The sequence below is a fragment of the Hyperolius riggenbachi genome, chromosome 1, assembly GCF_040937935.1.
Source record: "Hyperolius riggenbachi isolate aHypRig1 chromosome 1, aHypRig1.pri, whole genome shotgun sequence".
NCBI classification, from domain to species: domain Eukaryota; kingdom Metazoa; phylum Chordata; class Amphibia; order Anura; family Hyperoliidae; genus Hyperolius; species Hyperolius riggenbachi.
Genome location: NC_090646.1, coordinates 446493911 through 446615806, shown reverse-complemented (window position 1 = coordinate 446615806; position 121896 = coordinate 446493911). Strand labels below are relative to the sequence as shown.

Sequence of the window (121896 nt, the reverse complement as noted above, 5' to 3'; positions counted from 1 at the left end):
TTCAAGTTCCAGTGGCTACAGTGCAAAGTATTATTAAAAAATACAAGATGTTCCGCACTGTGGAAAATCTCAGATGACAAGGTCGAAAGCCAAAAGTGACACTTGTGCTGACCAGGAGGATAGTGAGAGAGGTGAAAAAGAATGCAAGGATCACCACTAAGGCCATCTTGGTGAATCAGGGCTCTGCTGGTGGCAGTGTCTCAAGGCAAACAGACAAACCAACGGGCACTGCACACTGCTGGGTTCCACGGATGCAGACCAAGGAAGATGCCATTTCACCAGATAAGGCCCACAAAAGCTTGCTTGGCCTTTGCAAATACTCATCTGGACAAAGAAGAAGACTTCTGGTCTTCAGTGTTATGGTCAGATGAAACAAAAATAGAATTGTTTGGTCACAATGATGTTTCCTTCATTTGGCGTTAAAAAGGAGAGGCCTTCAACCCAAAGAACACCATCCCCACTGTCAAACATAGTGGTGGGAACCTAACGCTTTTGGGGTGTTTTTCAGCCAATGGACCAGGGAACCTAATCACAGTTAACAGCAGTGGACTGCACCATGAAAAAAGAGCAATATATGAGGATTCTCAACGACAATATCAGACAGTCTGCGGAGAAACTTGGCCTTGGGCACCAGTGGACATTTTAGCATGACAAACACACAGCAAAAGTGGTGAAGAAATGGCTAGCAGACAACAACATTAATGTTTTGGAGTCCTGACTTGAATCTAATTGAGAATCTGTGGAGGGAGCTAAAGATCAGGGTGATGGCAAGAAGACCCTCCAATCTGAAAGATTTGGAGCTCATTGCGAAAGATGAATGGGCAAAAATACCTGTGGAGACATGCAAAAAACTGGTCTGCAATTATAGGAAACGCTTGATTGCTGTAATAGCCACTAAAGACATTTCTATTGATTAATGAGAAGGGTATGAATAATTTTGAACAGGACACTTTTTGCTCAAATGTAAATAAAAGCTGAGAAATGTTTTTTCCCCACAATAATGCCCCTTGTACATCGTATTATCTTTTAGAAGACACCTACCGGTATGTCATTTCCCATCAAAAAATTACTTGCTGGTTGAATAAAAGTAGCTTTATGTCAAAATTTGCCAGGGGAATGAATAATTATGGGCAGCACTGTACACACGCACATATATATATATATATATATATATATATATATATATATATATATATATATATATATATATATATACAGTGATGGGAAAAACTATTTGCCCCCTTCCTGATTTCTTATTCTTTTGCATGTTTGTCACACTTAAATGTTTCTGTTCATCAAAAACCACTAACTATTAGTCAAAGATAACATAATTGAACACAAAATGCAGTTTTAAATGATGGTTTTTATTATTTAGTGAGAAAAAAAACTCAAAACCTACATGGCCCTGTGTGAAAAAGAAATTGCCCCTGAACCTAATAACTGGTTGGGCCACCCTTAGCAGCAATAACTGCAATCAAGCGTTTGAGATAACTTGCAACAAGTCTTTTACAGCGCTCTGGAGGAATTTTGGCCCACTAATCTTTGCAGAATTGTTGTAATTCAGCTTCATTTGAGGGTTTTCTAGCATGAACCGCCTTTTTAAGGTCATGCCACAACATCTCAATAGGATTCAGGTCAGGACTTTGACTAGGCCACTCCAAAGTCTTCATTTTGTTTTTCTTCAGTCATTCAGAGGTGGATTTGCTGGTGTGTTTTGGGTCATTGTCCTGCTGCAGCACCCAAGATCGCTTCAGCTTGAGTTGACGAACAGATGGCCGGACATTCTCCTTCAGGATTTTTTGGTAGACAGTAGAATTCATGGTTCCATCTATCACAGCAAGCCTTCCAGGTCCTGAAGCAGCAAAACATCCCCAGACCATCACACTACCACCACCATATTTTACTGTTGGTATGATGTTCTTATGCTGAAATGCTATGTTACTTCTACGCCAGATGTAACGGGACACGCACCTTCCAAAAAGTTCAACTTTTGTCTCGTCGGTCCACAAGGTATTTTCCCAAAAGTCTTGGCAATCATTCAGATGTTTTTTAGCAAAATTGAGACGAGCCTTAATGTTCTTTTTGCTTAAAAGTGGTTTGCGCCTTGGATATCTGCCATGCAGGCCGTTTTTGCCCAGTCTCTTTCTTATGGTGGAGTCGTGAACACTGACCTTATTTGAGGCAAGTGAGGCTTGCAGTTCTTTAGAGGTTGTCCTGGGGTCTTTTGTGGCCTCTCGGATGAGTTTTCTCTGCGCTCTTGGGGTAATTTTGGTCGGCCGGCCACTCCTGGGAAGGTTCATCACTGTTCCATGTTTTTGCCATTTGTGGATAATGGCTCTCACTGTGGTTCGCTGGAGTCCCAAAGCTTTAGAAAGGGCTTTATAACCTTTACCAGACTGATAGATCTCAGTTACTTTTGTTCTCATTTGTTCCTGAATTTCTTTGGATCTTGGCATGATGTCTAGCTTTTGAGGTGCTTTTGGTCTACTTCTCTGTGTCAGATAGCTTCTATTTAAGTGATTTCTTGATTGAAACAGGTGTGGCAGTAATCAGGCCTGGGGGTGACTACAGAAATTGAACTCAGCTGTGATAAACCACAGTTATTTTTTAACAAGGGGGCAATCACTTTTTCACACAGGGCCATGTAGATTTAGAGTTTTTTTCTCACTATATAATAAAAACCATCATTTAAAACTGCATTTTGTGTTCACTTATGTTATCTTTGACTAATAGCTAACGGTTTTTGATGAGCAGAAACATTTAAGAGTGGCAAACATGCAAAAGAATAAGAAATCAGGAAGGGGGCAAATAGTTTTTCCCATCACTGTATGTATATATATATATATATAGTATATATATGTATATATATATATATATATATATATATATATATATATATATATATATATATATACACACACATACACACATATAGTCGCTTCGGGATCCGGTCACCAAGAGAAAAATAAATTGTGTTACACTTATGTTTTCAGACTATGGCTGGCTAGAACGTGAAATGACCTGGCCGGCCAAGTCCAGAGGAAAGGCAAACAGCACAAGTTTCAGCAGCAGCATCAGCAGCAACTACGTTCCGTCTCTTCCCCCTGCCCCTGTATCCTCTCTACTCTTTCTCCAGGGAGGAAATATAGGGGGCAGCTTATTGCTTATTGCACAGGCACGGCTGTACTCACGCAGGCGCAGTACAGCCACGCTCGTGCATGAAGAAGAGTGTGGCTGTGGTCAAGCTCTTGTTGGATATGTTCTGGGGGTCCACATGCGGCATTGATAGGGTCCAGGATGATGGGGAAAGCAAGAGGCTTCCTTTTTCTTAGGTAGGCTTCCCTCTTCTTAGGTAAGTATCTCATTTTTTAATACCACCTCTGGTACACTTTAAGTGTGTCTAGTATGTTGCCTTACCACTGTTTTGATTTTTCACTAGCTACACTGCAAATTACAAAAGGACTTCAGAATGTATCGAATAAAAGTATCTCTCTAGTTTCAGTGCTGTTTTCTCTAGATAATATGCTTTTGAAAGACTGCAAAAAACAAGATTTCTATTACTAAAACTGCCGTATATCATGGAATGAGGTTTTGATGTTTGTATCCCCATTGGAGAGTTCTCCTCTCACTTCCTGTCACTGGAACTTGCTTGGAGCTTTGACAACTGGTAGCACCGGAGACAGGAAATAAGAGACAGAGGTAAAGACTACATAGGGTTTCTGACCCTTCCCAGCTCAATAAAAATATTTGTAGCCGTCTCTTTCACTCTTGAAGAGGCCTGATGCACTAACCAGCGGTAATATTACCTTGCAGAGACGGCGCACAGTACTACCCCAGGCAGTGTACCCTGAGTTACACTATCATTGACTAGCAGTACTCGAGTAACACAAGCGTGTCTCCACATGGCAATATTACCACTGGCTGGTGCATCAGGCCCTTGCTTTCTAGGCAGGAGGTGAGGGAAGCTTTAATCCCTTACCACATTACCCAAAACTAAAATGTACATTTTGTGGGATTTGGGCTTTAAGACAGATGAACTGTTTTTTCAGGCATTCTTTTGTATTTAACGACAGCACTATTCTGTTAAGCTGCAAATAACTTATCTCCAAATACTGTATGCGAGTAAGCAAGCCGGCTACAGAGTGTTTAAAACTTTTACACCTAACAACTTTTGAAGGACAAAATGTACAGTATAAATTACAAACGGTATTTCTTGGAGGTGTCCTGCCTAATCAGATTTTGTGGAGCTGGCCATTAAGGAAAACTATTTAAACAGATTTTTATGGAATAGGGTAGGTACGTGCACCAAAAGGCTCTCGCTCAATACACAAGCCCTAGTCAAAATGCCTAGTTGTCATTTGGCCATACATTTTGCCTGTGTTGGAAAACACAACAAAACACAAGAACATGCTTCTCATCTACTCATCAATGACTATGTCAGAACATGTTATCGCTGTATAACTATAAATGTATAACGCTGTGAACTTCATTCATACAGACAAATGCCTTTATCAGTGAGTAGTAAGATCTTTCAGATTTTGGAGAGGTACAGACTAACCAGCAAGCTCATGGTGAACCAGAACTCATTGGAGTGTGTAAGGGGCTACAATGGTCCTAAAAGCCCCCTTACTAAAATGCTAAGAAAAACAAAAGTTTACTTTCTTAAAACAGAAAGAATTTGCGATAATTTAGGTTGGAGTGAGCTTGAGATGTCTCCCAGTGCATCACTGCTGAATACATGCAAAATAACCATTGTTACTCTTAGAAGCTAAACACACCTCCAGAACCGCTGGAATGCAATGATGTGTCAGCTTGTTTATTTGTACAGAGCCATAATAATCCAACATGCATACAGACTGTTACGGATTGTTTGATCCTCATCAGTGCATTGCATGGATTAATTTGGCTCTATGAAGTAGGGCTTGTAACACAGAGCATGACTGGATGTAGGTTAACTTATATTTACCCTGAAAAATGGAACACAGGAACCTCCCTGCCTGTCTTCTTTTTTTGCCCATTGCCATCATAAAGGTGCCCGAGCAAAGAGCTCTATCATATTTATTTATTTATTTATTTATACAGCACTGACATTTTAAACGGGTCTTCCAAGAAACTCTGGTCCTGTGCTTCTTTGCTGTTTTACAGTTTATTTTATTTTTGTCTTGTCTCTGGTTACTATCTCTTTGAATGATATATTCTCTTACATGTTTGTTTATTGGTTATGTTTAGTGTAACAAACATTGGAGAGGCAGCTGTGGTGAACAGCGCTATCACCGCAGCTGCCTCCAGCTCCCTGCCTAGCAATCTATTCGGGCCTCAGGCGTCTAGCACGCCGAGGACGGGTTTGTCAGCAGCACATAGGGTTGCATTGTCGCGTGCGCACAGACAGGACCTTTATGCGGGGAGGAGACGCGTTAGCTGACCGGCCGGTCGGCTGACGTCAGAGGAGACGCTCGCCGCTCCTCATTGGCTGATAGGAGGGGCATGCCGAAGGGGTCTCCTCTGCTTCATAAGCCTAGCTGAATCACTCGCAACTTGTCTGCTGTTGCAAATACTTGGTGTTAGCGCTCAGACCTTAGATAGATCCGGTGTGCTTTGATCTGGGAGGAAACCGGGGATTTCACACAAGATAGGAATTGTTTGATAGCCTTAAAGTTAATTCATTACTCTGTTATTATCTGTGCATGACTCTGGCTCGTTCTGACTACTCTTCTGCTCAGTAATTCTGTACCTCTGCCCATCTGATCTTGCTGCCGACTCTGCCTGTTTATACCTTCCTGTCTCTGCCTTCCGATTTTGTACTGCATCTGTCTGTCTGTTGCCAAACCCGATCTGTCTGACCACTCTACTCTCACCAGAGTGCCCTTGACTCTGGTGAGGGGCGCTGTACTGTTAGTACCCACCAGCTCCTCTGGTGAGGTATAGCAAAACCTACCAGTACTACAGTTGCACCAATCACTATCTTGCTATTTGTTGTCACATCAGCTTTCTGATATACCAGTATTATAAGTGATTCTGCAGATCACCATATAAGCAGGTATATATCTGCATTATAGGTGATACTGCAGATCACCTAATAATCAGAATTTGTTCCTTGCTGACACAAATCGTTACATTTAGCTCATGTTTACTCTGACCAACTAACTTATCAACTATGCTTCAGTGTAGAGACTTCTTACATTCTTTAACCAACTTCCAGCTCTTCTTCCAGCATGCCTGAGGACCACAGCTTGGTGACACTCTTGCGAACTACCCCACCACTATCACAGGCTCTGGTCAAACTAGGGGTGGTCCTTTATGGCTTTCACATGCATTGCTGATACACAGGGCTTGATTCACAAAGCGGTGCTAACTGTTAGCATGCCTGTGAAAACCCCCTTAGCATGTCTAAACGAGCTTTTCGCGCTTAAAACTTTATGTGCGTAAAACTTTACGTGCATAAAACGTTGCGCGCGCAAAGTTAGCGCGCGATCTGATTGAGAAATCCGGTGCTAACCTACTTAGCACCCTGGTTAGCACGTCTAAAGACTTTAGACATGCTAAGTAGGTTAGCACCGCTTTGTGAATCAAGCCCACAGTGTGCATCTACTTATACGCAGATTTCCCCACATGCTGAAATATGTGTATATTCACTAACACATTTTCCAGTACAAAGATCTGTGCAATATCACTCTAGACTGAACCCTTACATCAATCACTCTCATGTAAGGATGAGTGAACTAATCTGCTTAATCTGAATAGGCCAGCCCAGACTGGACTATTAATTCACTGGAAATACATACAAATATTCAATTTACCTAATCTGATCCTTTATTTTTAACTAGATGGTTAGACTTAAACAGTTTTCAGTAAAAAGCATTCACCTCAACTGAAGAAGCCGCCCTGACCTGGACACCAAGGCTGCATTTCCACTAGGCTGCAGCATCCATTTCCAAAATGGATGTGGCACTTGTGCTGATGCAAATTCGCATCCGTATTGCCTTGCTGTGCCATGCATTGATATGGGAATTCGGATGTGTTCTGCGGAAAACTGCAGCATGCATTCTAAATCAGGTGCGTAAAACAGACGCGATCTGTGGCTAGTGGAAATAAGCCCTGACTGCAAGAACTTCATATAAATTTCATCCAGCCACTTTGTTTTATCCCCACATCCCAAAAATATACTGATAAGTTGGTTTCCCCAAACCATAGGCCATAGGGGCATTAGTCTATGATAAGTAGGGATTACCCTATGTACTCCACTGAGGGACAGTTAAGCCAGGCCATACACACATCAATTTTCGATCACTCTGATGATCAAATCTGCTTGAAATCTATAGCACAATGAGCTGCAATGGTCTTAGTTTTGATCGATCCGTGGCAAAATCAATCGGCCCAGATGGAAAATTTTAGATTGCATGGTAACATTTATTGAAAATCTGAGTTCAGTATATGGAGCGATTCGACCTCTCTCTTATCAGACTCAGAGGGATTGAACTGTGTGCCACAATGTGTCGCAATCTAAATGTGTTTGGGCACCTTTAGTCACATGATCATGCACTCTTTAATGAACTCCAGAAAAAGCCCATTCTATATAAAAGCATAATAATAATCTGGCTTCTGCACAGTCACTTGGAAGAACAGGTGACTCACACTGGCTGAAATAAAGTTTCTGCTACAAGAAGACAAATGCAGCACCATCAGCAGGAGCAATCACAATCAGTCAAGGAAACCTGTCTTGTCCATCTATCATTACAGATTTGTGTGGTGCTGTTTGCAGTGACTCGTGTTGTTCCATAGTTTTACCATTGTCTCTCAATCCAGTCGTTTTTGACCAGAATAAAATATGATGCCCAGCTCCATGAGCAGCTTTATTGATTAGTGAAAATACTAAATCCAAAGGATTCATTAACATCCAGTCACCTAGCATTTGAGATGGGATCAGCCAATGGCAGATCATATAACTCGCTCACCACAGCTTTACACCTTAAATACAGTCTATTATGGGCCCTTTTCCACTGCACAGCTGAATCGTGAAATCGTAAATCGCTAGTGATTTTTTAATCGCTAGGGTTGCTACTTTATCATAGAAATCATGAGAAGTATTTTCCACTATAGTGATTCGATTTGTAAATCTCAAATCGCAGTCGCTTTCTGGAGGGATTTTTAGAGATAATGCAATGCAAATTAAAAATCTCAATCGCATAACAAAATTAATGAAAAATCGCAATCGCTGGCGTTTGTGATTGCGATTGCTAGTGGAAAAGGGCCCTATAAAGTGTCCTTATCATTGCACAAAGGACACAGAAGACAGTTAAGGTATGAAAAAACACACAGTAGCTGGCAAAGATTGCATAAGAAATAGCTATAGTAAGATTGTTTAGTCTAAAACCAGGACACTTTATTTATAACCTAATTAATAGGTATAATTATATCCAAGATTAATAAAAAAAAGCTGGCTAATGAACATTTCATGCAAAATCATCGTACCTTATCTACTTCCCCATTACTTCATCATTATGCTTTCTTAGGTGCAGGTTAGTGTTGACACAACCTATTTATGTTATTTTGAGGTACATGCTGCCTTATGTTTGGGGGGTATGCATTGCCTCATTATGTTTGGGGAACATGCTTCCTAATTATTTGGATATGAGAACATGATGTCTTATTATATTTGGGATGGACATGTTGTCTTATTATGTTTGTAGTATACTTTGCTTAACTATGTTTTGGGTTTTAAGGGGGGCCTAATTATGTTTATTAAGTTTAGGTTATCCTCCTTAATTATGTCATTTGACAGGATATTCGTCTTAATTCTTGCTTGGGGATATGCCTGATTCATTATAATCTAAATTCTAAGAGTGATAGTTGTAGAAAACAGTGCACACACTATTTTATTACATCTCATATACAGTAGCTGTTTGAATAGTAATTTTAGGACCTACTTTTTTTTCCCTTTAGTTTTCATCTAGTTTTTATTGGTGGGGGTCAAGGCCGGTTCTAGACTTTTTGCTGCCTAAGGCAAACATGTGAGGATGAGGCCCCCACCCTCCGATTTGGAATTATCGCACAGCACCCAACATTTCACTTTGTTTCATTTAATGTTCGCAAATGACATGCGGCAGCTCAACACACGACAAACAAACTGCTCACCCTCAGCCACTCCATTCCTCCTCAGTCAGGACAGCAGTGCCCAGGGCCGGGCCGAGGCAGAGGCGAGAGAGGCTCCAGCCTCAGGGCGCAGTGTAGGAGGGGACGCACAACTCACACAGCTATTATTCCCCTATTGTGTTTGAAGCAGAGAGAAATAAGAAAAAGGGATACATGGTAGTGACTGCAAGCCAGATCACTAGAGATTAAGGTGTTGGGGCCCTGGGGCGCCTGTTAGTCTAATAGCAATCAGTGTGTGAAGGCTGGGGTGGGAGGGATGGAGGGGCGCACTTTGGTGTCTCAGCCTTGGGTGTTGGAGGACCTTGTCCCGGCTCTGGTAGTTCCACCTCCTCCCTTCTGCTGTGCAAGTCAAATGAAACACTGCTACTCTCCTGCCTCCTCCCTCACTGTCAGACTCCTCACATAGCAAAACAAGCTGCTTTTCCCTAATGATGACTTCTTCACCTCGCTCTCCTCTCGCTTCTGCTCTTACTCTGACTGCATGCTGTTAGTGTAAACACAGTATAAACATGCTGCCCCTGTAATCTCTGTGCCTGATGCAAATGTTTCACCTAGCTTCATGAAAGAACTGACCCTGGTGGGGGTGGTGACAGGCCTCCACAGATATCTGTCAGGTTCACATAAATTAATTCCTGGAATCTTAGGCACACTCCTGATGGCTCATGGGGTTTTGGTGGGCATTAAATACTTACCAAGTGTCCTATCAATTATCAACTGAGGAATGAGTGATGATTTCCCAGATCAAGTTGTAATTGACTCATGTATAGCTAGCTTTAGACTATTGCTAACAGCATTTCTCAGTTCTGGTATCCAGAGCCCATTTAAAGAGCATGTCTTTAAGGCTCCCAGTTGGAGGCACCGACAGCTATGTTAATTAGTAAATGTAAAAATTTGTTAAAGCCGAACTGTAGGCAAAAAATAAAATTTCATCTAGCTATACATTCCTTAAAGGAAATGTATATGGAAAAAAGTGCCCGATTTGGGTTCTTCTTACCTCAATAGAGGAAAGCCTCTGGAATGATTCCGAGTCTTTCCTCATCCTTCTCTGCTGGACCATTCCAGCACTGTCCCCTCCACAAACCAGCTTATCGATGGCTCGTGCATGAGCAGTAGCACAGTAGCCTGCATAGTAGCTGCAAAGTAGCACAGTGCACACATGCTTCGGGGTCTCAGTGCTGCAACGGCCTGATGGAGGAGGATCGAGGGAAGCCTCTGGAGGAGCCAGACCCTTCCCCCTCTCAAGGTAATTATAAAAATTGATGCATTACAAGCCTCGCAGGTTTGCTATAAAAAAATCAATACAAATATTTTAGCTACGGTTAAAATAAGTACCTGAAATCTGTGTCTGTATTAGTTACCTGTAATCCGCTGCAGAGACGGATTTAGACAGTAGTGCTTATGCTGGCCTGCACGTATTTCAATTCCAACCACTGGCCATATGGCCAGAAACCCACTAGGAGCGTTTTTGTGAGCGCTTTGTGATTTGAAAGATCTTGCAAATGTAATGCTATGGGTGTGATCCCACTTGAGCGATGTGATTTTATAAAAAAAAAAAAACCACAGCATTGCATTAGCAAGAGCTTTTTCAAATCACTAGTGGTTAGAAATCGTTCCTAGTGGGTTTCTGGCCGAAGAGTGGCAAACATCAGCATTAAAGGACACTGTTAAAGTGAGGGGGATATGGAAGCTGACATATTTATTATCTTTTCAACAATGCACATTGCCTGGCTGTCCTGCTTACCCTTTGCCTCTAATATGTTTAGCCATAGCCCCTGAACAAGCATGCAGATCAGATGTTTGGTTGGATTTGTTGCATGCTTGTTCCAAGTGTGTGATTCAGACACTACTGATGCATGAAAGATCTGCAGGATGCCTGGCAACTGGTATTGTTTAAAGGGAAATAAATATGGCAGTCTTTATATTCCTCTCACTTCAGGTCCCCTTAGTGTGATTTGCCTTCTTAAAACAGACGGTATTTGCGATAATTCAGCTTTAAAGCGGAATATAACCCAGCATTTCAACTTTGCTCTAAAACATTATTTACAGCATATTATATGCAACCAGCATTTTTTTTTTACTACACCAGCATTGGAAGGGTTACACACAGAGCTTTAAAGTTCCGTGGAGAGAAATGCAGACGTATCCGAAGTTTAGATAGATACATTTAAGTAAACACAATGTAACAAGTAGTGAATGTTACACACTCTCTGGCTGTCCTCCAGCTCCTGCACAGTCAGAGAGTGTGTGTCACATTCCTCACTTGTTACATTGTGTTTACTTAAATGTATCTATCTAAACTTCAGATGCGTCTGCATTTCTCTCCACGGAACTTTAAAGCTCTGTGTGTAACCCTTCCAATGCTGGTGTAGTAAAAAAAAAATGCTGGTTGCATACAATATGCTGTAAACAATGTTTTAAAGCAAAGTTGAAATGCTGGGTTATATTCTGCTTTAAGTAAACATCAGTGGTTACCCACAGTGCACGGCTACTGAATAAGCAAATTATCTCTTTATGCCCCTGAAGCCCGGCTTACATTCAGAACCACCGGTGTATAGTCTATAGCTCCTATAGCTTTACATTTTACTGAGCCACATCAACCCCTCATGCAGACAACCAGTTTCAGACTTTTGGTTCTTCTTAGTGCATGGCAGGGATTGGTATGGCTCTATGATATAGGGCTTAAAAAGTCAGAAACAGGCTGTCTGCATGTGGGGTTGATGTGGCTCTGTAAAATTTTAACCACTTGACCTCCAAGGTTTTTTAAAAATAATGAAAATGTATTTCATTTTTCTATGGGAAGGTGTATAATAGGGTATTTGGATGTGGTTTTACTTTTTGGCCACAAAATGGAGATGCAGAATCAGTGTGTTCTAAAAATAGAAACAGAGCCAAGTGTTTATTATTTGTTTATATTTATGTAAACACAGGAGCGTAGAAACTCGTACTGGTGGTTTTAATGTTAAGCTATAGGCTTGCTATATGCGCACAGGGTGAGGTGGAAGCATAAGTCTATGGACTGTGTGCTGCACTGTATGTGTCGCACTGCAGTAAAATTGTGTGACTTCTCCTCACAATTGCAGTGTGAACCTATTTCTGTGGATGAGCACCACAATAGATCTAATGTGAAAGGAGACTTAAATGACAACTGTAGGAGGGTTGCCATGTTTTTTCCTTTTGTGCAATACCAGTTGCCTGGCTGTCCTGCTGATCCTTCGCCTCTAATACTTTTAGCCATAGCCCCTGGACAAGCATGCAGCAGATCAGTTTGAACTGAAAAGAATAGCTGCATGCTTGTTTCTGGTGTTATTCAGACACTATTGCATCCACATAGATCAGCAGGGCTGCCAGGCAACTGGTATTGCACAAAAGGAAGAAAAAAAATATGGCAGCCTCCCTCCAGTTGTCCTTTAAGGATCACCGTTATGTACTGTTCCATCTAGAGTAAATTGCAATAAACTGTCCACATGAAACTGCAATGTTAACACCCATGCACAATACTTCAAAAACGTGGAGCCTTTGCTCCTTCTTAGCATAATTTACAGTATCAGTAGCAGGGCCGGGCCGAGGCATAGGCTGGAGAGGCTCCAGCCTCAGGGCGCAGTGTAGGAGGGGGCGCACAATTCATTCAGCTTTCATTCCTAATTGTGTTTGAAGCAGAAAGAAATAAGAAAAGGGGATACATGGCAGTGACTGCAAACCAGATAACTAGATATTAAGGTGTTGGGGAGGTTGTGGGCCCTGTGGCGCTTCTTAGTCTAATAGCAATCAGTGTGTGACGGCTGAGGTGGCAGGGATGGAGGGGCGCACTTTGGTGTCTCAGCCTTGGGTGCTGGAGGACCTTGTCCCAGCTCTGATCAGTAGACAAATAAAGGTGGCAAGCACACTGCCAGCATTCTTCACAAGAAGTTCACAAGGTTATAAAGTGATGTTCTGTACTTTCCATCTATTGGTTTTTTAAACTTTATTTTAAGATGAAAGAGTGAATTTAACTATGAAAAGTATTGCTAGTTGCTTAGAGTGACCAATCAGAAACACTGATCTGGACATCTGCTCTACTTTTGCAGCAACACTATCACTGTTTATTTATGAATTACTCAGTCACTACTTATGATATTTAAGTTAAATAAACACACACCGCTACAGGCGGGGTGATACAAATTATACTTGGGTGATACTTTTTCCAATAATGGTTTTGTATTCTATGCATTCTAATGCTCATATCCAGGTAAAACTTAAAAAAAAAATAGTGTTATATAATATGAATACATTCTTGAGAATTACTTACGGTAACTAAATTAACTTTGTAGTATTCCAGTGTAAGCCAGGGTAAGTTAGGGATCACAAGGCAGAAGGCATTTTATCATAATTTCAATCCTTCTGGCAGCTGTAATGAAGTATATTTTCTCCTCAGAAGTTCATTATTTCCAGCTGTAATGACTTTAAGTAGAATGCATACACAATGATATCACCTGAAAGCTTAGATCATATAGAGGCTGGTAACAAAAATCCATAAACAGAGTTGTTATTGGTTCATTTAAACTTTCAGATTTAATGGTATCAAACTATTTTGGCAAAAAATGCATGCTAATGGGTTCGAAGGATTATGCGATTGTTCTGACCTCCCTTAACTGAAAATGAGTATACTTTATACTTCTTTAAATACAAATACAAATATCATTAATGGAATTGGTTCAGGGAGGCACACTCTTTTAGGTTTTATACAATGCGATTACATTTGTAAAGCGCTTTTCTCCCATAGGTCTCGCATAGACATGTCTCAGATCAATACAGATTGCAGGCTGTGTTACAGAGGAAATAGGTGTTCGTAAATGCCATGCTAAACAGGTGACTTTCCAGTTTGGATTTAAATGCTTCCAGGGATGGAGATGTCCTGATTAAGTGTGGCAGGGAGTTTCAAAGTGTAGGGGCAGTATGACAGAAGGCTCTGTCTCTTAGGGCCGGCGCTGCCATAGAGGCAGACCTCCGCAGGGGCCCTGCACCGCCAGCTTTCTTTGGGGGTTGTTTGATTGCTTCAAATAAAGTAAAATTTCCTATACATTTGAGCGCGAAAGTTATTCTGCTACATGTCTTTGATAAAAAAAAAACCATTGAGTGTATATTTATTGGATTTGGGAAAAAGTTATAGCGTTTACAAACTATGGTGCCAAAAGTGAATTTTCCCATTTTCAAGCATCTCTGACTTTTCTGCCCACCTGTCATGTTTCATGAGGGGCTAAAATTCCAGGATAGTATAAATACCCCCCAAATGACCCCATTTTGGAAAGAAGACATCCCAAAGTATTCACTGAGAGGCATGGTGAGTTCATAGAAGATTTTATTTTTTGTCACAAGTAAGTGGAAAATGACACTTTGTGACAAAAAAAAAGAAAAAAAAAGTTTCCATTTCTTCTAACTTGCGACAAAAAAAAATGAAATCTGCCACGGACTCACTATGCTCCTCTCTGAATACCTTGAAGGGTCTACTTTCCAAAATGGGGTCATTTGTGGGGTGTGTTTACTGTCCTTGCATTTTGGGGGGTGCTAAATTGTAAGCACCCCTGTAAAGCCTAAAGGTGCTCATTGGACTTTGGGCCCCTTAGCGCAGTTAGGCTGCAAAAAAGTGCCACACATGTGGTATTGCCGTACTCAGGAGAAGTAGTATAATTTGTTTTGGGGTGTATTTTTACACATACCCATGCTGGGTGGGAGAAATATCTCTGTAAATGACAATTGTTTGATTTTCTTTACACACAATTGTCCATTTACAGAGATATTTCTCCCACTCAGCATGGGTATGTGTAAAAATACACCCCAAAACACATTATACTACTTCTCCTGAGTACGGCGATACCACATGTGTGGCACATTTTGGCACCCTAACTGCGCTAAGGGGCCCAAAGTCCAATGAGTACCTTTAGGATTTCACAGGTCATTTTGGAGTATGGTGAGTTCATAGAAGATTTTATTTTTTGTCACTAGTTAGCGGAAATTGATTTTAAGTGATTTTTTTCTCAAAGTGTCAATTTCCGCTAACTTGTGATAAAAAATAAAATCTACTATGAACTTACCATACTCCTCACCATACTCCTAACGGAATACCTTGGGGTGTCTTCTTTCTAAAATGGGGTCATTAGTGGGGTTCCTATACTGCCCTGGCATTTTAGGGGCCCTAAACCGTGTGGAGTAGTCTTGAAACAAAAATGACCTGTGAAATCCTAAAGGTACTCATTGGACTTTGGGCCCCTTAGCGCTTTTAGGGTGCAAAAAAGTGGTATCGCCGTACTCAGGAGAAGTAGTATAATGTGTTTTGGGGTGTATTTTTACACATACCCATGCTGAGTGGGAGAAATATCTCTGTAAATGGACAATTGTGTGTAAAAAAAATCAAAAGATTGTCATTTACAGAGATATTTCTCCCACCCAGCATGGGTATATGTAAAAATACACCCCAAAACACATTATACTACTTCTCCTGAGTACGGCGGTACCACATGTGTGGCACTTTTTTGCACCCTAACTGCGCTAAGGGGCCCAAAGTCCAATGAGTACCTTTAGGATTTCACAGGTCATTTTGAGAAATTTGTTTTTAAGACTACTCCTCACGGTTTAGGGTCCCTAAAATGCCAGGGCAGTATAGGAACCCCACTAATGACCCCATTTTAGAAAGAAGACACTCCAAGGTATTCCGTTAGGAGTATGGTGAGTTCATAGAAGATTTTATTTTTTGTCACAAGTTAGCGGAAATTGATTTTAATTGTTTTTCTTCACAAAGTGTCATATTCCGCTAACTTGTGACAAAAAATAAAATCTTCTATGAACTCACCATACTCCTAACGGAATACCTTTGGGTGTCTTCTTTCTAGAATGGGGTCATTTGTGGGGTTCCTATACTGCCCTGGCATTTAGGTGCCCTAAACCGTGAGGAGTAGTCTGGAAACCAAATGTCGCAAAATGACCTGTGAAATCCTAAAGGTACTCATTGGACTTTGGGCCCCTTAGTGCACTTAGGGTGTAAAAAAGTGCCACACATGTGGTACTGCCGTACTCAGGAGAAGTAGTATAATGTGTTTTGTGGTGTATTTTTACACATACCCATGCTGGGTGGTAGAAATATCTCTGTACATGACAATTGTTTGATTTTTTTTACACATAATTGTCCATTTACAGAGAGATTTCTCCCACCCAGCTGGGTATGTGTAAAAATACACCCCAAAACACATTATACTACTTCTCCTGAGTACGGCGATACCACATGTGTGACACTTTTTTTGCAGCCTAGGTGAGCTAAGGGGCCCAACGTCCTATTCACAGGTCATTTTGAGGCATTTGTTTTCTAGACTTCTCCTCACGGTTTAGGGCCCCTAAAATGCCAGGGCAGTATAGGAACCCCACAAGTGACCCCATTTTAGAAAGAAGACACCCCAAGGTATTCCATTAGGTGTATGGCGAGTTCATAGAAGATTTTATTTTTTGTCACAAGTTAGTGAAAAATGACACTTTGTGAAAAAAAATAAAAATCAATTTTCGCTAACTTTTGACAAAAAAATAAAATCTTCTATGAACTCGTCATACACCTAACAGAATACCTTGGGGTGTCTTTTTTCTAAAATGGGGTCACTTGTGGGGTTCCTATACCGCCCTGGCATTTTACGGGCCCAAAACCGTGAGTAGTCTGGAAACCAAATGTCTCAAAATGACTGTTCAGGGTTATAAGCATCTGCAAATTTTGATGACAGGTGGTCTATGAGGGGGCGAATTTTGTGGAACCGGTCATAAGCAGGGTGGCCTTTTAGATGACAGGTTGTATTGGGCCTGATCTGATGGATAGGAGTGCTAGGGGGGTGACAGGAGGTGATTGATGGGTGTCTCAGGGGGTGGTTAGAGGGAAAAATAGATGCACTCAATGCACTGGGGAGGTGATCGGAAGGGGGTCTGAGGGGGATCTGAGGGTTTGACCGAGTGATCAGGAGCCCACACGGGGCAAATTAGGGCCTGATCTGATGGGTAGATGTGCTAGGGGGTGACAGGTGGTGACAGGAGGTGATTGATGGGTGTCTCAAGGTGTGATTAGTGGGGGGAATAGATGCAAGTAATGCACTGGCGAGGTGATCAGGGCTGGGGTCTGAGGGTGTGAGTGGGTGATTGGGTGCCCTAGGGGCAGATAGGGGTCTAATCTGATGGGTAGCAGTGACAGGGGGTGATTGATGGGTAATTAGTGGGTGTTTAGAGGAGAGAACAGATGCAATGCACTTGGGAGGTGATCTGACTGCTGGTCTGCAGGCGATCGGATGGTGTGGGTGGGTGATCAGATTGCCCGCAAGGGGCAGGTTAGGGACTGATTGATGGGTGGCAGTGACAGGGGGTGATTGATGAGTGGCAGTGACAGGGGCTGATTGATGGGTGGCGGTGACAGGGGGTGATTGATGGGTGATAAGTGATTGGCAGGTGATTGACAGGTGATCAGTGGGTTATTACAGGGAAGAACAGATGTAATTAATGCACTGGTGAATTGATAAGGGGGGGTCAGAGGGCAATCTGAGCGTGTGGGCGGGTGATTGGGTGCCCGCAAGGGGCAGATTAGGGTCTGATCTGATAGGTAACAGTGACAGGTGGTGATAGGGGGTGATTGATGGGTGATTGATGGGTAATTAGTGGGTGTTTAGAGAAGATAACAGATGTAAACAATACATTTGGGAGGTAATCTGACGGCGGGTTTGCGGGCGATCTAATGGTGTGGGTGGGTGATCAGATTGCCCGCAAGGGGCAGGTTAGGGGCTGATTGATGGGTGGCAGTGACAGGGGGTGACGGGGGGTGATTGATGGGTGATAGGTGATTGGCAGGTGATTGACAGGTGATCAGTGGGTTATTACAGGGAAGAACAGATGTAATTAATGCACTGGTGAATTGATAAGGGGGGGTCAGAGGGCAATCTGAGCGTGTGGGCGGTTGATTGGGTGCCCGCAAGGGGCAGATAAGGGTCTGATCTGATGGGTAACAGTGACAGGTGGTGATAGGGGGTGATTGATGGGTAATTAGTGGGTGTTTAGGGTAGAGAACAGATGTAAACACTGCACTTGGGAGGTGATCTGATGTCGGATCTGCGAACGATCTATTGGTGTGGGTGGGTGATCAGATTGCCCGCAAGGGGCAGGTTAGGGGCTGATTGTTGGGTGGCAGTGACAGGGGGTGATTGATGGGTGATTGACAGGTGATCAGGGCGGATAGATGCATACAGTACACAGGGGGGGGGTCTGGGGGGGGGGGGGTCTGAGGAGAATCTGAGGGGTGGGGGGGTGATCAGGAGGGAGCAAGGGGCAGTTTAGGGACTAAAAAAAAATAGCGTTGACAGATAGTGACAGAGAGTGATTGATGGGTTATTAGGGGGGTGATTGGGTGCAAACAGTGGTCTGGGGGGTGGGCAGGGGGGGGTCTGAGGGGTGCTGTGGGCGATCAGGGGGCGGGGGGGAGCAGATCAGTGTGTTTGGGTGCAGACTAGGGTGGCTGCAGCCTGCCCTGGTGGTCCCTCGAACACTGGGACCACCAGGGCAGGAGGCAGCTTGTATAATACACTCTGTATACATTACAAAGTGTATTATACACTTTGTAGCGGCGATCGCGGGGTTAACATTCCGCCGGCACTTCCGTATGGCCGGCGGGATGTTGCGGCGGGTGGGTCGGAGCCAGTTGCCGGGGGAAGCGCGCGTCATCAATGACGCGATCGCTCCCCCGGCATGTGAAAAGGACGCAACGCCCTTGGGCGTATTGCGGTCCTTTAGGGATCCACTTTGCCGCCGCCCATCGGCTGTGGGCGGTCGGCAAGTGGTTAATGTATTTACCCTTAACTTACTTGTGTTTCTCCACCCTCTGACTTTGTCTCGGTGCCCATGAACTATGTGCAGTGTTAATTGCATGAGAATGTAAATTGCCGAAAATAACTCATATCCCAGATGGCATTGCTTAAGTGCCTACATCTGAGGGCCACATTCAAATTTTGCTATGGGGCCCCATGATCTCTAACTATGCCACTTGACACAACTGCTAAAATAGATGGGACATGAGTACGGCTGGTCCTGTTGGCAGGATGCAGCTGATCATGTGTAGGCACACAGTTCTCAACAGTCATATGGTTCTGGTAAGTCTTTCTCCCTCCCCGATTTGGACCTAGTGCCTGTCCCTGATGGACCTGTTTCTCCGCCACCTACCTATAATAAATGGCACCTTTGGTAAATGCCATCCACCCTGCAGTGCAAATGCAGAGCAGCACAGCAGGACAGAGAGCCTACCTAGTGGCAGGACCATTCTCTGGTTTCCTCCTACATCCCAAAAACATCCAGATAAGTGAAATGGCCCTAGACTTACTATGATACATACACTACACGATACATATGACTATGTTAGGGATTAGATTGTGAGCCCCACTGACAAGACAATATACTCTGTACAGCACAATGGAAGATGTTGTTGCTATATAAATACTAAATGATAACAATAATATGCATGCTGGTAAAAAAGGGGAGGGGGAACATTTGCTTTCTACTCTTGTTGAGTGGGGAAAGGGGGGACTCTTGTTATGGTGGTAATGGAATAGTAGTTAAGAGGGGGTTATGCTGGCCATGAGTATGGGGAAACAGTTGCCACATTTGTTATCGGAGGGAAATGTTGCCCACACTTGTTAAGAGTCAGTTATGACGGTTGCATGTGTAATGATAGTTTCCACACAGCTTGCAACAAAAGAAATGAATGCAAGCCGAAAAAGCACTTTAACTTCTTTAGCAAAGTGAAAAAGCAGGGATGACAACTGTACCATAAGTCCCAACCAACCCATGCAAATTAAAAGTGAACTTATGTACAAATACATTGTGTGGGTGAGCAATAAAAAAAAATGTCCCAGCTTTCCATTGTTCCTGCACTGTGTCATAGTTTCCCACTTTGCACAGTTTCCCACTTTCATCAAAATGTGTCCCAGCTTTCTAGTTCTCACCTCAGTGTGTCCCCAGCTTTGTAAAACCCACTGTAATGTACTGGTATCTTCAGTTTTGTGGAGCATGTTAAATACTGATGGATCTGGGTACAGTTGTAGATGACTGACAGTTTGGATGGCTTTGTGTCTTTACATCTGGCCTGCCCTATACATCTTGTTAACTGATTATCCTTAATGCAGCCAGCCTGCCCTGATCCCAGCTTGTCTACTGATAACCTGATTGCTGCCTGCCTCAACTTCCAGGCTGTTCCATGATGATCCTTCTACTTGCATTGTGCATTGTACATTGTACACAGTTCTGCTGCCATCAGCTGTAAGCTAGACCACACTAACTAGGTAGGTGTCACAGAAGGTCCATTTCCTTGCCTAATTCATGGCATTACATAAGTGGCAGTATACTAGTAGAATTATAGCCATAACATATAATGCTCATGGGATTCCACAATAAATGTACTTCTGCAAAAGGCACAATCAAGCACTATTTTTTTTTATTCTGGATTTCTACACAACTGGGTCCTAAAATATTATCTGATCCTTACAGTGACAAATACGGTCTCATTAACCAAATAAGGATCATAATGTTTTACATTTATATCGTCATTGGACAAAGGTATAAGCAGTAAAGGTTTATTGCCAGCCATATGGTAAACATTTGATCCAGTAAACAATCAATATTTCCCTGATTGGCTCAAAGTGGGCGTCTGCCTGCACAGATCAAGCAGAAATCTCCAAGTATCAAGATCAGTAGCAGTTCACATCAAAATTCCAGTAGGAACAATTCAAATTCCTTTCTTTTCAATTTTATACCCATCAACAACGCTAAACCTAAATTCCCTAATTTCTCAATCCCCAGGTGTACAGGAAATGTACTTAACTGGTTTCTCAGAACCTTAAAGTGGACCTAAACTTTTCCACATGAGAGAAGTAAAACCCAGAAAAACCCACCCTGTTTGTGTTTAGAAATAACAAGCTGTATACTGTAATTCTTCTTTATCTGCTAGTAATAAATCACTGCAATTTGAACTGACACCTTTGTCTGATCTGTGCCTGACAGGCTATATGTAAACACTAGAGTTTAACCCTGTATGTCCTTCCAGCAAAGTAGGAAGTAACTGTTACTGCTTACATTTCTCCACAGAGATGCTGCTGTTTCTCTGTAAAGGATAATATGAAGTTGCTTATCTTGTAGAGCAGAGATGAAGTCCTAGGTTTAGGTCTGCTTTAAGAATCTCCAGACTAACCTGAAACAAGAACAGGCTAAGACCAAGAATTCAGCAGACAAGAGGACAGTCTTCATTTTAAGAGAGGGGATCAGGTTTGGCCGTCAACTTCTAACCTGAAACTCAGATATCCTAAGAATTCTGGGCCTAAGTTTACTGGCTCTTTTTTTTGTCTGTAGAAATATTAATAAGTAAGCCTTCAAATTAACACTGCAAGACACTTTTCGAATACATCCAGTGTTCCATGTGTTCTGCCTGAAAAGTTATTACCAGATTGCTCTTGCAGCTGGGTGTCCATGTGTTGTCGTGCATTTGTGTAGTAAGATAAGTCCTTATGCCAATGGTTGGTTTGTACATTTTCATACAAGCCCATGCACAGAAATTCTCATACGACTAAACACGTGTAAGAGATTTTGCACCAATGGGGTAATTCCAGAGCTATTTAATGCTCAACCTTCAACACTTAGTGCTGTATTTCCTGTCACATCCTAAGCCCATATTGATAGTTTTCTATACTGGACCTGTATGATACCTATACTCTACAACTCTAAAGCTTTAGCTCCCATTACCAACTCGGCTTGCTCAGCAACTACAGTTCTTCATCTCCTGTTTCCGACTTTAGCTAGTATTCTGACCTATCCCGACTTTTGGTCCGTCTTCTATCGAGCTAGTCCTAAACCTGACCAGACCCTAGCTTGCTCAGTTATTTTGCCTTTTCCACCATGAAGGATCCCCTCTGTTGTTGTTTCCGATGGGGCAATCCCAGGGGTTGCAACCTGGTAGTCACAAGCAACAAAGTAGGTAGAGGTAGCAGCCCACTGACCCTTTTAGAACGCTTTGGCAAAGATCAATGATTACTTAGACTCCATGCCTTGGAAAAGCCCTTGCCTAGCACTGTTAACAACAGTCAACAGATCCAGAACATGAATCTTATGAGTTACTGTGTATTTTAGGAAAGGAGGAAAGAAAATCTCTATAATGTGCGCATATTTAGATAGAAACTTAACAGACAATACTGTTAACACTTTACTAGGTTCACACATACACCAGGTGAGAATGTGCACTTATTACTGTCTGGTCCAGTACATTTGCATCAGTTTTGCACCACTTTATATAAGCATTGGAATGGACATTACTGCAAAAACTCTACCCTCTCTGCAATGCTATTCTGTCCTGCCACGTTCTGCTTGCAAAATGGACAGTAGGAATAGCTTCCGTCCGTTTCCACTGAAATACACTGCGTCTGTTGCCATCCGGTATCCAGTCCATTTCTTTCCGGACCGTAAAAATGCTGCAGGTCAGAACTTTCCATTCTATTTATTAAACAGAATGAATGGAACTGAAATGTGTGAAAGGTTCTATTACATAACATTGTATCCATTTTTACGTCCATTTATCCGGGTCTGTACAGCATGTGTGAACCAGCCCCAAATGTGTGCAACCACAGGGGAGAAACCACAGGGGGAAACTCCTGAAACCGCAGGGGGGGGCAGAACTCTGTGAGGAGGCCCTGACTACTAATCTTCCCTCCCGCCAAAAAAGGGGTCTATCTCTCAGGTCAGGTGTTTTTGTGGCTACACTTGTAGTGAGTGTGAAGATTATGATGGCCACACTTGATTTATGACCATTGTCAGATGAGTCCTCAGGCTGTGAGGGTCACCAACTGTAGGCAAAGGAAAGGTGTGTGGACATTGGAGGGCCCCATCAAAGTATTGCTGGGGGGCCCCATGAATTGGAGTTACGACTCTGGTTCTTACTGTGGTCTGTGTCACAGATGATAAACTGCCACTTCCTAAAACCAAAAACACTTCTCACCGGGTAGGAAGTGAAGCAAAATCTTGTCAAGTGTGACACAACTAGAATGAAACTCTGACAAGGGTGCTAATTTTTCTTCTTCATTATCTAAAACAAAATAAGAAAAGAGACAAAAAAAACAGGTTTGCTAGGGATCCCCTTTGCCATATACAGTAAAGGGACCACCTGTTACCTGCTCTTATTATTCTGCCCCCATCCTTCTTGCCAAATGCTGTACTTTGAGGAAAGTGTATGCTTTAGTTTGTGTAGTGCTAACAGTTCTCTTTGCAGTGTTCTGAGCTTAGCAAACTGAAATTAACTCGTGCCTCGCATAAGAATTCCAGAGGGTGAGAGAGACCTGCCGAGATTACAGGGAGAGCCTCAATAGAACCTTTTATTCCATACAACAAGAGCAGGGAGGGCTTTGTGAGCTCATGTGGGAAGCAGAAACACATTCACAAGAATTCACTGACTCACAGGTGGGGGAGCCGGGTCTAAAGTGTCAGGATTTAGGATTTTCTCAGGATCTGACAAAACGTAATCTTACAATCAGAACGCTATATAGAACAAACAACTAACTAGGATCTTAGTTTCTAAGATTTTTTTCCTCCATAGTTCTATTCATATGTACATTAATTTGTAAACATAGCGTAGTGTAATTATACAAGGTATAGCTAAAATCCTATCTCGACCTAAATACCTATACCAAAAACAATCTGAGTTGCTGCAGGAGCACTTTAGAGTTTCTACCTGCAGAATCACCTGGTCATGCTCTGTTATTCTATTTCCTCCCTCTTACATTGTCCTTCCTCTCTCCCCCCACATGCTGTTTCTCTGTATCTCTATGTGCTGTTCTAGGTCCTCTCTGTAGCAAGCTGTTTCCATCCATTTCACGGTGACCTATATACTCTGTTTGTTGAGATGCTGCATCGATTTAAGGTCAGTCCCCTCCTCCCAGTTGATGTAATCAGCTAAAGAAGGAGGCTGGAAATTGGATTGAAAAGCCCAGCGTTAGTGCAGGATGAAGAGGATCTGCAGGGATTGTTATGCTAATCAGCTGAGCTCAGCACTTCCAATGTCCTTCAAGCTCAGGGAAGAGGCAAGAGCCCCCTAGAAAGCCTCCCTACCACGGCCCCAATTTAAGCCTTTTCCACATATTTTACTGATATCCCAACTACAGGTATTGCCCTATCAGTGTGTTTAGCAAAGTATGCCATTTTAAAGTAGGAATGAAATCTCGTTCTTTCCAAATAATTTGATGATTCATCTGTGTGTGATGAGAACCTGGAAATTACAGTAACCTAGCCTGATTTACATTGTGTCTTACTGTCCCTGCATATAGACAGTGGGTAAATGGTACAGGTTGGTGCCCAAGAGGTGGGGGATGTAGTGAAGTTATTGAGGGCAGCTGCAGCTTGGCAACATAAGCCTGACAATAGGAGTACAGGAGGCGGAATGTTTCCACATGCCTGATCAATGGGAGCGGAGAGCAAACAGGAGCTGGGAAAGAGACCCACAGGCATAGCCCAGCGCCTCCCATCTATCACTCACTTGGTACAATCTGCGGAGGCCACTTCCAGGGAACTCATATCACCCATCTCATCAGAATCTTTTATCCACCGGACTATCCAAAATGATGCTCTCCCTTAGTTCCCTAGTGCCAAAACCATGCCAAAAAGGATCAACTTCCTGGTGCATTTTCTCACTAAAAACATATTACTTCTTAGAATGTTACCCACTGCTTCTTTTAGGATTCATGTGAACTCACAAAGTTGTGATAACTTACAAACTGATTCAAAAAGACTAAATGTTTATGTAGTTATATTGTTATCTAGTTCTATTGTGCCGTGTCTGTATAACTTAACTTTTTTTAATGTGTTAATATGCAAAATCTATTGATACTGAAGTACAGAAGAGTTCAAATCCTCTAAGCGTCCCCCTCAGTTTCTGTCCTTTCCCCTACTGTTTTGCCCCTCCCCATAGGCCTAGCTCTCTCTGACTCTAAAGTGGGTCATGAGGTCTGAGTGAATACAGCCTTTTCTAAAAGGTGAAATAAATCTGCTTCTCCCAACAGAAGCTACGTCACTTTAATTCAGGTGTATAAATAACTCAGTGTGACGAGGAGGAGGGCCTGTCCTGTCTGACCTGTAATTAGAAACTCTGCCACTCAATGGCACTTTATAGAGACAAAGAGTAGAGGAAGGAGGGACCTGTTCACAGACCCAACTATTTTGTTCCTGATAAATTATTCAGGATTTGGAAAGCTGATCCAAGCGCCCATCTGTTAGCTGCTAGCTCCATGTGAGCCAGGGGATCCCCATAGGCACTGCACCCAGATGTGGCAAGGAAGGCAAAGGGCTGCCCTAAGATAGGAGACATACCTGTTCACTTAACGGAGCATTGTGTTACTAAATAAGAGAGAAAGAGAGCAAAAAAACTCCCTTTTCCCTGAAAAAGTAAGTTTAACGAGCAAAAAGAAGCCAATAAACAGTGTCAATTCTTACAAGCGGAAATAAGGTGTATCAGAAAAACACAGAGAGATGTGTAGATTACACAGGTGTAAGACTGGTGGCAATTATAGTGTCAGCAGCAACAGAGGGAGGGAGAAGGTGAACAGGGAGAGGAAGAAGGGCGGGCGGCAGGTGCAGATAAACATAGGAAGACAGGTATCTTAAAGGACCAGACTCCACAGCACTGACTGAAAATGTGAACAGCTGCAGGTAATACTGACAGAAGGCAATAAATCAGTGCAGGTAATGATAATGGTAAAGTGTGTCAGGCATACACAGAGGGATTGTATTATGCATATATACTGTACATATAGTATGTGTATACTCAGTACAGACATATACAAAAAAAACAGGTTAGCAAGAAATATTAATTATGAATATTTCACATTCACTATTTGCAGCGAGTAGGTGGTAAGTTTAAATCAACCCTACTTGTGTGCACTGTCTACACGAAAGACAAGATTGCTAAATGAGCTGCCATTTTTATCCCCTTTTTGAAATGACACTTGCTTGGCTGTCATGCCTTGGTTGCATTCATTTCTGATTCATCTCTGCAACAAGTGAGCAGCCACTAGAGTCAGGGCACATGGTCTGCATTATAATTCTGGGCCAGTGACTAGGAAATAATGGCTTTCCTTTAATTTGATTGCCACATACTACAGGGTTACTGGTATTACATATGCTGCACCAGACTTGTGGACATATGCTATACTTTTTCATTACAAAAGTGGTAGGCAAAATAAAACTTCACAAAAGATCAATATAAACAATCCCCACACACAATTCAGAGAAACACAATGCAATGATTATGACAAACATTATTCCAGCTGTGGGTTTTACGGCAACTTGATAAATATGATCGGATCACCTGGAGAAATTTAATTTTTTTTTCATTCGACTGAAAAATCTGATCAGATTTCCCGTTTTGTTTTTCGATTTTTATCGATCCGGAATGCTGGAAATTTTACTTAAATTTTTCTAAAGATTGTATGGTAAGAGTTTCCAATCATTTTTATCATAATTGGGGGAACATTTAACATATGTGTGTGGTACATTGGTTACATTTTAGAAATGTCACAATCAGTCAGAAAAATTGATTGCAATTCTTGAATTGAACAGATATTTAAAAAATTGTATGGTGTGTGGCCACCTTAACACTAACAACCGCTACCTACACCTAACACTAAGCTTCCTTGCATATATGCCTAACACTAACCTTCTCTTAACCTACGCCTAATGCTAACACTCCCCGAAACTATGTCTAACACTAATTTCCTCCCAACCTATGCCTATTGCTAACACTCCTCATACCTATGCCTAACACTAACCTCCTCCAACCTACACCTAAGATTAACACTCTCCATACCTACGCCTAAAACTAACCACCACAACCTATGCCTAAAACTAACCACCACAACCTACGCCTAACACTAACCACCACAACCTACACCTAACGCTAACACTCCCCATACCTATGCCTAACATTTACCTCCTCCCAACCTATGCCTAACGCTAACACTCCCCATACCTACACCTAACACTAACCTCCTCTCAACCTATGCCTAATGCTAACACTCTCCATACCTACGCCTAACACTAACTTGCTCCCAACCTCCGCCTAACACTGACCTCCTCCCAACCTATGCCTAACGCTAACACTCTCCATACCTACGCCTAACACTTACCTTCTCCCAACCTACGCCTAACACCGACCTCCTCCCAACCTATGCCTAATGCTAACACTCTCCATACCTACACCTAACACTAACCTCCTCCCAACCTATGCCTAATGCTAACACTCTCCATACCTACGCCTAACACTAACTTGCTCCCAACCTACGCCTAACACTGACCTCCTACCAACCTATGCCTAACGCTAACACTCTCCATACCTAACACTATATTACCTAAGCCTAACATTAACCTCCTCCTAACCTATGCCTAACGCTAACACTCCCCATACCTACACCTAACACTAACCTCCTCTCAACCTATGCCTAATGCTAACACTCTCCATACCTATGCCTAACACTAACTTGCTCCCAACCTCCGCCTAATACTGACCTCCTCCTAACCTATGCTTTACGCTAACACTCTCCATACCTAACACTATATTACCTATGCCTAACATTAACCTCCTCCCAACCTATGCCTAACGCTAACACTCTCCATACCTACGCCTAACACTTACCTTCTCCCAACCTACAACCTAACACCGACCTCCTCCCAACCTATGCCTAATGCTAACACTCTCCACACCTACACCTAACACTAACCTCCTCCCAACCTATGCCTAATGCTAACACTCTCCATACCTACGCCTAACACTAACTTGCTCCCAACCTACGCCTAACATTGACTTCCTCCCAACCTATGCCTAACGCTAACACTCTCCATACCTAACACTATATTACCTAAGCCTAACATTAACCTTCTCCCAACCTATGCCTAACGCTAACACTCCCCATACCTACGCCTAACACTAACCTCCTCCCAACCTATGCCTAACGCTAACACTCCCCATACCTACACCTAACACTAACCTCCTCTCAACCTATGCCTAACACTGACCTCCTCCCAACATATACCTAATGCTAAAACTCCCCATATCTACACCTAACACTAACCTTCTCCCAACCTATTCCTAATGCTAACACTCCCAATACCTACACCTAACACTAATCTTCTCCCAACCTATGCCTAACGCTAACACTCCCCATACCTACACCTAACACTAGCCTCCTCCCAACCTATGCCTAATGCTAACACTCTCCATACCTACACCTAACACTAACCTCCTCCCAACCTATGCCTAATGCTAACACTCTCCATACCTACACCTAACACTAACCTCCTCCCAACCTATGCCTAATGCTAACACTCCCCACACCTACACCTAACACTAACCTTCTCCCAACCTATGCCTAATGCTAACACTCTCCATACCTACGCCTAACACTAACCTTCTCCCAACCTACGCCTAACACTGACCTCCTCCCAACCTAAGCCTAATGCTAACACTCTCCATACCTACACCTAACACTAACCTCCTCCCAACCTATGCCTAATGCTAACACTCTCCATACCTACACCTAACACTAACCTCCTCCCAACCTATGCCTAATGCTAACACTCCCCATACCTACGCCTAACACTAACTTGCTCCCAACCTACGCCTAACACTGACCCCCTCCCAACCTATGCCTAATGCTAATACTCCCCATACCTAACACTATATTATCTATGCCTAACATTAACCTCCTCCTAATCTACACCTAACGCTAACACTTTCCATATCTACGCCTAACACTAACCTCCTCCAACCTACACCTAACGTTAACATTCCCCATACTTACGCCTAACACTAACCTCCCCCAACCTACGCCTAATGCTAACACTCCCCATACCTACACCTAACACTAACCTACTCCCAACCTAAGCCTAACGCTAACAATCCCCTTACCTACGCCTAACACTGACCTCCTCCCAACCTATGCCTAACGCTAATACTCCCCATACCTACACTTAACACTAACCTCCTCTCAACCTATGCCTAATGCTAACACTCTCCATACCTACGCTTAACACTAACTTGCTCCAATGCTCCAAACCTACACCTAACACTAACTTGCTCCCAACCTACGCCTAACACTGACCTCCTCTCAACCTATGCCTAACGCTAACACTCCCCATACCTAACACTATATTACCTATGCCTAACATTACCCTCCTCCCAACCTACACCTAACGCTAACCTACTCCCAACCTATGCCTAATGCTAACATTCCCCATACCTACGCCTAACACTAACCTCCACCAACCTATGCCTAACGCTAATACTCCCCATACCTACACCTAACACTAACCTACTCCCAACCTACGCCTAACGCTAACACTCCCCTTACCTACGCCTAACACTAACCTCCTCCAACCTACACCTAACGCTAACACTCCCCATAACTAAGCCTAACATTACCTCCCCTAACCCACGCCTAACGCTAACACTCCCTATACCAACCTGAGCCTGAAACTAATATGTGCACTATCCACATTCACCACTGCTAGCTGGAGTACGGCTATACCATGGCTGAACTCTGGCACCCAAATTACCCTGTTGGCACCGTAATTTGCATTGTGGCCTAAGGCAGCACTCAATTTATCAGGTGCACATCACATTTAATTTACATGTCTCGTACCTGACTTGATTTGAGCCATGATGAGATAAGAATAGGTGCATATAGTGCTGGTCCTACTAAGGAATTGAAGTCCATTTCTGTTTTCCTGTGCAGCAAGTGTGAAAAACTAGTTCTGTTAACAAAGCAAATAAGACAGTCAAGCAGAAAGTTGAATTTAGCCTAATGTCATGAAAAGCAAATAGAAGGCAACCAGTGCAAAGCTTTAAAGCCCTTCTCTAGCTAAAATTAAAAATATTAACCCTATGGCCACCTTCCTCTCCCACTAGACTTTAAAGCTAACCTGTGACTTTTTTAAGTTAAAAAGTGACTTACTTATGCAGAGGGAAGCCTCTGGATCTTTCAGAGGCTTCCCCAGTCTCCCTCCACCTCACCGTTCCAGCCCTGGGACCCCTAAATTTGCGACCATATGTGGACGAGCACAGCTACGCTTTGCCTGATCAGTAGTACAGACCCGCTTGAGTTTCATCAGAAAAAGCATACAGTCTTAAAGTGAACCTGAAGCAAAATAAAAAACAGTCATATACCTTAGTGACTGGATGGTGTACTGGTTAAGACCTTTGCCGTTAACACAGGAGACCTGGGTTTGAATCTCAGCTCTTCCTGTTCAGTAAGCCAGCACCTATTCAGTAGGAGACCTTGGGCAAGACTCCCTAACACTGCTACTGCCTGTAGAGCACGTCCTAGTGGCTTCAGCTCTATTACTTTTTGTCCACCAGGAGCAAAGCGCAATATAAATGTTATTTGTTTTGTCTAAATCCTCCTGGTACTCACTGTTATAGCACTGTGCATGGCTTTTTCCTCTGTGCATAAGCGGCTTTGTGCTATTGGGCATGTCAGGGCCATAATCGCACATGCCCAGTACAGCTGCAATTGTACACAGATGGGAGTGCATGGTTGTACAAGCAAACATGTCACCAGCTACTTACCAGTAGAGATGGTGAGTTTATTCTGTGGAAACTGTCTTTGAGGGGAATTTCTGTAGAAGCATGTGATCAATTTGATGAGATGCTTGGCAGGCTGGTCATGTTTCAAGCCAGAGTAGGCTAAGATAGGAAGCAAAACTGATATGTAATCACATGATTACCACCAGAGCCAGGACAAGGTCCTCCAGCACCCAAGGCTGAGACACCAAAGTGCACCCCTCCTTCCCTCCCACCCCAGCCTTCACACACTGATTGCTATTAGACTAAGCCCCCCCTCCCCCCCGGAAAAAAAAAATCAAAGTGGTCTGAAAGTCAGCATTTCTACTTTGCTCTAAAAGATTCCTTACAGCTTTAAAGCTACTATCTCAGAAAAAAATTGTAGCAGAACATCATTGAAATGGTTAAACACATCTTTGTCCTACTAAGCAAAGGCTATTCAGCTTTATCAAGACTGGAGATAACAATCTTTGTTTACATTCCAATGTTGATATATTTGTGTGTAACAAGTAAAAAAAACACTCTCGGAGAAACTGTCTCTGCTTCAGACACACACAGAGTTGAAAACAGCTCATTAGAAGATTTTAATATATAATAAAAAGCAGTTGGAATAAAAGGCAATGGCGGCTTTCAGGGCAAGATAATCTACACTTTGGAATCTTGTAATTTGTAGACAGACAATATTACTTGTGCACAAAAGCAAATATGATAACTGTATGAGTAATAAAAAGTAGGAAAACACATTTTTATTGAATGTTATGTCACAGTTTCAGATCACTTTAATCTCTAGTTATCTGGCTTGCAGTCACTACCATGTATCTCATTTTCTTATTTCTCTCTGCTTCAAACACAATAGGGGAATGAGTGAGGTTGTGCGCCTGCTCCTACACTGCGCCCTGAGGCTGGAGCCTCTCTTGCCTCTGCCTTAGCCCGGCCCTGATTACCACCTGCCAATGAGATACTTACTGGTGTTGGTTAAGGGAAAGTATTAGATGTGAATAGGTCTAATAAGGTCAAATGTATACTTTTTGCCCCCCTAGACCAACTTTGTTTTGCTGCCCCCAATTCCAAGTAATGCTCTCCCACTATGTAAAGAAGCCTAGCTTCCATGTGCAGCCAACTCTCTATCGGTAACAGCAACACTTCCTGCCACATGTGCAGCAGCAGCCAACTCTTCCTTGTATGGCTCCCGTATATGCAAATAGTATCCTTCCCATCCCATGTGAACCCCTCCTACATCTGCTACTTCTATGTGCTATTGGTAGTACTTTTCTTCCACGTGCAATAGCCCCTTTTTTATATGTAAAGTCCTACCCCCTCTTCATGTGCAGAATCCCATTTGCAACCATTTTATTTATTTTGTAGTCGGGTCAGCTCCCCTAGACTGCAGCATATGTGGTCTTTGCTGAGATCTAGAAAAAAATACATATATCCAGTCACATCGCCTCTAGTTAGGACATTAAATAAGTTATTAAGGAAAGGGAGGTGCTGAAGGGGGTGTGACCAGAAAACAGCTAAAATCTATTAACCCTTTGCACTCTCTCGCATGCAAATGTTCAAACAAATGCATTCACAGATTCACTCATCCAGGCACCACTGTTATCCCTACAGCTAAATTAAAAGCCGGGGTCTTAGTTCACAGAAGAATGCATTCTTATGCTTAGTCACCTATACTGCGCAGAAGTACCCAGGTAAACATAGGTGTCCTAACTCTGCGCTATCTGTCCCAGGAGAGGACATCAGGATGTGTGCTCCTAATCCCTAGATAGGTTTGATGCAATGAATGTTTGCATGTCTGCACTATGCATGTTACAGGGCCAGAGTTAGGACACCTATGTTTACCTGGGTACTTCTGAGCAGTATAGGTGACTAAGCATAAGAATGCATTCTTCTGTGAACTAAGACCCTGGCTTTTAATTTAGCTGTAGGGATAACAGTGGTGCCTGGATGAGTGAATCTGTGAATGCATTTGTTTGAACATTTGCATGCGAGAGTGCGAAGGGTTAATAGATCTTTGCTGAGATCTAAACCTGGGGCTTAGGGCCCGTTCACACTTAGAACCACAGAACGTCGGCGATTACCGCCGGCGTTTTGCGGGAGTGATTTTCCCGCAATTAGCGCGGAAAAAACACTGGACACTGCGGCGGTTTTGGAGCGATCGCGATTAGCGTGCTGTGCACGCTAATCACGATCGCTAATCGCGGGACGCTCGTCGCCGGCAAACCGCTGCATGCAGCGTGGTTGCGGTTATCACTAACCGCAACCGCGGCAGTGAGAACACTGCCACTTGCTACATTGTGTAGCGGTTCTTGCAGAACCGCTAACGGTTTGCCGTGAGCGGGAATCACGCGATTCACGCTCAGGTGAGAACGGGCCCTTAGGCATTGCCAGTTGCTTTCCCTACCTCAGTTCTGTTCCAACCCTCACTGTGGACCACCCCTAGAGTAGTTCCTGTACTGCCTTGCCTGCATTCCCTGCACAGACAGCTCTCTCACTTCAACATGTGTATGCAACTAAAATAGCAGAGCAATATGTAACGTTCTTTCTGTGTCATTGATGTACAGCATGGTGCTGTGCAGCTAGGGGATGGAGCTGCCGGAAATGATGCCCAGGAGAGAGTTAACTCACAATAGGCAGAAGGTGAGCTGCATGTGCCCACTCCTCCTGCATGTGCAGAGATCACATGAATATTAAAGTAGAACAAATGTATAGCAACTACATAGTAGCACTGTAGTAGAAACCCCTTCATTTAGAGTGACAGTGGGAGAGATCCAACAATCACCTATAAAATTGAAACAGAATTTTTATGGTATCCATTGGAAAAAAAACATCTCTAGAGACTAAAATGGGCCTACTGATGATTAATAGAACCTTTTATAAGCATGTATTAAATAAAGTAATCAGTATATATAAATGCAAAAAATCCTGTTACAGTACCTCAATGAGACTGAAGATGTGTTGCCCACAGGGACTGGGACTCAATCCCTCTTGCAGCAGTTCAAGGCCCAGAGCAATACAGAATTGACGCTAGGGCTACAGCCTTGGTATGTGTAATGAATAACGGAGATGCCGCCGCGCGGTCTGGGGGCGGGGCGGCTGTCTCCGCGTTCAGACCGGCGGTTTCCGCACAGCAGCATGCGTCTCGTTTGCCTGGGCCTTCTAGTGCATATAGATGGAGAGCTACGCGCGCGCGCTTGAAGACAGGACCTTTATGCCAGCAGGAGAGGTATCAGCTGATCAGGACGATCAGCTGATTCCAGCGGAACTCCTGATTGGCTGAGTGGCTGGGGGCAGCGCTGAGGAGCGATGCAGTATATATAGCTCTTGCTTGTCAGTTGCTGGTTGTCTGCCGTTGCGAATACTTACGTGTGAGCACTCAGACCTCAGTCAGATCCTACAGTGTGTTAGAACCAGGTGGACCTGGGAATTCACACTTAGCCAGATTACGCTCTTGTTATTACTGTGTTATACTTTAGACCAGTTCCAGGGTGTTGAGACCAAGGACCTCACACCCAAGCTTAGGATTACTGTGTCATTGCTGTGTTATACTTTAGACCAGTTCCAGGGTGTTGAGACCAAGGACCTCACATCCAAGCATAGGATACTGTGTTATTCCTTAGACTAGTTCCTGGGTGTCGAGACCAAGGACCTCACACCCCAGACTAGGATTGTGCTTTATATCTGTTATGACCATTTGCTCTGTCGACCTCTCTCTTGCTTTCTGATTCGGTACCTCTGCCTATCTGCTTACCAGTTGCCAACCTTGCCTGTACCCGGTTACCGAATCAGCCTTCTGTCTTTGTACCTTATCTGCTCGTGTGTTGCTGACCTGGCCTGCCCGACCCTCCTGGCTGTCACTCATCCTCCGAGTGTTCAGTCTGTCTGTACTACCCGTCACACTATTCCACCAAGTGTCAGTTAGCTGCAAGGACTCTTGCTCCTCAGAGAGTCCTTCCTGCAGTGCAATCAGTGGCCTCTACCCCATAGGAATCCCCTGGCTGCAGTACAGTCTGATTACCAGTTTACCAGGGAATCACTGGCTGCCAGATTATCTCTATCCCCTCTCTTAGGAGATAGTCCCTGCACAGCCGAGGGCCACCTGCTCCTCAGGTGGTCTCTGGTCGAAGTTATCTGTGTCTCCTGCCCCACGGGAGATAGCCTACAGTTGCACCAAACACTTACACTTCATTAGGTGTCCAGAGGTTAGTCGTACTTGTATTATTGGTGATTCTGCAGATCATCCATAATCGGGTATACATCTGTATTGTTGATGATTCTGCAGATCATCAATAATCAGATTCTCTCTGTGTGCTGACACCAATCATTACAGTATGCATTCTGTTGCTATGGAGGGGGGAGGAGGGACAACAGTATAGTGCACAAAGGAGCAGCTTCCGGCAGGCAGGATAGGGAGGGGAACAATGTACTTGGCTGAGGTGATCCGGCACACTGGTTCTTACAGCAGTGCATCAGGGTGACCGTACTCACACTAGTCAGTCAGTCAAGAACAATGCAATGCACCCAGGGAAAGGCCAACAATGTTGGGGGCACTTGTATTCATAATTTTACCTGTACTCACAAATTTTTTCACACAAACACAAATGATTATTTCAGGCAATGAAAGCCAAGGTGTTTGGAGCTGAAAGTCAATGGGAACCGTTTAAAAAAAAAGGCGAGATACATACCTAAGGAGAGGGAAGTCTCTGGGTGCTAGAGAGCCTTCCCTCTCCTCTCCTAGTCCCCGTTTCAGGGCAGGATCAATTTGGCCAAATACTGCTGTGTCCGCCCCCGAAGGGAGGCAAGTGCTCCCGAAGACGTGCTGCTCCATACAGCGCACCCACCATCTCTCGCGCATGTGCAGTATGAAGCCACCTGTCTTCAGGAGGACTTGGCTCCCCAAGATTTCTAAAGTCCTTATTTTTTGTGATTGTCCTGAATCTTCTCAATGGATCATTCATTGTATTACTTCCCCTCGCCAAATGATTGCCTGATTGACTCAGTATTAAGTTCATTTCAGACATCTTCCTTTCCAACATGGTTCTGAGCTTTCCCATTCAGAGCTTTAAAGTGTGAATGAAAACTAGCGTTAAGTTACCTATATCTACAGTTATTAGCATCCTGTACCAGATGAAATGTTTTATAATAATTTTCAAAGCCTGATTCCAGGCAACAACATTTTCAGAGTCCTGAGCACAATCTCATTAGTACAGCTTGGTTTCTGACTTTGTATAAGCTCCTCTACTGGCTGGCTGATTTAAACTACTCAGACACGGGCCATCTTAGGGTCAGGCATCGGTTGAGGAAGGGTTCTGTGTGAGAGTAGGGTTCAGTTAGGTTATAGTAAAATATTGGTAAAGATTACCGATATTTTACTGTTGGAATTAAGTAGTCGAATAACTGTAATTTTACCGATATTCTACTATCGGCTATCTCCGGCACCCTTTATACCGGGTGCCTTTTTACACAAATGTCTGTACAACAGACTAAAAAGAGGAACAAATGTGGAGTAAATATGGAGAGGCAGATTTGGTTCTCAGCAGGGACCAACCCTACAAAACAGGGACAACTGAGACCTATGTAAAGTTTTAGCTAAGCTTAAAGGGACACTTAAGTCAAACAAAATTAATGAGTTTTACTCACCTGGGGCTTCCAATAGCCCGCTGCAGCTGTCCGGTATCCTCGCCATCTCCCTGCGATCCTCCTGGCCCCGCCGGCAGCCACTTCCTGTTTCGGTGACAGGAGCTGACAGGCTGGGGACGCGAGTGATTCTTCGCGTTCCTGGCCACAATAGCGCCATCTATGCTGCTATAGCATATATCATATACCATATAGCAGCATAGAGGGTGCTAATATGTCTGGGAACGCGAAGAATCACTCGCGTCCCCAGCCTGTCAGCTCCTGTCACCGAAACAGGAAGTGGCTGCCGGCGGGGCCAGGAGGATCGCAGGGAGATGGCGAGGATACCGGACAGCTGCAGGGGGCTATTGGAAGCCCCAGGTGAGTAAAACTCATTTTTTGTTTGTTTGACTTAAGTGTCCCTTTAACACAATACAACATGCATTAATCCCAATTGTACTCTCATAGATATGTACATTAATTGATAGATTGCAATAAGGATTACTATGCATAACCTGCTTTTCAGAAAATGGATATGCACATTCTTTATAATATATACAGTATGTACATTACTCTCTATCCTGTTGAAATTCCTGACAACAGGTATGAGAAGCTGGTAAATTTCCCCTCTCCCAGTTCATGCCGTCTCACATGTACAATGCACAGAGAAGACCCTTTATCCCCCACTCGGCTCTTGCGAAAATCAGCTCTGCCGATGACCTTTTAATTACAAAAGATGTGACCCATTCACTTATTACTCCTCCCCCAACACAGTTCTATAATAAGCATTAGTGCAAAAGTCTCTGAAAGCTGATTGTGAGCAAAGAGTGACCTGACAACCTAGGTCTCTTCAAAGTGTAATCCTACTTTTTTTTTCTACTGATGTTTCTGCTTCATTAATCAATAACTTGGGAGTGGTATTAGAAGCACTTCCACAGGTAAATAAAGTGTTAGCAGGAAAGGTATCTAACATTAAAAAGTGCAAGGTGGATTGCTCTTTGCCTTGCCTCATTTTTTTAAATCAAAATATGACAAAACATAGTGGAATACAGCAATTCAATGGCAGACCACTAACAATGTATGTTTTTGTGATCAGACAAAGCAGCAGAAGAGCTTTTCATTCTTGTAGAATTCCCCAATGCACAAGGTTTCAGACGTCCAAATTAGCAAAAATGTATATAACCCCTGATTTAGGCCGGTTTCACACTACATATTGGCGGTGTGGCAGCCTCACCGCCCAGCCAAAAATAGGCCTTCAGGGAATACCGCGTCACTATGCAGTATTCCCTGTGTGGCATCTGGCCAAGCAGGAAGTGACACTCACTTCCTGCCGGCTAAGCGATGACGTGCGCGGAAGTGTATTGCAAAAAAATATGCTTCTGCGCATGCACGACGCGTAAAGCCTGTGGCGGGTATTCACACTAACACGCGTCGCCATAGAGTTATATGACTTCCGGTCCGACACAGATCACTGCAGACATGCACCGCAACGCAATTCAGGTAATGCGATCAGGTTTGTTGTAAGGCAATGCAAAATACTAGGCTAGCTGATAAAACTGCAATTAAAGGGCAGGCAAGCTGGTATATATTACACAGCATGATGCAGAGCTTGCCTGGAGGGTCCGTGAGCAAAAATCTGTCTCTCCCCTATGTCATAATGACTGCATCTTGTTAAACAAGGTGAACATTTTTTGACAGTCCCTAGACTCCAGGAGGGCTGCTTTCTGACTTGTGTGAGAGACTGGCAGGGACAGGAGTCCTATTACAGGCAAGTAGCCTCTGTGTGATGTGGGACTGCAATACAGATAATGCTCCATCTCAGGCTATTCTCAATTTCTCTCCACTCCTCTTCTCTCTGGGCTAGTGTACGCCAAAATCACAATAGCAATCGCTAGAAATTAGTGAGTGCGATTTTCAGAGCGATTTCTGAATGAATCACTCAAAAAAATGCTACATGCAGTATACCTGCGATTTTGAAAAAATCACAACGCTGCTGTGGGAACACCCACATAGGGTAACATTAGCCAAGCGCTTTTCAATTCAATGCTGATTTGAAAAACGCTCAGAAGCCCTCTTGGTGTGCACCAGCCCTCCCTCATTCACCTTTGTTTCCCTCTTCCCCTAGAGCTGACTGTGTGTTCTTGTCTTACAGGAAAGCTAAATAAAAGTGCAATCCTGGTGAGGCAAAATATTATTATTTAGTATTTATATAGCGCCGCCATCTTCCGCAGATGCATATATCCCTGCATCATATGGGTATCGCTTGCGCTATGTGACATGTGACATATTCCACTGAATTGTCCAAACTAAGTCTATCTCCCGTTCCTCTCTCGGGGAGTTGTTCCAGCGCTGTCCCCTGTTCGAATTTGCTGCTTCCAGAAGCCCTCAGAAACACTAGTGTCCTTGAGTACTTCCAAAGATAGGCAGCTCCGTAATACGCCAGCGCACTTTTGTGCATGGGCAGTATGGAGCCACCTGTATTCGGAAGCACTCATGGACATAAGTGCTTCTGGACCTTTCAGGAATCCGTTCCTTAAAAATCCTGCGTTTGCCCCTGATTTATACCAATAGGAGAAGGGTCAGCTGATCGAGGCGGTCAGCTGATCCCAGCTCAGTTGTTGATTGGTTGATGGGAGCTGGCTGGCGCTGGAGAGCGCTCCACTATATATATCTCTTGCTGTTCAGTTGCTGGTTGTCTGGCGTTGCGAATACCTATGTGTTAGCACTCAGACCTAGTCAGATCTTTCAGTGTGGTGGAACCAGGAGGACCTGGGAATCCACACTTAGCCAGTTTACTGTGTTATTCATTAGACCAGTTCCAGGGTGTAGAGACCAAGGACCTCACACCCCAGACTAGGAATACTGTGTATCATCTGTGTTATTCATTAGACCAGTTCCAGGGTTTAGAGACCAAGGACCTCACACCTCAGACTAGGAATACTGTGTATCATCTGTGTTATTCCTTAGACCAGTTCCAGGGTGTAGAGACCAAGGACCTCACATCCAGACTAGGGAACTTGTGTTATCATTCTGTTATACTTCAGACTAGTTCCAGGGTGTAGAGACCACGGACCTCACACCCAGACTAGGCATTATTTGATATCTGTTATGACATATTGCTTTCCTGACCACTCCTCTGATCTCTGATTCGGTACCTTGCACTTCTGATATTCCGTTGCCAAACCCTGCTTGCCTTGTCAAACATATTTAATCTTTATTATCAGGTTGTCATTAGGTAAACTGAAATAGTGTAAGCACTATAATTAGAAAAACATATATGCATATCTTATGGTATATGACTAATGTAACTGTTTGCATTATTATATCATGTGCAGTGTGTGTTTAATAATCCTATTATATCTGGTGTGCTGTGAATTATAATAACCGTATGAACTGCTTATGAACTATAGATACCCTCTCACCTAGTAAGCTAAACTGTTGGTGAACCTTCACCCAGTAAGCTCAAACTCTAGGTGAACTCTGTGAATTCAACTCTCACCTACTAAGAATGAACTTTAAGTGACCCATTCAACTGTGCATAAACCCTGGAGTCGTAAATTTCAAGTTGGCCCCATCCAAGGCCAACTCCCCCTCACATGTCTGTCTCTTGTGACGACTGTGGAACTCACGTGAGTGAAACTTGGTTTAGGTACGATGTCCCCTATAAATATAGGTCAAGGCTCTGTTCAGATAAGACATTGCCGAGATATGCTGTAAGGGAGGTGGTACGTAACTCTTTTTAATTTATGTACTCCTGATGGCTGAGAAATGTTGCTAGATATTTTTACTATTGCCTTTTTTATAATAACCCTGTTCTATGTGATCTTTGTATATTCTATGTTTATTATTACAAGAATACATTTATTTTAAGATAAAAAGTGATCTTGGTCTGAGACTCATTATTTCATTGGGGATATATGTGATACTAAAAATATATATTGTTGGTATGACTGGTTAAGAACCCATCTGACCGATCTGAGGAGAACTAACGCTTCACTGAGTTAGTATTCTCCATAGTTGGTTACCTATTTTATATAGGAGCTGGCAATTTTGGCGCCCACGTGATTTATATCCCCTGAAATACTAGAGTACAATAAAAAAACTTCTTTCTGTATTAATAGAGAAAAATACAGTTTTTTGTGCACAAACTATAAAAAAGAATCATGGCTACTGCATCTGAAGATATAATAGATCTTACAGCACTAGTAGCAACTATGTCAAAAGCAGCACCTACACTAAAAACAGGAGGGCTGCAACGATTATACGAAGAACTTAGATCACACTATACTGAACTAGACCAAATCGAAGATATTGTTGGATTACAAGGGTTTTTACAAACAACTGTGAATAATGAAATAATATATATACCACTCCGCATAAAATACTCTGAGGAAGAAGAAATCTTAGCTTTTCTTGCATTGCCAAAGCATAACAGGATAGATTTCATTTGTGAAGTGGATGCAGAAGTTCTTAAGGATATATTTGAAAGCAGTATATCAGACTTGCTGCCACCCACTGCTTTAATGGGACCTGTACTTCTGAAAAAGAAATATTCAGATATAGACATCTCATTGTTACAACATGTCCATATACCTATATATGATGAAATTGAGCATTCTACCATGCAAACAGTATATACTTTTATTCGTGGATTGCTGGAAAATAAGCTAACTGCAAATATGAGGATTAATCCTTCAACCCCACTTCTACATGTACCTCCTGCTACGCAAGCCTTTACACACAGACCTGCTGATGTTTTACCTACGCCTTTGCGGCCAGTCAATCAACCACTCTTAAGACGCAGATTGACACCATCTATGCCAGCCTTGACCCCACAACAGTCTGTACAAAGCTCATGGAACACAGGAGGTGCAATGAGTGATTTGAAAACGAGACTGGATGTATGTCTTAAAATGATGGGGCCACTGCATAATAAAACTCCAAAGGAACTGGGACAAAAAATAGCTTTGCACTCAGGACAGCTTGATTTAATTTCAAGAGACTTGAATATTGTTGACTTTACAATGCTCACACAAATGTTGTTACCACCAGGACTTTTGGGTCCCAATGAGACTTTTTCAAGTTGGGCTGGAGTATCGGCTGCAATTCAAGAACGGGCAAGCGGACAAAGTGGAGTTGTTGACTTATCTACTAAAGCTAAAGAAGTACTAAAGACATCAGGAATCTTATCAGCTGTGGATATCATTGTGGCTAATACTGCAACACCATCACAAGTTCTGGACTTTTTATGTTCAATAATTGAGGACAGTGGGGTGAAAGGAGCTCTCACTATGAGATTGGGCTATGGATTTACTACAGAGGATGTGAAGTTGGCAATGACTAACGTCTGGAGATCATTCCGCATGCCGCTGGTGCCAGAACCTAAACCGGACAAGAACAAACAGATAAAGGAAAACTCCAGACTCACAACTCAGAAACCACCACAATCACATCAACTGCAACAGAGAAGAAATCCACCTCGTCAGGCTCATCCCTTCTTCAATAATAGATGGCGTGATGATCGGCGAGGAAGTCCTAATGATTTCCAAAGCAACTGGAACAGACAACCGAGAAGGTACCAGACTGAAAGGTTTGATGCCCACCAACCGTCTGACCACTGGCAAAGGAACAATCCAGGACACAGCAAGCCTCAATTCTCAGGAGAGCGACCCCAACAGCAGCGAAATACAGAAAATATAAAGAATAAAAAGCCACAAGCTCCTGAAGACAAGAAGTCTAATAAAAGAATTCAGGAGAACACTACAACTGCTCCTTCCCACATCAAGAATGGACAAAAAGCACCACCTGGAGTTCCAGACAGCACCTGGGCTTGAGTGGAAAAAAGCACTTATTGACACAGGGACTGAAGTTACTATACTTACACGACACTTTTCATCATGGATACCGGATGGTACCTTTGTTTGGCTAACTACGATGCATGGTACTAATGAAAAGCACAAGCAAGGTAAAATAACTCTATTTTTTAAAGGCATAAAACTAGCAAGGACAATCACTGTTTTGTTACTTGAAAAAGATGAATCTGAAGAAGAATATGATCTTATCCTGAAACCTGAAGATGCTTGTCTTTTACCTACATTTCAAAATTCTAGAGACTTGTTCCTATCTAATTTTTCTGAAGACATGATGAAGAATCACAGTCGGGACATTACAGTCTTACTGGATAACTTGGATAGGCATGATGCATTACAGTTATATGCTGAACACAGTGGATTTGACTTGACATGTGAAGAGGTTCCACAACACATCAAAACAGAACCGATACCCCAAAAACAATATCCAATTAAAAAGGGACTTTATGCAGCTGTTAAACAAAATATTGAGCTACAGGTGCTACAAGGTATACTTGACAAAAGACCAAGTTCCTATAATAGTCCTTTAACGCCAATATTGAAGCAGAAGGGAAAACATTGACTAAAAACTTTCAGCAGAAACTTGTGGACATTGCTAAACCTGAAACTGAAAGAGAGCTGCAATCACTGCTGGGATTATGTAATTTTGTTAGAAGAACTACACCTGTTTTTGCTTCCCTTATCCAACCTTTTTATGAACTTTTGAAAGGCGGATATACAAAAGAGAAGTGGACAGAGGATCACAATAGAAAATTAGCAGAGTTGAAACGAACATTGACAAGCCCAGAAGCTTTAGCATCAAGGAAAGATGATACTGATATGGAAATACACATAATGACAAATAATAATTTCTTCATGGGAAAAATAACTAACAGACATGAGACCCAACCAATCTTATGGTTTTCTAAAGAAATGACGCCTGCTGAGAAGAAATTTGCAAGAACAGAACAAGTACTAGCATGCATACAATATGCACTGGCTAAATATACAGATATAGCTGGAGGAAAAGACATTTTTATTTTTTCATCAATTCCAGAATTACAAGCAGCAACTAAAGCATCAGTAGGTGGCGCTAAAGCTCTACATGTGAGATGGGTGCAATGGGCGAATTCTCTGAATAACGAAAAATTACATTTTGTATACTCTACGCACGAAGACTATTCTGAGCTACCATTATGTGTCACAGAGGAGGTGAATGTGGACAGTTTTGATGTTATTTATTATACAGATGGTTCTGCAAGACACGCTTTAGGGACACAGTCAGCTTATAAAGCAGCAGGAGGATTTATAAAGGGAAGATTTTTCCATGGACAATTTGTTGAGGACAGCAAAGAAATAAAATCCTTGGGTGACAATACTGCACAAAATGCTGAGCTTAAAGCGATGGAAATGGCAGTGATGGATGCCACACATACCAAAGGGAAGATTCTAATATGCTCAGACTCATACTATGTGATAGAAAGTATACATAATAAAGACACATGGCTGAATAATAATTTCCTAACATGCAAAGGTGTTAAAGTGAAGAACATTGATATCTGGAGGAAGATATTCACTCATATGACAGACAACATGACATTCCTGCACGTGAAAGGACACAGTACAGAGGGCATACATTCACAGGGAAATACTTTCATTGATGAAGGTGTGCAAAGCATTACTAGAAGAATGACACTACGATCATCCATGCAAGATTTTGAAAAAGTAATTAAAGGTGAACATGTTAAAGGCTACCCTAGAGACTTTGATTATGTTAAAGATAAAGATACACTAAATCTCCTAGTGGGTACAGATGAAGGCATTAAGACATGTCCACCACCGGACCACAGAGATGAGATACTGCTGAAATGCCATACCTCTAATACTCCACATCTGAATGTACAAACCATGAACAAAATGTTGTTGTCTTACTGGTGGCCCGGAATAAAACAAGATGTTAATAGAACTGTCCGATCATGTTTAACCTGCCAAAAAGTCACAACCCAATACAAGAAGAAAGGTTATGTCGGCAGACTTGAAATTGGAAAAAATAATTTGTCTCTACTGTATGCTGATCATATAGGGCCCTTAGAACCTATTAGAGGCTTTTCCTATGTTCTTACAGTTGTGGACTCTAAAAGTAGATATCTTTTTGCATTTCCACAAAAGAGATTAACAGGAGAAAAGACAAGTGAATTACTTTCACAGCTATGGTCCATAGTACCCTTTAAGAAACTTGTAACTGATAATGGTCCAGCATTCTCTAACAAAATGTTACGTGAATTATCCTCTAAACTAGGATTTACTCTTGAACATTCTGTTCCCAATGCACCAGAAACTAATGGTATGATTGAAAGATTCAATGCTGAACTCAAGAAGACTTTACAAAAAATGAAATTAGAAGAGAATTCTGATTGGTTAAGCCTTCTGCCAAGAGCAATACAATACATTAACACTAGACTAACTAGTACAAAAGATACTTCTAGTTTTGATAGTCTTTTTTTAGAGCAATATCTCAGCCATCAGGATGTACATAACCACCTCTCTTTTACTTTAGGTCTTGCTAAAAGTGACCTTTTACCTCCAGTCGGATCATCTGTACTTGTAAAAAATTTACACAAGACAGCACTTGAGCCAGCCTGGACTGGACCTTTTTCTGTGATTGAGCACATTGAAAACAAGGCTGTTATTGTGACAGACTCTTCTGGAAAAAGAAGAACTGTATTTTTTGAACATGTCAAGCCATTTGCCTCATAGCAAACTCCTGGATGTTATCTTTACTACAGATGTGAACACTTCTACCCAACTGAACAAGGACTTTCCAGGTGATAATTCAGAGATTTTTGCTTCAGCCTCTTTACGTACATGTACTATTGAGCTGCCAGAGACTAACATGCATAATACTGGTAAGAAATCATTCTTACGAAGAGTTCTCTGGTTAACCAACCCTCTTGACAAGTACTTTTTGAAGCTACTAATATACTGGCTGTGGCTATGGTTTGGACTGATTATAATTTTTGGAATACATGTCTTCTCGCCAATACATGGAGAATACAAAATAAGTACAGCTGACAATCCAAAATCACAAGGTATCTTACACAGGAAACTGCGCTCTACAAGAAATCTCGCTTTTGTGAAAAGTCCTGCTGTGATTTATGACAGAGTAGCTAAACCTCTGCACTCAACTCCGGAGGAGATAGTACAAAAAATGACGCTGCGATTCAACACAGAGGCACTTTTTCCTGCTTCCAGTGAAAATAAAATCAGCATTTTACCAAGTGTGTTGCAAATACTTGAGAACTTGAAACGTACAGCTATAGACAGAACTCGGACATCATGGAATAAAGAGGACTATTTCATGTCATGGTGTGATAAAGAATATGGGACACTTTACCTTTCCAAACAGGATAAACCATTTGATTTAGGAGAGAGAGGACTTGCCAATCCAAATTTGTGCGAAAAATTGGAGAGATGGTACCCCTGGTTTATTTCCATGGCAACAACATAATGTGTGGCCCAAAATTACAGACTCTTTTGTGCCTTTGGTCCTTTTTGATGCCTGCCAACTAGATTTATCCTGCCCTATACTTCCACCTAATGGTTCTGCTGCTGTTCTACTACTTAATAAGACTCTGCACAAGACTAACTCTGCAGAACTACCATGGATTGAATTATACTGTAGATATCCATATCTCATGCAACACCTAAGTCCTATACTCCCTTATGCTATATGCGACAACTTTACCACTGAGGCTCTTCGATTTAATACGGTCAGAACCTCTATTAAATGGCCCAAGACTATGACTTGTCTGGAACCTTGTGATAATATAACTCAGCTCTGCAAAATGAATTCGATTGGTGCAACTGAAAGCCAATGGTTAAATCAACCCAATGCGTGTAGAAGAAGACAATGGTTCCCACAAGAAGGTGGCATATGCACAGGTACCTTATATAGAGACTATTCTAGTGCTACTGTACTTCCATTATCAACAGTTTGTAAACATAATTTTAATGGGACTTTTACAATCAAACAAGGAGAAAAGGTAAAGTCACTTATGAATAACCTCTTGCAACAGACTTTGTTACATTTAAAGATTGTTGATAATGACGTTCTACCTACATTGCCTACTCCAATTCAGACTACAAGAAAACCAGTTCTTTTGAAACCACTGCTGGATATGGTTTCATCCGGGGGTAAAGGTCTTCCTTCGTCTGAATTAGCTGCCAAATATATACAAGAACAAACATCCCTGCACCAAGCAATGATCTCTCTTTTTTCACTAGCAGATAAAAATGATATACAGCTAGCTGATGCAATCCTAACTAACAGGAAAGCGCTAGAAGTAACACTGAAAGAGTTAATAACTGTCAGGCAAGACATAGAAGAGGAACTTCAAACTCTTATTTTATGGGATAAATTTCAATTAATGCTTAATGATGTTATTAATGGTAGAATACCTTGGCAATTAATTGAGCAAGATACATGGATTTCTGAACTGTCATCCAATACATTAAAACAAGCTTATATGAGACAACATTCTAAGACTTACATAAGGCAAGTGAAACTAGTAAAAACAATGGGAGATAGGTTCTCCGCTGGTCTTGCATATACATGTATAATTGATATGGACATTGTTATTCCAGTTCCGAATATATTTTATGAACATTGCTGGGAAATAATTACACCCCCACTCTACAACCTCAAGGAAAGAGTTAAGTTTCAACTACAAGTTGATGCCAGCCACGTCTGTCTAAAGGACCTTGAGCCAGAATGGATTCTCACGGGAGAATGTACTTCTACAGACACACTGAGTTGTATGAAAGCTACATTAATTAGCCATTCGTGCCTCAAGGATGAAACTTGCGGAACACAAATCATTCCAACACAAAACATTGCAGAAATGCAACATAGATTATACAATGGAACTTACTTAGTCTTAATTGGGGAGGCAGCCTGTGGATTAGAAGCAGGTGTCACATATCTAGTTAACAGTTCCTTTAATTCAGTTTGTGATAAAATTCACCTTTTGCCTATTTCTAGAGAAGAAGAAATAATGTTGGACTTGAGCCAATTTGTACCCCATGTCCTCCACAAAGATATAAAGCCGATCTATACTCTGCTAGCAAATTTACAGAGAAACCAGATTCTTCTGAGCAATCTAACAGAAGCAGCTGTGCTAGAGAGCATTAATTTAAGAAGACTAACCTCACTCACAGGAGCTCAGTTGGCCCAAGTAGAAAGATTGATCCGTGAGACTACTGCCCTACCTGAAGTACTACAACCTTTAGCTAATGGACTTTTGACACTTGCTACAAGTATTGGTACTGCAGTTACAGACGGTGTTTCAGGAATAGGAACATTTCTGCGAGGATTATTTTCAATTGGGACTCCAATATTGCTAATCATAATAATTATATGCGTGGTTATTCTCTTCAGAAAATAATGGCAACATACACCCTTAAGCCCTGCAATACTATGGAAGGCTGGGATGAATTTGTGCCTGATGCTTTTAACAACTGGATCTCTTGCAATGCAGGACTCGAACCAGTCTTACAGAAAATGCAGTACTGGACACTCAAGATTGCAGTTGATTGGAAGGTGGATGCACTTCTAGGAAAACCTAATGAAGTTGCCTTATACCGTTTTGGAATTAAACACAATCACTGTGGAACCATGCTCTGGGATAATCCTTGCCTTCCTGCTCCTACTGCAAGTTCATGTTATGCCCAAAGGAGTGGAAATCCATATGAACAATACATCAAGGAACACTGGATGCAATGCAAACCATATGAGTGGTATGAGCCAATATTCCCAGCTGTTTCCGTACTTTCATTTGGAGAACCAAGACAGCCTGATCCTACAACTTATAACATGCTACAAGAACTTTCGTCCACACCTGGAGATAATACTGTGGAAATGATAGAACTGACCAATGACCAGGGAGACTACAGGATGAGACAGTTCAACCTGGTTACTATCCGTCAAGCAAGAAACATTTCCAATGCATCCCAAGAAGAAACCCAAGGGATTATACCTACTCCAACACTACCCATTACTGTTGCAAATAATGATCCTTGTTTCAACCTGAGTGACGGATTATCGTTTGAAGAAGAAGAGGAGATCGATCGTCTTCTTATCTCACCTATCACTCCGATAAGTATTGACTTTTATGCCAACATGCTTAACAGTGTATGGTTTGAACAGTTCGAAGAGACTGAACAAAATGACCATACCAATGTATATACTACTGAGGAGTGATATATAAGATGACCCAATGACTCCCTGAAGGCGGGGTGTCAAACATATTTAATCTTTATTATCAGGTTGTCATTAGGTAAACTGAAATAGTGTAAGCACTATAATTAGAAAAACATATATGCATATCTTATGGTATATGACTAATGTAACTGTTTGCATTATTATATCATGTGCAGTGTGTGTTTAATAATCCTATTATATCTGGTGTGCTGTGAATTATAATAACCGTATGAACTGCTTATGAACTATAGATACCCTCTCACCTAGTAAGCTAAACTGTTGGTGAACCTTCACCCAGTAAGCTCAAACTCTAGGTGAACTCTGTGAATTCAACTCTCACCTACTAAGAATGAACTTTAAGTGACCCATTCAACTGTGCATAAACCCTGGAGTCGTAAATTTCAAGTTGGCCCCATCCAAGGCCAACTCCCCCTCACATGTCTGTCTCTTGTGACGACTGTGGAACTCACGTGAGTGAAACTTGGTTTAGGTACGATGTCCCCTATAAATATAGGTCAAGGCTCTGTTCAGATAAGACATTGCCGAGATATGCTGTAAGGGAGGTGGTACGTAACTCTTTTTAATTTATGTACTCCTGATGGCTGAGAAATGTTGCTAGATATTTTTACTATTGCCTTTTTTATAATAACCCTGTTCTATGTGATCTTTGTATATTCTATGTTTATTATTACAAGAATACATTTATTTTAAGATAAAAAGTGATCTTGGTCTGAGACTCATTATTTCATTGGGGATATATGTGATACTAAAAATATATATTGTTGGTATGACTGGTTAAGAACCCATCTGACCGATCTGAGGAGAACTAACGCTTCACTGAGTTAGTATTCTCCATAGTTGGTTACCTATTTTATATAGGAGCTGGCAGCCTTGGATACCGAATCAGCTTACTGTTTTTGTACTTTATCTGTCAGTGTGTTGCCGACTCGGCCTGCCCGACCTTTCTGGCTGTCACCCACCCCTTGGGTGCTCAGCTTCCCTGCAGGGGCCCCCTGCTTCTCAGAAGGGGCACTGCTGCTAACCAGTCAAGGTCTCCTTCTCCTGGAGTCCTTGACTGCAGTAGAGTCTGTCTCTACTTATTGGACCACCTGCTACCCCGGTGGTCCAATTTCTACTGTTACACCAAACACTCACATGATTCAGGAGTCCAGAGGTTAGCAATATATCTGTGTTATCGTTGATTCTGCAGATTATCAATTATCAGGTATATATCTGTATTCTTGGTGATACTGCAGATCACCAATAATCAGATTCTCTCTGCGTGCTGACACCTATCGTTACAGAACGCCAGACCCAACCAATATGGACGCACTTAGCAGTCGTCTGGACACACTCACCACCTCGGTGGAAAATCTCATCAGAGTGATGGACGGTCAGCAGGCCCAGATCTCTGCTATATCTGGGTCACTACAGGTCCTTCAGACGACTGTAAATTCAGTGCGATCCCCTCCGGTTACAGACTTGAGAATGTCTGTACCAGAAAAGTTTTCTGGCCATAGATCTGACGTTCAGAATTTCAAGAATCGTGTGATGTCATATTTTGAACTGAGGCCTACCCTGTCAGGAACAGAGGCACAGAGAATTGTCTTTATTAAAACGTTACTCTCTGGAGATGCTCAAACCTGGGCGTATAACTTAGAGTCAGGGCATGAAGCACTCAGGTCAGTTGAGGAGTTTTTTAAATCCACGGCCATATTCTATGATGATCCAGACATTTCCTCTACCGCAGAGCGGAAGTTGAAAACCTTGCACCAGGGCAAGGATCCTGTGGAGGTTTATGCAGCGGAGTTCAGGAAGTGGTCGGTATCGGCCAGGTGGGGGGCTTTTGCATTGCTAGATTGTTTCCTATCGGGGTTATCAGACGCAGTCTCTGGTTTGATGTTGGGATATCCTGAACCTAAAACCATTGAGGAAGCAATCTCTTTGGCAGTACGGGTTGATCGTAGGTTACGATATCAAAGACAAACCCGTGGTAGGGACCGAGTCAGATATGTCTCCTATACCACTTCTCCACCGGCCTCTCCGCCACCTGAGCCAATGCAAATTGGTCAGTCCAAATTAACGCAGGCAGAGCGGAAGCGCAGGAAAACGGAGAGCAGCTCTGTTTGTACTGTGCAGAGGAGGGTCATAGAGTGCAGAATTGTCCCAAGAAGTCGGGAAACGCTGCCGCCTAGGAGTAGTCAGAGGTAATACCCTAGGTGTGCAGTCTTTACCTCTACATGACAATCGTCTGCTACTCCCCTGTTCTGTCACATGGGAGGGTCAGACTGTTTCCACTGAAGCTTTCATTGATTCCGGTTCAGCGGCTAATTTTATTGATTACGATTTTGCTAAAAAATTGGGAATACCCATGCTCCCTTTGGATCAACCGATCTGGGTCACTGCTGTGGATGACTCTCCTCTGCAGAGTAGGCACCCTTTATCTCGTACTCCTAATTTGCAACTCACAGTGGAGGTTTTACATGGGGAAAGTCTGCAATTTCTGGTTCTGCATATGGCAACCATTACCATCTGTCTTGGCATGCCCTGGTTACAAATTCACTCGCCTCAGATCGACTGGGTTTCAGGTCAGCTAACGAGCTGGTCATCCCATTGTTATCATCATTGTTTAGCGAAAGTAACCATGGGTAATACCAACATTCAGGTTGAAGGTGTACCAAAAAGGTTGAAGGTGTACCAAAACAATGCGCAGAATTTGCAGACGTCTTCTGTCCTAAATCAGCGGACAAGCTTCCCACTCCACCGTACCTTCGATTGTCCCATTGATCTGAGATCTGGTTGTATGCCGCCCAGGGGTCATCTTTATAACCTATCTGGGCCAGAGAAACTAGCTATGCAGGAATACATCAGGGAAAACTTGGCGAAAGGGTTCATCCGTCCCTCTCGTTCACCAGCAGGGGCGGGTTTCTTTTTTGTAAAGAAGAAAGACGGAGGCCTCCACCCTTGTATTGATTATCGAGGCCTGAATAAGATCACAGTGAAAAAACGCAACCTTTTGCCTTCGATTGACGATTTTTTCACGCAGGTGACCAATGCCAAGATTTTTTCCAAGTTAGATCTCAGGGGTGCATACAATCTAGTCCGTATCAGAGATGGTGACGAATGGAAGACGGCCTTCAACACGCCCGACGGGCATTACGAGTACTTGGTGATGCCCTTCGGGTTGTGCAAAGCACCGGCCGTCTTCCAGGAGTTAATCAATGAGGTGTTCAGGGAGGTGTTGGGAAAGTTTGTTCTGGTTTACTTGGACGATATACTGATCTTTTCGTCCATTCTCTCGGAACATCGCCAGCATGTCAGATGGGTGTTGAAAAAGTTAAGACAGAATCGACTTTATGCCAAACTGGAGAAATGCCTCTTCGAGGTAGAATCAGTAGTCTTCTTGGGGTACATTATCTCCACTTCTGGTCTCTTGATGGACCCAGGGAAAGTTTCCGCTGTTCTGGAGTGGCCTCAGCCTGTGGGGCTGAAGGCACTTCAGAGATTCCTGGGGTTTGCTAATTACTACAGAAGGTTCATTAAGGGGTACTCCACCATCATTTCCCCTCTCACCAGTCTCACCAGGAAAGGGGCTGACACTCATCACTGGTCACCAGAAGCTCATGCGGCCTTTTCGACTTTAAAGAAACTGTTTTGTTCTGCCCCAATACTGAGGCATGTTGATGTCGCCTTTCCCTTCATTGTAGAGGTTGATGCCTCAGAGGTGGGGGTGGGAGCTGTGTTGTCTCAGAGATCAGGTTTGCAAGGCAAGTTGCACCCATGTGCCTACTTTTCTCGCAGATTTTCACCTGCTGAGAAAAACTATGACATTGGCAATCGGGAGCTCCTGGCCCACAAATTAGCGTTTGAGGAATGGCGACACTGGTTAGAGGGTGCAGAACATATCACAGTTTATACAGATCACAAGAATTTGGAGTATTTTGAGGGGGCTAAGAGACTTAGTCCTCGCCAGGCCCGATGGTCCCTGTTTTTTGCCAGATTCAGATTTGTAATCACGTATACTCCCGGAAGCAAGAATGTTAAAGCCGATGCTCTTTCCAGGTGTTTTGAGCCCGAGTCAGTGCAGCCTGCAGCCCCTGAAACCATCCTACCCCCAAAGGTAGTTCTGGCAGCCACTGAGACATGGACAGATTGGATAGCCACGTTGAGTCCCTACCAACAGGATGTTCCAGAGGGAAAACCTGAGGGAGTCATGATTGTGCCACTGCCTTTCCGCTTACAAATCCTGCAATTCTTTCATTCTCACAAGAATGCTGGTCATCCTGGAGCCACCAGAACCCAGGATCTAGTAGGTAGATGTGCCTGGTGGCCTACTTTGGTTACAGATTGCAAGGAATTTGTAAGAGAGTGTGCTGTATGTGCAAGGAGCAAACCCTCTCGTCAGGCCCCCGTTGGCACTTTACAGTCCGTGCCAGCTCCCAATGAACTCTGGACTCATATTTCCATGGATTTTGTGGGTGAACTCCCTCGGTCAGAAGGCAAGTCAGTCATTTGGGTGGTAGTGGACCGTTTCAGTAAGATGGCACACTTTGTCCCTCTGAAAGGACTCAACTCGGCCCAGGAATTGGCTGATCTCTTCATCCTGCACATCTTCCGGCTGCATGGCATTCCGGAAAATGTAGTGTCAGATCGGGGAGTCCAATTTGTTTCAAAATTTTGGAGGGCCTTTTTCCATCAATTGGACATGGAACTCGCATTCTCATCAGGCTATCACACACAGACCAACAGTCAGACCGAGAGAGTTAACCAATCGCTGGAACAATTCCTCAGGTGTTATGTTGCTGATGCGCAAACTGATTGATTAAAGTTTTTGCCATTCACAGAGTTTGCGCACAACAACCTGAAGAGCTCTTCTTCTGGGTTCTCTCCATTCCAGGTGGCATAGCTCCCAACTGTCCCTCTTTCGGAGGGACAGTCCCTCTTTGGGAGCCCTGTCCCTCTGTCCCTCTTTCCTCCTCATTTGTCCCTCTTTCAGGACTTTGTCCCTCTTTCTATGTAAATATATATATTTCTCTACTAAAAACATGTTTGATTGACTCTAAACTTTATTCCCATCCTTTCTATCCTGGTTCATTTTCCTTCATATTAACATTTTAAAATTTGTAATATATCAATTTAAAGGACCAGTGTGGTTTGAATTATACAACAACATATTTTTCTTATGAAATCTTTATGGTATGCGTGACTAGGGTTGTGGTGGGGCGTGGTCAGGGTTGTAGCATGAGCGTGGCTTAAGTGTCCTTTTTTCTCATCTCAAAAAGTTGGGAGGTATGCAGGTGGTGTCAGGGAGGTCACCTAAGTTTACTCCTTTGCTGGTCGCGTCTACTCCTTTCCCAGCTCTGGAGGACTGGCAAAGGGCTCTGAAAGAAATTTGGGGGATGGCTAAGAGGAACCTAGGGAAAGCTTTCCAAACCCAGAAGAAGCAGGCCGATAAACATCGGTCAGTAGAGTGGAGATTCTCCCCGAGAGATTTGGTGTGGGTCTCCACTTGTCACTTGGCCTTAAAGCAATTGTCACCCAAGCTGGGTCCTAAGTTTATAGGACCTTTTCCAGTGGCCAAGAAAATCAATAAAGTCACGTATGCCATTGGTCTCCCACCCAGCATGAAAGGTGTGAGATCATTCCATGTGTCCCTGTTGAAGCCAGCAGTACAGGTGGACTCCTCCCCCCTCCCCCCCCCCCCCCTGTGCTGGTGGATGACCAACCAGAGTATGAGATTGAAAAGATTCTGGATTCTTGCCTGGTGCAGAATTCTGTGCAGTATCTGGTCCACTGGAAGAGATATGGCATAGAGGAGAGATCTTGGGTGCCAGATTGCCGCATGCATGCTGAAGAATTGAAAGAATTAAAGAAAGAGTTCCATGACTTACATCCTGGGAAGCCTGGTAGAAAGTGTCTGGAGTCCACTCCTCGGGGGGGGTGTACTGTGACGGATTGCGGAGAAACCGACGCGCCTTCTGACAGTGAGGCGGCGGTTTCCCCGCAGCAGCATGCGTCTGGTTTGGCTGGACCCAGTAGTGCACACAGATGGAGAGCTACGCGCGCGCGCCGCAAGACAAGCTCTTTATACCAATAGGCGAAGGCTCAGCTGATCGAGGCGGTCAGCTGATCCCAGCTCAGTTGTTGATTGGTTGATGGGAGCTGGCTCGCGCTGGAGAGCGCTCCACTATATATATCTCTTGCTGTTCAGTTGCTGGTTGTCTGGCGTTGCGAATACCTATGTGTTAGCACTCAGACCTAGTCAGATCTTTCAGTGTGGTGGAACCAGGAGGACCTGGGAATCCACACTTACCCAGTTTACTGTGTTATTCATTAGACCAGTTCCAGGGTGTAGAGACTAAGGACCTCACTACCCAGACTAGGAATACTGTGTATCATCTGTGTTATTCATTAGACCAGTTCCAGGGTGTAGAGACCAAGGACCTCACACCCCAGACTAGGAATACTGTGTATCATCTGTGTTATTCCTTAGACCAGTTCCAGGGTGTAGAGACCAATGACCTCACACCCCAGACTAGGAATACTGTGTATGATCTGTGTTATTCATTAGACCAATTCCAGGGTGTAGAGACCAAGGACCTCACACCCCAGACTAGGAATACTGTGTATCATCTGTGTTATTCCTTAGACCAGTTCCAGGGTGTAGAGACCAAGGACCTCACATCCAGACTAGGAAACTTGTGTTATCATTCTGTTATACTTCAGACTAGTTCCAGGGTGTAGAGACCATGGACCTCACACCCAGACTAGGCATTGCTTGATATCTGTTATGACATATTGCTTTCCTGACCACTCCTCTGATTCAGTACCTTGCACTTCTGATATTCCGTTGTCAAACCCTGCTTGCCTTGGATACCGAATCAGCTTACTGTTTTTGTACTTTATCTGTCAGTGTGTTGCCGACCCAGCCTGCCCGACCTTTCTGGCTGTCACCCACCCCTTGGGTGCTCAGCTTCCCTGCAGGAGCCCCCTGCTTCTCAGAAGGGGCACTGCTGCTGACCAGTCAAGGTCTCCTTCTCCTGGAGTCCTTGACTGCAGTAGAGTCTGTCTCTACTTATTGGACCACCTGCTACCCCGGTGGTCCAATTTCTACTGTTACACCAAACACTCACACGCTTCAGGTGTCCAGAGGTTAGCAATATATCGGTATTATCGGTGATTCTGCAGATCATCAATAATCAGGTATATATCTGTATTCTTGGTGATACTGCAGATCATCAATAATCAGATTCTCTCTGCGTGCTGACACCTATCGTTACAGAGCTTTGTTCAGATGCTTGCTCCACCTGTCTCTTTTCTCTAGGCTGAAAGTGAATATGCATCAATGAAAGCCAGTGGTGTAGCAATAAAGGATGCAGAGCTTGGGACTGCCCTAGGGCCCCTAGCCCAGATGGGCCATCCTTTAACAGCTATGTTTACTGCTAATCTGTGTTAAGCTGGTGATGATCACCTCTATATGTGTTTATTCCCGCACTGTGGCCCATAGTAGAGGCCCGCAGCGGGTCGAGTACCCGCGGGTAACCCGAAATGCGGGTCGGGTTTGGGAACCCGAATTGATTTAAGATGCGGGTGCGGGTCGGGTGTGGGTAGCGAGTTGCGGGTAGGGTTGCGGGTAGTGAAAACAAGCATGTAAACCTTCTTTAGCTTTTTTTTGTGTATAAAAATAGGTTGTATTAACTTTACAGCTCCCCAATGTTACTTTAAATGTGCACTTTAGAAGAAAATGTAAAAAAAACGGGTTGCGGGAAGCGGATCGGGTAGCGGGCCTGCGGGTCGGGTGCGGGTAGCGGTTCTGCGGGTGCGGGTTGCGGCCGGGTATCAAATTCACCAGAAAGCGGGTCGCGGGTCGGGTGCGGGTAGCAGTTCTGCGGGTGCGGGTCGGGGGTATCAAATTCACCAGAAAGCGGGTCGTGGGCTGGGTGTGAGTATGAAAAAGTTGACCCGCGCAGGCCTCTAGCCCATAGGTCCTTGGATACACCACTGATAAAAGCTGATTTTCAGAATAAGAAGACCCTGGACACACAGAAAAACACAACAGGAATAATCACAGACCATTTCTGTGTGAGCCTTAAACAGTCTGTATTGTAGTCAGAGAGGACGGCCCTATTTAACTGCATGTCTCTCAGCCTTCTGAGACAAGAAAGAGGAACAGTTTTTTAGTGCAGCCCTACTGTAACGATTGGTGTCAGCTAAACAGATTTTCTGATTATTGGTGATCTGCAGTATCACTAATAATACAGATGCTATACCTGATTATGTGGTGATCTGCAGAATCACCAATAATGCTAGTATAGCCAGACACAGGACTACCAATGTGAGATAGTGTTTGGTGCAACAGTAATGAGGAATATGAAGTCTCCCGAGGAGCGGGTGATTCAGACAATACTGCAGCCTCTGATCACCTGAGGAGCAGGCGAGTCAGGCTGTACTGTAGTCAGTGGACACCTGTGGAGCAGGTATCACCAACTGAGCTACAGAGAATGATCACCTGAGGAACGGGTGATTAAGACTATACTGCAGCCAGCGGACACCTGAGGAGCAGGTGTTACAGACAGTGCTGTAAAGGATATTCACCTGAGGAGCAGGTGATTAAGACTACACTGCAGCCAAGGGACACTTGAGGAGCAGGTGTTTACAGACAGTGCTGCAGTTGAGCTTCACCTGAGGAGCAGGTGCAAAGCCACAGATCCCTCGCCAGTGACTAGGCCCACTGGTGAGGCAAGAAAGGTCAGACAAGCAGAGTAGGCAACCTACGGACAGATAAGGTACAAAGACAGAAGACTGATTCAGTGTTAGGTTCAGGCAGGGTCGGCAACATGAATCAGATGAGCAGAGGTACAGAGTCAGTAAGCAGGAGAATAGTCAACGGAAGCAGAGGGTCATAACAGATAATACAATGAATTAGTACTTTAAGCTATCAACAGAATATGGCTAAGTGTGGATCCCCAGCTTCGTCTGGTTCTAGCACACTTTGGGATCTGACTAGGTCTGAGCGCTCACACGTTAGCATTCGCAACAGCAGACATGGAACAACTGACAGACTACCACTATATATACATAGCAGCTCCGCAACGCCGCCCCAGTCACTCAGCCAATCCAAGATAGTGTTTGGAGTCAGCTGACCTGGCAGATCAGCTGACTCCCCTTCTATTCGCATAAAGGTCCTGTCGCCTGGCGCGTGCGCGTGTAGCCCTCAATCTATGTGCAATAGAAGGACCAGGCAGAGCACCAGCAGGTAACTGCGCGGCCGAAGCCGCTGGCTGGTACACGGAGATAGCCGCCATGCCGCTTGTCTCCACGGCGGCATCTCTGCTATCCATTACAGTTACATGAGCAACAGACACACCTCCACCACATCATCATACCTTTATCACACTTCCAGTGAGGCACGGAAAATGTAAAATGTATTTATCAAATTCAACAAGCCAAAGACACATTCATTTTTTAAGTCAACAACAGGACCTTTACATTAGCATCTAAAGAAAAGTAAGGTGATAAATTAGAGATTGTACATGAAGTGTAGTAACTTTTAAAGTGGGTACAGTAAATACATTTATTGAGACAAATCTGTATATATTGCCAAAAAAAGAGAGCTATTAGATGAGGAAAGAAGAACCAGAGGACATGGCTCCAAAAGAGGGACATTTATTAACTATGACAGCTGGCAAGCCATTTACATTGCTACATCAAGGAACTGTGGAAATAAGTAGGGGAAGTGTACAGTGGGATAGTGTACATTAGAGCTACTACTTCTCCATACTGTTTAGCGCTAATGGAGTTATGGATCGATAGCTGTGATGGGATGGGCAAGGGATAATCTGTGACTGATAAGGAAGGGAGGAGCTGCATATAGGCACCATACATAAACACAATTAAGGGAGGAGAACATGGAATGGCTACAATTAACTGAATTAACAATCAATCTTAAAGCAAAAATAAATACCTAAATAAATAAAAATTATTCACAGTATGGTGTTTGTGAATGGAAAAGGGCACACATTTTGAGGATGCAATTCATGTGGATATGGCCTCCTATGAAAATTCATGTTTGAAGCCCTCAGCAAGTCCTCCTTTTAAAATGTACAACATTATGTCAACATCAATTCTCACTCTAACCTCAACACTTGAAGTAAGCTTCACACTAACTAGCACAAACAGTGATGAAAACTGGACAGTGCTGAAAAGTTCTAAAGGTAATTACTTCTCTTTTGTTACAGATGAATTAACCAGATTTTACATCATACTGACCTTACTTCTATGTACATTTCAGACATTAAAAATAAAGGCATGAGACTCTAGGAAAGTTATATTTATCATTACTACTACACCTACAAATATCTCATAAGTTTATTTTCAATTCACGTTTGCTTTAACTTTAGCCTGCAAATAATCATGGCATTACCTTAAAGAGAAACTCAGACCAAAAGTTGAACTTTATCCCAATCCAGTAGCTGATACCCCCTTTTACATGAGAAATCTATTCCTTTTCACAAACAGACTATCAGGGGGCACTGTATGACTGATATTGTGGTGAAACTCCTCCCACAAGAAACTCTGAGGACTGTGGTACTCCTGGCAGTTTCCTGTCTGTGAACCTTGTTACATTGTGGGAAATAGCTGTTTACAGCTGTTTCCAACTGCCAAGAAAAGCATGCAGCAGCTACATCAAATGCCAACAGTAAAAATGTCACCATGTAATAAATGTCAGAATGTAAATCAGGGATTTAAAAGATTTTACAATAGGCAAACACTGACTAAATAATTTATACATAATTATTGTAAAAATGAAGCACTTTTTTTATTACATTATTTTCACTGGAGTTCCTCTTTAAAGCACAACTGAAATTAAAGGGCTATGGAGACTGCCATATGTATTTCCTTCAAACAATTAATATTGTCTGGCTGCTGTTGATCCTCTGCCTCTAATACTTAAAGCCATAGACCCCTAACAAGCATGCAAATATGGTTGACTCGATTTGCCACATGCTTGTTTCAGGTGTTTGATACAGACAGTACTGATGTAAAGATCAGCAGGGTGCCAGGCAACTGGTATTATTTAAAAGGAAATAAATATGGCAGCCTTTATATCCCTTTCACTTCAGGTGTCCTTTAAAGCCCAGTACACACCAAACAATTTTCATTTCAGATCCTACTTTTGATCTTGGAAATTATTGGATCTAGGAAAAAATATACAGCTTACTGATTGCCAGCGACTGATCCCAAGCTCAAAATCAAGCTATAAGTGAAACACGTTGGTCGAGGCCCTCAAAAGTATGGTATAGCAACAGCTAGATAATTTTACTCCTAAAATTGGATAAAAATAAAAATAAGTAAATAAAAATATATATGGTATGATGAGGAGGTCTCTTACCTCCAAAGAAGACTCACGTGGGTAGAAAAAGGAGTCTTTATTAAAATAACGGTTATACTGTAGACAACGCGTTTCACGGGACTCAGCCCGCTTCCTCAGGTCAATAAAACAGATAACCTATAATAAAACATTTGTTTACAGCAATTTGCTCATAAAATTAAAACAAAACTCTGCACGACTAAGTTATCTCCACTTTTTTCTTGTTATGCTATCACTGAAATATTATGTTACATCATATAAGATTATAAGGAAAGAGGACTAAAGGAGGAGAGCGACCACCCAGATCCAGAGGGTCCGGGATACCGAGCGGAGACGGTTATCTTTCCGCAGGCATTTACGGTGGTTGCAGGACTGCAACCTTCCTTTGTGAGTATATCGTATTAACAAATTTACACCTCCAATCTTTACTAACAATACTGCACCATAAGGACTCCCGTTCTCACCTTTTCTATAGGTCAAGGTTAACCCTCTCCATTGTGAAGGGAGCACCCAAGACCCACACAGATATCAAAATCAAGCTGTTTCTCGATAAGAAGTAGACCAGACTTGCTGGGAAATACTAAATGAAGTATTGGCTATCATTCCATGTGTATGTCCTTTCAATCAATTTCCAGTCAAAATCCAATAAGAAAAATGATTTGAATTTGAAACAATCACATACATGCGTACGGCAGATTTCTTCTATATCCAATCGATATATGATCAGAATATCGACCTGGTCACTAAAATAAGATCTGAAGTGAAAATTGCATGTTGTGTACCAATCTTAACAGTTGCAGTAAGCTTGACACTAACTGTACCTCTGAAATTGACTGTTTGATATCGTTGTTTTTTCTATGTATGATCAGAATAACCTATATTCTGTTGTTATCATTCATGTTTTTAATATGTTTATTAAGCGAATAAAACCGTAGTGAAAGAAAAAGACTGAATGCAAGTGGAATCAGTTAAAATTAACTTTGAATAAATAGATAGATACAATAGTTAGTTTCTAGGAGAATGCTAAAGCCATATAGTACTGTACTAGTGACTAAAAAATAAATAAAAGACAAAGGGATGCAATTGCCAGATGAAGAGGTCCCTACAAACTCTGTACTGTATATGTTGCTCATATACAGTACATATGATTATGCGCTGCATCTAATCCCCTTTCCCCCAATCAGCTGCATTACCACATAAAACACATGTTTTGCCCGATTAAGTAGGGTCTTTGTCAGGGGTTAATTCTGCAAAATGCTAAGTGCAATACAAAACAAAATATATATAATATATACATTTAGTCACAAATAGCTAGCATGCCAGCTACCAAAACAGCTAAATTACCTGCATAAGGTCATTTGTATGTGAATGTGCATACGGACATTTTAATGTGAATGTCTATAAATTTAGGATTGTAGTATTTTTTAGGAGATTATTAAAGCCTACTGTAAGCCTTACATTCAACAGCTATGGAAGCTGCCAACGTGACCTCCTCCTAAAAGTGAATGTACAGTGATATATTTTTTTCTCATAATTGCTTTATTTTTAGTTTGCTATGAAAAAATATCTTTTTCATCACAAATGTATTTACCACTTCACCTGCTAGTGTGACTTGCAAACTTTCAAGTCTTTTTTTAGTTTTTATTTTTACAGCAGTTAGTTAAAATAAGATCCATAGAAAATGATAGAGCCAATTCAAAAGCCTCCAAGGATTTTTTTTATTTTTTACTAGCTGATGGCCCAGAATTGTCTGGGTATGTATTTGTCTGGTGTTGGCTCCGTCCACCCTAACCCTAACGTCTAACCCTAACACACAATTACTCAATGACGTAGTTTGTGAGCCTTACGGTCTTTGGCATCAATAATTTGCACTGAAATGAAACAAATCTAAGTAGCTGTGACTCCACCCCCTTTTCTGAATCTGAACCCCAGTTACCCAATGACCAACTGTACACGGTGGCGTAGTGGTTAGCTCTCTCGCCTTGCAGCGCTGGGTACCCGGTTCGAATCCCAGCCAGGTCAACATCTGCAAGGAGTTTGTATGTTCTCCCCGTGTCTGTGTGGGTTTCCTCCGGGCACTTCGGTTTCCTCCCACATCCCAAAAACATACAGATAAGTTAATTGGCTCCCCCCTAAAATTTACCCTAGACTACAATACATACACTACACAATACATATATAGACATTGGTAGGAATTAGATTGTGAGCTCCTTTGAGGGACAGTTAGTGACTAGACTATATACTATGTACAGCGCTGCGGATGTCGGCGCTATATAAATACTAAATAATAATAATAATTAACAGTGCAAGAATGGCAGCAATGAAATATTCCCCTTGAAAATTAATAGGTGAATTTTGATTAGCTTTTGTAGTCTCCACCCACTCTAAATATTAATCCCAGTCACCCAGTGACCAACTGGGCAAAGTTTGAGAACCCTACCATTAACAGTGTAAGAATGGCTGCAGTTTACATTTTCCCAGTGAAATGTGTATTTGTCTCCGCCCATTTTTTGGTTATGGGGATAAAAAGTATCCAATATATTATTCCAGGTAATGTACTATGGGTCACCATGAGCTTGCTGGTTAGTCTGTACCTCTGGGTGTTTCAAGCCCTACTCCATAGAGCCAACCTAATCCATGCCATGTACTGATGAGGATCAACCAATCCGAAACAGTCTGTATGCATGTTGGATTATTATGGCTCTGTACAAATTAACAAGCTGACACATCAATGCAATTACCAAGCTGACACATCATTGCAATTAACAAGCTGACACATTATTGCATTTCCATAGCATTTTAGTAAGGGGGCTTTTAGGACCATTGTAGCCCAGTGGCGGTGCTACACTGGGGCTTACCCAGGCTTAAGGCCCAGCTGACAAGCTGTCAGCCCCTGCAAAAGCCCCCCTCCGCAGGGTTGCCAAGCAGCAGGAGGGGTGGAAGCGGAGAGAAGAGGAAGCCGTGTGGACAGCGGCGGAGAAGGGTGCCGTCTCCCTCACCTTGGGGCTCCCACTCTCTGCCTTGCTCTCCCCTCAGATATCAGCGGCTGGCGTCAGAAGACACACTCTCTTCCCAGCGCGGCTGATCTGTGTGTCGCTCTGGTCTAGTCTAGACCAGAGTAGCGGCGCACAGATCGATCTCTCTCTCCCGCGCTGGGAAGAGAGGAAGTCTTCTGACGCTAGCCGCTGATATCTGAGGGGGGAGCGAGGCAGAGAGTGGGAGCCCCAAGGTGAGGGAAGGGGGGAGACGGCCCCCTTCTCCACCGCTGTCCACACGGCTTTCTCTTCTCTCCGCTTCCACCCCTCCTGGGGACACCTATACACATGGTAAGTCCTACCTACCTATACTGGGGACAACTATACACCTGGCTACATATACTGGGCACATATACCCCTGGCTACATACACTGGGCACATATACCGCTGGCTACATATACTGGGGACATATACCCCTGGCTACATATACTGGGACATATACCCCTGGCTACATATACTGGGACATATACCCCTGGCTACATATACTGGGACATATACCCCTGGCTACATATACTGGGACATATACCCCTGGCTACATATACTGGGCACACATACCCCTGGCTACATATACTGGGCACATATACCCCTGGCTACATATACTGGACACATATACCCCTGGCTACATATACTGGGCACACATACCCCTGGCTACATATACTGGGGACATCTATATCATTACATGCATTTACTGGTCAAACACTATGTCTAAAAAAACAGACCCTATGGGTATAAATAGGAGGTAAAATGAGCTCCAAAATAAAACACCAAATGGTGGTAGTATAGGCCTACAGAGGTATGGGGCCTATACAGTGTGTTTAACCTAATGGCGTAAAAGGTCACACCTGTCCAAATGGTGAGGGTCTTTGCTGATCCCCCCCGTTCAGGATGAGACGGGGTGTAGCTATCTCACATATGGCAGGTGCTAACACACTGGGATAGCAAAAGCAGGGTATAAGGGCTGCCAACCTCTGACCAGTTGTGCATCAGTAAATGACCAGTGGGGTACCCAGAGTACTACCCAACACTGCTAATCCCAAAATGGGGAAATAGACGAAGGGTAAGAAAGTGCACAGTGCTATACAATAGTGAATCACCCTAATATGAACATATTTCCTCAGAGAGTGCTATACAATATATACAATGCTGTACACGCTATATACAAAAAACCCCCAGCATCATCCCCAATAGCTTAAGTCAAAGCTACCTGTATGCTGACAAACTGCTGTTTAAATACCTGGTATGGCAGGAAGTGAATCACACCCGAAGGGTGGAGAGAGAGTAGCCCATCCCTCCTCATTAACTCATCCGTGAGCCCAATAGGAGGCAATCCCTATGCGTATACAAAGCCCAGGGCGCAATATAAAGTGGCCCAGTATGGTTAACCTAAGTAGGTACATGTCCTGGCCGATCTGTACAGTGAGCGCCCGGTGGCTATAGTTGTATAATAGGTGGGCGGGCCGGTGCGTCACTTCCGCCCCCTGCTACTGCCATATGCGTTGTAGTGCTGCCATGGCAATAGCTCCACCCCTCTGATGCGCCACGCAGCTGGACCAATGGGTGAAGTGCTCGACTGCGCCTCATGGTGGATCAGAGTCAATAACGCGTCGCGCCACGCGATCGCGTTACTACGTACGTGCCCGACTGGCCGCATGCCTTGTATGTACCAGGGTGGTCATGGCAACAGACGCCTACTCCCAGTAGGCGTGGTGAGGTGTCGCATACAGCAGCAGCGACACTCCCACCCGTATCCGATAGGCCGGTAAGGCTGTGTGTATAAGGCTGCCATGGTAACTGCTCCTACCAAACGTGCGCATCCTGAAACAGATCGCCCCACGGCTAGTCACCAGTGAAAGGCTCGAGGGTATATATATAGTGGTTGATGATCATATGTAAATAACTGAAGGCGCTCGGACTGCAAATGTTAAAACATACATATAGAGGGGTGGGGCTGAGAACCAGAGGGGAGGGGGGGGGGCAGATGGAGGGGGACCCATCCTGTCTAACCAGAAAGAAGCAGCTGCAAGCTGGGAGGCCAAATAGGGGAACACGAGGTGCCATAAATATATATATACAAATCAGATCAGAACACTAAAGAATACTGAAAATGAAATACAAGCTGGTGATAACAGCAAAAAATTCCAAGGTTCTTGATGGTAAAAAATGACGATTAAATAGCGATATACGAAGCGTCACAGAGGATCACAGGAAACAAGCCAAATTAAAGTCCTCATTTAGACCGCGGGGAGCGATTGTATCCAAACGAATGATCCACTCGGATTCAATCTGTGTGAGTTTTCGATCAAAATTCCCACCCCTTTTATCCTTTTTCCAGCATTGTATCCCCCAAAAAGAAATGTTAAACCGACAGTCACTATGAAACTCATTCATATGTCGTGCAATGGGGGTACTACTTTTATGTTTGATGTTGCCCACGTGTTCTAAAACCCTTTCCTTAAATTGTCTGGTAGTTTTTCCAATGTACCAAAGGTTACAGGGGCACTTTGCTCCATACACCACTCCCCTTGTTTCACAATTGATAAAAGACTTGATCTCAAAGGTCCTACCGCTATGAGGGGCTGTAAAGGACTTAATAGTGGGGATATACCTGCAGGCCTTGCATCTTGCACACCTGAAAGACCCCGTTGGTTTTGGGGGTAACCAGGTTTTGATTGGTTCAGTGGTGTTGGAGAAGGTGCTGTGGACAAGCATGTCACGGAGGTTGGCCGACCTCCTATATGTAATCGCTGGATGTGGGGGCAGGTGTCTGACAAGAACCTTATCTTTTTGCAAAATCGGCCAATAATGTTTCATAATGTTAAAAACGAACTGGGAATGTTCAGTGTAGGTCCCAATTAGTCTAGGTGCATTCACACTAGGTGTAGGGTTCTGAGTAGCACCTCTACTTTTTTTCTCCAAAAGAGTCTCAGTACGTGGTGTCACCTGGGCTCTTCTATGGGCACTATCAATTACCTTCTCGGGAAACCCACGTTGTTTAAACCGTCTGCGCAAAAGTTCACATTCTTTATTAAAAGCGGTCTCTGATGAACAGTTCCGCCTAGCACGTAGGAACTGGCCCACTGGTATACCTTTTTTGAGGGAGCTTGGGTGGGAGCTCTCCCATTTCAATAAAGTATTTGTCGAGGTGGGTTTGCGGAAAATCTCTGTTTCAATACAACCCTTATCATTGATAGTGATGGTAAGATCAAGAAAATTGATAGTTTTAGGGTGTATCTCATGGGTGAACTTCATTCCCACTTGGTTGTTGTTTAAAATGCTCACAAAATCTTCGAACACAGAGGTTGGACCTTCCCATAATATAAGCACGTCGTCTATAAACCTGCCCCAATATAGTATATGTGACGTAAAAAAGGACAGGTCCTCTGTAAACACCATGCGGTCCTCCCACCAGCCCAGGAACAGGTTGGCATACGATGGGGCACACGCCGCCCCCATCGCACTGCCCCTGAGCTGGTGGTAAATGCGACCATCAAACATAAGTATGTTGTGTGTGAGTATAAACTCAAGTAGTCTGAGAAGTAGTTTGTTGTGTTCATGAAGATGCTGTCCTCTTGTGTTTAAAAAGAAATTCACCGCATCAAGGCCTAGACTGTGTTGAATGTTGCTATAGAGGGCCTCTACATCAAGACTCGCCAAACAGGTGGTTGGTGACACTTCCATATCCTGTAGCCTAAGTAGGACATCTTTGGTGTCTTTCAAATAAGAAGGGAGTGCTTCTACAAATGGCCTAAGAAATTTATCCACATATTGACTCGTGACATCTGTGAGGTTGTCACGTCCTGACACTATAGGTCTGCCAGGTGGAGGTAGTACATTTTTGTGGATCTTAGGTAACACATAAAAAACCGACATTACTGGGAATTCAGTGGATCTATATAACCTATTGTAATCATCTTGATCCAAACAGCCTGTTTCTAGACCCTCCTTCAGAATTGTACGTAGGGATTCACGGTGTGTTGTGATGGGGGTTTTCCTCAGAATAGCGTATTGGTCCCTGTTGTTCAGTATAGTGAGACAGATCTGTTCATACATATTTTTATCTAACACCACAACATTGCCACCCTTATCTGCCGGTTTAATAATTATACGATCGTCATTCTTTAATGCATTAAGGGCCTGTCTCTCGTCTTGGCACAAATTGTCATGCACTGGAACCCCCACAACATCACTTTCGAGTTTGCGTAAAGCACGTGTCACCATATCCACAAAGGTGTGGATCTGGGGGTATTGGCTAATAGATGGACAGTAAGTGCTTTTTGGTTTTACCCCACTCGGTGGTGCCATTGTACTGGTACCCTCTATATTTTCGCTCAATAGATCTTGTAATGCCTCCAAAGCCTCTCTTTCATTTTGTGCACTCCTCTTATCTTTTGCCTCTTTTGTTTCGAACATTTTAATCAATGTAAGTTTCCTAGCAAACAAATGGACATCTTTGGTCCAGTCGAACGCATTAAATCTATTTGTCGGTACGAATGACAGACCTCTAGTCAAAAGGGAAATCTGAAACTGTGTAAGCGGAACAGATGAAAGGTTTATTACCCTTAGTTGGTCATGTTCTGTGGGGAATAAACCATCCGTGGCGCCGGACTCACCGACTACCACCGATGGTTGGGTCTCCCCCTCCACCTGCCCGTGTAGCCCCACTTTTGTCTGTTTCTTAATGTTTGAATAGGTTCTTTTTCGTTCCCCATGTGGGGTGCTTGATTTTGTGGGTCGACACATAGTGGCTTTGGGTTGCTAGGTGGTTGGTCTAAAAAAACAGTCTGTTTTTCCCTAGGTGGATTCCTTGGTTTATTTCTAGGTTTGTGCTCTCTTGGTTTCCTCTTATTTTGAGGTCTAACTCGAGTGTGTGAGGTGGAGGTGTTTGATTCACTCCCAGACTGTGTATCTGTATCGGAGGTCCCACTTACTGAAATACCGTCTTGTGGTGTTGGTGGTGTTTTTATAGCCCAAGTATAGACCCTGTTGTTTTTGAAATCTTGACTATCTCTAGAAAATTTCTTTTGTTTTCTGGTCTTAATTTCGTCTGTTAATGCTTCAACTTTCCTTTGTAACTTGGTCTCAAATTTCTCGAAATCTGGGTGGCCTGATAGTTCAAGTAGGATTTTTTGTTCTTGTAAAAGTTTGGCTCTGACTTTTTCTGAATAATTAAGTTCGTAATCATGTAAATATCGCATCTGTTCAAGAGTTTGCTTGGTTTTTAATTCTTCCCAACCTTTGATGAAATCAGTGTCATCTGTGTGCGAGTTGGGTTTGGTTAGGATACGCAAACCTCTAACCGTGATCTGTTCCTTCAGATAAACCTTAAAGGACGCCACCTCCCAAGTAGAGCGGGTGAAGTCTCTATAGGTTTTAAAAATATCCGAAAAAACAGGTTCAATGTCAGTATCGTTACATTCTATATCTGACTCAATTTCAACACCATCCTCCCCCCGTTGAAAGGTCTCCCTTGCCTCTTTAGTAAGAGAATCAATAGATGGTAGGCCTTCTGATAGGTAGGCCATACCATATAAATGTGGGTGTTCGGAGCACCCAAGAGGAAAAAATAGACACACACTAACCGAATGGTTACCAGGGCAATAATGAACAAACACTATGTCTAAAAAGACAGACCCTATGGGTATAAATAGGAGGTAAAATGAGCTCCAAAATAAAACACCAAATGGTGGTAGTATAGGCCTACAGAGGTATGGGGCCTATACAGTGTGTTTAACCTAATGGCGTAAAAGGTCACACCTGTCCAAATGGTGAGGGTCTTTGCTGATCCCCCCCGTTCAGGATGAGACGGGGTGTAGCTATCTCACATATGGCAGGTGCTAACACACTGGGATAGCAAAAGCAGGGTATAAGGGCTGCCAACCTCTGACCAGTTGTGCATCAGTAAATGACCAGAGGGGTACCCAGAGTACTACCCAACACTGCTAATCCCAAAATGGGGAAATAGACGAAGGGTAAGAAAGTGCACAGTGCTATACAATAGTGAATCACCCTAATATGAACATATTTCACCCTAAACGGGCTTCCTCAGAGAGTGCTATACAATATATACAATGCTGTACACGCTATATACAAAAAACCCCCAGCATCATCCCCAATAGCTTAAGTCAAAGCTACCTGTATGCTGACAAACTGCTGTTTAAATACCTGGTATGGCAGGAAGTGAATCACACCCGATGGGTGGAGAGAGAGTAGCCCATCCCTCCTCATTAACTCATCCGTGAGCCCAATAGGAGGCAATCCCTATGCGTATACAAAGCCCAGGGCGCAATATAAAGTGGCCCAGTATGGTTAACCTAAGTAGGTACATGTCCTGGCCGATCTGTACAGTGAGCGCCCGGTGGCTATAGTTGTATAATAGGTGGGCGGGCCGGTGCGTCACTTCCGCCCCCTGCTACTGCCATATGCGTTGTAGTGCTGCCATGGCAATAGCTCCACCCCTCTGATGCGCCACGCAGCTGGACCAATGGGTGAAGTGCTGTTATCACCAACTTGTATTTCATTTTCAGTATTCTTTAGTGTTCTGAAACGCTGTCTCTCATTACGTGCATTTACTGGTGAAAGGCTGTCTCTTATGTGCATTTAGTGTTGAAAGGCTGTCTCTCATTACATGCATTTACTGGTGAAAGGCTGTCTCTCATTACATGCTTTTACTGGGGAAACGCTGTCTGTCATTATGTGCATTTACTGGTTAAAGGCTGTCTCTTATGTGCATTTAGTGGTGAAACGCTGTCTCTCATTACGTGCATTTACTGGTGAAAAGCTGTCTCTTATGTGCATTTACTGGTGAAAGGCTGTCTCTCATTACATGCATTTACTAGGGAAAGGCTGTCTCTTATGTGCATTTAGTGGGGAAACGCTGTCTCTCATTACGTGCATTTACTGGTGAAAGGCTGTCTCTCATTACATGCATTTAGTGGGGAAACGCTGTCTCTCATTATGTGCATTTACTGGTGAAAGGCTGTCTCTTATGTGCAGTTAGTGGGGAAACGCTGTCTCTCATTATGTGCATTTACTGGTGAAACACTGTCTCTCATTACATGCATTTACTATTGAAAGGCTGTCTCTCATTACATGCATTTACTGGTGAAAGGCTGTCTGTCATTACGTGCATTTATTATTGAAAGGCTGTCTGTCATTACGTGCATTTACTTTTTTTTTAATGTAACTACATTAGCTGGTACAACTACATTACAGTTTGCCCCGCCCACATGATGTCATGACCACTCCCACTCATGTCGCAAGTTCCCCCCCCCCCTTGAGCCCCGCCAACCAGCCATTGTGCCCCTTTTGAGCCCCCCCAAAATTCTGAAGCTGGAGTTGCCGCTGTTGTAGCCCCTTACACACTTCAATGAGTTCTGGGTCACTATGAGCTTGACTTGGTTAATGCGCATATAGTCAGCAGTGATGCACTGGCAGACATCTCGGAGCTCACTCCAACCTGAATTATCGCATATTCTTTCTGTTTTAAGAAAGCAAACTTTTGTTTTCCATAGCATTTTAGTAAGGGGGCTTTTAGTACCATTGTAGCCCCTTACACACTTCAATGAGTTCTGGGTCACCATGAGCTTGCTGGTTAGTCTGTACCTCTGGGTGTTTCAAGCCCTACTCCATAGAGCTAAACTAATCCATGCCATGCATTGATGAGGATCAACCAATCCGAAACAGTCTGTATGCATGTTGGATTATTATGGCTCTGTACAAATTAACAAGGTGACACATCATTGCATTCCAGTGGATCTGGAGGTGTGTTTAGCTTCTAAGGGCAACAATGGTTAATTTGCATATATTCAGCAGTGATGCACTGGCAGACATCTCGGAGCTCACTCCAACCTGAATTATCGCAAATTCTTTCTGTTTTAAGAAAGCAAACTTTTGTTTTCCATAGCATTTTAGTAAGGGGGCTTTTAGGACCATTGTAGCCCCTTACACACTCCAATGAGTTCTGGGTCACCATGAGCTTGCTGGTTAGTCTGCACCTCTAAATTTCATTCAAATCCGTTAAGCCATTGTTGCCTGATTGAGTAACAAACATCCAAACTTTCACATTTATAATATTATTAAGATTTTAATGTGGCTGCTACAACTTTTTTGTCAAGCAATGAGGCAATGTTTACAGGTAGTCCCCGGGTTACGAACGCCCGACTTACGAACGACCCGCCGATACGAACGCCGCGACCATAGCTCCGCCCCGTCACATGACGTCACGCCCGCCGGGGACTACCTGTTCTGCCCGTTGAAAAGGAAGAATATGGGCAGCAGAAGGTAAATAGAGGCCTACTCACCTGATCCTCGGCGTTAGAAGGTGCCCTCGTGGTGCCCGGAAGGTCCGCAGTGCGTCCTCTCGCTTCCTCCATTGTTCCCTGGCGGCTCCTGGCTTCACATGCGGCGCATAATGAGGCAATTAGGAAGCGCCGCCACTAGGCGGCGCTTCCTAATTGCGTCATTATGCGCCACATGTGAAGCCAGGAGCCGCCGGGGAACAATGGAGGAAGCGAGAGGACGCGCTGCGGACCTTCCTGGCACCACGAGGGCACCTTCTACCGCCAAGGATCAGGTGAGTAGGCCTCTATTTACCTTCCGCTGCCCATATTCTTTCTTTTCAACGGGCCAGAACAGGTAGTCCCGACTTACGGACAGATTCAGGTTAAGAACGAGTGGGCAGTCCCTATCTCGTTCGTTAACCAAGGACTACCTGTATATTGAAAAATGGATACCTAACTGGTCAAATCTGCTGTGGGTTGCAGCCTTAATTTTCTTTCAGTAAGGAGGATAGGGCCCAGTAATCTCTTTTATTGCAACAGTAAGGCCCGGGCCACACTGGCACTAAAAAACGTGCTATTAGCGGATCATTACGGAACGGATCCAAATGGATGCTAACTGATCCAATGTTAACCTATGCATCTGTTCACTTTGGTTCATTTGAACGGATCCATTCTGCACGATCCGCTGGATGGCTCTGCAGTAATTTTTCCGGATCGACGGATGTATCGAATTGACCACGTGCTAATGGAATGGAGCGTCGGAGATGGAAGACTCAAATCCACAAGAGTGGCCAAGGAGTGAACGATTTGGAGGGCCACACGGACAACATGGGTTATACTGCGAATGAAGACCTCCAGCAAATGAATGCCCTAGAAGTAAGGATGGACAGTCTGAATGTGCCTGGAGGAGTTTGAAAACCAGGTTAGGTATTTGAATCTCCGCATCAGGGGCTTGCTGGGGTCATTCGTGGCAACAAATCTGTTTTCTGCCCTCTTACTGCAGCGTGACCAGGAGCTGCTATGCATGGACTGTATCCAATGGGCCCTAGGTAAGCTTGTTCCACTGATATGCCCCAGGATGTTGTCCTAAAACTTAATTACAGGGAAACTAAAGATCAACATCTGAAAGCAGCCCGTGATCTTTCAGATTTACCGTATTTTCATTCACATCTATGCTGACCTATTCCCACTTACCCTGAAAAAGAGGCATCAGCTTTGTCCCATTATGCTGATGCTTATAAGGGAGATAGTGAGATACCTGTGGGGATTCCCCTGCTCCCTGAAATCACCATAAATGACCGATCCAACTTAATATGATCTGTGTATGAAGGGAAAGCAATCTTGGAGGCGGCAAACTTCCAGGTGGAGTCTCTGGCCTTACAAGCAACACAACCTTTTCACAAGGAAGACCCAGATCTGGTAGAGTGTGGACCCTGGCTGCTCCCCACACCCCTAACTTTCCAGCCACCACTTGCTGATCATCTTACTCTCTACAGTTTGTTTTCAGATCCTCGCTCATGACTAATCATCACTGAGCTCTTGGTACCACAGTCTTCTGTCAGCATATCCCTTGACCTATGTTATTCAATCAATCAAGCACCTCTACTGCAGGGCTGCTCTCTGGGATCTTCAATGCACTTTGAGGGCCTATCTTTGACACAATGCAAGACACCCAATACCCATAACCTAGGAATGGTAAGTCACCAAGGAACTTTTTATACCTGAAAAGCCCCACTGCTCCCTGCAACTCTCACTTGTTTTCCCAATGACCATATTAACCCTGCCTATATGTTGTGTTGCCTGGGTGCTTTCATGCGCCTACTGTGGTTTATTATTCCTTCCAGATGGAGAGGATACTGCCAGAATAACTTACCGATCCTGGGGAAGACTCTCCTAGGAACATTAACTTTCACATTTTATGGCTTCTACGAAGATCACTACCTTGTCTCTGTTTGCCATCCCTCTACCTGTCTCCCTGTATTTCACTTACAAATGCTTCTCACAAGCCTTTATAATGCACTGTATTACAATTCTCCAAGGATAGTATCAGAAAGTCAAAAAGCACCAACCATATGGCTGCTAGGGGTAAACTATGCCTGTCTCGCATAAGTGTTTTCAACTTAGAGGAGCTCTTAACACTACTTCTTTTCATGAGGGCCTAATGTTAAGCTTACTGTAGTCCCATTTGCATTGAAGGCTCCACTCCATAGCCGTGTCCTGGGAGTGGAAGGAGGTTGGTATGATGTGTTTATCCTAGCAATTACTAAGCCTAATTTCATGCTTTGGTCCGTCTGGGATGTCCCCCATCTGACCTCAGCACTCTCCATTTACCGACTTGATGGCGGTGTTCCCCTATGGGTGGACTTCCACACTTTACCAATGTGGGTCTCTTCTTCAGCCTTCTCCAAGGTGCAAATATTATACATATAATCCAAGGAGTGAAGTTTATCTGGCACTATAGTTTAATAGCAATAATTGGATACAAAGTACAGCTGTGCATGAAAAATCCAATGCATTGGCAATAAAGTGCAAATAAATATATGCAATGCATGAGCAGCATACTTGTCGGTTTTGCTGAAGCTCGGTGATGGGGAAACAGCTGTAGGCACCAGGGGTGCATGGCCTTACGACTGTTTTGCAGGGTGTTTACCAAGCTTTATTCGAGCACTGTGTGCACGTGCAAATATTATGCAGCTGCCCAGGAATAGCACACCTATGTTGGAGCCCCTGCTTCCCTAATGTACTTACTACAGTCTTGTTTTGCTCTCTTATTTTTATTTGAAGATTGCTGCAGATTTTAGCTTTTTGGATGTCTATCCTTGGCATCCTAGATGTGAGCCCCATATTCTCATTCTTAAAGAGAATCTGTATTGTTAAAATCACACAAAAGTAAACATACCAGTGCGTTAGGGGACATCTCCTATTACCCTCTGTCACAATTTCGCCGCTCCCCGCCGCATTAAAAGTAGTCAAAAACAGTTTTAAAAAGTTTGTTTATAAACAAACAAAATGGCCACCAAAACAGGAAGTAGGTTGATGTACAGTATGTCCACACATAGAAAATACATCCATACACAAGCAGGCTGTATACAGCTTTCCTTTTGAATCTCAAAAGATCATTTGTGTGTTTACCTTATGTCCCCTTCTTCTCTCATACACTGAACATTACAGGCTTCCTGCACACAGCTCTGCCTGTGCCTGTGTTTGTAATCCCTCAGTATGTGTCAGCCAGCTACTTTCACAGAGGAGGATTTTTATCCAGCTCTCTTCTATTACTGATAAGATAGCAGAGAAGCTGCTGGCTTATGTAAATAAAACACACACTAGAGTGTGCATAGAGGAACAGACCAGCACTGAAGAACTTGGCAGCCTTCCAGACACAGGCCGACAAGTCTGACAGGGGAAAGATACATTGATTTATTACAGAGACTGTAATAGTACAAAGTGCTGCAGTGAGCCAGAACACATTAGAATACGTTTAGGAACTTGTAGGATGGTAGAAAAAACGTTGTAATTTTTGTTACAGAGTCACTTTAAGGGGGAGAGGGAGACTGTGATGTAATATGCTACTTACTAAAAACTTACTAAAATCTCTTGAGCTCATATAGGTCAAGGTATACTGAACATGTTACCCCTATGTTTACTTGTTCCTGATGCACCTCACTTTCTTAGTTTCTTAAGCCTCAGCCATAATCTGGCTGGTGGTTTATGTTGCCCCCGTCTGAGATGTATGCTGGACAGTCTCTTTCCCTCTCCTCTCTGGGGGAGCCAGCGCTGGAATGCAGGGATGGTGAGAGGAGCGGGAAGGCTCTATAGGACCCAGAGCCTTCCCTCTCCTTAGGTGAGTATCTGCTTTTTGCTTGTTTTTTTTGTCAAACGCTTCAGACTCCCTTTCACGTATCCGACTTCATCTAAATACTAACGTCTCCCGGCATGTAAAACGAGCCCTGGTCTGGACCAGAGTCCATTGCTACAAATATATCAACAAGCCTGACACATGGCTGGCGAAAAAACTGGAGCAGCAAGAGAGGATAAACTCCAAATACAAAATCCAAATGAGGGAAGGTTCGATTACCAGTGACCCCTCCAAAATCAATATACGGCCATTCAAGCCTTTTACACCAATTTATATGATCCCCCCCAAAGTGACAAGCTGATAGAGACTACTAAATTCCCTAGGCAAGTATCCCTCCAAAAACTAACTACCCCCTCAGCACGTACTCTCAACAAGCCTATAGCTGAGGAGGAAGTTTACAATGCTGTCAAGCACCTTAAATGAAGGAAAGCCCCTGGACCTGATGGCTACACAGCTGTTTATTGCAAAAAGTATAAGGACCTTCTAATTTCCTTACTTACCAGATACCCTAACTTCTATATAAATTGAATAAACAGCATGAATCAATCGAGCCCCCCCTCCACCCCCCCCCCCCCCAAAAAAAACATTTTTAGAGGCTAAAATGACCATAATACCTAACCTGGGCAAAGACAAATGAAACATCAAATGCTATTGACCAATATTTCTTTTTAATCTGGACCACAAGATACTCACAGCCATCATGGCAAAACGCGTCAATAACCTTCTACCGGCGTTGATATATAGGGACCAGGTGGGTTTCTTTCCTAATCAACATGCCTCAGACCATATCAGGTGTGTTCTCATTTTGATTCAGCATGCTAACATGAACAAAAAGCCCTTGATGATTTTAAGCCTACACATTGAAAAGGCTTTTGACAGCCTCACCTAGCCATATCTATTTGCTGTCATGAGATCAGCGGGTATCTGTGGCTCCTTTCTTAATGGCTCCTTTCTTAACTTAACTGAACATCTATATTCTTGCCCCTTTGCCATCCTTAAAATTCCCACTGAAAAGACCCAGCCCATCCCCAACCAAAGAGGTACCCGCCAGGGTTTTCCCTTATTCCCAACCCTGTTTGCATTTGTTATGGAACCACTTAAAATCCATGTCAGGTTTAGTCAGTACATCGAGGGAATGACCTGGGCTCTATGGCCTCTAAACTCAGTCTGTTTGCAGATGACATCCTGTTGACTCTCCAATGCCAACACGTTTCTGTCCTCCAGAAGTTTCAAGTGGTTTTTGGCCTAAAATCAATGATTTATAATGATATATAAGACGGAAGTTTTTTGCAACTTCCTATTACAAAAAGCCAAGGAAATGGCCGCAAAATTTGGGTTCCAATACAAATCCCATTATTTAAGGTACCTGGGATTGAATATAAGTAATGACCTTTACAGATGGAATTATGCCAAAGCTATCCCTGACCTAGACTTAGATCTCTGGCACACATTTTCAATTATTTGGATGGGTCATTTATACGCTGTCAAGATGATTCTATTGCTATGAGTGTTCTCTTTTATATGGACCCATGAAAAGTCAAAAATACTGAAACAATGTATGCATTGGCACAAAAAACTAGGAGGACTATTGGATCTCCATATCATTAAATATTTTTCGGCACCCTACTAGCTCAACTGCCTCTAATATACATTAGAAATCAAATTCCAGTGTGGGTGGAAATAGAGAATGTATTGTTTCATCCCTATAACTAGAAGGTGCTCTGAGGGGGTATGCGCTCCGTCCAGTAGGTCTCTCCTATTACCTACCACATTCTCACAGTCTAGCTCAAACATTTTTGATGTCTGAAACTTTCACACGTGTGGATCAATCTACCGTTCATTGCCTTTACACCCGTTATGACATGGATGTCTGTTTATTCAATCTCCTATTTCTCTGTACAAATAAAGAAATTTTGAAAACTAAAAAACATACACCCCCTTTAAAAATGCTAGTTTTGTAACCGAGGATTACCCCCATGTATAAGTGTGACTGTACTCACACTTAGCATTACTCCTCTCCCCTATTCATTTGTATAGTGCTCCAATGTCATCTATCAAACTCCAGGAACACCTGACTGTTCCTGCAGTCACCCATAGCTCATCTCAGATGCAGAGCCATAATACTCTGATTCTCACCCCCACACCTCTACAATGAATGTAATCCCTAACTATTGTTCCCACACTGCATAAGGACTAACCAGGGGAAAGCCAGCATGGGTTTTTGTCACTGTGTGGGTGGAGATGAGAGGATTATATTTCTGCATCCAAGTTGAGCTCCATGCAGCTGCGGGGACACTAAAGTTTGCCCACAGTTTGACAGATGAGCTTATATAACTATACTAACAAGGAGAAAGACAGGAATAATGCTAGCAGTAAGTACACGTGTCCATGTACACAGGGACATATTCAATACAAACTAAAACAAATTAGCTATAATTTTTTAACTTTGTGGTCATCATATATATGAAAAGGGAGTGTCCCACAACTTATTATATCAAGATGATAAGCTTATCAGTCCACAAACTAGCATTGCTTGGAAGGCTTTCAAGATGGTGGTCACTTCATGGCTCTCTTATTGAGTGTGTTAAGACTTACATAAGATCTAACATAACCTTCTTCAGCAGCAGTCATAAGTGTAAATGGAAAAGAAAAGGGGTCCAAGAACAGAATCTTGTACACCAACATACAGAGGGTGCAGGAAGGAGTCAGTATTGGAGTAGGAAACAATGAAAACATCCAGATAAGTAAGAGGAAATCCAAGAATGTACTGAGCACTTATTTGCTGGGCCTAAAGAAGAGAGTCTGGAGAAGCAGCAAATAATCAACAGTGCTGAGTCTAGTGATGAGAAAGTCTGAAGAAGCAGCAAATGATCAACAGCATCTAAAAGTAAACAAGTATGGGTATGGAAAATTAGTGTTTGGATTTTGCAATCAGAAGGTCATTAGCAACTTCAAAAATAATGGCTACAGTGGAATGGGTGGGGGTGGAAGCCAAGCTAAAGGAAACATGGAGTTAGAAGAAAAATACTTAGACTGTAATTAATGGATGTGTCATTCCAGCAGCTTAGAAGCAAAGGGGAGTAGCAAGACAGGGGGATAGCTAGAGAAGGCTGTGAGGTCAACAGAAGGTTAGTGGCATTATGACTGCCTGTTTGAAACAGGAAGGGAAAGTGCCAGTAAAGAGAGAGTCTGAAAAGAATTGTTAAAGCAGGAATGAAGGAGAAGGAGAGCTGGGGCATTAGATGAGAGGGAACAGGGTCCAGATTACATAAAGGTATTGGAGCTTTGGATTACTGTAGAAAAATGAAGACTGTGAGACAAGAACAGGTTAGAATGTGTGACTAGACACGTAGAGAGCAGGGGAAGTTTAGAACAGGTAAGTAATCAGACAGACAAGTGGAATTTGGAAGTGGTGTGTAACGATCGGTGTCAGCACGCAGAGAGAATCTGATTATTGGCGATCTGCAGTATCACCAAGAATGTAGATATATACCCGATTATTGATGATCTGCAGTATCACCGATAATCCGATATATTGCTAACCTCTGGACACCAGCAAAGAACACAATAAAGACAGTAATACATCACGAAGTGTGGAAATATCCACCACACGGCGATTCCTCAGAGGTGTGGTTACCTCTGAATGGGAACCCCGTGAGTGAGATCCTCTAACCAGGCAGAGTGAGGAATCTCGGCCCCTAGCAGTAATCGTCTGCTTGGGGCAGGCGTCTCGGAGAGGCAAGCCTCAGAGATAACCCTCCAGTGGGAGACGTTCCACTGAAGGGAGAAAGGTCAGACAGGCAAGGGTTCAGCAACAGAGATGACAGCATCAGTACAGGAACGGAAGGCAGAAGAGTAATCGGGAATCAGGCAGAGGTCAGCAACAAGAATCAGATAGGCAAAGGTACAATAACGTAGAGCGAGAGAGTAGTCAAGGATAGCCGAAGTCAAAACACAGATACAATATCAAAATACAATCCTAACTAAGGTGTGAAATCATTAGTATCAACACCAGGGCACTGAGCTAAGGTCTTAACGCTAACACAACAGTGTATTCACGACAGCAGACAAGGAGCAACTGACAGACAGCTCCTTTTATGCTGGGGAACGCTCTAGCAGCGTCCCCCAGCTGCCCAGCCAATCCCCAGCACTGCTGGAGTCAGCTGACCAGCTTGGTCAGCTGACTCCCCTTCGGGAACGATAAAGTTCCTGTCTCCTCGTGCGCGCGTTACCCGGAGACACTGAGCCGGCGAGAGGGCGGGGAACCTTCTGGGCAGCAAGCGTGCACGGAGTCCGTCGGACTTACGGACTCCGCCGCCTGCCCCATTGCCCCCGCCGGCAGCAGAGCGGAATCCCCCTGGGATGCGGAGTCCGCCGCCACGTGTTCCGGCGGCGGCTCCGTCATCCCTTACATGGTGGCTGGACTGTTGAACAGGCCTCATATTGAAATAGATTCATATTGTATCCATCATTCTGGTTAAGTATGATGCAAAACCTTTAGGTAAATGTTGCAGCGGAGGAAGTGGAGCTGAAATAGAGCACTGAAGGAATCAAAAAGTTGTTTGGGGTTGTGGGACTGTGAGCAAATGTGTGAGAAGATGTATGAGTATTTAGCCTGAGAAAGGGCATCCCTGAGCTCCAGCTGGGCTTGTTTATAATGCTGGTAGTCCTCTGCCATAGTGCTCTTCCTCTACCACCAGTCTACTGCCCCGGAGTCAATTGTTTATTAGCTCATTTGATTTAAAGAGGAAACTGTTGGGGTAGTGCGTGTGTACTGTCTCAAGGACAGAGCAGGTGGACAGAGTGCTCACAGGTTGTAGAGCTACAGAGAGGGAGAAAAGATCAAGTTTGCTGTTATTCCTACATGCATGTGGAGCACAGTGTGGTGGAGACAGGGAATAACAGATTGTGAAGGTTTGGGAGGATGTGTTTTAAAAAAATTTATAAAAAGTTTTCAAAGCTTGAAAAAGAGCTGTGCCAAGTAAAGACAAGATCTAGCGTATTGTCATCTTTATAAGTGGAAGAGGTTAGTAAACTACGTTTAACCACTTCAGGACCACAGTCTTTTCGCCCCTTAAGGACCAGAGCCTTTTTCTCCATTCAGACCACTGCAGCTTTCACGGTTTATTGCTCGGTCATACAACCTACCACCTAAATGAATTTTACCTCCTTTTCTTGTCACTAATACAGCTTTCTTTTGGTGCTATTTGATTGCTGCTGCGAGTTTTAGTTTTTATTATATTCATCAAAAAAGACATGAATTTTGGCAAAAAAATGACTTTTTTAACTTGCTGTGCTGACATTTTTCAAATAAAGTAAAATTTCCTATACATTTGAGCGCGAAAGTTATTCTGCTACATGTCTTTGATAAAAAAAAAAAACCATTCAGTGTATATTTATTGGATTGGGTAAAAGTTATAGCGTTTACAAACTATGGTGCCAAAAGTGAATTTTCCCATTTTCAAGCATCTCTGACTTTTCTGCGCACCTGTCAGGTTTCATGAGGGGCTAAAATTCCAGGATAGTACAAATACCCCCCAAATGACCCCATTTTGGAAAGAAGACATCCCAAAGTATTCAGTGAGAGGCATGGTGAGTTCATAGAAGATTTTATTTTTTGTCACAAGTTAGCGGAAAATGACACTTTCTGACAAAAAAAAGAAAAAAAAAAGTTTCCATTTCTTCTAACTTGCGACAAAAAAAAATGAAATCTGCCACGGACTCACTATGCTCCTCTCTGAATACCTTGAAGTGTCTACTTTCCAAAATGGGGTCATTTGTGGGGTGTGTTCACTGTCCTGGCATTTTGGAGGGTGCCTAATTGTAAGCACCCCTGTAAAGCCTAAAGATGCTCATTGGACTTTTGGCCCCTTAGCGCAGTTAGGCTGCAAAAAAGTGCCACACATGTGGTATTGCCGTACTCAGGAGAAGTAGTATAATGTGTTTTGGGGTGTATTTTTACACATACCCATGCTGGGTGGGAGAAATATCTCCGTAAATGACAATTGTTTTATTTTTTTTACACACAATTGTCTATTTATAGAGATATTTCTCCCACTCCGCATGGGTATGTGGAAAAATACACCCCAAAACACATTATACTACTTCTCCTGAGTACGGCAATACCACATGTGTGGCACTTTTTTGCACCCTAACTGCGCTAAGGGGCCCAAAGTTCAATGAGTACCTTTAGGATTTCACAGGTCATTTTGAGAAATTTCGTTTCAAGACTGCTCCTCACGCTTTAGGGCCCCTAAAATGCCAGGACAGTATAGGAACCCCACAAATTACCCCATTTTAGAAAGAAGACACCCCAAGGTATTCCGTTAGGAGGATGGTGAGTTCATAGAAGATTTTATTTTTTGTCACAAGTTAGCGGAAATTGATTTTAATTGTTTTTTTTCACAAAGTGTCATTTTCCGCTAACTTGTGACAAAAAATAAAATCTTCTATGAACTCACCATACTCCTAACGGAATACCTTGGGGTGTCTTCTTTCTAAAATGGGGTCATTTGTGGGGTTCCTATACTGCCCTGGCATTTTAGGGGCCCAAAACCGTGAGGAGTAGTCTTGAAACCAAATGTCGCAAAATGACCTGTGAAATCCTAAAGGTACTCATTGGACTTTGGGCCTCTTAGCGCACTTAGGGTGCAAAAAAGTGCCACACATGTGGTACCGCCGTACTCAGGAGAAGTAGTATAATGTGTTTTGGGGTGTATTTTTACACATACCCATGCTGGGTGGGAGAAATATCTCTGTAAATGACAATTGTTTGATTTTTTTTACACACAATTGTCCTTTTACAGAGATATTTCTCCCACCCAGCATGGGTATGTGTAAAAATACACCCCAAAACACAATATACTACTTCTTCTGAGTACGGCGATACCACATGTGTGACACTTTTTTGCAACCTAGGTGCGCTAAGGGGCCTAACGTCCTATTCACAGGTCATTTTGAGGCATTTGGATTCTAGACTACTGCTCACGGTTTAGGGCCCCTAAAATGCCAGGGCAGTATAGGAACCCCACAAGTGACCCCATTTTAGAAAGAAGACACCCCAAGGTATTCTGTTAGGAGTATGGTGAGTTCATAGAAGATTTTTTTTTTGTCACAAGTTAGCGGAAAATGACACTTTGTGAAAAAAAAATAACAATACATATCAATTTCCGCTAACTTGTGACAAAAAATAAAATCTTCTATGAACTCATCATACACCTAACAGAATACCTTGGGGTGTCTTCTTTCTAAAATGGGGTCACTTGTGGGGTTCCTATACTGCCCTGGCATTTTAGGGGCCCTAAACCGTGAGGAGTAGTCTTGAACCCAAATGTCTCAAAATGACCTGTGAAATCCTAAAGGTACTCATTGGACTTTGGGCCCCTTAGCACAGTTAGGCTGCAAAAAAAGTGTCACACATGTGGTATCGCCGTACTCAGAAGAAGTAGTATAATGTGTTTTGTGGTGTATTTTTACATATAACCATGCTGGGTGGGAGAAATATCTCTGTAAATGACACATTTTTGATTTTTTTTACACACAATTGTCCATTTACAGAGAGATTTCTCCCACCCAGCATGGGTATGTGTAAAAATACACCACAAAACACATTATACTACTTCTCCTGAGTATGGCGATATCACATGTGTGACACTTTTTTGCAGTCTAGGTGCGCTAAGGGGCCCAACGTCCTATTCACAGGTCATTTTGAGGCATTTGTTTTCTAGACTACTCCTCACGGTTTAGGGCCCCTAAAATGCCAGGGCAGTATAGGAACCCCACAAGTGACCCCATTTTAGAAAGAAGACACCCCAAGGTATTCCGTTAGCGGTATGGTGAGTTCATAGAAGATTTTATTTTTTGTCACAAGTTAGTGAAAAATGACACTTTGTGAAAAAAACAATAAAAATCCAATTTCCACTAACTTTTGACAAAAAATAAAATCTTCTATGAACTCATCATACACCTAACAGAATACCTTGGGGTGTCTTCTTTCTAAAATGGGGTCACTTGTGGGGTTCCTATACTGCCCTGGCATTTTACGGGCCCAAAACTGTGAGTAGTCTGGAAACCAAATTTCTCAAAATGACTGATCAGGGGTATAAGCATCTGCAAATTTTGATGACAGGTGGTCTATGATGTGGCAAATTTTGTGGAACCGGTCATAAGCAGGGTGGCCTCTTAGATGACAGGATGTTTTGGGCCTGATCTGATGGATAGGAGTGCTAGGGGGGTGACAGGAGGTGATTGATGGGTGTCTCAGGGGGCGGTTAGAGGGGAAAATAGATGCAATCAATGCACTGGGGAGGTGATCGGAAGGGGGTCTGAGGGGGATCTGAGGGTTTGGCCGAGTGATCAGGAGCCCACACGGGGCAAATTAGGGCCTGATCTGATGGGTAGGTGTGCTAGGGGGTGACAGGAGGTGATTGATGGGTGTCTCAAGGTGTGATTAGAGGGGGAAAATAGATGCAAGCAATGCACTAGCGAGGTGATCAGGGCTGGGGTCTGAGGACGTTCTGAGGTGTGGGCGGGTGATTGGGTGCCCGCAAGGGGCAGATTAGGGTCTAATCTGATGGGTAACCGTGACAGGTGGTGATAGGGGGTGATTGATGGGTAATTAGTGGGTGTTTAGAGGAGAGAAGAGATGTAAACACTGCACTTGGGAGGTGATCTGATGTCGGATCTGCGGGCGATCTATTGGTGTGGGTGGGTGATCAGATTGCCCGCAAGGGGCAAGTTAGGGGCTGATTGATGGGTGGCAGTGACAGGGGGTGATTGATGGGTGGTAGTGACAGGGGGTGATTGATAGGTGATTGACAGATGATCAGTGGGTTATTACAGGGAATAACAGATGTAAATATTGCACTGGCGAATTGATAAGGGGGGGTCCGAGGGCAATCTGAGTGTGTGGGCGGGTGATTGGGTGCCCGCAAGGGGCAGATTAGGGTCTAATCTGATGGATAACAGTGACAGGTGGTGATAGGGGGTGATTGATGGGTAATTAGTGGGTGTTTAGAGGAGAGAAGAGATGTAAACACTGCACTTGGGAGGTGATCTGATGTCGGATCTGCGGGCGATCTATTGGTGTGGGTGGGTGATCAGATTGCCCGCAAGGGGCAGGTTAGGGGCTGATTGATGGGTGGCAGTGACAGGGGGTGATTGATGGGTGGCAGTGACAGGGGGTGATTGACAGGTGATTGACAGGTGATCAGTGGGTTATTACAGGGAATAACAGATGTAAATATTGCACTGGCGAATTGATAAAGGGGGGTCTGAGAGCAATCTGAGCGTGTGGGCGGGTGATTGGGTGCCCGCAAGGGGCAGATTAGGGTCTAATCTGATGGGTAACAGTGACAGGTGGTGATAGGGGGTGATTGATGGGTAATTAGTGGGTGTTTAGAGGAGAGAATAGATGTAAACAATGGATTTGGGAGGTGATCTGATGTCGGATCTGCGGGCGTCGGGCGATCTATTGGTGTGGGTGGGTGATCAGATTGCCCGCAAGGGGCAGGTTAGGGGCTGATTGATGGGTGGCAGTGACAGGGGGTGATTGATGGGTGGCAGTGACAGGGGGTGATTGATAGGTGATTGACAGGTGATCAGTGGGTTATTACAGGGAATAACAGATGTAAATATTGCACTGGCGAATTGATAAAGGGGGGTCTGAGGGCAATCTGAGCGTGTGGGCGGGTGATTGGGTGCCCGCAAGGGGTAGATTAGGGTCTAATCTGATGGGTAACAGTGACAGGTGGTGATAGGGGGTGATTGATGGGTGATTGATGGGTAATTAGTGGGTGTTTAGAGGAGAGAAGAGATGTAAACACTGCACTTGGGAGGTGATCTGATGTCGGATCTGCGGGCGATCTATTGGTGTGGGTGGGTGATCAGATTGCCCGCAAGGGGCAGGTAAGGGGCTGATTGATGGGTAGCAGTGACAGGGGTTGATTGACGGGTGATTGACGGGTGATTGACAGGTGATTTACAGGTGATCAGGGGGGATAGATGCATACAGTACACGGGGGGGGGTCTGGGGAGAATCTGAGGGGTGGGGGGTGATCAGGAGGGGCAGTGGGCAGGGGGGGGATAAAAAAAAATAGCGTTGACAGATAGTGACAGGGAGTGATTGATGGGTGATTAGGGGGGTGACTGGGTGCAAACAGTGGTCTGGGGGGTGGGCAGGGGGGGGTCTGAGGGGTGCTGTGGGTGATCAGGGGGCAGGGGGGGGGAAATCAGTGTGCTTTGGTGCAGACTAGGGTGGCTGCAGCCTGCCCTGGTGGTCCCTCGGACACTGGGACCACCAGGGCAGGAGGCAGCCAGTATAATAGGCTTTGTATACATTACAAAGCCTATTATACTATGTACATGCGGCGATCCGGGTGCTAGTAACCCGCCGGCGCTTCCGAACGGCCGGCGGGTTACTACGAGCGGTGGGCGGAGCCAGTTCCCGGCGGCTGATCGCGTCACGAATGACGCGATCGCCGCATAGCCACTCCCGCAGCCGCCCCCGCCGATGGGCGTATTGCGGTCGTTTGGGCCCAGTCTTTGCCGCCGCCCATCGGCTGGGGGCGGTCCTCAAGTGGTTAATGGCAAAAGGACAGATAGTGTCTATAGGGATATTAAAGTCAACATTATTGATAAAGGGTATGCTATTGGAGGGGAACTGGAGAAGCCATGCAGAGAAGTGATCTATTCAAGTAGAGGCTGCGACAGTAGAATGGTAAATTATTAAGTGCTGAAGAGAGTAGACATGGACAGCATGAACTTCAAATCATAAAAGAGGAAATTAAAGCATGGGGTGAGTGGCTTAAAAAAACCCAACAACAATGGTTAGAAAGAAGAATACCTACCCCACCCCCGTGCTTGCTGCCAGACCTAAATGAACCAGATTTTACATGACAATTAGAATTTATTTCGCCAAGTACAACATGAGTTGTACCCGGAATTGATCTCGGCACAACAGGGTCGGTAGTGGTACAATAGCAGTAGTACACAGTAGATGCACACTGGAAACATACAGCATACAGATAATATACAGTGATGCAAACACTGGTACAATGCAAATACAAGCAAGCGGAGCAAAGAGTAGTGATGCAAACAGTGGTACAATGCATATACAAGTGTAACGATCGGTGTCAGCACACAGAGAGAATCTGATTATTGGTGATCTGCAGTATCACCAAGAATACAGATTTATACCCGATTATTGATGATCTGCAGAATCACCAGAAATACAAGTATAACTAACCTCTGGACACCTGATAAATGTAAGTGTTTGGTGCAACAGTAAGTGAGTCTGGACCACCTGAGGAGCAGGTGACTCCAGACCGTATAATGAGTATCTCCTGATAGGCTTGGAGCACACAGAGAGTCAATGTTTCCCTGAACTGTTGGGAATCAGACTCTACTGCAGTCAAAGGACTCCTGTGAGATTGAGTCCCTGACTGGATTGCAGAGAGGTCCCTCTGAGAAACAGGGAGTCCCCGCAGCTACTGGACACCCCACTGAGGGGTGTCACAGGTAGAAGGGTCGGTCAGGCCGGGTCGGCAACACACGAACAGATAAAGTACAGAGAAAGAAGGCTGATTCGGTAACCAGGGACAGGCAGGGTTGGCAACAGGTAATCAGATGTGCAAAGGTACCGAATCAGAGAGCAGGAGCAGAGTCAAGGGAGCAATAGGTCATAACAGATATCAAGCAGAGGCCTAGCCTAAAGTGTGAGGTCCGTGGTCTCAACACTCAGGGACTGATCTAAGCACCCTAGTCTTGGGTGTGAGGTCCGTGGTCTCGACACCCTGGGACGGGTCTAAAGTATAACACAGTAATAACACAGTTTCCCTAGTCTTGGGTGTGAGGTCCGTGGTCTCGACACCCTGGGACTGGTCTAAAGTATAACACAGTAATAACACAGTAATAACACAGTAATCTGGCTAAGTGTGAATTCCCAGGTCCACCTGGTCCTAACACACTGACGAATCTGACTATGGTCTGAGTGCTAACACATAAGCATTCGCAACGGCAGACAACCAGCCACTGACAGCCGAGAAGTATATATAGCAGAGAGCTTCTCAGCACCACCCAGTCCCATTCAACCAATCACCTGCTGCGCTGGGATCAGCTGATCGTCCTGATCAGCTGATCCCTCTCCTATTGGCATAAAGGGCCTGCCTGTTTGCGCGCGCGCGTGCACGCAGCTCTCCATCTGTGTGCACTACTAGGCTCAGACAAACCAGACGCATGCCGCTGCGGGGAAACCGCCGGTCTGAACGCGGATTCAGCTGCCCCGCTGTCAGACCGCGCGGCGGTGTCTCCGCAATCCATTACAACAAACAAGCGAATCAAAGAGTATCAGACATAGGTGGAAGGACCTATTGAAAAATGGACCCCGAGAAAAGACCCAGGGGGAATCTGCTGCTGTCGATGGCACTCAATACGCTTTGCAGACATACTTTGAATCAGATTCCTCCCTGTCCAACCCAGGGAAGAGAGAGAGAGGAAAGGAAAGGGAGAGCAGGAAGATATAGAGAAGGTGAAAGAGAACAGTGAAAGTGAGAGTTAGACCCCTTGGGATTGCAGTTGTGGTCAGTTTGTGTACCATTTGGCTGGCTTGCAGTTGTGGTGGATCCACGACTGCCGGACCGGCAACATCTTAGTAAGTAGGACCAGGGGCCAGCGTGAGATGCAGGTGGAGCAAGGCCCGGCAGCCAAGGGACCAGAAGGGCCCCACCAAGTTCAGCGTTGGAGGGCCTAGCTTCTCAGGGGTCAGAGATAGTGGTCAGGTCGCCAGGGCAGCGGCAATGTAGTTAGCAGCAGTGAGGGCTGGAAGCCTGGAGGCATATGAGTCTGCCCTGTACACACCCTCATGGCAATGGCAGGGATCCTAATGTGGCTGCAGCCTGGACGGGAAGAAAGGTGGCCTGCATGTGCTCAGGTGGTGTGCTGGTGCACTCAGGTGGGCTCTTGCATACCTGAGAGCAGTGGCAGTGGATTTCCGATGTGGAGGTCTGGGCACGTGGGTGGCCAGAGTGAGGCAGTGAGGTTTCTGGGCCCGCAGTTGCAACCACGTGGATGGCGGCCACTCAGCTGGTGAGGCTCTGTGAGGTTCCACACTGACATTGCTACTGCACATGCTTCAGAGTTTAAATTAAACCCTTAAATTGAAATAAGAATATGCAAAACATGGAAAAGTATATATACCTTCTACAGATACAATTAATTGTCTCTTAAGTTTACTTTTGATCAGATGTGTTTTATGTCCACTATTTAAGAGTGCATCTAGTGATTAAAGAGAGTCTGAAGCGAGAATAGATCTCGCTTCAGACCTCATATATAGCAGGGGCACTTCTGCCCCTGCTAAAACGCCGCTATCCCGCGGCTTAACGGGGGTCCCTGTCCCCCCAAATCCCCTCCGTAATGCGGGGGAGCGCTTCCTGGTTGGGGCAGGGCTAACCGCCGCAGCCCTGCCCCATGCGCGTCTGTCAGCGCGTATCTCCGCCTCTCCCCCGCCCCTCTCAGTCTTCCTTCACTGAGAGGGGCGGGGGAGAGGCAGCGATGCGCGTCTGATAGACGCGACTGGAGGCAGGGCTGCAGCCGTTAGCCCTGCCTCCAGGAAGACAAATTCTACAACCAACTTTGCGACCAACTTTTGCGGGGGGTGGGTTGGGGGTGAAGGGACCCTTGTGCAGCCGCGGGATAGCGGCGTTTTAGCAGGGGCACACGTGCCCCTGCTATATATGAGAGCTGAAGCGAGATTTAGTCTCGCTTCAGTGTCTCTTTAAGTATTAGTTTTCAATATTTTTATTGGAATTTCAAATTTTTAACAAATATGCCATTGACATATCATGTATAAAAAAACAGAGATGCACTTTATACATAATAGCATTCTTTGTTTAAACAAATAATAGAAAATAACCTGTACAAAAGTTATGTTGTTGAAATTTGAACAGAAATACCTTTAGTAAATGACATAGCTTGAAATAGATACATAAATGTTGAGTTTCAAAAAATTATAATTAAACTATATCAGACAATTTCCATTTGGTCTTTTATTATACCCAATATTATATATATAAAAATATTAATCATATCTTAAATTTATACTACCTTAGTGTGAAGTGATCCTGTCATGGTGTAAATTTTAAGATCTTGTTTATAGAGATTTCCCAAGGAACAGAACCTCAGAGGACGCATCCCTGTTCTATCTCCATGGTTCACTTACTGTATGTTACACCATCACTATATAGATCCAAGACTTTAATTCAAAATAACCAATAATCAAGATATGATCCGATCATTATGAATGTCTTATACATTACTAGATTCCAATATTCCTGTGATATATTCTTACTGAACTCATTTAAACTAAACTAACAAAATTAGACTAAACTAAACTAATTTAAACTAAATGCGCTGTTGTCTTGTGTTAAGTTCTTGTTTTTTATATATCAAGGATATGCATACTTCGCTTTGAATTAATTGGCAAATGATCCTTATAAAATTAATTCCAGGAGTTTAGAGTTTTTTGAGGTTTAGAGTCATCTTTAATAATACATGAGTTTCCAGCTAGTTATTGGAGTTCCATATATCTATATGTCTATGTGTCTATGTGAGGAGGCTCAATCAACCCAGGCATTAAACATCATGGAGCCTTGATTCTTTGAAAATATTAGGCCACAGATGTGCTTTTTTCCAGAAAGCATGAATATTTCCATTTTTTATTGCCCATGACCTTTCGGCCATTAAATTTGCATCAACCTTTCTCAAGATGTCTTCCAAAGTTGGAACATAATGAGATTTCCAGTTGTCAGCTATATTCAATTTAGCCACAATACACACATGATTGAAGATATATTTCTCACTTGGAGGAAGGTCAGATGTTTTTAGATGCAATAAAGCCATATCAGGAGTTATAGTAGTGAGAAATACAGGTAATTTTTTTAAGAATGTTTCTATACTCTTCCAGAGTTTTACAATTTTTGGACAATACCAGAAAATATGAACCAAGGAACCAACATCGTTACAGTTCCTCCAGCACAAAGGTAAAGTTTTACTGTCAAATTTAGATATCTTTTCCGGAGTTAAATACCAGTGCCATAGTAATTTAAGAAAATGTTCATAGTGGTTAACACAATGAGTAGATTTTTTAAGAGACCTGTAGGCCCTTTCCCAGTCCTCTTGGTCAATATCTATCTGAAAAAGCTCTTGCCATTTAGCTAATTGCCATCTTGGGACGTCATCTTTTAATTTTAACAATGTTTTATAAAATATGGATATGCCTTTTTGTTTATTATTTTGGGGGTCTAGAAGTCTTTTAATTTGAGGTAGATGAAATATAGGATTAGGAATATGTAGATGAAATATAGGATTAGGAAGATATTTGGGCCTATCTGTTTCTGGTATATTAAACGTAGAGACTAATTCTTCAAACGGTTTTAATTTATCTTCTAATAGGAGGTCTTTTACTTTTTAATGCCTTTTTCTATCCAATTGTCCAATGATAGGTTCTTCAAAGCTATAGCCAAGTTGATTAATGGTACATCTGACTTTATTGCAAGAGGGTCTTAACTGCTAAGATTAATTAGTTCTTTCCAAATACTGACCATATTGGCTGTTATAGGATTGGGAATTTTAGGTGGTATTTTCCAGTTGAGTCTGGATTCTAAGTAGATAAGAGCTTCATTATTTGGAAGTTGTTCTAATTCCAATGCTATCCATTGTTTGTTGAAGTCTCTGCACCAAATTGCTCTTGATTGATCCAGAATAGAGGCCTTATAGTATTTTTCTAGGTCTGGAACTCCCAATCCTAAATTATCCGAATGCATAGTTAGAATTTTATTCGAGAACCTTGAAGACCTATTCATTAAGACAAACTTATTAATTATTCTCTGCATTGGTATAAAACATTTTTGGGTGATCTTTATGGGTATATTCCTAAACAAATAGAGTAGCTGGGGTAAAATTAACATTTTGAATGCAGCTGCTCTACCCAGCCATGAGAATTCAAATTTGGCTAAATTTTCTAAATGGGTTTGTAATTTATTTATCCAGGGTTCAAAGTTTTCTTTATATAGTTTGTTAATGGTAGGAGTTAAATATATGCCTAAATATTTAATAGATTTGAGGTCCCAAGAGTATGTACAAGAGTTTTTCAATTGTTCTATCAATTTAGCAGGAACATTACATGGCATTATTGTTGTTTTAGTTTCGTTTAGTTTATAATGAGACACTTTTGCAAAATGTTTCCAATTCAGACTTAAGGCTGGGTAAGGACACTAGTGGCCTTTGGATATACAAAAGCACATCATCGGCAAATAACCCCAATTTTGCCTCTGATGTACCTAACCGGATTCCATGAATCCTCTTATTGTCTCGAATATTTTGAGCTAGTGGTTCCAAGGTTAAGACATAAATTAATGGGCATAATGGACATCCCTGACGAGTTCCATTATATATATCAAAGGAAGCTGACAAAGTATTAGATGACAAAACCTTTGCAGATGGATGTGTGTTAGTGATTAAGTATTAAAGTATCAGATAGGATAGCTCATATCTCAGTGAGTCCCAGAAAGGCGAAGGAATTATAAATGAATAGATCATGGATAGAAGGTACTAGGTTAGCACTATGCACAGATACAGCATTTTTTAAGTTTGCTGTGTGATGTATCCCCTTACCCTGTCACATGAAACAGTTAAAGGGAACCTGAAATGAAATGAATATGGAGGCTGCCATCTTCATTCCCTTAAAAACAATGCCATTTTCCTGGCTGTTAAGCTCAGCTTTTGACTTAAGTTGTTTTGGAATCACATGTCAGCAACAAGCATGTAGCCAGTGGAGTACAAGACAAAACATCTGATCTGCATGCTTATTTTCAGCCAGTGACTTTGAGTATTACAGGCAGGGCATCAGGACAGAAGTCAGGCAACTGGCATTGATTATTAGAGAATAAAGAGGGCAGCCTCTGTGTCGCTCTCACTTCCGGTTCCGTCTAACTGTCGAAATATGTATTAACTAATTACATATTTTCCTTTACAAGAGAAACTTAAATCCATCCTAGCATAAACAGGATGTGGCCATAAATCCTAATTAGCAATTCATTTTGGCAAAGGACCTTCATTGGTATCAATAAGGACTTGTGTGTACTGAGTGTGCTGCATTGTTGTAAAACTTTTTTTGTTTGGTGTAGGGTATATGTTAATAATTGGCTAATTAGGTAGACTTGCTTTGTGGGAAGAGAAAGTAGAGCTCTTCATAATTACAATCTATTGTCACTAAGCTTATTGTTGACTAAAATCAACCTGAAACTGAGATGTCCAACAAGAAAAATCTAGAAATGAAAAGCACCGATTTGGTAGTTTCACCTGAATTCATATTTTTGTGGACAGACCTTTAAGTAGAGACAGTGTAGATGGGATATGAAAGTAAATAAAAAACACCTGTATTTTCATGTGTTTACCATTCATTCCTGTCAGTTTAAATATGCACATTCTTCTTGGTAATCACCTCATTTGCAAAACATTGACAATAGCGAGCTGCCAGTAAGTAGTTAAACGATTCATCTGCATTGAAATGCTGTCACTGGCAGTATGGGTACTGTGCAGTCACAATGGAAGTCTTTTCAACATGGAGAAGCTGGGTCTACTCAACAGAGGTCTATGACGGTCAGTTATGAAATATTAAGACTTAAAGATTAGAAGACTAGCCTAGTTGGTGGTCAAATATCCAGTCAGTAGAATTTGGGATTGCAATCCTATAAGATATTTCTCTAGTCTGGTGAAACTACAGCCTTTGCAGCTCAAGCCACTTCTATCTGAGAAGCTGTGCCATAATTAACACATGAAAGAATCTTTCCGCTATTCACTGGCCCAAACAGTAAAGAAAGACAGGAGCTGAAGGGCAGCAGTTTTGTGCATTTTAGGCTGAGAGGGAGGCCCTGTTAAAGGGCCATAGCTTGCATTAAACTTATGATCTCAACAAACTGAACTTTATAGACAACTATCATAAGAAATACCCAGTTTATTTAACACCACAAACTGTCAAAGTTATTACTAGTAACAAATATTAGACTTACTAAGAGATTTGCTGATATTATTTTGTTACTTTTTGTCTTTCTGTGATACAGGGAAACTATAAAAGACGAAACCATGACCAAGGCTGAGACAGTCAGCCTACCTGCTGCTGCAGAGGTATAGCTACAAATCATACAGCATCACAGCAAAATTTTGATGAGCACCCAACCCTGGGCGTGAGCGATGATGCCCACCTTTCCACCTCATGGAATAGAGTAGTTAAGGAAACGGGTAGTGACATAATGCATACAATACTTAAACTACTAATAGACGGTAGATGATGTGATGTATTGACAATGATATGGTAAACAATGTGATTGTTAAACGATGCAGAATGTGCAACAAGCACCATCGCCTTCGCATACACATCAATTAATAATTTAATAATTGTTCAGTGTGTTCATCGTACACACTGCTGACTGTAAACAATTATCTGCTGATGTTATACATCATGATGGTCATTCAAAGGGCTAATACTGGAACAAAACCAGTGCCAGCACCGTGCCGTCCAATCCTCCCCTGGTCACCCCTCCCTCCTTCACCGCAACAACTTCCAGCATACAGGTTTGACGACACTTTTGTATATGTCAGCACTGTTTACTGTTTACTTTTGGCTGAAGAATGGAATAAATGTATGGAACTGTTTAAGAGACAGGTGCACGGTATCCTCCTTTCACATGTGCCAAGTTTGTTTGTGGTGCCCTGCACTAACGCTACCTGCTGCACATCTCCAAGTTCCTCCTGCTAGCCTTGTAGAAGTTGTTTAAACACTGTTAAGGTGAAGATACGTTTTACTGTATGTGACATAAAGCGCCCTCTGAGCAAGACCTTCTAACCCCCAGGTTCAAACAAATGAGTGCCAGACCATAAATCCTTCTGCTATAGTGTACCAATTCTGTTAACTTTGCTCCCGAGTTTCCTCATAATAGATGTTTTTACACTGCCTCAGTAAAATAACTTTACAATGCCAAGCAAGCAAAAAAAAAGAAACAAAACTTAATGTAAGTAGCCTCAAGTTCATTTAAGTATGATAGTAATGTATTTATCTTATGTATGTTTTAGAATTTTTTCACTTGTTGGGTCCTCAAATTACATTTTGTAGGTAATATGAGAAAACAACTCTTGCAAGAAAACTTTACAGAATCATAACAGTCTTTCACAACATACGTCAATCACTTAAATGGTCTACTGCGCATTCTGCACTTTGGCTCAACCAATCTAGTTAAAAAGCTTTTTATCACCCAAAAAACATACAAAAATCAACAGCACGACCCCCGGTACAAGTACTACAATTTAGACCTGGTGGTACAGTGATAATCAGTCTTAGCACAACCTCTGATATTTTTGCTGGTACATGTATGCTGTTCCTTTATTTGTTTAAGCATTCTGCACCTTAGCACACTTTAGGCAACACCAGTAGCCATGGGACTACCAGGGTTGGAATACTCTGTTGCGCACTCTGCAACAACCCAAATTATGATGATACAGGGGAACTTCTGGGCTAAAACATATGAATTTGTGTTCAAGTACATGTAGTATATTTCCACCAATAGTATACATTATTAAAGGACAACTGAATGTGAGGGATATGGAGTCTGCAATATTCATTTCCTTTTAAATAATGCAGAGTGCCTGGCTGTCCTGCTGATCCTCTGTCTCTAATAATTTTAGCCATAGACCCTGAATAAAGTGCAGATCAGATGTTTGACTTAATTTGACTGCATTTGCCACATGCTTGTTTCAAGTGCGTGATCCAGACCCTACTGATGCATGAAAGATCAGCAGAATGCCAGGCAACTGGTACTGTGTAAAAGGAAATAAATATGGCAGCCTCCCTATGCCTCTCAGGTCAGTTGTCCTTTAAGCTCTTTTTTTCTTTCTTCTTCTCCAAAGTTCATTTTCCCATATTGAGCCATAAAGCTCACTCAATAGCTCATTTGGATTTTGAGTGTCACTTCTATGGGGCGACAATCTTTGGATGCTGGAGGGACTGTTATTTTTTCATGGTGCAAAATTAAACACTAAAACATGCATGCTGTAAATTTTTCACTCAGTTCAATAAAAAAATAATTTAAATAAACTCACAAATATATTCAGAATGATAATTTTAAACAATTGTAATTTTCTAATTATTACCTTTCTGTACCAGTTTACTCTTGGTGTACCACAGGTTTCTGTTCTCGGAATCCTTATCCTCTCCTTCTACATTTAGGGCCTGGGAGATTTAATAAGTTCATTAAGATTACAATATCACTTTTATATGAAGACATTCAAATTTCTCACATCTTTACCACCCCATACTACTTTATACATCCATGTTTTTCTAACATCTCTTCATCTTTGATCTTTCATTTTCTCAAACATAATATGAGTAAGACAGAATGTATAACCTTTTCAACTGCTCAATTTGAGTACCTCCATTTTAAAATATTTATTAAGAATTCATCCCTTCTTTACACAGCGTACTACTAAATAACTTGTGCGAGTCCTTATCATACTCCATCTCAGCTACTGCAACACACTCCTTACCTACTAATAAGTAGACAGACACCTCTCCAATCCCTACTCAAGGCAGCCACTCATCTCATTCAAACATTGCCCTAATTGTCTGGTGCTGCCCCTCTCTGACACACTCCATCCACTGCCTGCCCACAGAATCTGGTTTTCTGCCTTGCTTACAAAGCCCTCCATAATATGTGTTTCTCATGCATTTTCAAATTCCATCTCAACTGCAGTTCTTTGCTCTGCACATCAAACTCTACAGTACACTGGCCTCACACACTCACACCCAAGAAATTACTTTTGGAACTTTTTTTTTTTTAACACAATTTTCCTGCCCCCAACACTGAAAACATCAAGCATACCCTTAAACACACCTCTTTAGTCAAGCATATCATGTGTTCCTAGCCACTCTCCATATCTATATCTGTTACTATATCTTCTGAACCCAGATGTAAAAGAACCCAATTACCTCCTCATCTACAGTTCTTTAGTCACCACCTATTCTCATCTAGACTGTAAGACTGTACTGGGAGGGTTCTCTACAAGCAGGTGCCCGTCTGTGCTGAATTGAATATACATGTATTGATGTTTCAGTATCTTACTGTGCATTAATTCTATATGTATTTAGGTACTTACACTGTTGGATGTTCTTACCATAGTATGTATTAACTATGTATACATTTATGTTACACACGATTACAGTATCTCTGTAAAGCTACATGAAAGGTAATGGAGCTATATTTCTAAATTATTATAAAAATGATAGCAATCTTTTCAATTTCACAACAAATTAAAAACAATATCAGACATTTGTGTTCTCTATAGGGACTATCACTATCACAGGTGCAAATAATTTGGCTTTGCATTCAAATTTCCTGTAAATGTTATGCAGCTTGAACTTGGACCAATAAAAATTGACAAGAGGTTATTTTGGTCCAATTTCAAGATGTAAGCTGCATATAATTTACATTACACGTGAATGCAAGGAGATTATTATTTAAATGGAATGACAGAGTCCATTGTGATTGACCCTTGTAGATGCATGCAATAGCCAAACAATTCGAATGGCAGTGAACATCAAACAGACAGAAGCGTGTAGCAAGTTGTGTAGTGATAAGTTGGAACTTGTAAGCTTGTAAGTAAAGTTTAACTAGCAGAGAATCAGCCAAAGCAAAGCCACATAAAGCAGTGTTGAATAAACTGTACCGGTCCAAATTCAGGAAATTTGATCACTCTCTACCCACATGTGGATCAAATGGGTCCTATATCCATACAGTGCTTACAGAGACGACTCCCATTTAAGGTCCATTGGGCAAACAACAATGGTTGGGTAGTACCACGGCTTGGTAAAACAAAGTGTATGGCAGCACTGTGGGTGAGCAGGGCACACCACACCATGCTAGTCAAATAGCTACATGGGAGGGTCTTGACATGTTTCGCAGGCAGCTTCAGGCTTCCTTAAGGGACGTGGTTTTATTTATTTATGCCCTGGCGGCTGAAATACAGAATAATCTTACTAGCGTTCTGCGGGAGAACGCGGAAAAGCCGCCGCGTGTGCTACTGAGGAGGGGGCTGATTCCGCGTCCAATGCGGTGGTTTGCATGCGGAAGCGTGTGTCTGGTAGCAGGGCAGAACGCGGAACAGCCGCCGCATGCAACAACAGTAAGGCGGCTGGTTCCGCGTCCAGCGCGGCGGTTTGCACACGGCAGCTTGTGTCTGGTGTGGCTGAGTCTGTTAGTGCACACAGGCTTAGGAATACACGCGCGCTGAGAGGCAGAATTCTTATACTGGGCAGAGAGAGTCAGCTGATCACGCCGATCAGCTGACTCCAGAGCAGGATACTATTGGTTGATCAATTAGGGGTGGTGCTGGAGAGCACTACTCCATATATAGTTACTGCTGGCCAGTTGCAAGTTGTCTGCCGTTGCGAACACTACGTGGAAGCACTCAGACCTTAGTCAGATCCAACAGTGTGTTTGAACCAGGTGGACCTGGGAATTCACACTGAGCCAGATTACTTGAACTGTTATTCTGTTTATGCTTAAGCTAGTTCCAGGGTGTAGAGACCAAGGACCTCCCACCCAGATTAGGGAACTGTATTATCATTTGTGTTATACTCCAGACTAGTTCCAGGGTGCTGAGACCACGGACCTCGCACCCAGACTAGGGAACTGTATTATCATTTGTGTTATACTCCAGACTAGTTCCAGGGTGCTGAGACCACGGACCTCGCACCCAGACTAGGGAACTGTATTATCATTTGTCTTATACGTCAGACTAGTTCCAGGGTGCTGAGACCACGGACCTTGCACCCAAGACAAGGGAACTTGTGCGATCATTTTGTTTTACATCAGACTAGTTCCAGGGTGGAGAGACCACGGACCTCACACCCAGACTAGGCGTTGTTTGATATCTGTTATGACTTATTGCTTTCTTGGCTACTCCTCTGACCTCTGATTCGGTACCTCGTATATCTGATACTCCGTTGCCAGACCCTGCTTGCCTTGGATACCGAATCAGCCTTCTGTCTTTGTACTTTATCTGTCCGTGTGTTACCGACCAGGCGTGTCCGACCTCGAGAGCTATCTCTCCCCTTAAGAGATAGTCCCCAGATCAGATAGTGACATCCACCTTCAGGTGTCACTCACTCTCTGGCCCTTTCTGTCTCCAGCCTGACTCCACTCCTTGGAGAGTCTCAGGCTGCTGGAAGGTTCCTGTGCTCTCAGAGCAGTGTTCCTTTACTGCCTAATACCATCTGCCCAGCAGGTGCATTACTCAAAGTACTACTGTTACACCAAACACTTACATACCCTTAGGTGTCCAGAGGTTAGTAAAATATCTGTATTATCGGTGATTCTGCAGATCATCAATAATCAGGTATATATCTGCATTCTTGGTGATACTGCAGATCACCAATAATCAGATTCTCTCTGCGTGCTGACACCAATCGTTACAGAACGGCAGACCAAACCCAAATGGATACACTCCGCAGCCGTCTCGATGCACTTACCACCTCGGTGGAAAATTTCATCTCAGTGCTGGACGATCATCAGACCCAGATTAATGCCTTGTCTGGGTCTGCGCAAGCCCTACAGACGGCTGTGGATACAGTGCGATCTCCTCCTAGCACAAACATACGCATGTCTGTACCTGAAAGGTTTTCTGGCCACAGATCTGACTTCCGAAACTTTAAAAATCGAGTGTTGTCATACTTTGAGTTGAGACCTAGTTCTTCAGGAACTATAGCACAAAGAATTACGTTTATTAAGACACTATTGTCAGGAGATTCCCAGACTTGGGCATATAGTCTCCAGCCAGGTGATAGCGCGTTAGCCTCAGTTGACGCATTTTTTGAAGCTATGGCCATAATTTATGATGACCTGGATATTGCCTCTACTGCAGAACGGACGCTCAAGATGTTGCGGCAGGGCAGAGATCCGGTTGAAAATTACGCAGCTGAGTTCAGAAAATGGGCAGTTTCAGCCAGATGGGGCTCGTTTGCATTATTAGACTGTTTTTTATCTGGGCTGTCAGACGCGGTCTCAGAGTTAATGTTGAGTCATCCTGAGCCCAAATCCATCGATGAGGCCATTTCATTGGCCGTCAGAATTGATCGTCGTGTACGATACCAAAGACAGACCCGGGTTAGGAACAATGTGAGGTACTTGTCCTACGCAGCGTCTCCTTCTGTTCCATCTCCACCTGCTTCACCCCCACCGGAACCAATGCAGATTGGTCGGTCGAGATTGTCTCAGGTGGAACGGAGACGTAGGGAAACAGAGCAGCTCTGTCGATACTGTGCAGAGGGGGGTCATAAAGTGCAGAATTGTCCCAAGAAGTCGGGAAACGCTGCCGCCTAGGTGTAGTCGGAGGTAATACCCTAGGCGCGCAGTCTTTACCTCTCGATGACAAACGTTTTCTTCTCCCTTGCACTATATCCTGGCAGGATAAGACAGAGACTACTGAGGCCTTCATAGACTCTGGCTCAGCAGCTAATTTTATGGATTATGAGTTTGCTAAGAAATTGGGGATTCCGATCTCCCCACTAAAACAACAGATTCGGGTCACTGAAGTGGATGATTCCCCTCTGCAGAGTAATCACCCTCTTTCCCAGACCCCAGACTTGGGGGTCACAATAGGGGTGTTGCATAAAGAAAGTTTATCATTTTTTGTGTTACGAATGGCAACCTCCACGATCATTCTTGGCATGCCATGGCTACAAATTCACTCGCCTCAGATTAATTGGGCTACGGGTCAGCTAACAAGCTGGTCTGCCCATTGCTATCATCATTGTCTAGCGAAAGTAACCTTTGGTAAAACCAAGATTCACATGGAGGGATTGCCAGATCAGTATTCTGAATTTGCAGACGTGTTCTGTCCCAAGTCAGCAGATAAACTTCTTCCACACCGTCCCTTTGATTGCCCCATTGATCTCAGGTCTGGTTGTATGACCCCTAGAGGTCATCTCTATAATTTATCTTTGGCCAGAGAAGTTGGCCATGAAGGAATACATTCGAGAGAACTTAGCTAAAGGTTTTATTCGCCCTTCTCGATCCCCGGCAGGGGCAGGGTTCTTTTTTGTGAAAAAGAAAGATGGAGGTCTCCAGCCCTGCATTGATTATCGAGGCTTAAATAAAATTACAGTAAAAAATCGCTATCCTTTGCCTTTAATAGACGATTTATTTACTCAAGTCACCAATGCTAAGATTTTCTCAAAACTGGATTTGAGGAGTGCTTACAACCTTGTGCAGATCAGGGACGGTGATGAATGGAAGACGGCTTTTAACACACCCGACGGACACTACGAGTACCTGGTGATGCCCTTCGGGTTGTGTAACTCCCCGGCCGTCTTTCAAGAGCTGATTAATGAAGTCTTTAGAGAGGTGTTGGGCAAATTCGTCTTAGTATACTTAGACGACATACTAATTTTCTCGTCCAACCTCTCAGAGCACAGAGATCATGTTAAGTTTGTGTAACGGAGGTTGAGACAAAACATGCTGTACGCTACGCTGGAGAAATGCATTTTCGAAGTGACCTCTGTTGCCTTTCTAGGGTACATAATTTCAACCTCTGGCCTCTCTATGGACCCTGGAAAAGTTTCAGCTGTTTTGGAGTGGCCCCAAAGTGTGGGACTGAAGGCTCTCCAGAGGTTTCTGAGGTTCGCCAACTACTATAGGAGGATCATAAAGGGGTACTCTACGGTAATCTCACCTCTCACCAGTCTCACAAAGAAAGGGGCAGATACTTACCACTGGTCCCCTGAGGCCCATGCTGCTTTCTCCACTCTAAAGAAATTGTTTTGTACTGCACCCATTTTGAGACATGTCGACACCACCTTCCCCTTTATCGTGGAGGTAGATGCCTCAGCGGTAGGGGTAGGGGCTGTGCTGTCTCAGCATTCTGGGTTGCAAGGAAAGTTACAACCCCGGTGCCTATTTTTCACGTAGGTTTTCACCCGCAGAGAAGAACTACGATATAGGCAATAGGGAACTTCTAGCCATTAAGTTGGCCTTTGAGGAATGGCGACATTGGCTAGAGGGTGTAGAACATACCATTACTGTCTATACTGACCACAAGAATTTGGAGTACATTTAGGGCGCTAAGAGACTTAGCCCCCGACAGGCTCGGTGGTCATTATTCTTCTCGAGATTCAGATTTGTAATCACGTATACCCCTGGTAGTAAGAAGATCAAAGCTGATGCTGTGTCCAGATGTTTTGAGCCCGAGACAGCACAGCCCTCAGATCCAGAAACCATTCTTCCTCAGAAAGTGGTTCTGGACGCCACTGAGACCTGGAGGGACTGGACAAAAACGTTGAGTCCGTTCCAACAGGATGTACCTGAGGGGAAGCCTGAAGGGGTCATGTTCATACCATTGCCTTTCCGTCTTCAAATTCTGCAGTTGTTCCATTCCCACAAGAATGCTGAGCATCCTGGGGCCCCCAGAACTCAGGACCTCGTGGCGAGGTGTGCTTGGTGGCCGTCATTGGCAACTGACTGCAAAGAGTATGTAAGAGAATGTGCAGTGTGTGCTAGAAGCAAACCCTCCCGTCAGGCACCTGTTGGGACATTGCAATCATTGCCAGTCCCGAGTGAGCCATGGACCCAACTGTCCATGGATTTTGTGGGCGAACTCCCCAGGTCTGAGGGCATGACGGTCATTTGGGTGGTAGTCGATCGTTTCAGCAAGATGGCACATTTTTTCCCCCTGAAAGGACTCCCCTCAGCCCAGGAGTTGGCCGATCTCTTCATCCAACATATTTTCCGGCTGCATGGTATTCCGGAAAATATAGTGTCAGATCGGGGAGTCCAATTTGTTTCTAAGTTTTGGAGGGCATTCTGCCATCAGTTGGACATGGAACTATCTTTTTCATCAGGCTACCACCCACAGACCAATGGCCAGACCGAGAGAACCAATCAGTCTCTGGAACAGTTTCTGAGGTGTTATGTGGCGGATGTTCAGACCGACTGGGTCAAATTCCTGCCATTTGCAGAATTTGCACACAACAACTTGAAGAGCTCCTCCTCGGGTTTTTCCCCATTTCAGGTGGTGATAGGAAGGTCACCTAAGTTCACCCCATTACCAGTGGCTGCCACTCCGTTTCCAGCCCTGGAGGATTGGCAGAGGTCCTTGAAGCAAACTTGGGGAATGGTAGAAAAAAATTTGAGGAGGGCCTTTCAGAGTCAGAAAAAACAGGCTGATAAAAGGCGTTCCATAGAGTGGGAATTCCTTCCAGGTGACTTGGTCTGGGTGTCCACACGACATTTGGCTCTGAAGCAACTGTCTCCCAAGTTGGGTCCCAGATTTGTGGGTCCGTTTCCAGTGACCAGGAAAATCAATGATGTCACTTATGCCATTGATCTCCCCACCAGCATGCGAGGTGTGAGATCGTTCCATGTGTCCTTGCTCAAGCCGGCAGTATACGTGGATTCCGCTCCCCCCCCCCCCCCGTGTTGATTGATGACCAACCAGAGTATGAAATTGAGAAGATTCTAGACTCCCGGCTTGTGCAGAACTACGTGCAGTATTTGGTACACTGGAAGGGGTATGGCATTGAGGAGAGAACTTGGGTACCAGAAAGTCGCATGCACGCAGAGGAGTTGAAAAGGGAGTTCCATAACTTGTATCCTGAGAAGCCGGGCAGGAGATGTCCGGAGTCCACTCCTCGGGGGGTACTGTGAGAGAACGCGGAAAAGCCGCCGCGTGTGCTACTGAGGAGGCGGCTGATTCCGCGTCCAATGCGGTGGTTTGCACGTGGAAGCGTGTGTCTGGTAGCAGGGCAGAACGCGGAAAAGCCGCCGCATTGCAACAACAGTAAGGCGGCTGGTTCCGCGTCCAGCGCGGCAGTTTGCACGCGGCAGCGTGTGTCTGGTGTGGCTGAGTCTGTTAGTGCACACAGGCTTAGGAATACGCGCGCGCGCACTGAGAGGCAGAATTCTTATACTGGGCAGAGAGAGTCAGCTGATCACGCCGATCAGCTGACTCCAGAGCAGGATACTATTGGTTGATCAATTAGGGGTGGTGCTGGAGAGCACTACTCCATATATACCGTAGTTACTGCTCGCCAGTTGCAAGTTGTCTGCCATTGTGAACACTACGTGGAAGCACTCAGACCTTAGTCAGATCCAACACTGTGTTTGAACCAGGTGGACCTGGGAATTCACACTGAGCCAGATTACTTGAACTGTTATTCTGTTTATGCTTAAGCTAGTTCCAGGGTGTAGAGACCAAGGACCTCACACCCAGATTAGGGAACTGTATTATCATTTGTGTTATACTCCAGACTAGTTCCAGGGTGCTGAGACCACGGACCTCGCACCCAAGACTAGGGAACTTGTGCGATCATTTTGTTATACATCAGACTAGTTCCAGGGTGTTTGATATCTGTTATGACTTATTGCTTTCTTGGCTTCTCCTCTGTCCTCTGATTCAGTACCTCACATATCTGATACTCTGTTGCCAAACCCTGCTTGCCTTGGATACTGAATCAGCCTTCTGTCTTTGTACTTTATCTGTCCATGTGTTACCGACCAGGCGTGTCCGACCTCGAGAGCTATCTCTCCCCTTAAGAGATAGTTCCCAGATCAGATAGTGACATCCACCTTCAGGTGTCACTCACTCTCTGGCCCTTCCTGTCTCCAGCCTGACTCCACCCCTTGGAGAGTCTCAGGCTGCTGGAAGATTCCTGTGCTCTCAGAGCAGTGTTCCTTTACTGCCTAATATCACCTGCCCAGCAGGTGCATTACTCAAAGTACTACTGTTACACCAAACACTTACATACCCTTAGGTGTCCAGAGGTAAGTAAAATATCTGTATTATCGGTGATTCTGCAGATCATCAATAATCAGGTATATATCTGCATTCTTGGTGATACTGCAGATCACCAATAATCAGATTCTCTCTGCGTGCTGACACCAATCGTTACATGTTCGTGTTAGAATTTGGGAGATTGAATTTGGCAACCCAAATTCTCCTACACATCACACTTCAGCATCTACTGTATAGTAGTGGGAAGGGTCAAGGGAAGCTAACTTGTGTTTCACCAAGCGCTTCACATGATTCTGATGCTTCCTGCCTCCAGCTTGGAAGGAGGAAGCATCAGAGTCAAGTGAAGTGTGGCATGTAACGGAACTCTCCGTAACCCTAACAATACATAGAAACAGGCACATCCCCTCAAGTTAGGACATGTAAACAAATTGTATAGCACACATTAGGACAAGTGAGGACATATACCAATTCTAGGGTATCTTACCACAGTGTATGTGCCTACGCAAGAGAATGCATTCCTCGGTAACAATGACTCCGACTTGTAGCTGTAGGGATAACAGTGGTTCCTGGATGGTAGATTTGGATGAAAGCATTTGCATACGAGCGTATAAAGGGTTAACTGACTTTGCTCCCCATGACCCTGCCCACTCCTATGGGTGCTGAAGTGTGGTCTGAACACCAACACAAAATATTACGTGTTAGAATTATCAACACGCATTATTAACACTCATTAGGACAGAGACATATTACAAAAGGATCTTGACAGCATGCCTATGAAGGCAGGCATATGGTAGATGAAATGCAAGGTCATTCATACTAACATAACACCATTTAAAATAAATGGGATCCTGATGGAAATATCAGACTTGAAGAAGGTTTGTTGATTAATAATAAGTTAAAGCAAACCTGAACTGAAAATTTTAAGTCAAAATAAACATACACACGTCATACTTACCTCCCACATAGTCTACTCTTCAGTCTCTTTCTCCTCTCCTACGTCTTGTTTGTCCACTGTGAGTCTGTGATCAATGGAATTCTCCGTCTTCCATTTTGAAAATGGCCGTTACACCATAACAGCTTTCTGGTCAGCACACTGTTAAACTGTAATGTTGCCCACTTGAGCCATAGGTAAACATGGACATTACCTTGCTCATCACCCGTTGTCCTTTCAGTTATAACTGTCAGCAACTGAAATATAATAGACAGCAGCTGATATATTTTAGTTCTGACAAAATCTTGTCAGAACTGGAAGGAATCCTTGTAAGAGGAAAATGGTAAGTTTCTAAGAGGAACTGATGGGTGAGGTAAGCTTGAACTATTCATTTTCAGGTACATCATGTGCTTATTTTAAATAATTTTATGCAGTTCAGGTTCACTTTAAGCAACCATTATTAACGCCAAACAGTGGCAGCTAAAACTCATAAAATTGTAGATTGCGTTAAATGAGAAATAAAAGCGTACTTGTAAGGTGCAAATTTACTTCTTCCTCAGTATCAGAATCATTTTATTCACCAAGCATGACTGGGTCATGCCCAGAATTGGGTTTGGCACATTGCATGGCTCAGAATAGAGGTGGAGTGGTACAACAAGGCACAGTGGACAGTGGGGATAGTACACAAAAATTGTGCAATAGTACACAGTAACAGTACGATAAGGCACAGTAATAGTACAACAGTAGTGCATGAGTGCAATAATAGTACGCTAGTACAGCAACAACCATAGTGCAACAGTACAACAAGGCACAGTAATAGAACAACAAAGCACAGTAAATATTTATGAAAATTAGATACTTGAGCAATGTATGCGCTTACACAAGTTACAAAGGCAGCATTCCTCTAAAAAAATGTAAAAGTTACGAAAGCAGCATTCCACTAGAAAGTCTATCCCTATCGTGACCTTGGGGGGGGGGGGGGGGACGTGAGGGGGAAGAGCGCTGGAGGTAGGAGGACCTGGAGGGCAGTGGATAAAAGGAGTTCTTATGTCTTGAGGTTCTGGTGGAAATGGCCCTGCACCATCTCTTGTAAGTCCACAGATGCTTGCGCTACACAGATGCTTGTGCAAAATAATAATGATTATTAGAACAGGTGAATTAGAACAGGTGCAAAACTGGACAACTAAATTATGGAGATGGAAGGACTCACTTACCAAGAAAGCTTAGCCAAAAAGGGATTATTTAGTTTGAAAAAGACACAAGTGGGATTCTATCTAATTCATATGTATATATACTGTGTGTATGTGTATATATATATATATATATATATATATATCCATAGGTTTGTACAAAGAAAGGTGGACATGAATTTTGAACTACACATGCATGGAGGAGGTTTTACCATCTGTTGAGAAGAGGGTTCTTAACAGTAAGAGCAGTAAAAAGTGTGGTTAAGATATTAAGATATATGTGGGATACCTTAACACAGGAAGTAGTTTTTTTTTTTTTTTTTTTTTTTTTTTACATTGAAGGGCATTTAGAGCTATAATTGCTAAGTGTTGGGAGGTGATCTGATCAAATAATCTCTGCCCTTGTGGCTTTTCTTACTATTGGAAGGTGCAGTGAGGTTACAGAGTCTGGATTGAAGATGATGGATTTGGTTCAGCCTACAGAACTATGTAACTATATATATATATATATATATATATATATATATATATATATATATATATATATATATATGTGTGTGTGTGTGTAATTACGATTGAATGCAAAACAAAAATGATGCAATTGACAGTATATGTCCCAGTATTATTCACAATGTCCTCGAAGCCTCTCTAGAGTATACATTTTTTAGGCAACTATACGCCTGAGTAGATAAGTGGTCATCAGTGTCATAAAGACAAACATTTTATTGACCGGTGAAAATAGTCATATAATATTTAATGGTGCAAATTAGGACAAGTTTGAGATGAGCATCCTGAAGTGAATCTGAACTATACAACTGAACAGGCAACAAACACACAAATTCAGCATTCTTCTGCTAGCTATACACAGGTAGATAATGCCTCGATATGGCAGATGACTGACCACCTTGTCCATGCAATCGCAGGAAAAATGTATACATGTATAGCCAGCCTTCACTCCCCTGCTCTGTTACCCTCACATTTTTATATGCAAAACTCAAAACCTTTTCTAAGCCACTTCTACCCATCAATGATCCCATGTAAGTACAGCAAACGGTCACGCACCATGCTGGAGAAGATTGGTATACACTACAGTATGGTGCATTTGTAGCATGTACCATATTGGAAGGAAAGGACACGGCAAACAACCAGGAAGCTCTGGAGGATCCATGGTGCAATGGTACCAAGTGGGGAACATACGCATAAGCAATTTCATTAGCTCACATTGATCAAAGGGTCAAGAGCCAGTGAAATCAGTTCCTGACTGGCTCGCAGAGCTCTGCTGTCGTAGCGATGACAGGGCAAGAGAGCTTCAGCGACAGGAGAGCGGCGCAATCCGTGTTAGCTGGCAATCAGTGTGTCGGTAGGCCCCGCTTTTTGTACCAGTTGTAAAGTGACCCTGAGATATGGGAAAATAAAAATGTATACATACCTGGGGCTTCCTCCAGCCCCCTCGGCCTAATCGCTCCCTCGCCGCTGTCCTATGCTTCCTGGTTCTTCTGCAATTGGCCCCGGAACGTCCAGGCCATGCGCGCTCCCTCATCTTGCTCCCGTCGCTGGGACACAGGCGCAGAATGCTCCAGGCAACAGAAGTGAGACAAGGGAGCGCGCACAGCTGGACTGTGCCTGCGCCGTCTGGCCCTGACTGGACAACTTACCGGGGCCAGTTGCGGAGACTGCACGCAGCGGAGGACATCGGTGAGGGAGCAATTAGGCCGGAGGGAGCTGGAGGATGCCCAGGTATGTATACATTTTGTATTCCCCACCCCCAGGTACACTTTAAGGGGCCAGAGACCGCTGGTACCAAAGTGGTTAAAGTGGTCATATACACAACATTAGACCAAAATTGTGGCAATTATCGAATGAAATTGAAATTACAAAAAATTAAATCTGACTGGTACTGGTGAAAAAAGAAATGATCACAAAAGCGTGAGCATCCCAACATATCATTTAGACACAACTGTAAAGTGGTTACAAATGCCTTCAGTTTCAATACTGTCCATCACTGTCAATCCCTATCCAAGGCTAAGACTCCGCTCGCATCAAAATGTAGACATGCTTTTTGCCCCTTTTTCTGGATCAGACCCAATGCAAAACCACATATGTCAACAGATCCTATGTTATTAATAGGATCCATTTACACGTCAGTTTGTGACAAATCCTTTTGATCCATTGCAGTCAGCGGAACGGAACACATGCATAATTACTGTCACCTGAAGGGATTGTGAATTGATCCTTAGGGTGACAGTTCAAGGCCAAGTTCTGAACAGGGGCTTCACTCGGGAACAGTAAATTCGGGCGCCTGAGGCTAGTGGACAAATCGGGCGCCGCCATTCACTCCTATAATAAATATCGTTTAATGGGCGCCCGATAGGAAAAAAGGGCGCCGGAGAAAAATAACGTTTTAAAAGCGGCGCCCGGAGACTTAATGTTTTATTACTGTTTCTCATGATTACACATTATTAAATGATTTATACATTTTTAAATTTTATTTTTAAACGAAAAACAGTACAATATTTTTTTTTAAACATTATTTTTAAACGAAAAACAGTACATTTTTTTTTTTTTTTACATTATTTTTAAACGAAAAAACGAACAGGGGGGGTCTTAGGTTTAGGCACCAACAGGGGGGTCTTAGGTTTAGGCACCAACAGGGGGGTCTTAGGTTTAGGCACCAACAGGGGGTCTTAGGTTTAGGCACCAAAAGGGGGGTCTTAGGTTTAGGCACCAACAGGGGGGTCTTAGGTTTAGGCACCAACAGGGGGTCTTAGGTTTAGGCACCAACAGGGGGGTCTTAGGTTTAGGCACCAACAGGGGGGTCTTAGGTTTAGACACTAAAAGGGGGGTCTTAGGTTTAGGCACCAACAGGGGGGTCTTAGGTTTAGGCACTAACAGGGGGGTCTAGGGGTTAGGGGTAGGTACAGGGAGGGTTACTTAGGCACCAACAGGGGGGGTCTTAGGTTTAGGCATCAACAGGGGGGTCTAGGGGTTAGGGGTAGGTACAGGGAGGGTTACTTAGTAATTTTTTTTTTTAAACGTTATTATACGTTTCACTATTTAAACGAAAGATTAACGTTTTTACAATTGCCGATTTAATGCACATTATTTAATGATTTATAACTTTATAAAACATTAATTTTAAACGAAATACAGTACAATACATTTTTAAACGTTATCAATGCTTATCGTTAAAAACCCGGCGCCCTTTTTTCCCAGCGCCCCTTTTTAACGTACGCCTTCACTCGCCTAGAGGCCAGCGGAACATTAGTTGCTATTGATTGGGCGGTGTAGGGATGAGGTGCCATGCACGATGGAGTGGCACAGAAGGGGCGAGGAAAATAGCATCGACTTGTGCAAACTGATCCAGCAGGGCGGCTTTTTCAATCTTTGGCCAAGGTGGCTCTGACAGTGCCTTAGCCACAAACAAGTTAGCATGTGTACAAGGATTTATGAAGTGAAGTAAAACTGGACCAGGGCACTATCTGCAAGGAGTTTGTATGTTCTCCCTGTGACTGTGTGGGTTTCCTCCATGCACTCCGACATCCCAAAAACATACAGATAAGTTAATTGGCTTCCCCCTAAAACTGGCCCTAGAATACAACGGACATATGATTATGGTAAGGATTAGATTGTGAGCTTCTCTGAGGGACAGTTAAGTGACAAGACTATATACAAGGTACTTTGTACAGAGTTGCGGACGATGTAAGCACTTTATCAATACTAAATTATAATAGAATGGCAATGAAAATTACAGGTTGTTCAATTCCCCCCCATGCCAAAACTACAAAATTAAAAGTTTTAGCTGGAATTGTGCATTATAAAAGCCCTGAATGGTGACTACAACAAGATACTGTAGATCTGTACACACTGTACTAATTCTGGAAAAGGTCTCGGAAACAAGGAGTAGCATTCAAGAAGGCTATACTGTATTTGCTGTATCGTGAAGAGTAATGTGACACCTAGTGTTGAAATTAATGTACTGCAGTAAAGTTTTATGCATTATCTAGCAAGGTGTCATTTATTCATGTTGTGTTATTAAGAGTACAATGTTGTTGATTTCTGACAACTTTTGTATCAGTTTTCTGATTAGTACAGGTGATGCTTCTCTACAGTTGCAATGCAGCCTTCTACATGCAGATAATTACACACGCAGAAAGAGAGCAATTATTGCCCATTGGTTTTATACAGATCACAAAAAGTAAAGTTTACTTTTTTTGTAATATTACTATTAAGCTTGCTGCTTTTACCTTTGTAGACTTGCCAGCTGTATGGCATGGATGTAAAACATTAGAAGCACATTATTAATAAAAACTAGGTTTGCTGTCTCAAGGTACCCTCTTATACTCAGATAAGAAAGTCATTGATGTTTGTCTTTTTGAAGTAAAAATCAGTAGATGTAATTTTACATGTGTAATATTTTGGGTAATGAGGCCACTTCCCTGCCTGTGAGGCTTACCATGCAAGTACAATACAAGTACAGTCATTTGGAAGCATGTGTGTCCCATACTGCCAGGTTCCGGTCTTCCAGACCTTCCCTGGCAAGCATGGAAATAAAGCAGTGGTAATTTGACCACAGACTAAATATCAAGCAATTACATTTTACAAGAGAGTAATTTATACGGAGGGTACTAATCTCCACAATGGGCTACAATATGTAGGTGATGGGGTAAGGAAAGCACTTGGTCACAACACTGGACTCCATTTATCTCTCTTTATCTCTCATCTCTGTAATGGCAACAACATTCTAGGGTTTGTACACACTGTCAACTGATGTCGCCCGCCAAGGATCAGCACCTGATCCCCTTGGGCGACATCGCTGCGTAGCTGACGACGAGCTGCAGTTGGACGACGGAGGCAACGGCATATGTGTGAGTCATGCCGCGTGTTGGGGGAGCAGCGCAAACAATGGGATCAGCAGGGGGATCAGCGTCGCTTAGGTTGGGTACTTCCATCCGGTGAATCGCTCACTGGTTGGGCGTTGGGGGCCATACACATGCCTGATTGTCTGCTGAGGCGGTTGTTATCGACCACCTCAGCCGATTTAAGTCAGACGTGTGTTGTGTACAAGGCTTTAGGGCTGGTTCACATTAAGGGTGATAGCAATGCACTTGCTCATCGGCAAAGTACTAGGGCAGTGTGATTTGGTTAGAATTGCAATTATGCTACAAACATATATTTTCAGAGCAATTTAGCTTGAAGGAGTGTGGGAAAATGCACGTTCCTTCAAAAACCTCTCTGTAAATCACATTGCAAAATTGCAATTGCTAAGTGCTTAGCGATTGCATTTTGCCGTTTGAACCAAGCCTAGGAACTGTTTATGCACTTTTGTGGCAGGCTATGGTTTCCCTTGCTTTTGGTACTTAAGGCAGCTAGCCTTATAAATGCTTTTTGCATTAGGTGACACTGCTGTCCAACTGGACGGCAGGTTGTCACCTGGGTATGCTTCACTGGTGCACAAAGACGTTTTTCGGGCACCGCGTGACTGAATGGCTGCTGCTGGGAGTTTTCCTTTGGGCATGATTGGGGGGAATTAATACCTAGATTTAATGTAATGTTTTTCAACATCATTTTATGTATGTTCCGGCCCCCCAGCAGTCTAACCCGGCCCTTGGCCGAAAAAGTTTGGGGACCTCTGATGTTGAATTATCAAAATATCTATTGTTTCCTTGAGGGCCAATTTTGCGCACTGTGTTGCCCCGCGTTATGCTTCCCGCCGCAAGGACCATGCAAGTCTATGTAGAGTTGCACACTATGCGTTGTGACACGGTGCGCCGGAAGAAGCAAAGTCGCCACACTCCCGACGCAACGTCTGCACCGCACTGTTGCAAGATCCATGTCTACCGCACGAATTATGCAGTAATGCAAGTCATTAAGCGACGCTTCAAGAGTGCACGATGGTGCAATGTGTCGTGTGAATGCGCACATTGACGGGAATCCCAGTGACGTACTTCCTGCACAGCAGGGAATATGTCACTAGCTGGGGGGTGACACTATGCATATGACCCGGTTGCCACACTGTGGCATACGTTCATATAAAGACTGATTTCTGTGGTGCAGTGATGCAGTGGCAGGCTCCCCTGCTTTGTGATCACCGTACCATTTAAGTGTAAAACTTGCCATAAAAAATTATCGTTCCATATGATTTTTTCATAGAATTGATCATAACTGATGGATTACAAGTTAGATTCTTTAGTGGTGTGGATAGATTAAATACAATATTTTCTTTCAATCTGAATGATCTTATCAAAAATATGATCTTTCGCTATAAAATTGAACCGTTAATGGTCACCTTAAAGTGACACAGAAGCGGGGAAAAAAACGTATGATATAATGAATTGTATGAGTACTACAGCTATGAAATAGAACATTAGTGGCAACTTCATCATTCTCAAATATTTGCAGTTTACAAACTACATTCTGTATTTTAAACTATGAAACAAAGCAGAACTAATGACCCTTTGAAATTGTCTTTCGCCGTTTATCTGATATACAGTGCTGCCCATTATTCATACCCCTGGCAAATTTTGACTTATAGTTACTTTTATTCAACCAGCAAGTAATTTTTTTGTCAGGAAATTACATAGGTGTCTCCCAAAGATAATATGACGATGTACAAGAGGCATTATTGTGGAGAAAAAAACAAAACATTTCTCAGATTTATTTACACTTGAGAAAAACGTGTCCAGTCCTAAATTATTCATACCCTTCTCAATAATCAATAGAAAAGCCTTTATTGGCTATTACAGCAATCAAACGCTTCCTATAATTATTGCATGTCTCCACACGTATTTTTGCCCATTCATCTTTAGCAATGAGCTCCAAATCTTTCAGGTTGGAGGGTTCTTGCCATCACCCTGATCTTTAGCTCCCTCCCCAGATTCTCAATTGGATTCAAGCAAGTAATGCAAAAAAAATCAGATCGCCGGGGTCCTCAACCTCCCAGGCTTCACACAAATGGTCCGCCGGTGCTCAGACACTCAATGGTTCACCACTCCACCCGTATGTTCACAGTAACAAAGAATCGAGGTCGGCACTCCACTGGCGATAATAAACTTGCGTTTATTGGAAAAGTTGCAAACACGACATGTTTCGGGGTACACTTGAGGAAGGGGGTGACCCCCGAAACATGTCGTGTTTGCAACTTTTCCAATAAACGCAAGTTTATTATCGCCAGTGGAGTGCCGACCTCGATTCTTTGTTACTGTGATTCAAGCAAGTACTCTGGCTGGGCCACTCCAAAACATTAATGTTGTTGTCTGCTAACCATTTCTTCACCACTTTTGCTGTGTGTTTTGGGTCATTGTCATGCTGAAATGTCCATTGGTGCCCAAGGCCAAGTTTCTCTGCAGACTGCCTGATGTTGTGGTTGAGAATCCTCAGCTATTGCTCTTTTTCCATGGTGCCGGTCACTGTGATTAGGTTCCCTGGTCCATTGGCTGGAAAACACCCCCAAAGCATTAGGCTCCGACCACCATGTTTGACAGTGGGGATGGTGTTCTTTGAGTTTTTACGCCAAATGAAGGAAACATCATTGTGACCAAACAATTCAATTTTTGTTTCATCTGACCATAACACAGAAGGCTAGAAGTCTTCTTCTTTGCCCAGATGAGCATTTGCAAAAGTCAACCGAGCTTTTGTGTGCCTTATCTGCAGAAGTGGCGTACTCCTTGGTCTGCATCCATGGAACCCAGCGGTGTGCAGTGTCCGTTGGAATGTCTGCCTTGAGACATTGCCACCAGCAGAGCCCAGATTCACCAGGATGGCCTTGGTGGTGATCCTTGGATTCTTTTTCACCTCTCTCACGATCCTCCTGGCCAGCACAGGTGTCACTTTTGGATTCCGACCACGTCCTCTGAGATTTTTCACAGTGCGGAACATCTTGTATTTTTTAACAATACTTTGCACTGTAGCCACTGGAAGTTGAAAACACTTAGAAATGGACTAGTAGCCCTTTCCTGACTTGTGAGCAGCCACAATGTGCAGCCACAGGTCCTCACTGAGCTTAGTCATGACTGTCGACAAACCAACTGCAGTTTGAGCTGCTGTTTTTTTACCTGTTGAGTTTATTAAAACAGCTGTTCCTAATTAATCAGGGTAATTAGGATGCTTTAGAACAGTTTAGACTATTTGGAATGGTATAGAGCTTTGGATTTTCCCACAGACTGTGACAGTTTGTGAAGGGTATGAATAATTTTGGACTGGACACTTTTTGCTCAAATGTAAATAAAAGCTGAGAAATGTTTTTTTTCCCCCACAATAATGCCTCTTGTACATCGTCTTATTATCTTTTGGGAGACATCCAAGTCATTTCTCGGCAAAAAATTACTTGCTGGTTGATTAAAAGTAACTTTAAGCCAAAATTTGCCGGGGGTATAATTATGGGCAGCACTGTATAAGTGCTTCAGGCCTGTCTCTGACCCAAGTTGGGTCTGAGAGCTCAGAAAACCTTTATTGCATAGATAATAACTGAAGTTTCTTAACTCTTCCTGTACTGGAAACAATATGAGACTCAAATCTTTGCTACTAATGTTCTATTTCTTAGCTGTACTACACATACAGGGGTTGGACAAAATAATGGAAACATCTAACATTTTGGCATCATAATCTTTGAACATGTTTTAAGCAATCAAAACTTGACATATGTTATTTTTTTTCTTTATTATTTTTGTTATTTGATATGTTTAATTAAAATAATTGTTTTTTTACAGATATTTAAAGAGAATCTGTATTGTTAAAATCGCACAAAAGTAAACATACCAGTGCGTTAGGGGACATCTCCTATTACCCTCTGTCACAATTTCGCCGCTCCTCGCCGCATTAAAAGTGGTTAAAAACAGTTTTAAAAAGTTTGTTTATAAACAAACAAAATGGCCACCAAAACAGGAAGTAGATTGATGTACAGTATGTCCACACATAGAAAATACATCCATACACAAGCAGGCTATATACAGCCATCCTTTTGAATCTCAAGAGATCATTTGTGTGTTTCTTTCCCCCTGCAGCTATCTTCCACTGAAGTGTCAGGCTATTTCTTCCCGCAGAGTGCAGACAGCTCTGCCTGTATGTAATTCCTCAGTATGTGAAAGCCCAGCCAGCTCAGAGGAGGATTTATCCAGCTTGTAAAAGATAATAGAACAGAGAGAAGCTGCACTAATCTAAATATCACACAGGCAGTGTGCAGAGAGGGGCCTGGATGGGGGAGTTCATAGCAGAACCACAACACTGAAGAACTTGGCAGCCTTCCAGACACAGGCCTGACAAGTCTGACAAGAGAGAGATAAGTTGATTTATTACAGAGACTGTGATAGTACAAAGTGCTGAAGTAAGCCAGAACACATTAGAATAACTTTTGGAACTTGTAGCATGATAAAAAACAGGATGCAATTTTTGTTACGGAGTCTCTTTAAACAAAAGTTGATTATAATGTATAACAATGGCAGATCTCTCAGACTTTCAAAGATGCCAAATTGTTGGTGCTCGTATGGCAGGCGCTACTGTAACAGAAACTGCCCGAATGCTTGGCATTTCAAGAGGTACTGTATCAAAAGTAATGACTGCCTTTGAAAGAGAAGGAAAAAATTCCTCCGCAAAGCACAGTTGTGGCTGAAAGTCGAAGTTGTCTGAGAGAGACCGTCGGACTCTAAATCAAATTGTTCGAAAAGCTCGCAAGATCACAGCTCCTAAAATCACTGCAGAGCTGAATGAACACCTACAGAACCCAGTTTCCCCAAAAACTGTTCGTCGGGAGCTGCAATTAGAAAACCTCTGCTCTCAAAGACAAATGTTTCAAAGCGTTTAGAGTGGTGTAGAAACCACCAGAATTTGTCCCTTGAGCAGTGGAAAAATCTGATTTTCTCTGATGAATCACCTTTTACCTTATTACCGACCTCCGGCCGAGTGTACGTTTGGAGACAGCCGAAAGAAGCATTTTATCCAGACTGCCTTCTCCCAACCGTAAAACATGGCGGGGGTTCTGTGATGATCTGGGGTGCTATTTCTTGGAAATCCGCCGGGCCAATGATTTCCCTTCATGGAAGAATTACCAGCCGAGACTATTTAGGAATTTTGGGCGACCAAGTTTATCCTACGGTTCAAGAACCGTTTCCGGAGGGGAATGCCATCTTTCAAGATGATGATGCCCCAATCCATACAGCTAGAATTGTAAAAGAATGGCACGAGGAACATTCTAATTAAGTTGAGCATCTCATCTGGCCAACACAATCCCAGACCTCAACATTAAACATTTATGGTCGTTATTAGAGATTCAAGTAAGAAGTCGATTTCCGCCGCCATAGTCTCTAAAAGAACTGGAGGGCTTTTAACTGAAGAATGGGCTAAAATTCAATTGGAAACAATTCACAAATTGTATGAATCAATACCTCAGAGAATTGAGGCTGTAATTGCCGCAAAAGGTGGCCCTACACCAGACATGGGCAAACTTGGCCCTCCAGCTGTTCGAGAACTACAAATCCCACAATGCATTTGTAACGATCGGTGTAACACAGAGAGGATCTGATTACCGGTGATCTGCAGTATCACCGAGAATACAGATATATACCCGATTATTGATGATCTGCAGTATCACCGATAATCAAATATATCTCTAACCTCTGGACACCTGAGTAATATGAGTGTTTGGTGCAACAGTAATACTTTGAGGAAGGTCCCCATAAAGGGGATACAAGGCAGTATGGGATACTGCCCAAAGGATAGGCTCCTTCCTCGGCCTGAGGCTCCCCAAGGGGGGAAATCAGGCTGGGTGAAGGAAGGACCAGAGTGTGAGTGACACCAAGGGTGGAGTGTCACTGACAGATCTGTGAACTATAGAGTGTAAACTGGAAGGCGCTGCCCAAGAATTTGAACAATTATGAGAATTTTCCCACAATAAAAACTTCCTCCTGCTGCTACCACCTTGGGTGGGATTACCCCCTTAACCCACCCCAGAAGGAAGAGAGTTTATACTAAGATAGGTGGTGCGCTGGATATAAATTATCACAAACGTATATTAAAATGGAAATATATGTTTATTAGTTATAATCAATTTATCAACCAATAAAATAGTAGCATACTTTCATGCACACACACATTCATGCATAGAGCGTGCTGGTTCCCCTTTAAAAAGGTATATATCAACTCTACCCAAACAATAGCTGCAGCACAGGGAGAGGATCAAAAAGATTACATAAAAAAATATATATGACTTAAAACGGGTTAAAAAATCATGTAGGACAATTGAATCTTATATATATATAAGTGCCAAGAGGGTTTGTATCGCTATCCTGAGTCTACAATACTCATATGGTCCTCGCTACACTACGCAGCCTTAAGCTGGCGTCTGCTACGTAGATGTTAAATGCGGATTTCACAGATGAACTAATGAAAGGCAGTTCTCACCACTCGCAGTATTTTTTGTCCGGCCGTCATGACCCGATATTTATTGTATACCTGTGATCTCCGGTAGATAGCCCGCAGCGCCGCTTCAGCGGTCCTCCACTTTCTCCAGGCGTTTCAATAGAGCCGGCTCAGATCGGCGTCTTCCGGTTTCTCTGATCTCAGAGCAGAGACGTCACTTCCCAGTGCGTCTCAGCTGGATTGCTGAAAGGATTACCTTGCGTTCCACCACCCCGGATGTTCTCCGTTTAGCACAGTCCGGACTCCAATGCGTGGGGTACAAAAGTGAAAAGGCAAGGATCACTCTGCATTTAAACGGGGCGCCCCTATAGCGGTCAGCAGTTAGATTGACATGTTTCAACGGCTCGGCCGTCTTCATCAGAATCTAGAGATCAACTGGAGGTCGCCATCTTTATATGGGAATAGTCAATACTTAACTCCTCCTACTTCATTAAAGTGGTACTCCTCTTAAGCAAGATCTCCTTCCAAGTCTCCATACTTGTGGGAATAACATATGTAGTGCTTCTTTAAATTGATGCTTACTCCAAATCTCCATTCTATAACTTATTTGCAATAATGATTCTAAGTCATATAATTGGACAATTGGCAGTTTCCAAAATTCTTGATCAATCAGATAGTTTAATGTTAATATTCCCTATATCAAAGAGATTTACACTTAGGGGATCCAGCAGCTCATTTGGGGAACCAGAAAGCTCTCATATCCCAACACAATTCTGGTTGCGATTACAATTGTACTAATTCATAAAACCAAAAAGTTCTATTTCATCATTTAATCCTCTGGGCATCAAGGTGTCTAAATTAAAAATCCACCTACTCTCCTGCCTGGACATTTTAGCCAAATAGTCCCCACCCCTTAAATCCCTATGTACCACCTCCAGACCAAAATATACGACATCCCAAGTACTGCAGCTGTGGAAGTCCCTAAAATGTTTGGACAACGGATGTCCTTGCCACCCCTTTCCTATATTATTTAAATGTTCACCAATCCTGCTGGACAGTGTCCTCTTAGTGCGGCCAATATATTTCTTGCCGCAGGGGCATACTAAACAGTAAATTACCCCTTTGGTGTCGCATGTAATTAGGTCTCTAATTTTAAATGTTTCACCCCCTTCTCTCACCTCCATTATCTTTTTATATGCCTTAGTTTTCTTACAATTAATACACCTACCACATCTAACAAAACCCCCATCCCCCCTCAGCTTAGGGCCACATACATAATCTCCAGCAGCCATTGCCACTCTGAGGCCTATATTACCAGATTTTCTATAGGTGACTGAGGGGTGTACCGGCAGGATTTCATTTAAGAGTTTGTCCTGTCTGAGATCTGACCAATGTTTGGAGATAATTTTCCGCACCATTCCACTTCGCGGTCCATACCTTAAATTTAATCTCAATGAGTAATCCTGCTGATCCTCCTTTGTTCTCTTAATAAGTAAGTCTTTTCTATCTAGATCTTCCACTTCTCTCCTAGCTGTCTCAATCATATTTTCAGAGTAGCCTTTCTCACTAAATTTTGTCGAAAGCGTTCTAACTTCTTTCTGATATTCCTCTTCCTCCGTACAGTTCCTTTTTAGGCGTATAAATTGGCCTTTAGGGATGGTGTTCAGCCACGGGGGGAAATGGCAGCTAGTAGTCAAGATGTAGCTATTAACGTCTGTGGGTTTGGTATATGTTCGGGTTTTTATATTCCCATTCTCCACATATATATTGATGTCCAAAAAATTAATATTTTTGTTACTCACCTCAGACGTAAATTTCAAATTTACGTTATTACAATTTAACTTATCTATAAACTCTCTTAAGGATACCTCAGACCCCCTCCAAACGAGCAGGACATCATCAATAAATCTTTTCCAGAGGACCAGGCTCGCCCCGGGCCCCCCACGCCCGTATACATGGGTATCCTCACAATGGGCCATGAAGAGGTTAGCGTACCCCGGTGCGAACCTGGTCCCCATAGCTGTCCTGCTCGTCTGGAGGTAAAATTCCTCTCCATATCTGAAGTGGTTATGGGTCAATATAAATTCTATGCCTTTCAAAATAAAGGCGCTTTGTTCCTCCCTCATGGTGGGGTCCAAACTCAGAAAATGCTTCACCGCCTTCAGACCCTCATCATGTTGTATTATGGTGTACAAAGATGCCACATCAAGAGTAGCTAAAAACCATCCCTCCTCCCACGTTATTCCATCCAGAATATTGAGAACATGCCTAGTGTCCTCCAGGAAGGCTGGAGTGGATCTAACATATCCCTGGAGGAAGGTGTCCACATACCGAGAAAGGTTGGATGTGAGCGACCCCACCCCAGAGATAATAGGCCTCCCTGGGGGATCAACCAGGTTTTTATGTAATTTTGGAAGGTGGTAAAATATTGCCGTCCTCGGGTGGGGTATGTAAACGAACTCATATTCTTTTTTATTCAGGATACCTTCTTGATAGGCTTCTTTTAATAGTTGTTCTAGTTCCCCCCCAAAGAGGCTACCGGGGTCACTCCTCAGATGTCTATATGTATTATCATCACTGAGTAGGCGGAGCGCTTCTTTATTGTAGTCACTCTCCGATTGGACAACTATTCCCCCTCCCTTATCTGCTGGCCGTATGGTAATGTTTTTGTTTTGTTGGAGATCATTGATGGCCCTAAATTCTTCTCGGGATAAATTATTCAGGGACATGGGTAAAGATTTAATTCTCCTTAGATCCTTTATAACATTATGCTCGAAGAGATGCATCTCTTTACTAATTTCATTTGTGGGATTGAATTTAGATGGATTCTTAAGATTAGTATGTTAAAAAATTGAGTTAGTTGGTTTCGGGACTGTCGGGTTTTTGTGAAAGTATTTCTTTAGGCACAATCTTCTCATATACCTTTTAATATCGATATAGGTTTCGAATTTATTAAATTTTGAAGTAGGGGCAAATTTTAGTCCCTTCTCTAATACTTTCTTTTCAACTTCATTAAGTTCAACCCCACTTAAGTTATATATCCCTCTCTCTTTATCGGTTCTTTCAGTATTGCTTGTGGTGGTTATCTTTATCTTCCCCCTCCCCCTCCCTCTAGTCCCCCTCTTCCTCTGTCCATAGCCTTTCCCACCCTCTGTTCTTGTGGTAAAAAATATTGGTTAATAGTGCCATTATTCCCATTACTGAGATTGTGCCTTGATCTATTTCCATTCCTAGTTTGTTGATACACAGAACCCCTGGTTCTGGGATCTTTAGCTGGGATTTTTTTATCAAAGATTATCTTAGGGGTTATTTTGCGATTTTTTGGGGCCTGTTTTGGTTTTTGTCTCGATCTATCTAAAGATTCCAAGGCGGAGTATCTGTTATGAGTGGGTAAGGCAAAACTCTCACCCTGTGATTTTTTGCCTCTGGTTGACATCCTATGTATATTCTGATTCTTCTGGAATTCTTTCCTCCTCACAACCATATTCAATTTATTACGCTCACAATCTTTATTATTTCTTTCTATGAGTCTACCCCAATCTTCCTTGGCCTGTTGAGCATAAACCACCCGAGATGCATTTAGGGAATCTGGAGTGCCAGGACTATTATTAGCCTCCGGTGGGTCCTCCCGCATCAATTCCTCCGCCAATTGGACCTCACCAGGCTCTGCACCACCCTCTGCCCCCTGAACGGTTCCCCAATTTCCATCATTATTCCCCTGATTAATGTTGACTGTACTGTTCCCCTGATTTGTATTTACTGTGCTGTTCCCTTCTCCCACCATATTCACATCATAAATTCCAGTTACATCCACTGTTTCAAAGGATTGGCTATGTGTACTCCATTCACACTCCAGTACATTTTCACCATCAGGGACCATCTGTGGAACCAGTGTATGTATGGGGATAGAATCCCTTATAAATTTCTTTTTCTTTTTTGCTATAATTTCTTTCTCAAGGTATTCTAACCTCTTGAATATGTTTTTCTCTAAATTTTTATATTCTGGAACTTCACAAAATGGTTCCATATCCCCTTTCATACCCCTAATTTCATTATTCAAATTATAACACTGGGTCCTTCTGGTGTCCCTGATAAAGGTAACAACCTGCATGGAAAAATCGTGGAACAATTTATCCCATTCCTCCTGTACCGTTGGGGTTGAAAGGTCCGCTGCCAGTTGTTTATATACTGACAAACCAACGGGTGAGACTTCCCATAATAAATACTGGTCTAGAGTGGCTACTTCCCATTGACTTTTAGTCTCTTTAATTAATAGTTTTTCAAGATATCTAAAATCGTGGACCACATCCTCCCAACACACACCCTCCCTTTCATTATAATCCTGTTGGTTAAAGAAAGCATTAATTCTCCTGACCTGTTGATCTCTAAACTCCCATATATTAGATCTCTGGTTGGCTGCTGCCATACTCCAAGGATGGTTTTCAATTGAGTCTAAAGAGTGTAAACTGGAAGGCGCTGCCCAAGAATTTGAACAATTATGAGAATTTTCCCACAATAAAAACTTCCTCCTGCTGCTACCACCTTGGGTGGGATTA

At 43.2% G+C, this 121896-nt stretch overlaps 1 protein-coding gene and 1 long non-coding RNA gene across 6 annotated transcripts; one reads left to right on the top strand and one right to left on the bottom strand.

Moving 5' to 3' along the window:
• The first annotated feature begins 10304 nt into the window (after window positions 1–10304).
• On the top strand, window positions 10305–93748 carry LOC137519946 (uncharacterized). 4 transcript variants are annotated; one of them, XM_068238698.1, is made up of 3 exons: window positions 39624–49062; window positions 89997–90072; window positions 93154–93748. In XM_068238698.1, the coding sequence occupies exon 1, from the start codon at window positions 43078–43080 to the stop codon at window positions 44992–44994; it is 1917 nt and encodes a 638-aa protein (XP_068094799.1). In that variant the 5' UTR covers window positions 39624–43077; the 3' UTR covers window positions 44995–49062; window positions 89997–90072; window positions 93154–93748. The 4 variants fall into 3 exon arrangements, 2 of the variants coding, with proteins under 2 accessions (XP_068094799.1, XP_068094800.1); XR_011021338.1 differs by lacking the exon at window positions 39624–49062 and adding an exon at window positions 10305–10393; XR_011021344.1 differs by lacking the exon at window positions 39624–49062 and adding an exon at window positions 25810–25866.
• LOC137519998 (uncharacterized) lies at window positions 13442–95311 on the bottom strand. 2 transcript variants are annotated; one of them, XR_011021376.1, is made up of 3 exons: window positions 95237–95311; window positions 29853–29964; window positions 13442–13587 (listed from the first exon to the last, which is right to left on the bottom strand). It is a non-coding gene; the product is annotated as an uncharacterized lncRNA (long non-coding RNA). The 2 variants fall into 2 exon arrangements; XR_011021370.1 differs by lacking the exon at window positions 13442–13587 and adding an exon at window positions 22406–22665.
• Between the last annotated feature and the right edge of the window lie 26585 nt (window positions 95312–121896).

Excerpts from the sequence above, each read along its gene's own strand:
- LOC137519946 (XM_068238698.1), top strand. The coding sequence starts at position 43,078 with ATGGAAATACACATAATGACAAATAATAATTTCTTCATGGGAAAAATA.